The sequence below is a fragment of the Triturus cristatus genome, chromosome 4_1, assembly GCF_964204655.1.
Source record: "Triturus cristatus chromosome 4_1, aTriCri1.1, whole genome shotgun sequence".
Taxonomy (NCBI): Eukaryota; Metazoa; Chordata; class Amphibia; order Caudata; family Salamandridae; genus Triturus; species Triturus cristatus.
In genome coordinates this window covers 1,006,522,292-1,006,666,470 of record NC_140585.1, presented here as the reverse complement: position 1 = coordinate 1,006,666,470, position 144,179 = coordinate 1,006,522,292, and the positions used below count along the sequence as shown (strand labels likewise).

Genomic DNA, 144,179 nt, shown 5'->3' with positions numbered 1-144,179 from the left:
CTGGAGGAATTTCTGCTACCATACTATAACTGCAGTTGATAAAATTCCTTCTAGGAATCTGTTCAGATTCAGCAAGTCCTCTGGAAAATGAATGATTTCCTTTCACCATCCATCTTTTGTCTCCTCTCAAGATATCTGTGACTTAGAAAAAACAGAAGCAATCAAGCTAAACTAAGAATTAGTTACTTGGGCAAAAGGTATTCTAGAGGTGAACCATCTTAGACTGCCAGCAATTTCCACATGAGCAGATTCAACACGTCAGCTGTTTTTTGCAAGAAACCCCAATGTAAGTATTTTCTAAGTCCTATGAAAAAACACCATTTAACTGTTCAGGTACTGCCTCATCCTAAGGAGCAAGGCCATTATTAGGTTTCTTCTACAGACAGCTTTAGTTGTCTGTTGGCAAGACCTGTTGCTTCCAAAACATATCATATACTTAGAGTGGTCTTTGGGTCAGCCACTTGCTCATGTTTGGATATCTTTGTTGTCTGTCTCACTTCCCTGCTCCTGAATCAGTGGCGTTGCTTCTCATGCTTGTGTTTGGCCTAACCAGGAGCATTTTTATCATGCAGTGTTTATATTAGATGCTTTATACATCTTTCCACCGTTGGCAAAAAACTTCAATGCCAGGGAGGAACAGTCTCCTCTCTCTCTCTCCTCGGTCTCCTCCTCTGATTCTCTTCCCACTTTTCCCATCTCCACCAAGCTACCCCTTGCCCCCACACCTACTTGTTGATTCCTTCTTATAACTTTTTTTAACTTTCTTGTCACCCACTGAAAGCAAGCGACCGTCTTGAAATGTTTCTCTTAACATTCCAAGGTGGCCGCTTGCCAATAGCGCATGAGCATGCATTTGCAGTGGGCCTCTCTAAATGGGTTATGTTCTATTTTTAATTAAAATCCATTCAAAGACATCCAGCACAGATGTGTGTGCATACTCCAAAGGCAATTTGAACAGGTTATGTTTAAATAAAACAAAACACATGGCCCCCACAGATGCACACACATCCTTGGCCACCATCTTTGAATGCTCTTTCTTTTGTTTTACAAACCTGTTTCACGATGGTCCACGCAGAAGCGTGTACATTTGCTGCGGCTGTCAAACACAGAAAAAGTATTGAGAAAATCATTAAGTTTTCACGAGTGAGACCGATGGGCTTTGCTAATGCTTGTTATACCATCTTTTGCAATCTGGAGCCCTCTGTTGGCCTTTTGCAGGGTCATAATAAGGACGTGGTTTTCATACTGAATCCTCCATGGTTGAGGGTCAAGAGTCTGAATGAATGTCAACTTAGCATTTCCTTCTTTCAAGGCAGCTAAATTTAATAACAGTATATTGTGCAATAGTAACACTTTTATTTACAGCGTAGAGAATCAACAAAAGCGAGTGTGTATGAGTGCATTTAGCAACATTTGATGCTCTGAAGCAATGGTGCGGTGTTATTACACAGGTTGTCTAAATAAAGTAAATCATATATTTATTGCATCTCCCCAGCTATTCCAAACTGTAAAAATATACATAAACAGCATTCCACCGGCTGTAAAATTGGCCAAAAACGTTTCTTTCATAAAGTAGTTTCGCAATAATAACATGTCAAACACTCGAAGATTATAATGAAAACAGGCGTTTAGGTAAATGCTTCAAAGTCTCTTTGAGAGTTAAACTGCCATGCTGTTTTAAGAATCAGTCAGTGTGGGGCTCGTGTAGTCAGCCTCCTACCACAACAAGTGCAAGGTAGCAGTGGGAACTAAGAAACAGCTTCCGGTTCACAAGTCCACACAGGCGGACTCCCCCACAGAAGCATGCACATTAATTACTGAGGTCCAAGAGACAAGGTCGAATCCATTCTCTCCAAGATGGATGTCATCTGCCGCCGCTGAGAATGCAATGTTTTCTTTCACTTGTGCGTGTGGTGGGAGCTCATCCGTCTCTGTAGGCTCCGGAGAGAAATGGTGGAACATCAGAGAGAGGGGAGAACCCAAAGGGCATTTCATGGCCTGGAAGATGTATTCGCCGCACTTTCATGGACAGGCCCTCGAACGGTAACAAGTGATAGAAGGCAGCTCTTTATTTCAGCAAGATGTGCGTCCTGTCCCAGGCGACTCACGCTCTCTGGCCCATCTGCATTTAAACAATTGGAACTCGTTTGTGGCTGATCTAATCTTCCTCCTGTTGGTCTTATTTCTTCGAGAGGTGACCAAAAGGCAGTCACTGCACGCACTGCAGGCTGGAAAGTCTGCCAAGTACGTGGCGATAAAAGAGTACATTAATAACACCATGTTGTTTTAAGCACTCAGTTATTTAAATGGGAAGTTTAGATGAATATGATCATAAAATTCGTGCATCTCTGTTTTCTTTAATAATATTATTAGCTACATTTATAGCTGTGTTAGACCACGCCCTTTTTGCTGAGTTATCCCCAAAAATTTTGCCTTCCTCTGCCTATTTTTCGGACCTTTTTGTTGGCTTTAGGACTTTGGGCACTTCACCAGTGCTAATCAGTGCTAATATGCATGTGTTTTCTCATCTAAACATGGTATGATTAGGTTACACCTGTTTATCATATTTGATTTACCTGGAAGTCCCTTGTAAAGTGGTATACCATATACAGGGGGAAATTAATGCTACTACTGGGCCAGCAGCACCGCTTGTGCCACCCACAGACGTAGGTTTTCAAACCTGTCTCAGGCCTGCCACTGCAGGGCATGCATGCACAGTTTGCTGCCACTTTGACTTGGATTTTAAAACTACTTGCTAAGCCTTAAATTCTCCTTTTATAACAGATAGGTCATCCTTGAGGTAGTCCTGGGTAGCACTATTGGCAGGGTGCTGTGTAAGTAAAAGGTAGGACATGTGCCTTTATGTGTGGCATGTGCTGTGGCAACAAATGATGGACGAAATGCTGAATGAATCAAACATTCACCCCAATCAAGAGATCTGGGTTAAATACATCATTCTTTTGCTCACTACGCCACCTCAGTTTGGAACCAGCCATATGCAAACCAGTCTTGACCCTGCTCCTCATGGGAACAGTCCTTGCCCGAACTGCCAAGCCAGGCCATCCTGGACCGGAAACAAGTATCTTGGGAATGGTTTCAGATAACACCCCTCATCAGCCAGACTGGATTCAAGCTAGCCTGGCTAATGATAGGTCTTTCAGTTGCTCTTGTCTCCAGAAGCTGGGAGAGTGTTTCGCGCACTATGGTAATTTCTGCTGTGCTGTCGAGGAGATTCACCGGCCAACTCCTGTCCAGGAGAAGTGTTCTCACCATCTAGAGCATATTTAGCTGTTAAGGCTGCAACTTTCTTTTTCTGAAAAGGGGGCCTATAAGGAGGAGGTAGATTCTCATTCTTGATTTTCACGTCAAAAGAGCATTGTGTGTCCCATTTAGGTAGCACATACTCTCCTTCTCTACGATCAGAGCGTCCTCCTCTGTCATACTGCTGTTCAGATGAGTCCTGAATGGGATGAGGAGAACGAGTGTCAGGAACCTGAAAGCAATCAGGAGTTTTAATTTTAGAATGGTCATGGAAATCGTAACACCATTCAGAGTATTCCAGGGGCGGCGTACCGCCACAAGGTCTACCTTTTTGTTTGTGTTGTTTAGATTTATCCCATGTTTTCTTTGGAAAAGCACAGGCAGGGCGAGCATCTTTGTCAGAGGCTGGTTTTGTAACAGCTGAAACAGAAGGTCATGTCGCCAAATTATTACATCCTAAGGACATATACACCTGTAAAATCATAATAAGCAACTCGCGCTCAAGGTCTGCAATGGCCACCATGGCAAGTCTCTGGCATGTAGCCAAATAAACTGCTTCACCGGTAACATTAGAAATAATCAATTCAGAGAAAACCGGAAAATCTCCAACAGGTTTCATCCCCAAATCAAGGGCAGAACGCCTATTGAGTGAGTGCCATAACAGATAGTATACACTGTGGCAAAAATGGTCCTCCAGGTGTTGCAGTCAGCTAAAGGGGGAACCAGACCGTTGGGTAAACACCTTGTTAAAATTTAAAGTTTTTCCTGTGGACCTGTAAGGGGAAACACAGCATCAAGTTGATCAATTTTCTGGGCAATCCAAAATAGAATGTCCTCACGATTAGGTGGGCGTTTGCCCATAACCGAAATCACAATTACTGGACAAATAAAAGTCCTGCAGCTTGTTGTGCCTAAGCAGGTGCACCAGCCCTAGCTGGACCCATGATAAAGGCACAGGATGCAAATTGTACCAAACGTTTATATAAATGAACAACTTGTTCATATAACACACATGTCTGCCAAAGTTCGAGCAGTCAATTTCGGGTAATAGGTAAAGCCTGCAAGAGTAGGCCAGGTGGACCCGTCAATACTTAAGGGGCCTGTACGAACAATGCCGTGGACATGGGGAAGGACACCATTAAACCAAGTCTGGTGTTCCCAGACCGTAAGAGGAACCTCTAGAATTGCATAAGGACGATAAGCACTCGGTGGTGCAGCAGCAGTATAAGTATGAAAGATATTACCATTAGCGCTGACAGTTGGGAAAGTAACCCAGAAATAAAAAACTTCAAAGCGGTATCCTGCATCTACCTCAATCACAAGAACTACAGGAGCCCCTGCATTAGGGCCACCATGCCGAAGTAAGTATTGAGTAACTGCTGGGTGGCAATTCGCCACTATGGCAACAGCCATTATCAATAAAGAAATGATTCAAAAAGGCAGCACAAAAGAGGGTATAAACCTTTTAAATATCAACCTTGTAAAACCAACAGAACTAGGTGTGTCCTAAAAATTATGGAGGAGAAGTCCCAAACACCATGGATATATCTGCAGAAGGGTGTGAGTGTATTGTAGACAAGCACAACTCAGGGTTTCTGCAAATAAGTACCAGACCATACGTTGGTGGCGCCTTGTTGCAGGGATTCTGCTCAGGAACAGAACTATGCTTGGGACCATAGAACATTAGTAGTTAAGGACTAAGTCACCATACCGTGAGCCCAAGTCTGACTAGCTATAGTGTCCCTCTTGCCCTCTTTCTTATATCCAGAGAGACAAGTGAATTGACACCCCAGAATACAACCCTCTCAACCCTCTCAGGGATCACGGTAACAGGACACCTCCTTCCGCTCACTCACACGTACTTGTCCACAATAACATATGACAGAGATTCGAAGGAAGTTTGAAATATTTATTTAAACTATTGTGCTCTAGAATGCAGTATACGTGCCACAATCAGAAAACAACTGCCTACCAAAAATACCATCAGCATTGTCAATAAACCGTATACTATGAAAGACCTGATATATTATAAAACAGAATAGCCTTAGCCCCACCCCTTCTACAAAAGCAAACTGATTATACAGCAAAGATCTCTGGGTTTACCAACGGACCCCACACCTTAGCATACACAGATGGATGTTCTACATCTCAGACACAGCTGCAATCTTCTCTCAGAAAATATCTGTCTCTCTGTGTGTGTTACATTGCTGTGCAAACCTATATGACAAGGTTTATATGTTCATAAACAACAGCTGCTGTGTCTAGGTGTGAGTGCCTGACCAGAACAAAATAACAAGGGGCATTGTTGTATGACCTTGTGTGCTGTTCAGACTAAATCCCATGAAAGAACAGAACGAGAAAATAATTGCAGGTTATGTGTGAAAATTAAATGTGGCACATAAGAAAAATGTGTTAATAAAGTAACATGTGCAAAGCTAATGTAGCCTGTGTCATGCAGTTAGGCTAACATAGGAAAAACTAGGCCTGGGTGGTAAATTCTGCTCAGCTCGCAGAATTTGCAGAATTTTGGCAATTCTGCGTTCCGCGGAGAACGCGGAATTGCCAAAAATTCCGCGATCCGTGGCGTAGCGCAATTTTTTCCTCGTTCGCGCATTCAAAATGCGTGCTCATGCACACAGGAGCAACTTACCAGGATCCTTGCATTCGCCGAAGAGTTTTCCTATCCGTTTGCGTGCGCCACAAAATTTTGGTAGCCGGTTGCACGATCCCGCGAGAGGGTGCGATCGCGAACACGTCATCGGACATCCGTGTTCGCGAACAGGAAACACGCATCGCGAGCGGGCGGGACAAGTGAAACAAGATGGCCACGCCAATTGCCGACCGCATGGGCAAGTTCGTGAGATATTTCCCCCCGAGCACGCAAACAGCATCCCCGACCAGAAAAAACACATCGCGAACGGGTGAAACAAGCAATTCTGCGTGCTCGCGGAATTCTGCGTAGCTTGCAGAGATTTTTTACCGTTTCGCTGACCTTTGCGTAACGCTACTACACAAATTCCACCCACCCCTAGGAAAAACCACAATGGGCCCTGATAGAACACATGACAATGCAGGTACCAGTGGTTACCTTCCATTCTGTCAAGGCCTCACAGTTTAAATAACTAACCAGAGTTCCAAGTATCATCAAAAAACCAGGGTTGTATATAAAGGATGGGATGTCCGGAGCAATTTGAAAAAAAAACTTTGGGGATATGGGAAGAACATAGTGGACTTGGCTAAGTGAGGAGAGCAAATCAAGTGAAGTAGGTAATTATGTACCATAGGGCTCAAATGGTATTCTGTAACTAAGTTAACAAGTTAATCTGCGTGTCTTCAACGTTGTGTCAATGACGGTATGAATGAGTATGTGTGGAAATGTTAGATGTCACATTAAAAGAGATGCAAAACACTATCTGTTTTAACCAGACAAAAAATAAAATACTACGAAGTAAAAAATAAGGCTTCTTGGCAAAGACGGTGACAGCTTGCTGACAAATAAACCTACGCAACAGCTGCAATCAGAAGCTGCCAATTTAACAGTTTTTCTTACTCTCTCTTTTCCTGTCCAGGTGAGATAGGATGGGTGGGGAAGCAGCAAAAAAAAAACAAGCAGGACAGTCCATTGCACAGTGCATTTGACAAATGGGATATGCAGAGGGTAGCCTCAGGTAAAAGGTGCGCAGACACATGTTGCAACATAGGTCACTATCAGTGGAAGCTACAGTGTGAAATAGATGTTAAACTTTGTCCCTGCTTGGTCATGACCCTGGTGGGGTGGGTACTTGGGAGGAGAGGGAGTACATGAGCAGTCTGAGGAGACTTTGAGTGGTCATTAAGTAACCCTGGATTATGTCTGAAAAAGCTGCATGACTGTGCATGGATATTACCATGGGGTGCGTAGGGGTTGTATAGAAGGTGAGACTTAGTCTTATATTGGGAGTGGAGTTCTGCTGGAGAGTAAGTGTGCAGAGGCTGTATAAGATGTTAAATAATGGAGCATTGCTGTAACTAAGGCTGACTGCATGGGGAGCAAGTATGCAGGATCTGCATAAGACAGGATATTGCTGTACACACAAGCTCCCTCAGCATGATAGGGGTCGCTCAGGTCATTGCTTAAAGATATGAAGATGGTTAGAGGGTTGCATAAAGACAGCAAGGAATATGCGGGGGCTGCCTAAGATATGGGGAACAGATGTGTGGAGAAGCAGTCAACAATTGAACGAAAGCGTTCAGGGCCTGCATAAAGATGTAAGAGGTTTTGAGGGGACTGCATAAAGCTGTGAAGGTGTGCCTCCGGACTGCATACAGGTAAGAAGAGGAGGGAAATAGCATTAAAAAGCTGCAGAATTTCACTGAAATATACAAAGGTTACTGGGATGTTATAGTTAGGAAATAGAGTTTGAAAAACCTTGAAAATTCTCAAAAAAGTCACACCCTCACCATGCACTTCTAATTACCCCACATATTACATCACTCATAACATCTTCTATGACATCATTGATAAAATCGCTGCAACATTTGCTGTAATATTATTGATGAGAAAACTGTGCATGGCGAGGGCATGAGTTATGGTTAACTTAGGGAAGGAGTTATAGTTATTTGAGATTACTCTAACTATAAGTGCTAAATTTCTATGATTTTGTGTGTGTAAAACCTGAACCTAACCACAACGTCCCTGTAACCTTTGTTTTTTAGTGAAGATTATGCAGATATATAAGTATAACTCTCTGAATTATGATTGTGGCATTATTGCATCGTATTTTTAAACTTCAATGCTTTGCAAAGTAATAAGCTGCTAAAGTTTTTTTTAAACATGAAAACATGCATGCCCTGTATGGCAGCAGAAACATTTCTGCTGCTGCACATGACCAGTCTGAAAGTTTTGCATCTTAAAGTTCTGACAAGCAGCGTCCCTCCCCTTCCCCAAACCCGGAAGCACATGAGAGAAAGCAAAGTATGTAGCTCCTTGGGTGCTGAATTATTGTGTTAAAAATGTCAAAAGGGGACAGATGACAATACCTAAAATATCAGGTCTCTGAAATACTTAGTTGTTTTTTTGATTAGTACCCATTCATCTTTATGGCCCACCCATGTTTCTTTACGGCCCTCCCTAAGAAAAAATCCTAGAGCCGGGCCTGATGCACGCTGACAATATGCAAATTGTCTGTACTGTCTCATCTGATTACAAATAGTCACAGGAAAAATGGCAATACTTCATGGAAGCTGTGGCCAACTGGATGTACTCCAAGGGCCTCATTTATGAGTTTTTGCCATAGGGCAGTGGCGCAGGCCTTCCTGCGAGGCTGCCCTACGGCAAAAGGGAAGGGCAGGAATGCGCTGAATCCACCAGATATGATGCATTCTTGTCCTTTTCCCCTCCGCTGGCGCACAATGGGCTGCCGTGCACCAACGCAGACCGCTTTGCACCATGGTGCAAAAGTGCCTGTATTTCGAGGATGATTATTTTTGTGCAGGAAGGAATACCTTCCTGCACAAAAACAATCACAAGAGGCATTTTCCACTTTCTATGCGTGCTGCAGAATGCAGCACACATAGAAAAAGGAAAACAAGGAAAAATAAAGATATTTCTCCTCATTGTGCCTCCCTTACACCTTCCCTGGGTAGGCATAACGTTTTGGCGCTGCATCAGAGTTGCGATTTGTCAAAAAGCCATGCATGTTGCTGGGAACACCCCCAGCAACACCCATTGCATGCCCCTTTAATGCAGAAAACTGTGTTAAAGGGAACAATATTTACAGGGCAGCATTAGGCCAAAAAAGTGGCTTAGTGCTGCCTTGTAAATATTGACCAGGCTCCTGCACCACCGAAAGTCACAAAAAGTGATGCACAGGCGGCCCAAGGAGCTTATAAATAAGCCCCCAAATGTCTAAAGTTCAATGGAGTCTAGACAGGGGTGCTTTTCTGTGGTCAGAAGAAATCCATTTGGTATTCTGAATGGTGGCTCGTCAGAATAGGTTGGTGCCCTTCTCCTGTCAGTTCCACCTGTAATCTAGGCATTCTTGTGGATGACAAACTCCTCTTTGAGAAGTATACCAGTTATATTGCAGCCACATATTCTACTATCTCAGGCGCCCCAATCCAAATGATCATTTAGTTCAATAAATGATGACAGATGTGAATTCATAGCTCTCTCCACCAGTTTGGCTGGAAAAGGAAGCCTTGATATAGGTCGATAATCGTTCGTATCAAGAGGAGCTGAGTACCCACTGGTCACACTGGTACAATCATCATCTTAATCGTATCTAACCTACCCCACCAAGATAGATGTAAAGGAAGCCATGATGAAATGAATTTCGGGATTGTAAATTTTAGAGTATTAAAAGTAAAACAGATTGTGTTCGGAATAGTAGAAGAAAACCAAAGACCAAGGTACTTCATTTTAGAAGGGCACCAAGTAAAATTAGTGTCAGCAAACATGTATTGGCAACAAGAGGAATTTAATGGTAGAATTTCAGTTTTAGACAAATGTGGTTTATAACCAGATAAATTAGAATATAATTTGATTCCTGTAAAAAAGGATTTAAAGGGGAGAGAGGGTTAGACATATATTAAAATATCATCAGCATAGGCTGATAACTTGGTTTCAAGGGAATTATGTTTAAAACCTGATATCAGTGTGTTACAGCAAATACGTTTAAGAAAAGGTTCTAGACAGAGACTAAAAAGCAAAGGGGAGAGGGGCAAACTTGCCTAGTACCTCTATGTAAATGAAAGTAAGGGGAAAAATGTCTATTAATAAAGAATACTGGCATGAGCATCAGAGTATAATAATTTTATAAATGAAATAAAATAATGGCCAAAACTAAACCAACATAAAGTGGTAAACATAAATTGCCAATTAATGTGGTCAAAAGCCTTTTCGGCATCAAGAGATAATGCCGCAATTCGAGAATTATATTTCTTACCAAATGCAAGAATATTTGAAACCTGCCTAGCCTTATCAGTCTACCCTTAACAAAACCAGATTGTTCAGATTTGACAAGTAAAGGAACAATATTCCCAAGGCAGGATGCCAAAATGCTGGCAAAAAAGTTTGAAATCGGAATTAATTAATGAGATAGGACAATAGTTTTTACAAAGGGTATGTTCTTTGTCGAGTTTGGGAATAATAACAATTAATGCTTCTAGAAAAGAGCCTGTGGCCTCTGAGTTCAAAAGAAAAGAGTTAAAAAGTTCAAATAATTTAGGTGCAAAAATAGAAGAAAACAGTTCAATAGAAAAACCATCCAGACAAGGGGCTTTCTTAAGGGAATGAATTGCGTGGATAATCTCCTGAAGTTGTATATCAGCCTCTAATAATTCAGATTTGTCAGATATGGAGGGTGGCTTAGGCAGACTATTAAAAAATATGTATAACATGTTCTAAAGGATTAGGATCATCTGAATATAATGATTTGTAATACTCTTGGAACATGTTAGAAATATCAGCATCTAAGGATGAAAGTTTGTTATTACGCTGTTTTTGAATGGCTTCAATATTTTTATATTAAAATTTAATTTTTAAATAATTAGCCAACATTTTGCCCGCTTTGTTTTGACCTCCATGATATTTTGATTTGACTTTAACCCCTTCGCCGCGGCAGGAATTCCGCCGCGGCGCTGGGGGGGTTTGGGGGCAGGTGCGGTGGCGCTGTGCTCGTGACGGAACCACTCCGTCACGAGCCACGGTTGAGCTGTGCTCATGACGGAGTGGTTCCGTCACGTCTCCGCCCACTGCGCTAATCGCCCGCACAGGCGGGGAATTAGCGCCGTGTGGGCGGAGTGGCGGCCAACGGCCGCAGCATGACGGAACCACTCCGTCATGAGCACACGGCACCCGTGGCTCATGACGGAGTGGTTCCGTCATGAGCACGGAAAGGGTTAAGAAGGATATTGCAAGCATCAATAGTGGCTATCTTGTGAAGGGCAGACTAAACTGTGAATAATTTGTGTAACACAGAAGAGGATTTGGAGGTAAAATAGGTATGTTCTAATGTTTTAATTTGCTGTAACAATGTAATATATTTGTCATTAGTTACATTTTTCTTTTTAGCTGAATAAGCTATGGTGAAGCCCTGAAAGAGGATTTAAAAGTATCCCAATTGAAAGGCATAGATGTTTCGAGGGGTTAGTTAAATTTTAAGAATTCATTAATGAAAGCAGTTGCTTCTATAAGAAAACTATTGTCCGACTAAAAAAGAAAATTGCTGAATTTCCAACTACCATTCATAGAATTATTTAGAGATAACTCAAAAGAAAATAAAACAGGGGCATTGTAATAAATAAAAATGGAGCCAATTTCTGAGGATTGGATGAAGGGAATTAAGGGTTTAGCTACCAAAATATGATCTATTCTAGACATGGGGCCTGATCAGGATGTCAGTAGGACCACCACCGATAGGCCGTCGGTGGCGATCCCACCGACATCCAGCTGAGTGGTCCGACCGCCACATTATGATGCGGTTGGTTGGACCGCATTGGTCAAAGGGACTGATCAACACGTCCGACGGGCTCAGTTCGATCAGAGTCCCTACAATAGGGATGTTTGTTAACATGCCTTTTGCCATTGGGGCTTGTGCTGCGGCCCTTTTCCAGGCCGCAGCACAAGCCTCAATGGCAAAAGGCATGTTTTTGACTGCCTATAAGAAGGTCGGATGGCAATTTGGTGAAGCCACCAACTACCTGTCGGCCGTTCCCGTTCCCGCTCGTCCGACTGCCATCATAATCAGCCCCTAAGTATAATGAATAGTTGTGAAAAATTTAAATTGAAACATTTCAGGATTACATGTTTTCCAGACATCAAATAATGGACGAGTAATGATGGCAGATGGAAATGCTTTACTGGATTTATCAGGATTGAATTTACGTTTGGATTTCCTGTCAGTAATTGTATCTAGCCACTGATTTAAGTCTCCTGCTACAATAATGTTAGGATTATTGATGGATGCCAATTTTAGTGCTATTCTAAGAATCAGATGTAACAGGACTATAAATGTTAAATAGAGATATCTGTCTGTTATGAATTTCAATCGTAACCAATAATCAACGTCCATTAGTATCACACTGAGTTAATTAATTCTGTGCATGTAAATATTTATGGAAAAGGATGGCAACATCGCCTTTATGATTAATGGCAGGAGAATAAATAACCCGGCCTCCCCACTGCCATTTTAATTTAAGTGAGTCAACATCGCCATAATGAGTTTCCTGCAAAAAAGCAACATGTGAATTAACTTTGGACTAATGAGAGAGTGCCTTTTGTCTTTTCACAGGGTGTCCTAGACCACGAACGTTCCACAAGACAATGTTGAACATATTGGGGATTGGGAGGAGGGAGACGAGAACATGGATGACAAGCTGTAGAAGCGTAAAAGGAGATAAAAAGACACCATATATTAACAACTACATAACATGTAGGCAATACAAACATAATAACAGACAAATGGAAAAAAGCACTCATCAATAAACAAGGAAGAGAGTGATATAATGGAGAGAGCAAAAGAGAAAGGAATATAGAGATGAAGAAACAGATCAAGGAAGAAAATCAATATCTGAAACAAAGAGCATAGGAAGTGAGCATGGGACGTGACAGCACCAAGAACAAGAACAGCAGCAGGGAAATATAAAAATGAAATATAGAAAAGACAGCCATACAGTTTGCGAAAAACAAAATAGAAGAAGTCAAGGAAACATATGAGTATACAGAATTCCTAAGAGCGCTGAAGAATACTATCCATAGATTGAGACAAAATACTTTGATAAATAATTTCAGTTTAACAGGATCTTTAAAAGATCATGTGATGATTTGTGAGTAATTTTACATAGGCACAGATGTACAATGCCATACCGGATGTTCAATTGTCGCATATGAGGCCATAGACCATGAAATTCTTTCCTCCTAGCATTAGTAGCATTGGAGAGGTCTTGAGATATATAGATATTGTGACCAGACCAGATATGACAAAGTTATTCTTTCACTACACTCAAAACACACATCAGGTCAGTAAATTCTAAAAATAACATTTTAATGCCTCTAGGACGTGTAGAATGAGGTTGAAGTCGACCAATGCGATGTGGCCGTTGTAGGTTCAAAGGCGGATCTTGTGGAAGGTCTAAGAGTTTGGACAGGAATTTCTTCAAGTAGGTCAGTACATTCCAAACTCTCCAGTAGGCCGTATAAACGAAGATTATTGTGTCTGTTTCTGTTTTCAAGGTCCTCGGTATGCAATTTGAGTTTGTGGCTTTCCTGCATTGGCCCATATCAAAAAGCTTAGTTTCCATAGCAATCCATTGATCTTTAATTTGTTGAAGTTTTTCCTTAGTGGCACTCAAGAAGGTTTTCAGCCCCCTCACCTCATCAAGTATAGTGTCTAAAACAGGGTTATGAGATGACATAATGGGTGATGGGGGATCATTTTTTGCCCTTTTTGGTTTTGTGCCAGAAAAAGTCTGTTCAGAGGTTGCAAGAAGATCACTGACCATCTTAGCGTAAGGTAAAGGGCAACATGTGATCTTCTGGAGTGGTCGAAGCTTGCCAATACACTATGCTAAAGGAATGCAGGAGTATATAGGTGACTAGAGTAAAAAACAATTGTCTGCAAAGTGAAGACAGCCAATGAAGGTGTCAGATTCAGCATATATTTATAACACAAGGAGCAAAAAGTCACTTAACCACTTAATTCAATACTTGGAAGTGATAGGATTGCAGGAGGAAAAAAAAGAACAACATTTATAAGAAAGTGTTGCGAGGAGGTATGTAGACATTATGACTGGTAGAGTTGAAGAAGATGCAGAAAAGAAAAAAAACAGAAAATTGGAAGCGAAACGCAGCCACATAGCGTATTGATAAAAGAGCAGCTGCAGCGTTATTTCAGCACTTTTAAAATAACATAAGTGAATGCATTCATGAAAAATAAACCTGTGCACACCAGCAGTGAGCGAAACAATGCGAGTGGACTGCTAAGGAGATGACGGCCGCTCGTGTCTAAGGAAAACTCACTGCCACAGTCCAGGAGTGCTGAAACACACCAACAGAGCTATAAACACAGCTCAGCATGCCCCAAAGATGTTGCGAGGAATTCCGAAAAGGCATGACAGTGGCTGTATTTTGCAAACTATATGACTAAAATGATGAGCTGTGCATATGAACATATAACGATTCTGTCTAAAATGTGCTGTGTAAGGATGCCTATTTCAAGCTGGGGCTGTAAATAATGGGTTGCGATTATATTCTTCCATTTAGAGTGCCGTTGAGAGTCCAATGAAACCCTGGTTAAGATTATTGGACATCTGCTGGTTGTCTAATATGGACTGTGCTCTCATTGTGGGCATATGCAGCATTTCATGGGCTATGGTAATGTGTACATCTTCAAAACTGTCTATTCTCTTAACCCTAGCTAGTGCACCTGTAAGTGAAACGATCAGCAAGTTGGCTGAAAATGTGGATGCGGGAGTGTCTCCTATTGGAGAGAACATAGTATGCAAATCAGGGTGCAGCATCCCAGATTTATATATTCATCATTATTTGGCTTGGAAAATATGGCATAGATTAATCGTAGAACCTGATTAAAAATAATACAGTGTGCCTAGTAAAGTATAAAATTAGGTTGAACATAAATTATTTGGAAGGTTGTCACAATGGGGTTGGGGGGTTGTATAAAATCACCAAATAAATGAATAAATAAATAATCCAACAGGACAATGGTCTTTGAATATCCCAAAATCTTACATCCCTCACAGGACTACCATGCTCTAGCAGGAGCCACAATCAGAACAGGAACTGTTATGCCTCATAGTTGTTGCTGCATCTCTTTATTCCAGACTTAATCAGAGTCAGTCAGTCAGTCAAAGTTACTTTATTCGGTTCATAGCAAAAACCATAAAAGTACGATGTACATAAAACAATACAAACATTATAAAAACATTTGATATAAAATTACAGACATAATAATAGATAAAAATAGATCAAAAATTCAGAAGTTATGTACTCTATGACCACATGATTTTTTTCCTCAACCTCATTGAGATTGCTAAAAATGTAGCTATGTTAAATATCTCCCAGGGAGAACCCAACATCTGAAGGTACAAAAGTGCTGGTTTGACCTGCCTAAATCCTTTACTTTTTATGAGGGGGATAATACATTTTTTGCGGATTGAAGACAGGTGACTGCAAAAGAAGATAAAGTGCATAGTACTTTGATGGAAAATCTGTCACATGAACAGATCCCCAAGTCCCTCTCCTTCGTCCAACCAGGGGAATCAGTAAGTAGAAGATGGAATTTGTTCATTCTGAACCTAATTAACAAAAAGCGATGGTTCATATTATTAACAATACCCAGGTAAGGCTCTAAACTATTGGATGTAATAACCAACTGATGAGCCCTAACTGTGGGTTTGAGTAACTCATTTTCTTCCCTTACTAGCATTGCCCTCTGTTTGTGGGTAGCTTTGGCCCAATTTAAATCCCCCTTTACTATGTTACTTGGATTTTCAAATATATCTGGCCGGCCCAATTCCCTGGCTAAATTCTTAATATAGTTCAACCAGGGGATAGTTTTACCATACTCTAGAGATAAGCAATCTTTTAAGATCGCATGATTCAGCTCTAGTTCAGGGTTTAGCCAGATTGAAATCCATTTCAGAAGTGGGGCAATAGCTATGCGGTCCGCTAGATAATCTATCCCACATTCTTGGTGGACAATATAGCCCGAGGTTGAGCAGGGGAGGCACAGTAAGGATTTTAAAAATCTATCTTCTACAACCTGTAATTCAAAAGTATTTTTAATACCCCACAGATCAGCACCATACAATGCGATCGAGGTGCATTTAGCTACATAAATGTTCAACATAGCTTGCATGGGCTTTACCCCCAATTTACGTCCAAACTCCAGGACAGCAAGTGTAGCCCTCGCAAAAGCATTACGTTTAGTAGCTAGTTGTGGGGCCCAGGTAGACATATCGTCAAAAATGACCCCCAAGTAAGGGAATCTCGTAACCCGGGATAAAACATGTCCTTCACAAAACATGGTCTTTACTCTCTTTGGTTTGGTGCCCACGATCATCACATGGGATTTAGAGAAATTCACTCCAAGATCAAGTAGAATCATGAATTTTGAAAAAGAGTCTAAAAGATTTTGGAGCCCTACTGCCGTACGTGCTAAAAGGGCGGCATCATCAGCATATAATAATGCCGGAATGGCATATTTGCCCGCCCTAGGAATATCCTTGCATGACTCAGTTAATACAGAGCCCAAATCATTAATATAAAGTGTAAAAAGCAGGGGGGCTAAAATGCAACCTTGCCTAACGCCATTAGTGATTCCGATCTTATCCGTGCAATTACCAAGACAATCGTATCTAACAGTGGCGGTGAGATCTCTGTGCAGATCCGCAAGGAAATACACAATATTAGCATCTATGCCACATTTAAGGAGTAACCCCCATAGTTTCGAACGATTTACTCGATCGAACGCCGAGGACAAGTCCATAAAAGCTAGATGCAACGTCCCTTTTTTAGCTATGGTATATTTGCCTATTAAAAGTTGAAGGTTCAGGCTTTGATCTATGATCCCGCGACCCTTACGAAACCCATATTGTAGACACGAAAGGGTATCCGTGTCTTCAAGCCAGTCTGTAAGTCTGCCCAGGACCACGCGCCCCAAAACCTTCACAGCTGAATCAATAAGGGAGATAGGCCGATAGCAACTAGGGTCCCCCCTGTTACCTTTCTTAAAAATGGGTATGATCACTGATTCGGACCAAGTGTCCGGAATACCTGCGACACATACCCGGTTAAAAACATTGGTTAATACTATGGACCACGTCTCTGGATCAGACTTAAAGAGGTCAGCCGGGACGCCGTCGGGGCCAGGAGCCTTGTTACTTGTCATTTTATCGATGGCCTCAACCACCTCTGTTTTAGAGACTAATAAAGTATATGAGTTCACAATAGGGGATAAAATACTCAATTCCCCGCGGGTGCCCATATCATAGATTGATTTAAAATGAGAGTGCCATGATTGTTTCCCAATACCGCAATCTAATTGATCGTTACATGAATCACGAAAAAAGGGTTTATTTACCACTGACCAAAACTTTGCGCTATTTCTTAGAACATCCACACAGGAGAGTTCTTCCCACGCTTCCTCCCTGATCTGCTTTCTCCTGACCTCCAGAATTTCCTTATATTCTTTCCTCAACCCGGCAACAATAGTCCTGTTCACTGGCTTAGATTTTAAGGCGTTCAGCTTTCTATTTGCATTTGAGCAGTTTTTATCAAACCACCCTAGCTCAGCCTTTTCCTTATGTTTGCCTGGGCAACTCAGATCTGCAAGGATCTGAGTGCAGATTGCAGAACATGCACCCAAAACCTCATCATTCCCAGCTTCAAAATCCAGGCACATTTTTAACTCAGGACCTACCTTACTTTTTAAATTGTTGTAAAAGTCGCCTGGGATTACTTTACTCCATCTGATTCTACGATCCTGATCCATAGGACGGATATCAGATTTGTCCACATTTACTTGGGATTTAACAGGTTTTTTAAGGAGGTTCAAGATGCTAAGGATCACAGGGTTATGGTCACTAAAATGGGTCCAAGTCGCCATGTAACTATTGATACTAACCCCAAAAACTGAGCTAACAAAAATATAATCGATAACTGAATTTTTCCCATTTCCTTTAAAGGTGGGGATGTTTTCACCCATCGTAGATGGGAGTAACAAACCATGATCAGCCAAAATGGTTTCGAGAAGATCTCCCGCCACTGTGTGTTCAAAATGTGCAACCCTTGATTCAGTTGGTCCCAAAGGGTCCGAGTCATTTATTTTCTTTGATCCAGGAGGGTGCCAGTTTGTTAATCTTTCTTACCCCCCCTCCCCCGATGGCCATTCTCAACCAAAACATACAATGAACCTGCAATCAAGGCTCACCTCACATCATAGACTAGCGAAGCTAACTGGAGAGACCAGGACCAAAAACAACTTGCAGGATAAGTCACTCTAAAGGGACTACGGATGCTCGAGAAGAAAGAGGGACATCAAGGTTATCACTCAAAAGAATATCAGGTTCCTCTGGTCCTATGGACCTGCGCTCACTAAGACACGTAACCTAACTGCTTTACTTTATGCAAGACACCAATAAAGGGGAGGATTTCACATTAAAAATGTTACTTCATACAATTACATTTTATATAACAAACAAGTTATTGTAAAAACATCCACTTAACAATTTGTCTTCATTTGTTTCATAAAGAATCCTACATTAACCTCTAAGGTTCATCTTCAAGGTTTCAATCTGATATCCACCCGCCTTTTGTATTTGTCCTTGCAATCCCTTTTACACAATTCAATAGTCAGTTGTCAATACTTCTTTTTCACTTTCCTTAGAGAGTCTCAATAGTGGGTTTGGTCACATCTCTAAATTTGTTAATAGGCTAGAAAGAAGATCCAAATTGAAATTGGAATCCCAAAGAAATAATAAATGCTGAATTTGGGTGGCAGAAACGAAGTAATCAAAAAAGGAACCAGAGTATTTAAAAAGATTATCCTGTCTGTAATATAAACTGTCCGCTGAGAAGAGGCTTGAAGTTTTATTTTTCAAATAAAACGTGAGTGTGAATTTTAACAGCAACCTTAAGGATTACTACTAGAGGTCATTTATGAGACATTAAGATTGCATGCAAGACCTGAGGAAGAGGCAAAATGCCAAAACAGCACGTGTTGCATCCCATTTAAACACTTCCAGCTATTGTTCCATTGTTGGTTGCTTTTCAGCTCAACAAGAGTCAAGTTGAAACTATACCTCATCTCCCACACAGAGTGCATAGTGATAATGTTTAGTAGAAGACACACAATCGATGAGCGGAATGCAGAACAAATCAAAACATTCACCCCCAGTCAAGAGATCTGGGTTAAATCCATCATTCTTTTGCTCACCATGCCACCCCAGTTTAGACCTGGCCATATGCAAATCAGTCTTGACCCTGTGCCTCATGCAAACAGTCCAGCCCGAACTGCCAAGCCAGGTCCTCCCTGGACCAGAAACAAGCATCCCAGTACTGGTTTCAGGTTTCACCCCTCATCAGCCAGGATAGCTTAAATCCAGTGACGCAGTGAGCCCGGAACCCACATCTGGGCATACCCAGTGCACTTGGAGCGATGAAGCAAAAGACACAAAATTGATGGACTGGATGCAGAACAAAGAAAAACATTCACCCCCAGTCAAGATATCTGGGTTAAATCCATCATTCTTTTGCTCACCATGCCACCCCAGTTTAGACAAGCCATATGCAAATCAGTCTTGACCCTGTGCCTCATGGGAACCGTCCAGCCCAAACTGCCAACCAGGTCCTCCCTAGACCGTAAACAAGCATCCTAGGACCGGTTTTGGGGTTTCACCCCTCATCAGCCAGGATAGCTTAAATCCAGTGGCACAATGAGCCTGGGACCCACGTCTGGACATACCCAGCACACTTAGGGCGAGGAAGCAGAAGACACAAAATTGATGGACGGAATGTAGAACAAATCAAAACATTCACCCCCAGTCAAGAGATCTGGGTTAAATCCATCATTCTGTTGCTCACATCACCATCCCAGTTTAGACCTGGCCATCTGCAAATCAGCCTTGACCCTGTGCCTCATGGGAACTGTCCAGCCCAAACTGCCAAGCCAGGTCCTCCCTGGACTGGAAACAAGTATCCTAGGACCAGTTTCAGGGTTTCACCCCTTATGAGCCAGGATAGCTTAATTCCAGTGGCAAAATGAGCCCAGGACCCACGTCTGGACATACCCAGCGCACTTAGGACGAGGAAGCAAAAGACACACAAATGATGGACGGTATGCAGAACAAATCAAAACATTCAACCCCAGTCAAGAGATCTGGGTTAGATCCAGCGGTCTTTTGCTCACCATGCCACCCCAGTTTAGACCTGGCTATATGCAAATCAGTCTTGACCCTGTGCCTCATGCAAACAGTCCAGCCCGAACTGCCAAGCCAGGTCCTCCCTGGACCAGAAACAAGCATCCCAGAACTGGTTTCAGGGTTTCACCCCTCATCAGCCAGGATATCTTAACTCCAGTGGGGCAGTCAATCAATCAATCAATCAGAGTACTTGTAAAGCGCGCTACTTACCCGTGAGGGTCTCAAGGCGCTGAGGGGAGGCGGGGTGCTGCTACTGTTCGAAGAGCCAGGTCTTGAGGAGTCTTCTGAAGGTGAGTAGGTCTTGGGTCTGCCGTATGTGGGTAGGGAGGGTGTTCCAGGTCTTGGCGGCGAGGTAGGAGAAGGATCTGCCACCGGAGGTCGTTCGTCGGATGCGGGGGATGGCGGCGAGGGCGAGGCTGGCAGAGCGGAGCTGGCGGGTGGGGGTGCGGAAGCTGAGTCTGCTGTTCAGGTAGGCTGGTCCGGCGTTGTGGAGTGCTTTGTGTGCTTGGGTGAGGAGCTTGAAGGTGATCCTCTTGTCGACGGGGAGCCAGTGTAGGTCTCTCAAGTGGGGGGGTGATGTGGCTGCGGTGGGGGACGTTGACGATCAGTTGGGCGGAGGCGTTTTGGATGCGTTGTAGTCATCGTAGGTGTTTGGCTGGGATTCCTGCATAGAGTGCGTTACCGTAGTCCAGTCTACTGCTGACGAGGGCCTGTGTCACCGTTCTTCTTGTTTCGGTCGGGATCCACTTGTAGATCCTGCGGAGCATGCGGAGGGTGTTGTAGCAGGAGGAGGAGACGGCGTTGACCTGTTTAGACGTGGAGAGGGAGGAGTCGAGGATGAATCCTAGGTTGCGTGCATGGTTGGTGGGTGTTGGTGCTGTTCCCAGTGTGGTTGGCCACCAGGAGTCGTCCCAGGCTGAGGGGGTGGGTCCGAGGATGAGGACCTCCGTCTTGTCCGAGTTCAGCTTCAGACGTCTGCTCCTCATCCAGTCGGCGATGGCTTTCATTCCCTCATGGAGGTTGGTTTTGGCGGTGTGTGGGTCCTTGGTGAGGGAGAGGATGAGCTGGGTGTCGTCGGCGTAGGAGATGATGTTGAGGTCGTGATGGCGGGCCACTTGTGCGAGGGGGGCCATGTAGATATTGAACAGCGTCGGGCTGAGGGATGAGCCCTGGGGAACGCCGCAGGTGATGTCGGTGGCTTCGGATCGGAAGGGTGGGAGGCAGATGCTCTGGGTTCTGCCGGAGAGCAAGGACGTGGTCCAGTCCAGGGCCTTCTCTTGGATTCCGGCTTCTAGGAGGCGTGTCTTTAGAGTGCGATGGCAGACCGTGTCGAAGGCGGCTGGCAGGTTCAGGAGGATGAGGGCTGATGTTTCGCCGTTGTCTAGTTGGCGCCTGATGTCATCTGTTGCGGCGATGAGGGCTGTCTCGGTGCTGTGGTTACATCTGAATCCGGACTGGGATGGGTCCAGGATGTTGTTGTCTTCCAGGTGGCGGGCCAATTGCATGTTGATGATTTTCTCGATGACCTTTGCCGGGAACGGGAGCAGGGCGATGGGCCGGAAGTTCTTGAGGTCCTTGGGGTCCACTTTGGGCTTCTTGAGGAGGGCGTTGATTTCGGCGTGCTTCCAGCTTTCCGGGAATGTCGCTGTTTCTAAGGAGATGTTGATGACCTTCCATAGTTGGGGTGCGATGGCTGCATCTGCTTTGTTGAATACGTGGTGTGGGCACGGGTCTGACGGAGATCCTGAGTGGATGGAGTTCATGACCTTGCGTGTCTCGTCGTCGTCGACATTGGACCAGGAGGTCAGGCGGTTGGCGCTGGTGGTGTTCACAGGGGAGGTGGAGTCTGGCGTAGTTGGGGCGGTCGTGGTGTTGAAGCTGTCGTGGATGTCAGCGATCTTGCGGTGGAAGAAGATGGCTAGTGAGTCGCACAGTTCTTGTGAGGGCGGGATGTCGTTGGTGTTGGCCCTGGGGTTGGAGAGTTCCTTTACGATGCTGAAGAGATCTTTGCTGCCGTGTGCATTGTTATCCAAGCGGTCTTTGAAGGAGGATCTCCTGGCTAATCTGATGAGGTAGTGATGTCTGCGGGTGGCGTCCTTGTGGGCTGCGTGGTTGTCCGGTGTGCGTTCATGGAGCCATATCTTATCCAGTTTCCGGCATGCGCGTTTGGAGGTCTGGAGCTCATTGGTGAACCAGGTGGCTCTCTTGCTGGTGTGGCTGTTGAGGGGTTTCTTGAGCGGGCGAGGGTGTTGGCGCAGTCGTCGATCCACTGTCTGAGGTTGCGGGCTGCGGCGTCTGGGTTGGAGGGGTCGGTGGGTGGGTTCTGGGCGAGGGTGGTGATCAGCTGGTCTTCGGTGACTTTGCTCCAGCAGTGGCGAGGCAGCTGTTGGGTGCGGTGGTGCGTGGTTGGTTTCTTGAAGGTGAAATGGATGCAGCGGTGGTCGGTCCAGTGGAGTTCGGTGGTGTGGTTGAAGGCGACGTGGGGGCCTGTGGAGAAGACGGGGTCCAGCGTGTGTGTGGCCGGTGGCGTGGGTGGGTGCGGTGACGAGTTGTCTGAGGCAGAGGTTGGCGAGGTTGTCGATCAGGGTGGCGGAGTTGGCTTCGTTGTTGTTCTCGAGGAGGAAGTTCAGGTCCCCGAGGAGGATGTAGTCCGTGGAGGCGAGTGCGTGGGTGCTGGCGAGGTCGGCGATGGAGTCGCTGAACTGAACCCAGGGTCCGGGGGTTCCTCTGAGGGTGGTGTTGGGGTCGGTGTGGATCCGGAAGTGCAGGTGTTCGGCGGTGTTGAGGGTGTCGTCTGCGTGGGTGGCGACCCTGAGGGTGGACTTGTGGACGATGGCTACTCTTCCTCCGATTCCATTGGCGCGATCCTGCGGGTGATCTTGTAGCCGTCCGGGATGGCTATGGCAATGTCGGGCGCCGAGGAGTCGTTCCACCAGGTCTCGGTCAGGAAGGCCACGTCTGGGGCGGAGGTGTCGAGCAGATCCAGAGCTCGATGGCGTGTTTGCGTTCGGAGCGGGTGTTGAGTAGTATGCAGCGGAGGTGGTTGGGTCCAGTCCTTGGAGGTTTGGTGGTTCTGTCGCAGGTGAAGCTGCAGGTGCGGCAGGAGAAGGGTCCGTTTCAGGGCTACCTGGAAGCAGGTGTGGTTTCGGCCGGCATTGAGTGCGTGGAGGATTCTGGTGTCGTGGCGGTTGCGGGTCCAGTGGTTCTGGCGCTGGGCGCGGTCCAGGCGTGGACGGGCGCAGACAGGCTTGCCTTAGGCGAGCCTTCGGCGTGCCAGCTTCGTGGTCTGCATAAGAGCGTTGATGGGAGGGAGGAGCAGCTGGGTGGCGGGAGCAGGGCGGCGAATGGGCTGTCAGGGGGGCGGGGCCACAGGGAGGCAGCAGCGGGAAGAGTGCGGCGAAGGTGACTGGCTCAGCAGCGGCTGGGACCGGGGGCAGGCAGAGGCAGCAAGCGGGCAGGCCAAGTCAGCTGGCAGCAGGAGACCAGAGTGAGCAGGCGGCAGCGGCGTGGGGGTGACCTAACCTGTGGGCAGGGTCAGAGGTCGCTCCCTACGCTGCTACGCATTCTCCTTAAGAGTGCTGATGGGAGGGAGGAGCAGCTGGGTGGCGGGAACGGGGCGGCAAATGAGCTGTCAGGGGGGCGGGCCGCAGGGAGGGAGCGGTGGGAAGAGTGCGGCAAAGGTGACCGGCTCAGCAGCGCCTGGGACTGGGGGCAGGCAGAGGCAGCAAGCAGGCAGGCCAAGTCAGCTGGCAGCGGGAGACAGCAGCAGGAGACCAGGGTGAGCAGGCGGCAGCGGCATGGGGGCGACCTTACCTGTATGCAGGGTCAGAGGCCGAGTGAGCCCAGAACCCACATCTGGGCATACCCAGTGCACTTAGGGCGAGGAAGCAAAAGACACACAATTGATGGACGGAATGCAGAACAAATCAAAACATTCAACCCCAGTCAAGAGATCTGGGTTAAATCCCTCATTCTTTTGCTCACCATGCCACCCCAGTTTAGACCTGGCCATATGCAAATCAGTCTTGACCCTGTACCTCATGGGAACTGTCCAGCCCAAACTGCCAAGCCAGGTCCTCCCTGGACCGGAAACAAATATCCTAGGACCGGTTTCAGGGTTTCACCCCTCATCAGCCAGGATAGCCTTAATCCAGTGGCAAAATTAGCCCAGGACCCACGTCTGGACATACCAAGCGCACTTAGGGCGAGGAAGTAAAAGACACACAATTGATGGACGGAATGGTGAAAAAATCAAAACATTCACCCCCAGTCAAGAGATCTGGGTTAAATCCATCATTCTTTTGCTCACCATGCCACCCCAGTTTAGGCCTGGCCATATGCAAATCAGTCTTGACCCTGTGCCTCATGGGAACAGTTTATGCATTCATTCAAGTCATAGGGAGAAGTGTCTGTGAATATACGTTAGAAGTACTCATTCTATGTGTGTTTAGTTTTCAGGAATTACAAGCTCCACATCAAAAGTACGACAACTTGGTTACGCAGTTATTGCAAAGGTATTGCTAAGATTGATCTATTTACCATTTCAGTTAAGCATAGAAAAGTCTACGGTAAAAGTTACTTAAGGTATCACCTTGCCTTGTAGATATCCACTGCATTCTGCTGGAATCCTTGATCAACAGGAGAGACTAATAAGAGTGCTGAAGTCTGATGTCTCTGTATTCTCTCCTATCCCATTCACCTTTCCATAATTCTACCACTGGCTCTCATATTCTTGTGTATGTTGTTACTTGGAGAAGTAGTGAAAGATAGATGAGTGCATCACTCCCATTGGATTCCACACAGAAGGTTAGTGTATCCTGCCAGGTGACCCATGGGTCACAACTTGCCAAAGATGCCCATCCCCAGTTTCCATCCACCTTTGGTCCTTGGCTTTTTTGGCTGCCTCCTCCCCCCTTAGTCAAGGCATTGACACTCAGGTTGTCCTCTGCACTGGCTTTACAGGAATCTTGCTACTCAGGATTATGACTGCCACATGTGTGCTGTCTGTCTAGCATCCAACCAACACCAGCATAGCCAATCCTGTTCCCATGTGCTCACCCCTAGACCTGTGACAGTATACCTCATTTGAGTGGCAGGCTACAGGGTTTTTTGAGGATCCTCTGCCGAACTGGAGGATGCTAGGATTCAAGGATCTACTGTAGTAACCAAGGATGCAGGAAATCAGGGTCCCAATGCAGTATTTAAGAATCCCAGTGTCTATATAAGCCTCACTTAGGGAGCAGTCAGGTGATTAGATTTACTCCCTGTTGATGAGAGGTAGCCTCCACTTAGTCTCTACTCTTCATCTATGTTCCTGGCTCTCTAAGTAAGGCAATTTTCAAGCCAAACGCTGAGTTCATCTTCTCAGACGCCTTCTGCTTGTGAAGCAGCTTGGAACTTCTTCTGCAGCATCACTTCAAAGAAGTTTCTCGTACCCTTTAAACTGTTTAAAGATTTTTCTGGCATCCTTGGAACTCTTTAACTTCTTCACTGCTGTCTTCATGGGCATCAAGTTAGTTATTAGATAGGGAGAGTTGGATTTATTTGTTTGGGCTGTGAAACTACTATTGAATTTTTGAACTGCCCTTAAACTGACCAACTGCAACCCTCCCTCAGATCACATTTGTTCAGGATCAACTGTATCTTGGGCCTTTGCGGAGTTATTTACAAATCCTGCAAACCTTTGTTTCTGTTTGGCGCCTCAAGTTGTAGAGCTTTAACAACTGTGCATAAGACATCAGAACAGGTCTCATGATGATTTATTTGGCTCTAGCAAGATATCGCAATTGTGTAATTAGTATATTGAGCATTTACCATAATGTACCTGTTGCTAAGTGACTCTTGGGTATTTTTTCAGTTTCTGTAGAATGTTGCCATTCACTTGAAATACATGTGATGATTGAGATTACATTTGGGTAAATTTCTAATATATGCAAGTGCTTCTCTATAATGTTCCAAATTCAGAAAGATTGAGCACCAGAAGGAATAATACATTCATTTTGTTAAAATGATTTGTTTCCTTGGTTTCTAACACCTGTTTTCTTGTAATTGCTCCATTTCTCTTCAAAGGTGTCTTCAATATGGTTTCAGTATATCCTAATCATTAGAATTTCCTCAACATTCCTTCAGGCTCCTTCCACACATTTACTCAGTTGAGGTTATTTGATGAACTTACAGTAACTAGCTATGTGTTAACATATGCACAAGGCATTCTGTGTGGAAACTATCTGCTTCTAAAATTGTCTTCCTAACAGTGTGTTTAATAATATAAATCACTTTACAAGCACTTTTTTTCTGGCATTATTGCCATATCCAAGAAATGTACACTCAGTGTTCCTAGATTCGCAATCTTTTTGATGGAAAAAAGGAATGTCTGCAGATATTGTGCAAAGTCTAAAGCTTTTCGCATGCTCCTATCCAAACGCCTAAAACATCTTTAATAAATCTCTCAAAATGTATCACTGTTCATCTATTGAAGATTTGTCAAGACATGCTTTTGTCCAAAATAATGCATTTCTTTATTAGCAAATTCATATGCTGCATTGCTCCCCATTGCAGTTCCAATTGTTTGAAGATAGAAAGTATCATTACAGGTTAAAAAAATATATTTCGCAAGATTAAGTATAAAAAAAAACTATAACCAGTGAAACTGGTGTTTTGATTTCAGGAATCATCATTTCTTTAGCTGTTTGTATTTATTCAACACAGGATACAGAGCAATATAGATTGGTTATCTTCACATGTGAATAATATTTCATCAGGCATTATTTTGATTTATTATAAATTGATCTGCAAAGCTGTATTATCTTTGAACAATATTGGAATGAAACACATATTTTGTTTTCAAATAATGCCCACATACTTTGATTTGGTTCTCCAATACTGGGTCACTTGTCAATATAATTGGTAAGCCTGGGCAAAGCACTACGCTACGCTCGCGTTTTTTGCAAAGTGTGCGCTACTTCGCACTACGCGAATTGCACTTAGCAAAGTGCAAACATGCGTAGCGTAGCGTTGCGTAGTGCAGCGGTCATTTATTGCTTGCTCGCGGTCCTCAACATCAAGTTGGCGACCGCGAGCAAGCAAAATGACATCCTGGCGAGACTTTTTCCTTGTTCGCGATCAGCAACATCAAGTTGCCGATCGCGAGCGTGGAAAATAAACATACTGGCGAGATTCTCAACGCGAGGAGGTCAGGTTTCTCATTGCGTGCGGTCGCGTATGCTCTCGACCGCTCGCGATGAGAAACTACCAGTCCGCATTGAGAAAGCTGCCGCTCGAGTAAAAATCTATTCGAGCGGCAGAAAACTACAGCTCGCACTGTGCAAGGTGCCGTTTTCAATGATTGCACAGTGCCGGATGCTTATCCGCACTGTGCAATCATTGAAAACGGCATCTTGCACAGTGCGAACAGGGTACTACGCAGTTCGCGAAGTGCTACGCGTAGCTCGCGTAGTGTGAAGTGCACTTGGCGTAGCTTCGCGTAGTGCTACTTCGCGAACTACGCCCAGGGTTAATAATTGGTATCAAAGGTAGATCATTTTAAACAATTTAGAACTGGGGTTCAATGTGTCTCATTAAGCATGTATAATTTTGTGTCCCCATCAATTTCTTGAATTTACTTTGCCTTGAGCAACAATTCTCTTGTTTCATATTGAAGTTCAAATGTTGATCTGGTAATTCTATGTACTGATTCTCTTTTAGCTAGAATATTGTTTTGCCTATACCACTCACTGTCCATGAGAACAATTCTTCTGAATTGTTCAGTTTTCTTAAAAACGCTTGTGTCGGTCTCTTTAGATTTAGAATTTTAATCAAATATTTACTGATGTTATTACGTGGAGCTTTTGAACTTTTTATGTGATTTTTTGTGAGTCTTTCATTATAGAATAACCATAAATCTTTATGGTGTGATTTATGGTTGGACATTTTGCAGAAGTTTGCAGTTTAAGCTATTTTGATTCTTACTGTGTCATTGGAATTCAAGTTGCAAAAAATGTCTTCCCTCTCAATATTAGCATGATTTTTTTAGACCTTGGGCACCAGAAAGACTAACCATTCCGTTTTTACCATGTCTTTTTCTTTGCTACTAAATGTGGTTGATGTGTCTGTTAAAGGTGTTTTGGTTTCCTTTTGAGGTTCCCAGGCTCTCCAGCCAGACTATATCTCTGCCCAATAGTATACTTTTCTTTTTCATAATCCTAGTCATTTTATTCTAATTTCACTATTTTGCTTACATTAATTTTCTTTTGATATTCTTCAAATGTATCTTCTGTTTGTTTAAGCTTTTTTGCCATCTAATCTTGTTCCATTTGTGACTCCAATTCATCTGTAATCTTTGAAATAGCTATACTTAATATGTGCACTTCTTTTTAAAATTCATCTATTGTTAAGATAATTGAGTTGCATGAGCATTTGTTTAGTATCAAATACTACTTTTTGACGTATTATTTATATTGCTTACACACTGAGAGTTATAAAGCGAAAAGACCCTTAGGATGGTTTTCGAATGGTACTCAGTGAGTAGAAGGCATTGTATTTTTGCAGTATTTTCTTTCTAAACAGGTAATCTAAATGTTTAAAATGTGTCTGAACACTGTCTTTGCTTATGAGTTTCATATGTAGCCCATAATAGTATTTATGTGCTACTCTTTTGGTGTAAACAATTTACATTTTCACGAGCCCAGGTGACTAGTTTTAAGGAAATTTTCTTTTTGGTTATCCTATCATCACTGGCTATCAGTCTGGTCCTATTCCAGTTCATCATGTTTCCCTCACTAATGTTAATTTAAACCTTCCCTAAAAGTAACAGTGTAATTTAGACACTAGTGGTGTTACCTACTGGTGCATTACCACTTCTGCCAGCATGCCAAAACCCAAGAATATAATATCGTATTCTACGCTGATGACACACAGCTCCTCCTCTCCAAAGACAACACCAGCTTACACAACTGCTTTGACAGATATCACCAACTGGATGAAGGACAACTACCTGAAGTTAAACACCGACAAGATAGAGGTACTGATTTTCAGAAACAAAAGCTCCCCATGGGATGCATGCGGGGTTGCCCCTGGACTTGCTCCTACCTCCACTGACTAATTAATTGATTCTGCACAGATAACACTGTGTGCTGGGGCTCAGACATGGGTTTCCACCCAAATGGCACCTGTGTGCAAAATAATGGCGAATAATGTGTACAAACTGTAATGGCTTATGCTTGACCCACAAGTTTGTTTATGCGCCCACCACCATGCTGAAACGTCATTAGAGTCTATGAAAACAAAAAATAGAGTGCAGTTTTGCTTAACGGCTTATATGCAAGATTGCTAAAATATGCATACATGCAATTCGCATCAATTTTATCCCCAACTTGTGGGTGCAAAGGACTCCTAATAGCACAATTATAACTGTCAACAAATTTTCCAGGTCCTTATCCATCTCCTGGTAATATTTTCAGATCTGGAACAGGGGCGTAACAAACACCCCTGCAGTGTGGGGGGCCCCGTTCCTCTATACAGGAAGAGGGCCTCCTAAGCTTGTCTATGAAGTGTGTGTCTCTCCAAAGCAGCTGCAGTGTGCTGCCAGCTGTGAGCTGACACAGCACTGACCGCGGACAAAAAAGAAACAAAGCAACTTGTTTCATTTCAATCTGAGCATGCCAGGCACCTTACAGGAGATGGTGGGGGTGGCCTGAGAGAGAGGTCCTCCACAGAGCACTGCACATTTTAGAGGGAAGATACAGCACAGAATTTAATAGAGTAGAGGTAGGGTCCTCACCTTTTTCCCAGAGAACAATGCCAGCCCGCTTTTCACATTTTAAGAATCTGCAAAGGCCTACACATGATTGTTAAGTAAAACTTTATATGAAATAATCTGTATTCATTTTGACATTGCCATCATGTCTTTGACTAATTAAGTTATCAGTGAGGGGTCAATAGGACTGCTGTAGAACACATTCTACAGTGTCTTCTTCTAACATTAGCTGTCTAAAGTATGTGCTGATAAAGGGAAAGCATAAGACCAGGATAGTAAATGCTAGTCATTGTAGCTGATTTCACATTGTTGCCATTAGGGATCTGATGGAGAACCAGAGTTCTTATTTCCATCGGGCAAGAAATGTGCAATACATATTGTAAAAAAAGTAATTGACAAATATATACCCAAAGCACAGCATTGAAAAAAAGAAAGTGACCAGCTGTACAGAAATATTAACATGTACTTCATGTATTTTTTAAACTAAAGTAAAACATCTGTGTTACATAAAAAACATCAGTGAATTCAATATTTAAATAACCAAATTAAATTGCAGGATTTTAAAGCACAGATCTAATCCACTCTCTTGTCAATTGTTCAGTAGCGGCTGGTAGGAGTGCTGCCGGGCGGTGACGTGGGGCGGGAAAGGGGCAGGGTGGGGGGTAGTAAACACCGGAATACGGATGAATGCAGGTAAGTAGACAATTAAATCAATAAAACTAATTTTGTTGCATTTGGGGATGCAGCATGCGCAACGAAATTCGTTTTATTGATTTAATTGTCTACTTACCTGCATTCATCCGTATTGAGGTGTTTACTACTCCCCACCCTGCCCCTCCTCCGTCCCACATCACCGCCCAGCAGCACTCCCACCAGGAGCCGCTACTGCAGTTGTTTCTTGTTTTTTAGACCTGGCTCGTGTAATTTAGCTTTCCCCATTATAGACAAGACTACGAGTATCAGAACGCAATGCGTTAACTACTCATAGCTTAAATGGAAAAATGTGAAATCACTGTGCACACATATGGAGCATGAACGCCTTTTCCTTTTTTGTTTCCACAAAATACCTTTGTGTTTTCATACTGGTAGCTCCCATAGCAGGGATGTACAGCAGCATTGTTTATTTCACTTACCGTTTTTTTTTATTTCCTAGTGTATTACAAGGCATTCAGTGATACCAAGGAAGTGTCTAAGGGGTTACAAGGATGGAGACCAAGCACATGATTTTATTGCGCAGGTGATGATAGTGGTAGGTGGCCGAAGGGAATTATTGCTGAAACAAGAGTCATGATAATTTGAGATGTCCAAATGAAGTCAGTTTGTATTGGTAGGTTCATTTCACGACACAATTAGGGTAAATTACCAGCAAAAGGGTCCTTGAACGTGCATAAGAGAAAATTCGCTACATGTGCATACAAATTATCTGTTTGAGTCAAAGACAACGTTTCCCTAAGGGGTCAGTCAGAGTGTCACACTTGAGGCCTGAAAATGTCACATATTAGCTGCTGTAAACAGTGAAATTTCACGCTTAAACCGACTTAAACTTGGTAGTCCTGCTGACATAGTTAAATGTAGACTTTGTGTCCCCTGCATATGCAATAAACTATGGGAGGAGCTCCGAGTGTGATTTGTTTTAATCGAACATCTCTTACACTGAATGTGAAGCCCTCAACAAGCAATTTAAATTTTTTACCAGGCCCATTGGAATTATGCAGCATGGAAGGATCAAATTATGCAGCAGAGTTGACTAAATTATGCAGCAAGTGAAGACAAATTACATGACATAATGTGTCAGATTTTGTGATTGTATTACTTCATACTTACTTCATAATGTGGCTGAGCTCTTCAAGGCAACACAGCTGCAGAAGCTCTGCACCAGGCTACAGTGTGCGGCTGGCCACCATGATGCTTCCTGCTACTGCTTTGCTCCTAAACCGCAGCAGTTGTTCAGGCAGTGCTAGAGGGAGAGGGTGGGCAGAGGAAGGCACCGCAAGGAGCAGGAATGTGGGCGAGCTCTTCAGGGCAATGCTTGCTTAACAGGTTAACACTGCCTGTGCAAAAGATAGATTGACCTAATTTGTACCACTCTAAGATAATACCTAATACCGAATTGTAATGGTTTGTACAAATGTTTTGTGACTGCAATGCAGGCACAAAAACATTCACAATATACCAACAGTTAAAAGTAGGTGATACCTCATTCACAAATGGGGAGAGGCCGCAAGTTACCCTTTGCCCTTTGTGAATGGTTGTCAAAATATTTTTGGAAGCTGGTAGTGATCCAAGGCACCACTGCCTACTCTTAGAAATATAAACTTCCAAATGTAATTGTTGGGGGTAAATTCATCCTCTTTTCTTTTAAAAAAAATGATTGCTTTATTTAACAAGAATTTGCAATGCAATAGGTCTCGCAATAGTGAGAATCTGAGCTATTGGCATTGTAACTGACAATGCCTTTTATTTTTGGTTCTAAAAAAACGTGGAATAATAAAAAGCAATACCAATAGGTCAAAGTTTGGCAAATGCGAGACATATTGGAATACAGAGAGCGCGGTGTCCCTGAAGTAGGCTTCACACTCCGCATTAAAGTTTAAAATGAAAAAAAAAGCTGAAACAGAGCGTGGTTTCCCTGAAGCAGGCGCCGCGCTCTGCATTTAAGCAAAAAAAAAATTGCAATTGACCGTGGTGTCCCTGAAGTGGGCACCGTGCTCAGCATTAAAGTAAAAAAAGAAAAGCTGAAACAGAGCCCGGTGTTCCTGAAGTGGATGCCACGTTCGGCATTAAAGTATAAAAAAAATGTATCGTAAAAAGTAACACAAAGGTGGCCGGTCAACTTTTGCATAGGGCCTTCTACTGCACAGCAGCACATGTCACTTAGATTTTAGTAACTTTTGATCCATTTGAATTAGAAACAAATTTTGTTTTGTTAAAATCTGTAGCTTATGCAGCAGATGATGAGTTATGTAGCAAATGCACCGTTGAGTGACTAGATTTTTTTTGCACCTGCACATCCCTTACAAACCTACGCCCCTATTTAGGCATCAGCGAGGGGAACATTCACTGCCCTAAAGCTACATTTTGTTAATAAAAATAATATTATAATAAAAGGTATGAACACAGCTAGGTTTTCAGTGTGCATGTATGTAGAGCATGCTCATCCCACAAAGATAACTTTTTCTCTTTGATGCTAAAGGTGTTATTGAAACTCCTGCTGATGTCTTGTGGATGCAGGGGTCAAAGGTAAAGCACTTCTACAGGTTGGTTGGCGACTGCGGGGATTTGGCATAGTAGGGCCCCCCTCGCCATCCTTTGCACGGGGGCCCTCTAAGGTGTTGTTACGCCACTGGTCTGGAATGAGCGTGTGTGGTTTAGTCGCTTCTACTACTGGGAAGTAGCGCGCTCCGAAGGCTGGACGAGGGCCGCATCCTGTTCTCGCCGCAGCTCAGGCAAGAACTTCATTACAATCAATTTACTTTGGCGTTATAACCTCCTGACAGAGCAGTGTGCAAAGGAGGCTGCCTTCTCACTCATCCCAAAAAGCCTGGAATGTGACAGGGGAAAAGGGAGGGAAAGTAAATCAAAGGCCGCAGCAATTCTCCAGATGCTGAGTATTTTTCTTCCCTTATTTTTCCACCAGAAATCGTAGAACATTCACTGACATCTTAATTCCTAGGTGAAATCCTCTCAAAAAAAGTGCTGAGGGCAAGTGATGCCATGACAAACACAATCAGAGTCTGCGCTACAGTAAATCACAGCTGCAGGGGCAACACCAGAAATAATTCTAAAGTGTTTATCTTTAGTATCTCAATGAGGGTCAAGTACAAGTCAACAGATAATTCCAGTGTCTTTTCTTCAGTTATTTTTATAGGAACAGTTACAAGGGATCGGATAATACATACTTTGAAGCTGAGTGTTTGCACAGTGGAATTTGTCAGGCAGAAGAGAAGACTCCTCCTCTGTATTTAAAAGTGCAAGTCTACAGCCAACCACCAGGATTTTAATTAAATATATGCTGATGCTTAAAAGGGATAGAATTCGCTCCAGCTAACCATGGGGCATATCAGCAAGGGCTTTATCTCCGCTTTTTTGGCTTTAAAAGCCAAAAAAGCGGAGATAAATCGATCGCCCTATCAACAAGAGGGTGCTAACATGCAAAATCGCATGTTAGCACCCTTTTTCCCTACGCCGCACTTTGCATCTCTAATGAGATGCAAAGTGGGCAATCTTCCGAAAATAACTGGAGAAATGTCGCTAACCGACATTTCTCCAATTATCAATCGGCACGCTAACAAGCATAGCGATAAGAAAAGTAGCGCTAACCGCGGTTAGCGCTTCTTTCCTTACTCCTGCTTTTAGTTTGACTTAGCCATGATATCCAATGGAAGGTGGATATCATCGTTAAGTATGCCCTGCCCTATCAACAACGTAGCGCCAAACGTTGTGCGATTATCGCTGGAATCCCAGCGATAATTGCAAATTTGGCAGCTAACTCGGGTATTTTTATCGCTCTGGAGATAAGTGTCGCTGATAGCACGCTATCTCCGCGATAAAAGCAAGCGATAGCCGGCGATAATTATTCTAGCGCTAAGTGCGCTTAGCGATAATTATCGCCGGTTGTTGATGATATGCCCCCATGTTTCTTCCACAGTGAACGCACGATTCTTGCATGTGTGCCTGCAGTTTATATGTAACGTGCAGATGAAAGCAGTTCAAGACTTTGCTCTCTAGCTTTATTTGGTGACGGTGTACATTCAATGACATCACAGGAAATGGCATCACACATTTTTGGACCTAGGTGATGTCTCTGAAAAGAGCAACCACAGGAGCCAACTACAAAATGAAATATAAACCGCTGCCCTGCAATAACCTAGACAAATGTAGATGTCCCCTAAAAACCCCATGGAATGAACACAAATGCTGAAAACATTTAGGGGTGAGTGTAGATTGCCTGTTAGTTCACAGAATGCATACAATTAACCCTAAACCTTCCAGAACTGAATGATCGTCCCAAAACTGTTGTCCCTCTAACAATGAAACCTTGATTACGTGTGTCACCGTCGGAGTTGCAAAAATGCACCAGATAAGGTCCGAAACTTCAGGGTTCGGTATTTATTAGGTGCCATAAAATGAGAACTGCATATTGCAAGTTAAGCCTTTCGAAATGGGGAAGCATTTTCGGACACTTCCCCTGGTGTGCATCGCTAGGTGTGACCTGCTCACGCTCACTTTGGAGAAATTGTTAGGGTGAGGATTTTTATCAAACCCGTTCGTTAGTTACCGTTTGCAGTATATTCTACATAACTCACACCTTACATATAATTTGTGTTCACTTCTGATCAGTGCCCTAGAGTTTACTTCCTGGCATTTAAAATACAGCGTGCATACTCATCCTCAGGATCAAAACATAAACTGGCTGCATCTTGTTTTTCATAAGATAGGTCAGCTCATAAATGGCCCCAGTACAAGAGTAATGTGAACTAACATTTGCAGATTCTGTTAATTGTACTTGCAATGTTGCAAATTTGTACATACATTTACACCACCTGACACGTGCAAAAAAGACATTCGCATCGACTTATCGCTGAAAACAATAATAAAGTGCATTTTGCAGAAGTCAAGATTTAGATGGGAAATTGCCCCTGCCGCTGTGGCATTGCAAGTGTAGCAAGGCTGGAAGCAAGCAAGGCCTCCCTTGAACCCTGCTGGGTAGTAAAAACAGAAATGACAAGGTGCAACTACAGCTACTGCACTAATTACAGATATGCCCTTGGTCTAGATATCTGTATTGTGAAAAGTTCTAATAGTGAAAAGACAGGAACACAAGAAAGTTTATAGTTCTGAATCTAGTTAAATTGAAACGATAGGCAGATATCAACTGACATCCCCCTCAGCACGAGAATACTGAAATTGACAAGTTGACAAAATCGAGTAGCTTTTCATTTTCAGCACATAAAAGTATTTGATCCCTTCTACTTCCCATCACAAAAGAAGAAGGTCTCCTACATGGTCTTCCTCCACCCGCTCCTCTAAAAGAGACTATTCACCCACCTTATCAGGTAGCCCTCAATCGAGAGTGTCTCCGATAGACGATATAAATTCGTATCATGAGGTGCTTCAGAGAGGGGCTCAGAAGCTGAACATTGAGATGTTGACTCCTCAAGTTGCAACAACGGTGATTTTTGAGACACTACATCAGAGATCTGCGTATTTGATCCCTAAACATCAGCATGCCATTTTATGTCATTATACATTTGTTGCCAAATATTAGCTAAATACATGGTCGACACGAAACCAGAAAAAGAAAGAGGAGGTCCAGGAATTTCAAGGAGACCCTGAACAGTGCAACACTATGGCAAAATCTCCCTATTTGCTTGGGAAGCAGTACATTTCTTTGTCTGCTGGCACATTTAGCAACTGCATTTTTTCCATTTTCTTCCTTATGAAAATCCCAATTGTTGCAGAGCAAGATGTCATCTTTCTGTCACTACACATGCTTCTGAAAGAGGTGTTAGAAAATTAACAGGTGACCATTACTAGAGTGCATTAGGATAAACCGTAGAGCTCTAGACACCACAGCATTAGAGAGAATAGTGTCATACCATGCAACACAGAATACACCACAGGTCTTCATGGCCTGCAGTTCCAGGTCTCACAGGACCAGATAACCTGTGTGGTCTGTGATACCACCAATGAAACAGTTCTATATAGGACAGGAACATCATAGTCTTTATGTGTATCAGTTAATTAAAACCATTACAAAGGAATTAAAATGTTTAAAAGCAACAAATTAATTCATAAAAGTGTAAAGTACAATTTGTCCCCACATGTGACTTTCAAGTCAGCCACTTTGACAGATGAGTAATAATTATCATCTTTTAAAGATGGCTTTTTTTTGTTTTGTCAGCGAAGACCTCCCATTGGGTTAGAAGGCGGGGGCTGCAATGAGTTTCTGCATGCGCATTTTTCCAGCTTGTGCATCTGTTCATGGAGTGGCAGGCCCGATAAGCTGCCTTCATTATCGCCAGTTTTCTTTGTGTAGTAGTCTGATATAAGTTTCTCGACTTTGGGCCTACTATGCTGGAGGCCAGATCAAGGTAGTATGGCATCACTGAGTCTTTTTACAAAACGCCCACAACGAGCAAGAGATGGAACCAGCCACGGCCGGTATAGGGCATGCTACCGGGGCGGTGACGTAGGGTGGGGAAGGGGTTTTAACATACGGCCGATTTCAGGTAAGTAACGGAAAAAAAACCTAATTTTGTTGTGCGCGCTGCATCGCATTTGGCGATGCAGCGCGTGCAACGAAATTAGGTTTTTTTTCTTTTCGTTACTTACCTGAAATCGGCCGTATGCCGCATTTTACAATCCCCCACCCTGCCCCTCCCCCGCCCTACATCACCGCCCCGGTAGCATGCCCTATACGGGCCGTGGCTGGCTGGAACATCGGTTTGTAAAAAACATACTGCTGATGCCTCTGTGCAAGTGCGGGCCCCCAGTCTCAGAAATATCTGTTTAAGTAGGATTCTCCTTTCATTGATCATAGCAGGACAGAAGCACAAAAGGTGCAGCCATGATTCATGTTTGTAAATACATAACCTGCAAGCACTGCCATTGTCCTGGTTGGCCCATGTTCGATTGAACTCTGATATTGGTAAGCCCAGCAAGCGCATTTACATGATCTCTCTCAACGTGCTGCGATTGATGGCAGGTAGTAAATAAGGCTGGACTTGAGCGACCAAGTACGAAGAATTTAAGGGGCGCAAGGTCTCCGTCTCTTTTAGGGAGGCTAGGTCTTGCTGAAATTAGGCCAGAAGTACTTTTCTGGTTTTTTCTTTTTTTTAAATATTTTTATTGAGGACAGGAAAAAACAAAAATAAATGTAATCATCCAATTAATAACTCCAATAAAACATATGAAATCAAATAATTAGAGGAGAATACCATTCCTTTCAACCGAATATCAAAGAATTCTGATAAGATCAACAAAAGTTAGTTATAATTCATGAGTAAAAATTTTACATAATCAATTACAATAAAATACAATCTGTCTGGAATAAAACAACATATTCCCGATTACGGATTATCTAATAATACTCCCTAAATTTTATATTATGACTGACCCGATCATGATCATAATCAAGAAAAACAAAATGATAGCGAGTCCATATGATTCTTAGAACAACAAATATCTCTAGTCACTTTGTAAATATTCCAACATTTCCTAAAGTGCATTATGCATTATAAAATTAGGATAAATTAGGAGAATTGTTTTTCCAGATCTTCCTAAATTTCGCACTTGCTCCTACACGTTTGGCATAGGCCTCCTCGAATCTGCAGGTCTGAACCATCTTATTGAACCAATGCTCTATGGTCGATTGTTTAATGGTTCTCCAATTTTGAAGAACCAATGACCTGGCTACAGCAATTGAAATCAATACAAAATACTGCTGGTTTTTTGTTAAGCCTTTTACCTCGCCTGAGAAACCTAATAGCACCAGGGTGACGGATGGCTCAATTTTTACAGATAAAATCTGAGAAATCTCAGCAAAAACCCTTGGCCAAAATTGTTGTAAATCATTACATTCATAGAAAATATGTACCCATCCGCCCTCACCCAGTTTATTACATCTGAAACATCGATTGGGACATGTTAAAAACATGTTAGATAATCTCTGAGGTGTATAATACAACAACCATCTTGACAAAAAATTCATTCTCTTAAAATTTGCGCCTCTAAGTGCTTTATTTGCTAATTCGCTAAGCTGTTGCCATTCTTTAACATTAAACCTACAACCTGTCTCAGAATAAATTTTTGGTAACTTATTCGTAATAATCTCATCAGAATGTGCTTTTACATGAAGTAGGCGATACCAATTGCCAACCCCCACCATTCTGTTTGCCATTTGTTTAACAATTTGATGTATGGTTTCGTCCAGCATTGAATAATTAATTTTAAGAAAATTCACTAGCTGTAGAAAACTAAGAGAAAGAGCAGTGGTGATTGTAGTGATTCTCATTTGAACTATATCCCAAGAAATTAATGTTTCATGATTATAAAAATCCCCGAGCTGTCTAAAACCTGATTTTTGCCTGACCCGATAAAGCCCTTTAGAGAGTTTCAAACCACCTACTTCAGAATCCTGAAGAACGGTATATGCATGGAATGCCGGAATAGCTTGTGATTTAAAAAATAACTGTGTTCTTTCAGCTAGAATCAATATTACCTTATATCTAGACTTCTTAGGAAGTTTCGCCAGGCGTAAAAAGACAGGAAGTGGTATAGCACTCTCCTTCAGCATTTTGTTTATCAAAAAATTATCATACACAGACTTATCCTGACCCATTTGAGAGAGTAAGTTAACTAACAAAGCCTGGTAATAAGTTGAAAAATGTGGGAGTGCCAATCCGCCTGATGTAACATCTAATTGTAATGTAGCCATTTTAACCCGAGGATGTTTACCATTCCAGACAAATTTTCTAATTATTTGATCTAATTCCTTAAAATAATACATCGGAATTTTCAAAGGGAGATTAATAAAAAGAAACAAAAAAAATGGGAGCACAGACATTTTAATCATCGATAGCCTCCCTATTAAAGTTAAAGTTAATTGCAGCAGGGATCATTTATCTAATACATTTTTTTACTTTCGTGAGTGTACTAATATGGTTCAAGGTAAATAATTGCCCAAAGTCACTTGTAACGTGTATCCCCAAGTATCTTACTGGACATGATGGTTTTAACTGAATAGATAATGGAATATCCGAGGGAATCACATTGAAAGTTAAAATTTCCGTTTTCGCTTGATTGATCTTATATCCGCCGACCTGTGTGAACCTCTGAATCTCATCTAAAGCATTCTGTATATTAGTTATCGGGTATACACAGTAACGGCTATGGGCAGTCCCGCTGACGCGTAGCCACAGGTGTTGCCCCTGCTTAAAGTGTGAGTCAAAAACTCCTCCTTGATTAGTTTGAAATAAAGGTAATCAGAGTACTTGGATCAGTGCAAGTTTTTATTTTGCTTATTCAAGAGAGTTCTGTTTTTCTTGTATTTTTTATCTATTTTATTATTTCTTTCTTCACGTTTGCAACAAAGTAAACAGCCTTATTATTTCTTTCTTCACGTTTACAACAAAGTGAACAGCCGACACAAAGTGAACACCCAGAGGCTCAAAGTTGGGCCAGGGCTTTTTCAAGGCTTGTTATTCGGACGTTTCTACACAATATTTTGGTTTAACATTGCATTTTTCATATTTGCTTCATAACAAGACAGAGCAGTAATCGGTGTCTCTACCGAAGTGGCGTCTATACAGTGCGCGGTGTAGAATCTGCCGATTCAAAGAAATACCTGATGGAGTCTGTGATGGCGTGGTGAGCGTGGAGAGCGAAGCGGACCGAAAGAAGAGCTCCGCTTGGAAAATTTGTAGTTTTCTTCTACCTTTCAGCACGGCTGAAGTCTGGCTCGAGACGCGGTTCTGGGCGCAGACGTCTAATCGGACCATGCAGCCTCGGTCGGCCGGTTTTGAAGATGTATGGTGGCTGTTGATGTAATTGTTCTGCCGATTCCGGGTTTTACAGGGGCTTGCTTCTGCTGTTTTTTTTTTTCTTTTTCCTGACAACGCCTACGATTGCTGCCTGGTGCTGCTGCTCGAGGTCAAGGCTGTGGGATCCCGTTCTGTGTTTGGGAGCCTCACGTGGTTTGAGAAATGACTAGAATTATTTTCAAGAATGCAGTTTCTTAAACCAGCCGGATTACTGACTTTTATCCTGCCTTATGCGCTGGTGTGGATTAAATGCGGAGGCTCTCAGCCAATAGACTTCAAAAATTCCTACACCTTCACTGTGCAGTGGGAGTTTCTTTCACCTGGAGTTTTGCCAGTTTTTTGAGTTTTCCAAAAAAAAATCCAAGGTGGAGGAACGTTGTTTAACTATCACCACTGCTGGGAGCTGGGAGCTGGAAAAGAACGGACGCTTATCCAGTTACAGAGCTATAAAGCTACAGAGCACAAAGCACTCTGGCGGTAAGGATTTGGGGGCCATCCAGGGGGCTCGGGTTGAGCAGGCAGTAAGGGCAACTGAGTAACGAAGCATTGGTATAAATATTGTGGATACCGGGATCGAGGAAGAAAAGGAGGAGGAAGTAGAAGAGAAAGGGCTAAAAAAAAAAGAAAGGGAGAGGAAAAAAGAAAAACTGATTAAGAGAAGAGGAAGCAAATGGATTAAATGATAGTGCTGTGTTATCTTGAACCGACTAACTGAGTGTTAATTCCAACGGGGCGCGGAAAGGGAGAAGAGGGGGCAAAAAATGTGAATAAGATGGGGAGACATTTGAGACAGGCTAATGCAATATCTAAAGTGGATTCTACAACGGCGCTGAAAGCAAAAAAACGTATGATTTAAGTAAAAGGCGCAGTATCCCCAGCTAAGGCCCCCACTGCAGCAAATACGTCAGCTTTGAATTCAAGTTCTGAAAGTTCTATAGAAGACACCCTTGAGATGCAGTCTGACCTACAGTTCAGGATGGAGGATTCAAATCATGCAAGTCATGCAACTGAAGTAACTAAAGCAACCAAAGTAATTAAAGTAATTGAGGGACCAGCGGATGGAAATGGTCTGACTTGCGAGTCATCACCAGGGAGTGCGCCAAGGGCCGAGTAAAAAAACAACAAAGATTATCCATTGTTTATTAAAAAAAGTGCTCAGCCTATATCGGATCAGGACGTATTACATTTAAACACAGCACTACCAGTGTCACCAGGGGAAGATATTCCAACTAGCTCCCTGGAACCAGTATATGTTTCTCCATCTACTCAGGTTTTAGCTCCAGTTCTGGCTAGCCCAGTTTTTCCTCAGTCAGTCTTAGAAGGCCAGCAGCAAGGACACAGAAATATATTGGTCTCATCTGACTAGCCTCTGTTGCTCGAACATCTGCCTCCTGTTAACGCATCAAACCGAAAACTGCTGAATTGCCCTCAGCCCCAGGAAACCTCTCGGATAGTAGGAGAGAGGTTAGATCAAGACCAAGTGGTCGATACTGAGAGTAGGGGCTGGCAGGATGTGGAAGGTTTGACTACTGAAGTTACACAGCAACTCGAGATAAAGACCTTGCTTAATCTCATATTGGATGAGATTAGGGCAATGAAGAAATAGCAGGAGAGTGAGATAGCTGCTCTTCATCTTCGCCTGGAGAAAATTGAGGAATCAGTTGCAGGAGTTCCTGCAAGATTTCAGGAAGCAGAACTCAGGATAGTTCATTTAGAGGATCAGATGAGCTCCATGATTCAGAAAATCAATTCTGCAGCATCAGATAAGGCAGTACTTGAGAACAAGCTTGATGAACTTGAAAATCATTCTCGCCGATCTAACCTGCGGATTGTTGGAGTGCCTGAAGGGATTGAGGGTATTAATACTCTCTCATGGGTTGAAACTTTTATTAAACAGAAAGTACTCCCAGATTTTTCCGGAGATCTAACATTAATAAGGGCGCATTGGATTCCGGCACATTCTATTCCTAATGCTAAGTTCCCGCGTATAATTCTTATTAACTTTTCTGATTATAGAATTAAGGAAAAAGTTTTGTCAAAAGCAATTCAGCAGAGACAGTTTTCTATCAATGATGAGACTAAATGTTTAATTTTCCCTGACATGTCTGCTATTTCAGCTCGTAGACGTAAGGAGTTCGTAAAAATGCTGTATTTGTTTAAAGCCCAGGGAGCTCAGGCATCGATTGCACAGCAATCTAAGTTAAGGGTGTTGGTTAAGGGAAAATTCCATATGTTCTCACGAATAGATGAGGCACAGGATTTATTGAAAGAAATTTCTGTTCTAAAGTGAGTTTGTGCCGTCATGTTTTCCCATGATGAGCGGAGCACTGTTCACCTTTCTCTTTTTTTTTTTTTATAACATTTGGGGGGGAGGGCCAGATCATCTGGGGTGCAGGAACAGGGCACCTATCTTAGTGAAGGAGGGAGGGGATGTGGCTTGCGGGGTTCAAGGGGATGTCTACATTTCCTGGGTTGGGTTGCAGGGGTGGTATTGAGGATGAGGTAGAATTAGGCATATTAAAAAATTAACAGGAAAAATATGAACTGATTAGGATTAGAATCGTTTTTAATGGAAATTTGGGAGCTATGGAGGAAATCAAATAAAATGGGGCCAAAAATGCAGAATATAAAAATTGTCACGTGTAATGTTAATGGGTTACTTAATCCCCGGAAAAGTGGGGCTATCTTAAACTGGATAAGTACTCTCTCGCCTGATATCATATTCCTACAGGAGACACATTTTAGGACGAATACTCCTAAAATGTTACTTCCAAAGAAATATCAGTTAGCATATTTTTCTTCTGCTATTGCAGCTGTGCGTGGAGTAGGTATTATGTTATCCAATATCTATGACTGGCAGGTCAAGGAGGTGCGACGAGACGGGAAAGGCAGATGGCTATGGGTTCAAGTTAAGTTACAGGAAATAGTTCTTGATTTGCTAAATTATTACGGTCCTATCGAGGATGATACTGAAGCACTGGGATCAAATATATCAATTAGTGGCACAAATGGAAGGGATATTAATTCTAGGAGGGGATTTAAATTTTATTCAGAAGTTGTCTTTAGACACATCTAATAAAACAAAGCGACAACTCAAGCCCCAAACGGCAAAAATAATAAATAATCTAATAAAAGATTTCTCGTTAATAGATCCCTGGAGACAGGGCCATCCCAGTCTTTTTACAATATACTTGTTATTCGGCAAGATACAGATCAGTCTCCCAACTTGATTATTTTTTAGTAGATAAATCAGTTGCCAATGGTCCGGCAGAAATATTGGCCAACTCTTTTTCAGATCATTCTTTAGTTTCATTTACGTTGAGGTTAGATATAGCCGTAAAAAAAAGGCCAGATGGCAATTTGATAAATCTTTATTACACGATATTATTTGGATGACGGAAACCAAAGGGTTTATTAAGGAGTTTTTTCAGTTTAATTTAGATACCGCCCCATTGTTTATGGTCTGGGAGGCATTTAAATCCACTCTTAGAGGTCGAAATATATCTTATAAGGCAAGGACAGGTAACCAAAGGAAACAAAAAATTTTGCAATTACAGACTGCTGTTGAAGATGCTAGATTAAAAGCAACCTTAACGGATACCCCAGAACTTATTAGAAAAGAACGACTTCAAGAATTAGTTAGAGCTAAGGAAAATCTAAAGTATTTTTTTTTATTAGAGGAAATAGCAGGGAGTAAGGCTTATCAACAAAAAATATATGAGGAAAGTCAACAGATTGGTAGGTTTCTGGCTTGGTCCACGAAATCTCAGAAAGCTGCACAAATAATTAGTCAAATTAAATATACAACAACTGGTATATTAGTAGACGATAAGTCAATAATTGCTGAGGTTTTTCTAGCATATTTTAATCAAATTTATGGAGAAATACAGGCTATAAATCAGGAAGAATTTTTGAATTATTTTGAAGCATTAGAACTACCATTATTGTCACAACAACTTCAGGAAAGATTAAATGCTAAAATAGACATTGCTGAAATTCAATCTGTATTAACCCCTTGTGTGCGGGTTTATTTCCCCCGCTGTGCGGGAGAAATAAACGTGGGCAGGATTGCGACGGCTCCCGGCTGTCGTGCGCACACGCCCACCGCAATGCACGACGGCCGGGAGCCGTCGTGCGCACACAAGGGGTTAAAAAATATGCCTAATGTAAAGGCCAGTGGAGCGGACGGGTTTCCTGTGGAAATATATAAGGCATTTCAAGAAGAATTATTACCCTTTTTGGAGAAAACTTTTTAATAAGATTAAAGAAGGTATAGATATTCCACTAAATTTTAAGGAATCGGTATTAGTTGTTTTCCTTAAAAAAGATAAAGACCCTACTAATCTTAGTTCTTACCGTCCGATTAGTCTGTTAAATACAGATTATAAACTGCTCATGAAAACATGGGCGAGTAAGATAGCCCCCTGTGCAGAACAATTGGTGCATATTGACCAAAATGGTTTTATCTCAGGACGTGTGTTGGCATCTAATACATAATATTTAGTTCAAGCCATTGATTATTTTTCTATTAATAAATCTAACGCGGTAATAATGATGATGGATGCCGAAAAGGCTTTTGATTTGGTTGTTTGGATGGCCCTATTTTTTATTTTGGAAAAATGTGGTTTTGTGTTACAATTTGTACAAATGTTAAAAGATATATATAGCCATGCAGAGGCTAAAGTCATTATTAACGGGTTAGAAGCAGGAAGAATTAAGATTAAATGTGGCACACGCCAGGGATGTCCATTATCCCCTCTCCTGTTTTCACTGTTTATTGAGCCTCTTGCTATAAAAGTTCGTGAAAGCCTGATGATTTTGCCTCCAATTGAGGGGATGGCAAAAATTAAGCTTTATGCTGATGATATTATTCTATATTTAAAAGCCGGTGCAACTAATATAGAAGTACTTCTCTGTTGATGGTCTTTTTCCATATCGCACAGGAGACAAACCGCAATGTGAGTGCTGCCTGATTTATTGCAGTTGTCACTATAGCTCTCTTTTGTTGGATGTTCCATGGGGACCCTGGTTTTTCAAAAATAACTCTAAGACAGGCCTTAAGATAGTTCTGTGGTGCTTTTTTTGTTCGAATGTAGAATTTCAGCAAGTCTGCCTCAGTGCTTAAGGATTGTTGTACCAGTCCGAATTCCAATCTAAGTCCAGCTCACTGAGCATGTTCCAGGCATTCCGAGCATGCGCTGGGGAAGGCTTGGTGGCCGTATCGTAGTGCTGGAAGGAGGGAAGCTTGAGTGACTTTAATTATTTCCTCTGCGGACTGACTGTTTAGTCAGTTGTTAAGCCCGGCTAGACCATACATAATTGCTGTGGCTTTCTTTTTCAGTGCGCATTTATGTGCAGACGGTTTAGCGGATTCTGCGAACCACACTCCCAGTTAGTTGTATTTGGTAGCCGAGATGATGATCTTCTGGCCCATGGAGCATAAAAACATATTTTTATTCCTATGACGGCTAAATACTTGTATTTTGGTCTTATCTGGGTTGAAGGTAAGAGAATTCTTCAGATTATATGCGTGGAGGTTAGTTAAAGCACACTGGAGCCGCACTTTTGTGTGGCCCATAATAACAATGTCATCCGCATATTGGAGAAGATGGATGTATCTGTGGCCTAAACGTGGTAGAGCAAGACATCTTTTTGCTAGAGCCTTCCCCAGATCTGCTGTGTACAAGTTAAAAAGTATAGGACATTATGTCTGAGCCCTAAGCCCCACAGATCCTGTTGAGACCCTGTTACATTTCCAAAAGGACGTTAAATCTGATTTTTCTGGTGCATACTACACAACTAGCTTTCTGTCCACAGTTTATAACACCAGAGATTGACCATATTTCCAGTCTACATTCACAGCTATGGGCAGTAGAGCATCATGCCATTACCTGCTCATAGACACTTGGGGCTACATGTACGAAGCATTTTTGCTTACACAAATGCCCTGATTCTGCTAATCAGGACGTTTGCAACTGCAAAAATGCTTTTTGTGATGTACAAAGCCCAACGCGATTTGGTGCCTTGTTACCGAAACGCAAATTGGGTTTTGCAATTCGTTATTTGGAAGGGGAATAGTGAGGGCGTCCCTTAAATTAGAATGGTATGTACAAATGTTTTGGACTGAAATGCTGTCGCAAAACATTTGCAATTTACCGCCAGTTAAAGTAGATGATAACCCATTCGTAAATGGAAAGAGGTCCCTAAGGAACCCTTTTCCCTTTAAGAATGATTGTAAAAATATAAAAGGGACCACTGCCTCCTCTTAAAAATTGAAACTTCGAAGTTTCTTTTTTTTTGTAAACACATCCCATTGTTCGTAAAAGGAAAAAGGGGTGCGCTTAAAAAAAAGAATTGCTTTATTGAAAAACAGTCACAAACATGGTAGTCTGATGACTCCAGCAGGCCACCATCCCTGTGATGGTAACGAATTGTAGTGGGTTACAAATTGTGAACCTAACTCATTAATATTCATGCGGTAGGTCTATTTCCGACACACTACAAATAGCTAATGAAACTCAAAAGAGTTTCATACATTAGTAATAGTGATTTCCTAATTATGATTCACAAAAAATCGTAATTAGGAAGTTGTTATGCATAACTTTTGTACATCTTGCCCTTGGTGTAGGTAAAATATTGTTAAGGAATATTCCTTCTTTTTAGCCCCATATGGATTACATGTCAGGCTGGACTGTGTACTTTGTTCGGTAGTACTGCAACAAAACATAGCCCGTGCATATCTCTTTCCAGTAACTTCACATACACCACAGCTCAGTAACTCTAAATCTAGTTCACAAATCTCAGTGCTGTGAGCCACTTGCCTCTGTCCCGTGGTGTTGTTGGCAGGAGGCTTTATGCATGCTTGCAACAGTATCCTAAGGAATTTTTTCCCCCAGCCTTCAAATTTGAGTTCTAGCCTCAGACTGCCTGCGTCTGTTGAGTGACGGTGTGCCCGTCAGCCTACACACTCTCATCACAGTTGTCTAGGCTGGGCATCACTTGCACTTTTTTCCTCTGCATTGCTGAAGCTGTGGTGCTTGGTACAGTGATGAGGTGACACATGGGGCTCTTTGTGGTACTGCACTTCTGTATCTCCATGAGCACAGCCCAGAGCTAAATCCAGTAAGTAAACAAATGACCAAGCTGGAGATGGAAAGCAGCTGTACTCAAAATCCGTGTATTGTATTGGAAGTATTTAAATAGTGCATCATAACACTGATGAGGCCATGAAGGACTCTGATTTGCATTGCGTTCCAGGTCTCCCATTTGGAATGCATCATTGACAGAGCTGGTGGTCGTTTAGCCTTTATTGGAGGTGTTAGGGGAGGTGTATGAGAAATGCAGACATGCTCCGTTCATGGTGCAGGCATATTGTAGCTATGCATAAGTCTGAGGTGTTGTGGAGAACATGTTCTGCATGTAGGTACCTGTAATCTTTTTGTAGGAGCGAGCTGTATCATATAATCTAAAGGAGGAACCTATATGAATGCAAAATGTACAAACAACGAAAATAGATACTAGATTGAGTTTATCCAAGAGTGACAGAAACCTTGGAGCAACAGAGGCCCAACCCATGAGAGATACAATTAACAAACAACCAGAGTACATGGTCTGTTGAGTCTACCAGGAGTGACAGAGGCTCAGCACCACCGGAGGCACAGCTGAAAGCACTGATACAGGAGAAGCATTAAAGACAACATCCAGGAGTGACAAACCAGCTACACACAGGAAGGTGCAGCCTTGAACTCACGAAGTGTAAGTTAAGTGGAGTCCCCCCAGGGTTGAAAGAGGCGCAACGGACACCACAGACATCGGACACAATGAGCATCCAGAGCACCAACACCAGAAGTGTTTATTTAATGAAAGAGATGTCTTGAATGTGGTGTGTGTGTGGGTGAGTGGGTGGGTGTGTGTGTGTGTGCATGTGTGTGCGCATTTGTTGGTGTGTGTATGACTGCGTGTTTATTTGTGTCATGCCCTGTGTCACCCCCTTAGTTCCCAGCTCTACAAGAACACTTTTACCACTGAGTGAGTGAGGCCTCACTCATAGTCCACTCTTGGATAGCGAGTGACATGCCCAGTGACATGCCTACACTATTATGGAGAGTGAAGGTGAGAGCAGGACGTAGCTGGATTTCAGCAAGACTTCAAGTCTAGCAGCTGTATACATGCAATTACAATACAATAACTCCTGTGATCAAGAGACACTGGCGGCCATCTTGGGTGTGACCATGTATAGTGGCCATGCCCAACAGCCTACTGGTGCCAGTTTTTCTAGACTATAGAAGACGTACAACAGAGAGGCATGGCTGGACCTCCCTTACCCGAACTTTAGCTCCCTTCTGCAGCTCCAATTCGCAGCGACCCGGCTTCCCAGTCCAAAAAGGGTTTGAAGTCCTGTCACTCTCAGGAAGAGACTACCGAGAAAATCCTGAAAGAGCAGTAAAGAAAATAACAAAGAAACCACTCAAGAAGTAAGTGAATATTCGTTTTATTACTTATCCGAATACATCTAACTTAAAGTAAAGCAAATTTGATCTGAGTTTATTGGCGACTCTGAAAAGAAACAATTTCTAAGGAAAATGAACAAAGGAATAAATGTGCATCTTTATATTCACTTGTGAAAGAGTAATTCGTTGTTTAGGGGAAGCATTCACAAGAAACGACTTCAGAGTTATTTCGTATACAAACATCTTGACAGTTGTGAAGTCACCAACGGACCCGGGTGACAGTTAACAATATTAGCAAAGCATTTGTGAAAATAGTTATAAAGAAGCTCATTTCTTCTGAAAGGTAAGAATGAAGGTTTACATCAGTGGTCCTTATACTGTGGGTTACACAACCTGAGGAGGCGCAAAAACAAGCCAAGGAACAAGGCTCTGGTAAAAGAAGCACTTGGTCTATTCTTGGGGAATGCAAACTTCACAATAAAAAACAGTGCTGCGATATAGTGGCAGCAAAAAGAAATGACGAGGGCCATTCAGGTTATGTCCCGGCTTGGACTGGATGTGAAGGAGACCTCTAAGTAACCCTGCACCTCACCCCCTTCACATCTGATAAAGTATCACACTGTATATGTTATGGGGTGACAGGTCTGCCAATAACATGTTAGCAATACTGTATTTGAGGGTACTTTTAAAACTGAAAAATACAGATTTTGGAATGTTAAACATGCTTGTTGCTGCTAAATGGTCTCATATACTATATAAACCATTCCTGGAGTCATGATGTTTTAACCGAGAGTGAGCTGCATACTGGGAATTGTAGTTTTGCATTAAACATTGTAAGCATTGCTTCAAAAAGGACATGCAAAGTGTAGTTGGCTAAAACACCAGGACTGGCTGAAGGTTTCTCACAATGCATGGGGCCAAAAACCGACTAGGTATGCTAATGTAAATATTAAAAGGTAAGAATGGACATGAAGCTTTGCCAATTTTTGTTATGCCACAAGTCCTTCTTATGTTGTGGCTCCTTTGCTTATGATATAGTTTTTATTTCACAAATGGGACTTATTGCTAGTGTGTTCTTTTAAAATGCTACTCCTCCACACATTTTTACTAGAAATGTTTGTAGTGCTTGCTATGTTTAGACTCCATATATTGTGATGTCACAAAGAGCACTCCTGAATATCAGCCTCGTTTATATCAAAGGTTTGATGATTGCTACCACAGTATTATTATGGGCCTAGATTAATGGTGGCAATTCCTGTGGATGATGCCCACCCAAGGTTTAATACATACCTTGTATAAGGGTGGACATTCTTGTTATATTGTTGGCGTCCATGGCATGATTTTTTACCCCTGGAATAATGATGTCCCTGTCATATAGAGGTAACTACCCTACTGCTGTACAATGTAGGTCTTGACTTAATATTGGTAAATAAAAAGAAGTGAAACATACCTATGTTGTGAAGCTAAATTGGGAAATGTGGATAAATGCAATGAAAAATGATAGGTCATGTAAAATAGCCTTTTTCTGAACTGCTTGCATTGTCTGTGGTTTTTGAAACATTTTGGGGCCAATTACGATGTCATTTGGAAAGGCTCCGAATGAGATTCGGATTCTCCAAATCTGATCCGGAACCTATGTTTCTGATCAAATCGGACACATTTACGACCGACCGATTACGATTCATGGAAACTGTTCAGGTTGTCGAATTGGTTCCGATCGCATTCGGACTGCCTGAGTTGTTCGGAGCCGAATCGTACAGCTCTATAGACACGGTTTCCGAACGAGCGATTACGATGGCCGATTCTGACAGCTGTTCCGAATTGATCTGCCTGACACGAAACAGCTGTCAGAATCTGATTTTGGGGCCTCTCTAGCAGGCTCCTCTTCACCCGGGGCTAACCAAATGGGGCCCGTTGGGGTACCCATGGGACCCCTCATTCCAACCATGCACAGTGTGACAGGCACCATGAGGTGCCCGCCACAGGCTGCAATGTTTTCCCCAACCACCCCTTTTTCAATGGGAGCCTGTGTTCTCGTTCGGAACACAGGCTTTCATTGAAGTCAACGCAAGTCTGACCAAACGACCTTGAGAAGCATCGTAATCGGTCGGACAGACAGACAGACAGACAGACAGACAGACAGACAGACAGACAGACAGACAGACAGACAGACAGACAGACAGACAGACAGACAGACAGACAGATAGATAGATAGATAGATAGATAGATAGATAGATAGATAGATAGATAGATAGATAGATAGATAGATAGATAGATAGATAGATAGATAGATAGATAGATAGATAGATAGATAGATAGATAGATATTCTTAAAATCAAAGTTCGTAAATGTATTGGCCTAGAGAGGATGAACAGATGAGCTGTCTTCACTGGGATTCAACCTCGGGTCCTGCAGCTCACACCTGATCTCAGAAGAAGCACTGAACTTGCTCAGACACATTACCTGCAATAAAGTGCCCACTCTCATTTGCCATCTACAGGTTCAGACTGGGTCAGAAAATAGACTTGGGCACCAAGATGGAAATGGTCCCCATTAGTGAATTGGAAAGCTAAAAAAGTGACACATATTTGCAAATTGAGACAGTTTGGAACATGTTAAGACAAACTGTATATACTTTTTGCAAGGTTTGGAAGACTGCGTGAATTTGGGCTTGTTGCAAGTAATGTTTGTTTTAATATCCTAGAAATCACAGTAGAAACTGGCACAGCAGACCATAGAGCAGGCCCACAAACAGACAAAACACTGCCCACACAATTACCTTTCAGACCACTGCCTCAGGGACTGCCTGATTGCCCTGTAGGCCAGTGCAACACTGCCCATCCATGTTGTTTTTGTGAGAGCACTGTATTGATTTGATTTAAAAAAGTAATACAATTATTGTGTTCTGACCTGCTAAAGGGCATTATTATCATGTGAGAAAGCACAAGCTGTGACTTCCATAAATATTTAGTGTGTGTCAACACAACAAAGAGTGAACAAAAAAACTGAGAAATACAGCCAACATATAACTGTGATGAAGACGTCATACATATTGGCAACACATTTCCTCGTTCTAATCTGGAGAACAGCTCCAAAGCGAGGGTCGAGGTTTAGCAGAGAAGGTTGTGTGTGAGATGATCATTGTTTAGACTAACCACAAGCATTACTGCCAGAATAAAAACAACATTTCCCTCTCATTTCAGTAAGCCTCACAACACTGGCACAGGGCAGCACTGGAAAAAGTGTCCCTGAGTTTTAGCAACAGAGTAATCTGTTTGAAAGGCACACAAGATACGAAGTCAAACTAACATCATGTTGTCACAGCTAAGTAATTTCCATCAATGTTATTAAAGATCTGTCTGACTGCTCAAAATAACACAAGTAAAATGCACCTTAGTAAACTGCATAAAAGCACTTGCCAGTACCTGCTCTTTACCAAAATACACTTCTAGACCTGCTAAAACTCACTCAAGCCTGGTTCAGCCGAGTATATCAATCTATAATTGAAACACTTGTAAGAAGTTAATGTAGCATTACACCTAAAGGCAGATTTGCAAAGACAGTAATACTTGAACTTGTCTACAAATAATATTTCAACTGCAAAATACCCACAACATCAAGATTCTTCTCATTTGAATGCTTCGCCAATAACTTTCCCTCCAACCAAGACAGAGAAGTTTAACCATCATCTACCACCATCCATGTAGCAACACACCATTCATTGCATTCATGACTGACCAAGATCTTTACCCCATGACAACCAAGTCATCAGTGACTTCAATATACCTTGAAATAAACCCAATGACAAGATCAACGCTCAACAAATCTATTCTGGATCAAATCCCATACACACAATTAGGGCTCATTAATTGACCTCATAAATGTCAAACATGAGTTTATACGAACTATAAATCCTTTTAAAGTAGAATGGCCTAATTACTTATATCTCTGTTTTCTCTTTCTCTGCTCGCCTCCTTTCAAGACAATCAAAAAACCATGATAACTATTAGAGGCATTAAGAAAATCTAGTTTATGTTCTTCAAGGACATGGTTGTTGTGCTAACTGCTGCAGAGATTCTAAATTCTGATCCCATTCCACATACTCCAGAATACCACAGCAATCTTACACGCACACTGTTTTCCATTCCCCTCCATCCACTACATTGCAGAGCAAGAAAAACATCTCATTGGTACTTTCACCAAGTAAACATTCAGAGACAAAGGCTGAGAGCTTCTGGAAGAAGCTGGAGGAAGCACTCATATGATGACATTCTTATGCAATTTAGAGAAGGAGAAGCAAGTAAAAAAAACTTCTGTGCAAGGCAAAGCACAAACCGGTCGCAAACTGGCAGATTCGCAGAATCTGCCCCTTCCCGACCTGTATTTTTGCATTTGGGATGCAGATTGCAATTCCTTAAATGAAATGCATTAACCAGTAAAAATTTGCAATTTCGCAAATAGAAATCGCAAATTACCGTCAATCTCAAATTGATGGTAATTTGCGATTTCTTTGAAAAATGCACTAGAGTGCATTTTTCAAAGTCCCATGTTACACACACACATGTCCTTGGGACATGTGTATGCGCAACATGTGGATAATTTGAAATTTGAGGGGTGCAACAGGGTGTCCTTTTGGCACCCTTGAAATTGCATGCGCAATTTGTGAGTACCTATTGAGTACTCGCAAATTGCGCATGCAATTCCCATTCATTCCTATGGGCCTCTAGACCCATAGAAATGAATGGGAAGCACTTCCTTCATTGCAAGTCGCAATTTGCGAGTCGCAATTAAGAAATGCGCAGGAATCGCAGATTTTTTCGCGATTCCTACATGCATAGGCAATAGCGATTTTTTAATTGCGATTTCTTAAAAATCACAATTAAAGAATCGCTCTTGACTATTTTGATGCATGTGCACCTTATTTTTCATACACAGACTGAGTAGAGCTGCACTGCATCCTAAATAGTTTTGTAACATCCTAAAGCAGCAGCTTTTCACCCTCATCTACCAGTTTCATGAATCAGGTGTGAGTAGTTAACTAGCTATTTCTCTAACAAAACAAATATGAAAGACAGCAACATAGTACGGATACTATAGGTATTTTGTCATCCTTTCGTCCAGATACCATCTCACCCAAATGACACACCTTTATTCCTATGCTCCAGAGAACATTGAAAAAGCATAATCGCTGAGACAAGACAGGCACTATCTACTGAAAAATCCACCCCTCCCCCCATCCATGGCCAAAGAACACAGATGCAACCCTATGTTGCTGTCTAAATTGCATGAAGACCTCAGTGCAAGTCAAAATTGGTTGTGCACGAACTGTACTCAAGAAGTGTTGACCAACTAGAGAGCCTCATGTCAAATAATGCTCTTCCTTAACTTGCAAAATAGTTGAAAATGTATTGTCATCCAATTAAACACATATATCAACAAACACCAACTCCTAAGACCCGGTATACAGAAAGTAGCCTTCACAAGATTGTAGAGATCTCCCTATAAATCATTGACAAAGGAGACACTTTTTTCTACTGTTACACAACTAATACTCAGAGTCTGTGAAAATTGATCACAACATCTTTCTTACTTTTCCATATGAGTATATGGGTTTTGGGGGCACTGTTGTAAACTGTACCCGCTTCCTAGCTTGTGAACTCATTTTAGCATGTGAAATTTTGCAATGCAAAGTCAGAAGTCATTTTGTCATGGTTTGTTGTGCCACAAGGATGTGTACTGAACTCATCCTAGATAACGTACATGGTCTGCTTCAGAAAAACAGGGTCTTTCACCAATATGCAGATGAAACTCAAATATTTCTCTAAATGGGCTGTCCCAATAGCCTCCTAACGCAAAAACTTACATATTCGAAATACAGAATTGGCTGAAAAATACAAAGTTGAACTCCCAAAAACCTAGGAATTTTGTTATTTCTCCTGTTAGATCCGTCAGCCTTAGGGTGGTCTTCCCCCAACTTTTTGCCTTCCATCTCCATTTTTTTCTGATCTCGTTTATGGTGGCATTGGGACTCTGTGCACTTTACAACTGCTAACCAGATCTAATGTACATGTGCTCAATCCGTAAAACATGGTAATATTGACTTATCCCCAATTGGTATATTTAATTTATTTATAAATCTCTAGAAACTATTACTACATGTACCCAGGGCGCCTGTAAATTTAATGCTACTAGTGGGCCTGCCGCACCAATTGTGCAACCCACTTAAATAACCCTTTAAACCAGACTCGGGCCTGCCATTGCAGAGCCTGTGTGTGCAGTTTTAAACTGCCATTTCGACCTGGCAAAATAATCCTTTTGCCAGGCCCAAACCTTCCTTTTTAATAAATATAAGTCACCCTTAGGGCGGCCCTGGACCGCTCAAAGGGAGAGAGCGATGTATTTAAAATGTAGGACATGTACTGTTAAGTTTTACATGACCTGGTGTTGAATAACTCTTGAATTCATTTGTATCTACTGCAAGGCCTATCTCCCGTAGGATAACAGTGGAGTTGCCTTATTACATTTTATAAGTGTAATTTCCAAATGGGAAGAGATAACTGTTTCATGTCTGGTGTTTTAAATTTCAATTCAGAAAATGTCATTTTAAGAAAGCTGGCATTTTCTTTCCTTAGCCATTGGGTGCCTGACTCTGGTCACGTGACTGGGAGTAGCTGTCAGTTGGGCTTTGTGTATTCCTCCTTGACACCCACACACAATGGGAGCTTAGGTGTGACTAGAAGGGCCTTTACTGGCAAGATGTCCATGAGGAGCTGGGCCCATCCTCACTTATACCTGAATAGGCTGCGTCCTGTCTCCATACAAAAGGCTGCATACCCCCTGTGGTTAATCTGGAGACGGGCAGGGAAGTCAAGACGTCTGTGCATTTCAAACCCACTGTCTAGAAGCTTTTCCACCTTCCAGAACCAGGGCACCAGTGCATAAAATAAGAACCTTAGACACCAACTTTTCAGTACACTTCTGGCCCTGTGGATACTCTGCCAGGAAGAAGGACTGCTGTGCTGCTGAAGGACTGCCCCTCTGATGACCTGCACTCTGCTGGGCTACTTCTTTGCTGTGCTAACCTGCTATCTTCTTGCCTGGGTGAGAAGGACTGGACCTGCATCACTTGAACACAGAACCCGGAGTGGCTCCTAGGGCTGCTTGACTGGCCTCCTGATCTAAAGCTTCAGGGACATAACAGGGTTCCAATCTCTTGTCAAAAGGACCTCACACCACAGTCTTACTGCATCTCAAAACTGATGCATTGCTTCGGCTATGCGATGCATCTTCCACGCAGATCCATGCAACGCTCTGCCAACCAGGATTTAAGGAACTCTATTCAGCTTGCCTAACTGGATACCAATAGCCATCCCACGCTCCATTTCAGTCAGCTTAAATTTGGGACTTTGCCCCTGTCTGGCATGACCAGATACCCACAGTTGGTGCTTTACACCTTGTGGTGCTATTTTTCCTGAAATCTTTAATATGTTAATATTCTTTATCTTCGGTCCTACTGTTTGGATTTTTATAGTTTCGGTTTTGTTTTATTTATTTTAAAATGTTCTATTTTTCAAATTTGGCATGAGATCCGTTTTTGTGTGGTGTTTTCTTTTTTTTACTGTTTGAAGTGTTGTGCAAATCCTTTACATATTGACTCTAAGTTAAGCCTGACTGCTCTGTGCCAAGCTACCAGGGGGTAGAGCACAGGTTAATTTAGGATTTGTTTGTGTCTTACCCTGACAAGGACTGTGGTTGCTGCTTGACCATGGGTTCACACCTCAGTCAACCAGTAACCAAATTTCTAACATTTCCCAAACAACTCTCCAATGACCCAACTGACTAGACTAAACCGCTCAACAGCTGAGTAATGAACAATGAAAATGTGACTGGACTAAACAAAATGAGCACTACACTCAAAGCCATCTAATGTGCTAGATCCCAGCTTATTATCTCCAACCCAAAACTGAACCAGGACACTTCATCAGGACAAAATCAAGGAGCTCAAAGTACCATCTAATAATCATATGAGATATGAGGCATTTTCTTCCCTTGTCTGATATTAAGACCTTTTTTCAAGCCATGGTTATATTAAGTACTCCATAAGCCGCAGTCCTATCCACTGACCCCAAAAGACCTGATTTATGCCACTGAAAGCAGCCCTTCACTTCGCTGGCTTATATCCAGAACAAGAAACTTTTCTCAGTCTTGTCTTTATTAAAATGTCTGCTTCTAGAGGAGTGTAGCACCTGCAAGACTGTCTGTATACTATACAAGGCATTACATATGGACAGGCCAAAATGCCATTGGAACAAACTGACCTTAGCTGGGTAAAGCAAAGGCTTATCAGACGAAGACCTCTATGTGCCTCGACTTTTCCAAGAACACAAAACGTTTGACCATGAAGTACACCTTTTCAGACAATCTCTCAAAATTTGGAATTGCCCCCCTCCCCTCAACCCCATCTAACATTTACATTGCAACAGTGGCGGCCACTTGCTTGGTAAATCGGTGAGGTGGGGAGAATAAAAAGATAAATAAAAAATTACCTAAATCCTGACGTTCGCCACCTTGCAGCCGCTTCAGCTCCAGTTGCCAATGTAATGATTATCGCACATGCTCCCAGAGTGCCCTGCACAAATCCAGTTGCTACTCGCATGTTGGTATTACCCAGAATCAGAAGCGTAAGGATTGGGTGGAAAGGGCTGGTTTCACGCTCCAGCAGGGACTAGAAGCCTATGCTCCTGAGCCCCGTGGATATCTCCAAGCAATAGCTTCGAGATATACAGGTCCACGTCGGTTTGCACGGCCGGCCAAACCTACATGCGCACTGGTAGTGACCGTAGCCCAACATTCCTCTCCACCCCCCAAGAATAAGAGGCATCTCCAGAGTAAAATATAATGAAAATAAAGCAGTTTTATTAACCGCTTTATTATCATTTTATTTTACGTGCGTCTGCTGGTTACAGCAGTGGGGCGATGCTCCTCCACCAAAGTGGAGGAGCCGCCCCAGCAACCTTGCAACCTCCTTCTCATTGTTGAAGACTAACCTAATGTATCACCCTCTGAATGCCTGCTGGTTGACACATTACCATCGAATAGAGACAAGCCTGATCCGCTTTACTGATGAACCTATGTAACTACCATCATTATCTGCTTTGTAATTCTAAACATCATAGCGACTTGTTTGTTGCATAAATTTATCACATTGTTTATGTAAATGTTCTGCTCTGTCGGTACGCGAAGCATTCCTCGGCCCAAGTTCAAGGGTGATAACTGCGCCGTAAAATTCTTAAATAAATACATTTTATTAAAATAAAAAGAGGGGATTTCCTTTGCAGGGGTAGAATAATGTAAACACTGGAAAAACAGTGATTTGGGATCTGTAATAGCTTTGGTTTTTCAGAGAGAAATATATTTATTTCACAATTTTTTACATTCAATTGGCGGTAAGAGCTCAATTGATAAACCAAAATAAAATATATGTAAATAAGTGTCAGGACTTCGGACAAAAAGTTTAAAGTTGGAAATTGGAAATTGGGATATTTTGCAGTCGAAAAAAATTAATCTGCATGAATGACAGAGAGTCTGCCTTTAATGTAATTCTCAGAACACTGCTATGGGAACAGAGTTTCTTGTAGTGAGGCAGCAATCAAGCAGCAGCTTGATTACTCAGACCTTTTGCTGGCATTATTCCATAGATCTCAAGTCAAAGGCTATAGATAAAAAGCACATCTGCAGATGGAACTTCTGACTGAGTAGCCCACAATACGTGCAGTTGGACACTAAGGGCCATATTATCAAGAACGGGTGATAACATTATAGCCGCTTTCGCGGCAGGAAACTGCTGCTAAAGCGGCGAGAAGGGGCTTGATAATATGCCCTATAGAATTCCAATAGAAGCCCAGGTTTGATGTCCTTCACACCACAACCTGGGCTTCTATTGGAATTCTATAGGGCATATTATCAAGCCCCTTATCGCTGCTTTAGCGGCAGTTTCCTGCCGCTGAAGCGGCGATAATGTTATCGCCCATTCTTGATAATATGGCCCTAAGTGTTAGAGGCGGTTACCATGCAAAGCGTACGAAACGCACATTGTAACATTCACAAACATTTGGCATATCCCCTGCCTCCCCATAATCACACAAAAACAGTGGCGGCTCCTCTACTAAGGCGGAGGAGCGTCGCCCCCCACCGCCTTGAAGCGGTGAAAAAAGTAAAAAATAAAATGCTAATAACGTAATGTTATTATCATATTATTTTTAGCTCCTGCTGCGGCAGTTTTTAATGAGGGGGCGGACGGGGCTGCAGAGCAGGGTAGGAGTGGTAGAACCCTCCTCTAAAGTGCGCAATGACTGTTTGGTCAGCCCACTCGGGCCGCCCAAAACCGTCATGTGCACTTTCCCTGTTCTCCATGCAGGCTGCATTACAGCCTGAATGGAGAACATCCCCAGGGCCCACGGTCCTCAGTCCCTAGCTGGGCACTGAAGTACAGCACTCAGACCAATCACAATGCTGTGTTGCAGCGTTGTTATTGGTCATGGGAGCCTGGGTGCTTACAACTCACAACACTGCATTGCAGCATTGTGATTGGTCAGGGGAGCCTGGCTGTGTTTCCTGGAGTCCGGAGGAGCGCAGGAGCGAAGGCGCGGGAGCCGGCGTCAAGGTAAGAGTATTTTTTTAAAAAATGATTCAACATTGTGCAATGCGCCCCCCCCACCAACCGCCTGCCGCACCACGTGCGAACCGTGCCGGCCGCCACTGCACAAAAGCATACTCATATAATATTGGAGTAGTGTGCATCCAGGGAGTGAAAGGCTAAGGCCTTACCCAGAGGGCTAAATATTTTCCCTCTTAATGAAAAATAATGTAACTATTTTATATGTTAAGGCAGAATGCCTGCATACCGACGTTAGCAGATTGCCCGTCCCACGGACAGTACAACACACGGATCAAGTACAAAGTATTTACATAGATTTTCGTAGGTACTCCTTGGAATTTTTGTGAATTAAAAAAAAATAAAGCAACATCCTGCTGAAAGCGAAGCAGAAAATTAAAGGTGACTGGATTTGCAAGTAAAAAAAAAGACGAGTGAATCCCCCGCCACGTGTACAATATTTCTCATGACTGTAACACATCAGAACAAGATCACAGAGGGTGAGAAATAATATCATTTAATGTGAAAAGCTGCAAGATGAACAGAAAAATAAAAATAGTAAAAATAGGCAAAATTTTGTTACAAGTAATAATGTGGAATCGCAGGTAAATTGGTGCTGAGCAGCCGGAATTGTTTTGGCTTCAAGTTGGTTTGCAGAAGTATATTTATTTGCTTGACTATACACATCATGATTTCCTCTAAAACAGGATTAATACAGGAAGGCATTACTACATGTTTTCTTTATACAACATTATATTTACAAGCTGTGTGTCTGTTTTAAGCGCTTGAGCCGGCTCATCCATTCATCCAAAAAAGGAAGCAAGAGTCCAGGCTCTTGCCTATTGTCCATCCTTTAAATAGTAAAAAGAGGTTGGGTGCCTTCATTTCTCCGTAAACAGAAAAGCAATTCTTATTTTACATGGCCCAGGAGATGTTGGCGGCGTGCTCCTTGGCTTTCATCCGGAGCACAGCGATGCTGGAAGACCGCCTCTCGAACTCCGGCTTGGCTTCGAACGAGTGTCCATTCGCAGCCCCCGAGAGTAAAGAGTCAGTGAAGAAATTGTTGAGGGGCACATGGCCAAACTGGTTTTGGTGGTTGGAGAAGCCTGTGTATCCCGTGTCAGTCCGAGAGGGGTGGGGGTAGGGTGTCATACAGGAGGAAGTGTCCCGCGGCAGCATGCAGGAAGTGACCACGGGGCTTCCGGACGCATTTCCTGTCCACAGATTGTTCTGAATCTGGAATTAAGGAAAACAGAAATGTTATATTTACGTGTATTTTTGCTGTGTTTGCAAATAATTTAGTGAAGAGTGAAAAGGCTTGGTTTTGAAAACGAGACTAAATAGCATTCCTATAATGACAACGCAGGGTGCAATGACGTCAAACATTGTAGAGGTAAACTCTATCTCATGTTTTTTGTTAGTTATAATAACATATATACATAAGAGATTTGCTACTGCAAGGTAACATGCTCAGTTTGGAAATCACAGTGCAGCACCAAACAAAAAACAATCCAATGTCATGCTAACAAATAACACAAATTCACAAATGAGATAAAGTACATGAGGAAACTATGCTAGGCGTAATTTGTTTATTCATGATAGCTTACGGATCCCTTGGGTGCCACATACATTGGAACGCTATCTCAGCATTGTAAAGTCATGGGCCCTAGGCCCACCTACTTCAGGAATAATGGACACTGACATTCTTGGAATGGTACTTAGAACTGGCCACAAGCACATCCGCTTGGGCTTTTTTATTGGCAGGGTCACCTGACCAGTGACGCCTGGGTTGGATGGGTGTGGGATGGGAGTAAAAGCCAGCCCTTTGGGAGTGGCTGGTAAAAAAGCACTACAATGCGTCTAGCAGGACATTACAAGCATACATTATGCATGTAGGAAATAATGCACTTAAACGTATATGGCATTCAATTTCATTTTTGACACGACTATTTCCTAAAGCTGTAAGAATTCTGTTTGCAATACCTATTGTGCTTTTGTTTTTTTTTAAAGTAACCATTTTCCCACATTTGCCTCACCTTCACACGTAGATCCTAAAATAATAGGCATATTGGTAGACTATGCACCACTATTGCCTGACCCACTTGGGTCAATGTTTGGTGCACAGCTACCGGTTGGAAGTCTTTTGTGAACGGCATCATGGCGTTCTTCGTCTTTCCCAGCTCTGATAATCGTTTAGCTATTCCCAATATACTTAGGGGCAGATTTACAAGCCCCTTGCGACACTTTTACGCCGCTGTTGCGTCACTTCTGTGACGCAGAGGTGGCGTAAACCTTGCGCCACGTTGCACCTCATTTACAACGTCACGCATCTAGGGAGATGCGTCACGTTGTAATGCCCTGCGCCACATGAAACCTGCATCAGGGTTCATGTGGGGGTTCTGTCGCAGGGTGGGCGTTCCATCGCAGGAACGTCCCGTAAAAGTAACGCAGTGAAATCTACAAGATTTCACTGAGTAACTTTAAGAGGTCGCTGCAACAAAACCTTACGCCTGCTTGAAGCAGGCGTAAGGAGTGGCGCACCACGTTAGGTATGGGCGGCCCTTGTGCATTGCTGGAGTTGCGTCTTGCTTGCGAAGCAATTCCAGCAATGCGCCGCCCTTACGCCACAAGATGCGACACGCATCTGCCTATCCTTGCGCCACGGTGCGCCGAATTGTAAATGCGACGCATCCGTGGTGGCGCAAGGAGAGACTTGCGTGTCGCATCTGTTCTGGCGCATCCCTGCTGATTTGCAGAGATGCGCCAGACATTGTAAATATGCCCCCTAGATTGTAATTTTACAGGTGCATACTTTAATAATGGGTTGAATACAGCCTATGCCTATACGTCTTTCATGTATATGTCCTTTCCATACCATAAACATTTGTGAATCTTGCTTAATGTCTGCTCTACAACCTTTCCTCAGAGTAATTCACAATTACTGTTTTTACTTTCAGCACCTAAATAGATTCCCCACGCAATCTTACGTGAATTCTTTCACTACATTCCCCAAAAAACAGAAGTGTGAGCTAAGTGTTGACTGCGTCAGTGTCAATCAACATACCTATTCTATTGTTGGTGAGGGAAGCCTTACGGCTCGACATTAACCACGCACAGATCTGGTCAACAGGTGTGTAAACAAATGTGAAAGTAAAACAAAAATAAGGAAATGTAAAATGGCCATGAAAAAGACATGCCCATTGTATCAAGCAAAGGAGATGCAAAATCATTTCTCTCTATGTTGTGCCTAGTGAGAAATAAGAATTGGTTTTCCATGAACTTTTGACACCAGACAACCATGGATTAAATAGATTTTGCATACATTTGCTGATCACAAAGGAGAGATTGCTGAAAACAGATTCTTCCTTCCATGTACTCAAGCAGGGAGCTAAATGTGTGACAAACCACTGTGACGAATGCGTTTGCTTTGTCTAGTCATTTGGCTCTTGCAATGCCATTGAATGGTTACATTTAAATTCATAGTTATGATGCCGTACATATTACTATTTTAAATATGGATGGAATAAATGTGGCAACATTTGTGTTTTAGGTTGTGCTGTACTATATTATGTTATGTAGAAGGCACATTCTAATATTGTTCACTACTCTCTGCTGGGATTGCCCTACAGCTCCTTTATTAAGTTGCTCATGAAGGATATTCCAGGTTTGGGGAGGATGGAAAATGTATTCCATTGTGTGAACTGGGCAATAAAAAGCCTTTAAAGTGACCATTTTGTGTATTCAGGCTAGGACAGCTTATAAAGTGACAGAAAGAAAGCATAGCCTGTTCAGAAAGCATCCCTGCTTGGACAGATTCTGGGTAAGAAAATCAACATTTGGTACAGCTAAAAAACAAAGTGGAATATTAGCTTTCATTGACTGTCACCTGGATGCTATTGTCACCCGGGTATAAATGGAGGAGTCTCTACTTCAATATCCTCCAAACCTCCAGCTCTCGTTTTTTACAAACCAGAAACATTAATTTCGGTCGATAGATAGAAATTCCAAATCAGGAATAAAGTGGTCATGTAACAAGGAAACTCCTCTGGGGAGTTTCTTTAACTCTGGGGAGTTCTTACTCAGTGGCAATTTTGTGCATCCATGGTTCTGTGATGAATGTTGAATGGATTGCTGTGTGTGGGTTCACATTAGGGGTGGGCGTAACTCGCTTAGTTAGGTGTGGCGTAATAAAACGGAATTAAGTTAGAATTCTGCAAGGTGATTCCTGAATTATGCGAGAAGTGCATTTCTGTCTTTTGCACTATTTCACAGCTAAAAAATGCCCCCTCGAAGCCAAAATGGACACGAGGATGCGTTTTGCACTAAGAAATGGTGCTCAATGCAACAGAACACAAATAGCGAGCGAGTGCAGCCGCTCACGCTCGCTACATGTGCTCCCGGGGTAGGATTACCCCCAAATTACTAACTGCATTTAGTGCTGGACACAAGAATGTATTTCGCTCTAAGAAACAGTTAGGAATAGGCTCGCGCTTACTGAGGGGCATATTATCAAGACAGGCGATAAAATTATCGCCGCAATAGCGGCAGAAAACTGCCGCTAAAACAGCGATAATGGGCTTGATAAAATGCTCTATGGAATTCCAATTGAAGCCCATGTTAGATGTCCTTCACATCTAACATGGGCTTCAATTAGAATTCCATAGACCATATTATCAAGCCCGTTATCGCCGTTTTAGCGGCAGTTTTCTGCCACTAAAGCTGGGATAATTTTATCACCTGTCTTGATAATATGCCCCTAAATGTGTTGTCGCTGTAGGATTTCCCCCTTCCCCCCAAATTACTCATAGTTGCGCAAGCAGGAGAAATCATGCAATTACGGTAATTCTGCATCAAAGAGTAACTCAAAATTACCAAAATTACTCCGATTACTCTGGCATAATTGGAATTTTACCTAGGCCTAGCTGACATAGCCCACGTTTAGCCCAACAATGTGTTTGGATGAAATTTCTATTTGGTGGTCCTCTTTTGGGCAGTGGTTAAACAATCCTATATCAGAATGTGCACATGGGTCCAGCTGGGATCTGTATTTAACACTGTACACCATTCTCACAGTTGTGGTTTTGCTTCCATCATTCAAAGCAATTGGATTAAACTACCAGCTTTTGCAAAGCTTTTTAAAATGTAACTCAAGTATAAGATCATTGTGCCATTGGTGACAGTGAGTAATTTAGTGATAATATTAATTCAAATGAGAATTTGATCAGTTTTTCAGTTTTCGATATTGAGCCTACATGCCATCAACTTAATGTATTACTTAATGGCTTCTGTTCCTTCTAAATGTCAACTTGCTTCTTGCACTCTCACCCTTTTCTCTTCATGTACAGTCATTTGTTTTATATATAAAATAGAGCATTTTTGTTTAGTTATTGGTGTAAGTAAATAGGCAATAGTATTACGTTTGCGCAAAAAGAAATCAAACCATGTTGCAGTTTATTATAGTGGAAATATTACAATGCAAAAAAATCCCCAAATAATGTGCATTGAATTATTTAAATATATTAAAGTTGCCTTCTTGCTTGTCTAATAAAAGATAAGTAATAAAAAGATTAATTGCAATTAAATCTACATTTTAGAATTGTTATATGTCTTAATTTAACATATATTAAAGTACTATGGAATTAAGTGATATTCAGATGGACTAACTGACTAAGACTTATCCAGTGTCTGCCTTTTGAAACAACAGGCCTTGTCATAAAACACATGAAAATCTATGAGCCTATGATTTATGCCTATTATTTTCATACATTTACATTTTTGAGGGTGACAAAAATCCCAAGCATTACATGTGGAACTCCAGTAAAATCATACATTTCCAGGAGAAAACCCATTTGTACTACACTATGCATGCAGACAGTCACACAAGGATAATCTGCAGGCATACGAAAAGGGGAAATGTGGATTTGCATAATTGTCCTCTTTTTAATTCCATTTGGAAAAATCCGGTGTTCACACCAGTAGAAAATGTTATGTGGTCTGGGACATTTTTCAACCATAAGAAGGCATGCATTCCCTTTTATTTTACTACTTATGTTAGATGTGCACTATCAAAGTGGAAACAACACCAATGGAAAAATCTGTGAATACTCATAAATATGAAACATAATGGCTGTTCTCAGCATTCCCAGTACCCCTGATCCTTCGCTGCAAATTCAAATTTTCTGACCCCGTTCCTTAATTTGTGACCGCAGAAAATCCTGCTTCTGGCAGAGTCTAAGCTGTTGTAAATTAGAACCAGTAGGTTTTGTGGAAGAAAATCCCATAACACTTATTTTATTTTTCAAGGACATATTTACTGGGTTTGTGCCACAAAAGTGAAACAAACCACCGCAAAATGTTTATTTTAGAATTACTCTCCAGCATAAAACTTGCTTTTCATTACTTTTCATAAAGGAGGCACTAATGAGTGGTACATGGCTATTCCCCTGCAACCCACCATGGTTTTTGATGCAAAGTCATATCTATTAACAATAGTAGAAAGGGCTTTGTGCCTTAAATACCAACTCTTTGAGGCTGGCGTTAAAAAGGAGAAATATTTGTATTTCTCCAAACCTTTCCAACTTTGAATGTTTGCTACACTGTACAACACACTGCTAAACTGGTAAAAGTTTTAAAGTTTATCTAGGCATAGTATTTAGTTATTTTGTAGTGGTAGGGATCCCTTCCAGTACAAAACTACGGTGCAAAGGTGTGTATGGTCCTAGGCAGCATCAGGATCAGACTGACCTGTAGGGCAATTAGGCAGTGTGCAATGTGCTGGTTTGAAAACTTAGTGTGTGGGACAGTTTTCTGGGGGGTGTTTGAGGGCCTGTTTTATTGAATTGTGGGACGATTTTTACTGTTGAAGTCCGGATATTACCACAAACATTGCCTGCAGCAAGCACAAATACATTAGTTCCCATACACCTTACTAATCACCTCTATAGCGTGTCTTTTCAAGATCAAAACGGCCTCAATTTGCATATGGGGACCACTTTTTTAGCTATCTGATTTGCTAATGGGTGCCTTTTTTATTCTAGTGCCCATGCCAATTTTCTGTCACAGTCAAACCCTGGGCAGCCTGATTGTGTTTCATCGCAGTGAGAGAGCAAGACAGTGCCATACCCAGTGCTTGAAATGGAAAAATAGAAATGCATGTACTCTGTACCAGAGTACCTGCTTGTTTCTGAGAAGTGCAGGTACTCTTGAATTAAAAGTATTACATTTTTCTTGAGAAGTGCAGGTACTCTCCCTCTCAAAATAAAAATAAAAAAGTGCTGGTACTCAGTACCAGACAGTACCAGCCCATTTAAAGCACTGGCCATACCTTTAGATATGGTGCTGCCCTGTTCTCACTCAACAAAACGCAGCGACTTTGGTTGCTGAGCTGCGGTGAAGTTGCTGCGCTGGAATGCACGTGTTTTTAGAAAATCTACTCCTCAAGTGCATAAAAAGTCTCATGAATCTCCAAATCATATAGCATAATCCAGCAGCTAGGCAAACTATATATTAAATTGCACTCCATTTATTTTAGAACGCTTCAGTTAGCAAAGCTGACAGATGGACAAAGTGAAAGACAAACAGAGAAAGAATAGGATGCCACAAATTCCCAATTCTATGCATATATACACAATTTACATTTCAATGTAAAAAGTACGAGCTGAAAGTCATAATAAGAATCCATAAGGACAACAATAATTTCTGACATGTGAATGAAAGCATATGACGGCAAAGTGATATGTAACCGCTTTGAAGCATGAACACAAGATGTCCTCCGGAGGGAAAGAAAAAAAATAGAACACAATTGGCCAGGGACCGGGAAGCAGGAAAAGAAAACAGATGCATTGGCAAGAGCTGGATATTTCGTGAAATCTTTTTTCCACCGCAGTCTACGGTTCACTAAAAGCGACCTGAAGGTACTCTTTCATCAGACTGGCCAGTGTTTATTTGTTGTAAGGAGTCAGCAGACACAAACAATCTGGAATGGACACTCTGCACTGTACCGTAATCCCACGACAATTTTACATGCATGCAAAAACAAAATGGCCTCTCATGCTTGAAGTAATGTCAAGGAAGGGAAATATTTCAAAGAAAAGTGGGTTGATTGGTGAACAAACAAGGCACTACAATGCAGACTACTGCAGAAGATGTAAGGATAAGATGAACCCTTCAGGGCCAGACTGGGAACCCAAAGCAGCCATGGCAATTTTCTTGGACCAGCCCTCAGGGAAGCACTGCCTGGCCCCAGGGGGGGCTGGAAACGCTTGCCTTCTGCTATCATTACTGGGGGACGGTATTTCTGCACCACTGCAAAACCGGCCACCAGTAACAAATCTGGCCACCACAGCAGCAAAAACTAGCCCCGCCCTTCCAGCCTCCCAGGGAAACGCCTGGTGCCCGGTCCAGCCAGTCCGGCCCTGTAAACCTTCATAGAATATGATAAATGGGGGCAAAGATGTCAAGGTTGTCTCACGAGGCAGGCATTCCCTAATCAAGCAGTCGGATTACCTGTGGGTAGCTGTCTGTCCGTGGGAGGACAGATATGTCGTAGGTGGCAGCAAAATGACTTTTTGCTTGCTGTATCTGACCATAACGCTCCCTCTTTCTCCATTTCGCTCTTCTGTTTTGAAACCACACCTTTATATGGAGAGAAAACACTTATTAGTGAATGTATTTTTAAGGAAGTAGGCCAGGAGTACAATACATTCCCACACAGAATAAGCACTTTTCTACCATTCACATATGTCAACGAATGTGTGATGCATAAACCACTATAAGTCATTTCCTATAAATGGAGGTTTTGAAAAATAAAAAGACACCCTCATGCAATTGCATTCAGAATTTTCCTACCTCGCCTGTGGGAGTGCTATTTGACTTTGTCAATGTGTTTTTTTGTGGCGGGAGTGGTGCGGCTGGGATTGAGCAAGCAATAGCAGGTGAGTGGTAGGAGGGGGCAAGTGGGATGGTTGCAAGCAACAACGGGTGGAAGGGAGTGGGAGTGGCTGGTGATGGGTGTCTCAGGGCAAGCAACTGCAGGGGATGGAGAAACAGGGGATGAAAAAATAAGGGTGCAAGTAGCAATGAACAAGCAATGACGCAGGGTGCAGGGAAGCAGAATATTGGGCAAGAAATGAAGTGGGAGTGTGGAGGGGGAAACAACAATGATGTGGTTGGGGCACGGGGTAAGCAAAAACAGGCAAGCAGCGACACAGGTGTTGTTACGGGGAAAAAGCAACAACAATGACAACAGGGAAGGAAGAAAAAAGTACCTCAATCCGAGTGTGAGCAGCAGAAGGATATTAATAAAAAAATCAAAGCAATCAGTACTTGGCCCATGTTCGGGAGAAACAAACAAAGAGAAAGTGAAACTGGCATGGTCAGATCAATCAGGAGTCTGCCAATAAGAATGGCTACGACATAACATGTGTAGCAAGCGGCAGCGCATGCATTGTCTCAGGCAAGACCTAAAAATTATATGTCTTGATTGGACATATTTTAGTATTTTTATCCCTAAAACACTTAAGCCATGGCTTACTCACTCAATCACAACTCAGCGAGTATATTTCATTTGTCATCTGACATTTTTGTTGGCCAAAGGAACACTTAGCACTGAGCATGAGACTGACATTTGTATTTGATGGTATTAACTCTTTCTTTAGGCCTCCATCTTCTAGTCTGGCTTCTATACCTTGTCCAATTATGTTTTCTCCTCTCTAGGAGATGCGCATCACTAGAACCATGTAGGTAAAACAGATGTGCTGGTTAATTGTGAAGATCCCATGGTAGAGCGATTCTGACCTCTCATCCTTATGAAAATGGAATACTGTTAGAAAGAGCTACGTAAAAACTTATGTTTGTTATGATCCATACATTGTGTTTGACACACAACTCCGTACCCCAATAAAACAAATATTATCTAAAACGGTCACTGGCACCAGCCCAGTAATATAATCTCTTCGCCATTCGGCTGCAGTCATAGTAAGAATAAACCCTTGAACCTTACATGCAAGTCTTGCAATACAACAGCATCCATACTGTTTTTAACTGTGATCACAGCTTATTTTTTGTTCTGAAATAATGCATTCCAACATCTTTGCTCAGTAGGGCGAGTATGTGCCATTGAGATCAGCATGGATCCGGTTCATCGTAGATTGGGTAAATATCATTTACAACGATATTTTTACAACGCGTACTTTGACCCCGCATACCTTTTCTCCGCATAGTGCACTTACCCCGCATACCATTCCTCCGCATTATTTTACTCCGCATGTGCATTTAAAACGCATGCCTTTACAACGAAAATCATTGTAAAGGTATGTATGGTAAATGCACATGCAGAGTAAAAAAAAAAGATTTTGGGCGATCCACGTTGTTGTGAGGAAACAGGCTTTTCCGTTTCCTCACATCGACGTGCACCGCCCCTCACAGAAAGACGACGTGATGCAGGAAGCAGAAGGAGAGAAAAAGCACGAGGAGAGAGAGGTAAGGGGGAATGGGCCTGGGGTGGGCGTTAATTTTTTCAGGGTTTAGGGTAGTGTTTGTGTAGTGTAGGGTTGTGTTTGTGTAGTGTAGGGTAGTGTTTTAGGGTTTAGGGTAATGTTAGTGTAGTGTAGGGTAGTGTTTGCGTAGGTTGGGTAGTGTTTTAGGGTTTAGGGTAGTGTTAGTGTAGTGTAGGGTAGTGTATGTGTAGTGTAGGGTAGTGTTTTAGGGTTTAGGGTAGTGTTTTAGGGTTTAGGGTTGTGGTGTTGGTGAAGTGTAGGGTAGTGTTTTAGGGTTTAGGGTAGTGTTCGTGTAGTGTAGGGTAGTGTTTGTGTAGTGTAGGTTAGTGTTAGTGTACTCTCACTTACCTTTTACTAGCAGTATACCTTTACCACGCATGCCTTTGCGTTGTAATGGCAAGCGTGGTAAAAGTATAGTCATGGTAAAAGTTTGCGTTATTATAAATTGCGGGGTGATAGAATTTGCGTTGTAAACATTTTGTGGTGACGGTATGCGGAGTGATTGTTAGCCGAGTAACGTCATATATTCCGTAGATTGTAATCCAGATAGTACAGGATTAGCCTGTCAGGGTTCGTCAGCCATTGAAATGAGATCACTGTCCGGGCTGATTCCAGATGTTGTGTGCCACATACATGACCAGCATCACCCTGACTGAAAACCATTCAATGTATCCCTTCTATTTGGTTCATTTAGGGGCTAAGGGTAGCACTGCTACTCATCATTTGTTACAAACAAAATATTTGGGTTACTGTGGCACACCTGCAAGTATTACATAAATCTCAAAAGTGTGGAGATCTGGTTCCTAAGCAACATAGGGTACAATATTCCCTTAACTTTTTTCAATTGACAAGGATTTAAAAAAACATAAATTTGACACCATCCAGTTCAAGTATGGGACTGTAATTCTTTATTCTTTCTTTTGTTTGAGTCCATGAAGATTGTTCATTAATTTTTTCATAAAATATTCTCAGCACATTTTTTGCCAACACGTGTTTCGTCTTTCCAAAGACTTTATCAAGGCCATTAACAATAACGGGAAAATATCCAATGACACTACAAACTTATAGCCATTACGATCTATAAGGCTATATAAATAAACAGAAGGCTGGTTCCTGAATCACAGGTCTGAAACTTTCCTCACAGAGTGAAGAGAGCGCCAAAGTCAAATTTTCGAATATTTTATTAAAGATACGTGGGTGCAGAAATCATACGCTGCTACCTATTACTTGACGAACTGTTGAAATAATGAAACGCCAAAATGCGGCTTCCAACGTGCTATTAGATTTCTAGGTGCAAATAAGGTAAAGAGCCCCCCAGAGAGCGATAATAACCGCAAACGCCAATCCGCGTGTCAAAGTATCCACAAAGTCATCCTTTGTTGTGGTTCACCCATGCAGAGAGCTTTCCAATCACTGCGGCTTCAACAATCTAAATACTCATGTCATAAAAGTGAGCATGTAATCAGCTATGGCTATTTTAGTAATTGGTTGTTTGTTCTTTTTACAAGCCACTCTTTATTGACATGCTGCAGTATTGAGGTTTTTGTTTAATAAAGACTGTTTTTAAAAAAAAAGTACAATGTCACTTCATTGGGGGACTAAGGTCCTGTGACCTCCCTTTTGAAGTGACATCAGTGGGTTGAAGGGTATGGGTTGACTCTTCTGCGGCTATTTTGATTTTAATCAATTTACACCTCTGACCTCATGCCAGTATGCACTGTTTCTGAAGTCCTCTTGTAGTTACTACTATTTCCTTCTTATTACAATTGGTCTGCCCTGGCACACCACCTGGTTTCTCTTCCTGACTGTTGCTCTTAAACCAGTAAATCAGCGACATCCCTCACCTAAATCCTAAAGTGTGAATCAATGATTCAAGGAAGGTCAGTACGACCACATCTGTATTGCCTTACAAGCTACCGTGGGTCATAAGGACTTCCACTGAAGAGTTAGCTAACTAGTAACAGCTGGAGGAAGGGAGGGTCGCTTTGTTGGCTCTGTGGGTCAAGTGCCTTAGCTTCCCTTGTTCCCACACTCCCAGTCCCAGGGGCCAAAATTCCACAAGGGCAAAAGCAGGAGACAAGCTGATTATGCACCACGTTGCCATCATCCATTATGGAGTGGGACATAACAACATCTGACTTCAGGCCTTGCCCCAACATGTGCAGCATGGATGTTGCGGCAGGTGTTTTCTGTAGATACAAACGTGCTACTCAGTCCTGCCTAAGAAAAAAATTACATCAAGAAGAAAGTCAGGATCACATGTATTAGCAGAACAACAAATAATTGCCCTGTAATTCTACTGCTCTACAGTTTTTCAGAACAGCGAATATTCAAAGTCTGTGCAAAGAAGCAGGGCACAAACATTCCAACTAATAACTACACTGCCCAGGGACGGCATTCCATGGGTGGCGCATGGGTGTTCCGACGTAACTCCCATGGATTTTAACATGCCCCCAGATTTGCACAAACTTGTAAACCTGGAGATGCGTCAAAATCTTATACATTCCTTGTCTCTTCCTCTTTCGATGTGTGCCACATTCTGCAGCACACACAGGAAGAGGAATATGCCTTCCTGCACAAAACCAATCCTGCACTCAACGCAGTCACCCATGCACCATGATGCAAGGGTGCCTGCGTCGGCGCAGGGCAGCCCATTGTGCACCAGCACATGGGAAAGGACAGGATTGTGCCGTATTCCATTAAATATGGTGCATTCCTGCCCTTTCCCCGTCCAGCAGTGCAGCGCAGCAAGGCAACTAGCTGCGCTGCACTGCGTCACAAAGCTCATAAATTTCCCAAACATATATTTCATATACACGGAGGAGATAGAACTGCCACCAGGTGGCCGAGTCAGCAGCGTTGACAGAGTCAGAGTGGGAAGTATGAATGCGCAGTACGTCACAGACTGGCTGAGACCACAGTGCTCACCTCCAGCAACCTGACGGTGTCTTTCACTTGTGGTTACTGGGTTGGGCCCTTAAACAAGGCAGGTAGGCTCGCTCAGTACACATGAGCGATATAGGTGCCACTTCTTAGCCCATGCTGTACAGGGCAAATGTCTGTGCCAGGTAAACGTGCAGAACGAAGCTTTCTTGTTGGGTACTCCGAGGAAACTGGCACATTTTAACAGTGAGTACAATTACCCAGTGATATAGAGCCCTTTCAGGTGCAATATTTGCTGCCTCCGACAACTATTTGAAAGTTGCATGCATGCCTTGGCTAGAAATTAGCAGTGGATCATACAAGGACTGGTTTGATCATGAGAGTTGGGGTCACAAAGCAATTTTTCCCCCAATATTAGTAAACAAATTAATATTTTTTATTCAAACTTCATAGGCCTCACAAAAGGGACATAGTCCAGATTCTAGCAAATGGGGGTAAAGTGGTTAAGCCCAATAGGCCTGTTGCTCTTTTGTTTGCACTATGGCTACAAGTCATTCACTTAGTCAATAAGAAGGGAGTGAACTAGCACACATCCAGTGCCAACTGCTGTTGACAGAAAATGCCAGTGTTTTGCAGTTTTGCATTAAGCGATGATTTGCACAGTCTAAATTAGGGCCTACTTGTTATCTTTCCTCAGCTGCAGGGAGCAGTGGAAATAGGCAAATGCTTCAGCCATCTTAGTTCTTCAACATGATTGGATGTAGCAAGTCACGGTGAAGATGGAGGCCATGCTGACACAACTCAGGAAATCCAAAATAATCACTGCAAATTACGTCATGAAATCCCAAAATGATCATTGCAAATTCTTTTGGTACAGACCAAAAAGTCAAACGTTCAGGAACCCCAAGCCTCTCATACATCTAACTCTAAGTTGCTTACAGGTGTTTGTAAGCATGACGTTTCCTGCTGCCTATTAAAGCTGTCTTTGAGTTTTCTTGTAATGTAGACATAATAACATCTCAAACGATATACCTCTGTTTCCTCTTATCCTCTCTCTTTGTGAGATGTATTTTCAGCTGGCCCATGAGGAAGAAATTACACAAACAGGCCCAAATCCAAGAAGCAGAACATCATGCTGTGAAGTAAAGAGACTGAATCTTCTTCGAGCGATAAAAGAGGGAGATATATTTCGGTAGATGTGCAGGGAGGTTAAACTTTGTTGAAGGAGTTGTAAAAAGCAAGTCTCTTCTTTTTTGGATGGTAATAATATGTGAGGTAAGACCATACCCTGCTCATAAGAACGACGGGTACTCTATCATTAAGCTTCTGAATATGTGTTTGTGTGACAACATGCAACAGTTCTATCCAAGAGTACACAGCACGTTACATGTTGAGAATAGCAAATGCCACTCCAATGTGCACAGACTAATTTACATAAACATGCTACTTAGGATCATAGTACATATGTTTCATTTTTTTCAGAGTTTATAGAGTGCAAACTTGACCCGAAGGTATCGGGTATCAGAGCACTTTACATGAGCACCAGTTGCGTTACACAAGGAGACATTCGTGTTTGTTAGGCACGGGGAGATTATGTGATTTGCCCAGAATCACAGGATGTTGTGCGTCGTTGCTGAGACTCGAACCCGGTTCCCCAGAATTGAGGCTGACCGCCCTAGCCATTAGGCCACATCCTCTCGATTCACAATTACAACCAGATGGGGGAAGAAGGATGATTGGTCCAAAAGCACCGATGCTGCGCTTGTGTTTTCAACAGGTCCTCCATACATATCAAAAATGCAGGCATAAGTGCCCTTCTCTGTTAAGCACTGCCTCATCTGAGCCCTGTGGTCATGACGACAAAGTCTGGCTGATGTCACCAGTCTCCTGCTCCTACTGCTATGTCCGCCATAGGAGTTGCATTGAAATTTACAGACCTTATAGAGCCTGCTAAAACCTTAGTGTGATCTAGTGACTCACTAGACATGATTCTACCTTATGCCTCTTTCTTCAACCTCCTTAACCTTCCTGTGCCTTCACATCACACTTTTGCAGGTTCTTTTACATTCCTGCTTTCTGTCGTTGTCACTGGTTTTCTATCTATCGTTTTCTCCTTCACTCTTCTTTTTTGACTTTTGTAGCTCGGAGTGACACTTTGATGATGAAAAATAAGTCCTGGTGCCCACCACCTGCAACCTCCAGCACAAATTAAGCACTGATACATGTGGCGTATAAGTGCCATTAAGAAGGTCTATGAGAATGTGACATTAAGAAACATATTTGGAACATTGCTGGGTATGGAATGCCACGAGAATCTGCAGTCCAGGTAGGCATAAGAGAAATAACATTGTTTTTAAAGGTTATTTAATACTATATGGTTCTCCTGTTCCTGTAGGCACGTTGTCAAGTTGTTTCAGAGCTGCTTTCCCCTTCTTCACTTAGCTCCTGCTACTCTTGTTAGCCAAAAGGTTCAGTTTTATGAAAAAGAAACAAAGCCCTATAAGTCCACAGGTTCCCTGAGGGATTTTCAATAAAGGATTTCAAGATACGGTCTTTCAGAACCCAGTTTAGATGGTCACGGGGCAAGCTGGAGCTACTAAGTCCAACCATGGAGGTCAAGACGTTTACACTCCTGATGCCCGAGGGCCCGACCTATGGATCCTAAGCAGCTGGGCAGTACCCCTTCAGCACTTGACCCTCAGTGGTAGTGCGGGGCGAGCAGTCCAAAGCTTCTCGGGGGAGAGGGGTAGACACATTGGGGTCGGGGAATACAGGCTCACAACTCAAAAATGTTTTATGACAACAAAAAGTGATTTCCCACTCACATACTTGCTTTTATGAAAGAAGAGTTTATATACAAACACAAAGTAAAATACGGCATTAACAAACAATACACACAGTCCCCCGAGGTCAGAGCTCTAGTGTTTCACTAGGCAGTTCATGAGTCCCACTCCTCTTCCGCTAACATTACTGGTTATACCGCATTGTCTATAAGTGACATTTGGGTTAAGCTCCAATCGTAGTTCTATTCTCAGGAGTAGCACTCTAACTCCAATTAAAGTCTAAAGTATTCCAGTGCCAAAGCGCTATATTGCATGCAAGTTCTCCCTGAGCCTTCTGGCCCGTTAATCAGTGTTACCCATACCAGCAGAACCTGCATGATCAGAGTCTCCAAGAGCACCCACTTTGGGGGCACTGAAGCTGCAGTGGCTGTCTCATGTGATTATCACACAAGCAGCCCTGCAGGCATAGTGGTTGGGTGTCCTCAAGTTGCTCACACAGAGTTCTGCAGCTGGGGATCCTCAATGCTCCTCCAATGCCAGTTAAGTTTCCATGGATCCTACCCACAGGTGGGGGGGGATTTGATGCTCCTGGTATGGATCCTCAGACGCAGCTTGGGTCCGCTCTGGTCACTATGGCTGTCTTTTCCTCTTGATAACAGTGTCGACCAGCCCGCGCTCCTTGGCTTTTTCCCAGTGGTCCCACCTGGTATACTGGCCACCTTCCACACTCCACACACCGGCTATGGCCTGATCAGCACAGCAGCAATCTTCACGTCTGCCCCACCTGACATACAGGGTACCCAACTGAACTCTGCACACAGGCTACGGCCCAAAAAGCATGGCAGTGATATTCATGATGGCCCCACCTGGCACACAGGGTCACACAGTTCCCTCTGCAGACAGGATATGACCCGATTGGTGCAGACACTGTCTCCTCACATCTAGCTTCAGAGAGTCAATTGTCAGGATCTCTCACTGGACCTTGCTCCCTCCAGCGCTCTTCTCTTCCTCACAGAGCACACTTGTCTTGGCAAGCAGTCAGGCACTGGTGATACAGGAGTAGGTGATCCTGGATTCCCTGGGTGATGTCCCCTCACCCAGCTGGGAGAGTGGCAGGCTTTAGCCTCCAGTCCTGGTCACAGGCAGAAGTCTTGCAGGGCTTCCCCTCCTCGCACAGCCCAATTGACTGCTGGACAGTTGACAATTTTGGGGGCCTCACGCTACCCTTCTTATAGTCCATTTCTAGACACCAAATGTGATTTAGGGTCTGAGTCTTTGAAGTTCATGCTGGAGGTCTACTTCCTTTTGAAGTGTCCTTTCCTCTCCCCTGTTCTTCCTCCAGATGGCAGCCTGACACAGCAAGAGCGACTCCAAGACACAGGCCGTTAGACGGGAGGTTCATACCTGGATGTTAGCCACTGTAATGTATGTACTGAAAGGATACCCCAGGGCCTCAGCCCTACTCGTTATGATTCTCTTATCTGCCCCATCTCCTTCCTGAGATGTGCCGTGACCCTTTTCCAGTGACCTCTCTGACTCAAGGTGCACCCTTGGAATTATACTGCCGAGCCTGACTCACCCTTTCTCCACTGTGTCACACCGAGCTCACATTAATGCAGCAATCCACAAATCTGTCTGGGGGGATTTCTTTATCTCCTCTAGCTGTACCAGTCAGTCCAGAGTCTCCCAAAATGCAACCCAGAATCTTACATGTATTGTACCACTCACAAGCACACATACACCCAGCACATGTATTCAACACACATGCAATACATAGCAAAACATCTTCCATGTATTGTGCCATTCACTGGCACACAAACACCCAGCACAAGCATATAACATCTATGCATTGCACAGCACTAAATCTTCCATGTATTGCCTGTCCAATTCACAGGCACACAAACACCTAGCACATGCATATAACACATACGTACTACACAGCACTGCATACTGACCTGATGTAGGCCAAGGGTGAGTTAAGCACACAGCAGCAGAGCTTTACAGTGGTGAGCATGAAGGCCTCGCTCCAGTGGCACAGGCCAAGCAGTAGGCTTTTACCACTAAGAGGGTAGCACTTTGGGTGCCAATCCTGGTCCAAACAGACCACAATCCATGAAACAGGCCTATGTCATGGCATACACGCATGATCCGTGTTCGCTCATGACAAAAAAATTAGCTCCATAAATCCAGACTTCATTACAGTTGGGGGCACACGTATATCACCATGAGAGGGACTTTTCTGCCTCAAAACAATCAAAGGAATAATATCTAAAGCAGTCTTGTAGCATAAGATCCTCTGTGTATGACATATAATGCCCTCCTTACATTTGACTCTTTGCACAAACGGCGCCAGTGATAGTCAAAGGACAACTGTGGAAATACTCTTTCTACAACAAATGCCTTTTATCAATTGGTCTGTCGCATTCTGCATACTTTGCATTGCAATCTTCACATCAGGCACTGTGGTGGGCCAACTAAAGAGATTTCTTCAATGTCATCATAACATTTGTACTACGCCCACCGTGATTAATGTGACCTTAACAATGCCTTTGCTAGCCAAATTGTAAAATATCTCGGGATCTGAAGTTTAAATTTGTAAGGCTTAGAGAAATCTAAATCATGCAACTTGTATCATAAATTGGGGGTTTTACTGTGAAAGCCTATTATCGCATCAGTGCCAGAAATAGGTCATAATGCAGCAAAAAATGCTTTTGTTTTGAAGATGCAGCCGTAACCCCAGTGCCCTCCGAAGTACTGAGTAATAATGTGCCGGGTGCTTGTTGTTTCAGTTTCCTTTGCTCATTCGTGTGGTTGGTGGTCCTTTTTGCCCATTTCAAGCATTTGCCCCCCACCTCCCTCCACACAATCCACATTGGCCAATAACACAGTAAGTGCTTTGGTGGCTAAAGTCACTATTTACAAAGAACTCTGAATGCACTACAGGAGCAAAGGCCGACCAACTGTCCCCGCTTTCAACAACAACCTAATGGCATAATGCACCACCTCCCCATGTGTGTATGTTGTAGGGCTCTCTTGTTTCCTAACAGGTATGCCTCCTGCAAAAAAGCCCTTCAGTAACCACAAGTACCAGTTCTCCAAATGCCATCCGCTTCTGAACATGCTGCAGTGAGTATAACGTACACACGTGTCTTACCTCTCTAAACCTGCCTACATTCCTCACACCTTCACACGTTTGCCCTTGCTTGTCCCTAACCCACTTCATGTCCCTTCCCTGCCCCAGAATCTGCACAACATTATCACATGCATTCACCAAGAAAATTAATCGAACACCTACCATGCACACACCTCAAGGGCCAGCCTGGACCTACGAAACTGACGAAGGCCGCAAACTAGATGATTGGTGGGTTACACTGAACAGACAAGCACTTTGAGTGTATACTCCACACACAGCACTCACACCATCAAACATTACATGTCACCCCCAGGCACAACAATCTTTCTACCCACAGACCCTGAGCTGCATGACTCCTAAAGCTGTGTGGCAGTGCACAGTTGAGACATCCTACAGCCGTGTGCAAACACACAACTCAGACTCAGCCCACAGCACTGCAATAAGGCACAATTCAGACACCCCACAGACCCACCAGCCCATACTATTTTCTCAAGAAGGATACTGCTCTTACGTTTGCTTCTAAAAGAGGATACATGAACACAGATGTTTCACATCACTAGTATTATTGGCCTATAACCCGCCATGCCGATGCCAATACTATAAATATTATAGAACTTGCATAACGTAAAAATGTATTTCTAATCAAGGCACTTGGAAATACAAGCAAATGTTCCACAGACACATGCATAGTTATTTCCGGGGGAGTTCGACCACCAACCACAGTGTGTGCTGCGATCCAGGCACTTCTTTATGCGACTTCGTGTTTATCTGATTCCCAGCCGCACAGATAGCACCTCAGCTAATAGGCTGCTGTCCAGGCCTAATATATGGACCTGGAAGGAGCGCCGTTCACGGCCATAAAACACGAGGCCCTTGTAAACAAGGAGGCTTCCAGTTGATGTGCGTTTGACTGGCACTTTTATTCGACGCGCTGACTCTGCTTGAAAGCTCCCACCTTAGATGGTAAATCACACGGATGAAGATGGGCCCGTGGCCAGGTTCTTTCCGCCCTGAGAGGAAATGCGCGGGCAGCGCAGTAGGACCAGACCATCGGTGGATCTCTGAGCTACAGGGGAGGGAGGACAGGACCGGTGAAGAGCCAGACTGCAAATAAAAATCAGACTAGACAAAAAAATGTGAACCGCTGCACATGTCCACCATGCAGGAGACCACGACTAGAATGGGGCCTTGGGTGCTTTAACACTGGGTGATGGAAGCCCATCCAGCTCTGAGAACAGCCTCAGAGCAGCTTCCCCCTGGGAAAAACTCGAAGGGCCAGTCTGAACCTGGATTGGTGGGAGCTGGAAGCAGGTGCGCTGCGCCAGCCTCGGCCGCTGCAGGTAAGAGCGGTGGGGCAGGCTGGGGAGGGATTTCGAGAGACGACCACAAGGGTAAATTATATAAATAATTAATTTTCCCTCTTGGTTGTTTCTCGAAATCCCCTCCAGCCGGCCCTACCGCTCTTACCTGCAGTGGCCGCGGCTGCACTGAGCACAAAAAATGCTCTTAGAGGCTCCACAGCCAGCTTCTCCATTGTCCCCATGTTCTGTGATAATGAGGTTTGCTTAATTCAAGACAGTTTACCATCCACCACCTGGTTGATGCAACCGAGTACCTTATGACAAGAAAAAGGGAAAAACCGACAACACAAATCAGGGTCGACTTGGTCTCTACAGCGCCCTAGGAGAAAATATCAAATTGAATGTTAATATGTTGCCAAAGAGGAGGTTTATTGGGCACTGAGAAACAGTGCACAGATACCACAGAACCTAACAAGGAACATTTGGGCCTTAACATATATACTGTGGAGGAGATGAGTGAAGAAGGCAGATGCATGAGCAAAATATTCTGACACCCCAGGAGTGTAGTTTATTACAACAGCTACTGCAAAAGAGACAACTTTGATGACAAACATGATCAAGAGCTAGAATCAATGGTGTGTAGCCCCTGGGAGTGGAGGGAGTTGACTCAGGAAAATTGAACTGAGCAATTCCTTATAAAATTAGTGAAAGATGTTTGGAAAAAGTCTTCAGAGGTGGCAAAAGACCAAAAGGTTGCTCTTAAAAATATCAGTCTAGTTCGTGATTTGTGGTACCACAAAAATGGAAGTAAAGTGAGATGCGCCTTAGGGAGTGCAATATAGAGTTCTGTAATATGCAAAACACTTTTATAGACTTGGGTTTATTCCTTTGCATTCTGGTACTTTTATTTCTGAATTTATAACTGGATAAAGAATACTACAGATACCAGAAGGAAAGGAAAATACAATCATTGGATGGCCGGATTAGATACTAATTTATGTAGCAAAGAAACTTGAGAGCTCTGAAGATATTGGGCAGACAAACTGGGGCTGATAAACTATTAACAACTACTATTTTCTGTGTATCTATGTGGCTGCTCCACTTAGTCAACTAAGTCAAGCAATATGCAGAATATCTGATTTTGTATAAAGAATTTGGATTCAGACCAGGTAGGGGCATTGAATCAGCCCTCATATCCAGATGGGACAGCCTGAAAAGCACAGTGGACAAGAACAGATTGGCTGTCCTGCGGCTCTAGGACCTATCAGCACCTTTCAACAGGGTCCCCTGTCAGCTGCTTCTGCACAGGCTCCGCTGTCTCAATGCTCTAAAATGGATTACCTACTATCCTAAAGGCAGAAAGGGTCTGGTATTGCTACCACCTTTGATACCTACCCCTCACACCCAACACAGAGTTATTCCTCAGGGATCCATCATCTCCCTTCTCCTATTCAACATCTACATGACTCCTGATAACCTAATCTGTTCATTTAACTTTACATGTTGCAACTATGTGGATGACACAAAAATGATCCTTAAAATAGATGACCCAGAAGACCTCAACATGTGAAGCCTTCATGACTGCGTCTGCACCAAAGAAGTTTGGATCATGAGTAAACACCTAAAGCTCAATACCACAAACACAGAGATCACAAGACCTGTGAAAATAGCACAGACATCAGGCTATGGCTATACAACCGGAGGAACTTGATGCTCTGCCACGCATGTCAAGAGGGTGAGTAACATCAGGATCGATCATAGACTCAGATTTATCCCTGATACCATATATCAACGTGGTCACTATGAGCACTTTCTAAACAATGTAAGCACTGTGAAGCATCTTTCGATATATTGGATTCTAATAAAAACTACCATATTCTTGTACTTGTGCTCTGCAAACTCCATTATCCCAATAGCCCATACTTTGGCACTGCTATTTCATTATCTGCACACTACAATGGATCCAGAACACTAAAGCAAGACTTCTCCTCTGCCTTAACAGCAGAGAACACATGATGCTAATCCTGCAATCACTTTACTGGCAGCTAGACAATCAATTTTCAAAGCGCTATGCAGAGTTTCCCAAGGAAAAGAATCACAAGACCTACCAATAAAATGTAAGCACTACAGACACAACAAGATTCTACACTCTAGGCTAGCACTTAGGATAGTCATACCTCCATAACACAGAAATCGATATGCTGATCTGCTTTCTTGGTCCAGGGCGTCCAACCTGTAGAGCTCTTTGCCAGCTAAGAATCAATGCATTTAGGAACTTATAAAGTTCAGGAAAGAGGTGAAAACCTGGTTGTTCCTGAGATACCAAATTCAACATCTAACGATAGGCAAGACCCAGAACAACACGCATTTAAGTAGAAGTACAGCCCAGAGCTATGAGACAGTCCCAGTCAGCAGACTATGCCAAGAAGACAGAATTGGGGATCCCTCACATGATGAAGATATCTGTCCATATACCTCAGCCGAGCAACAATCCAGACAAAAGGGTAGAATATATTAAATAAGCCATGCCTTTCTCGAATTATGCCTCACCACCCAATATTAGAAGTATCAGCTAACACTCAATGCCTGAAAATCTTCTAACTGACTGGTGAGATGTAGGACACAATAGCCCCTGCTCACAGAGCAATACTATAGTAAGTATTGTCTAACCCACCTCCTACTTCAAACGACACTTGTGGCGCGTTTCATAGACGTGACGGTGTGGAGTGCACTCACCATCACACCCCCAAACTTGATATCAGCAATCGTCAACAACACAAAGGAGAAGATGATTAATCTTAATAATAAGATTAGGGATGCGATGATCAGCATGCCCTAGAATTGGAACGATCACATATAGGATTATCCAGGATTAAGGATCACAATATCATATAACATTGAAACGTCACACAAGGATTATGCTCTTCAAATATCCGGGACGGAATTAAAACCGGTATTAAGGATTGATCCAGTAAACCATATCACAGAAAAGACAGCCCTGAGGAAGAAGTGGGGTACACCCCATCATGACGAAACACTAGTTGGCTAAAAAGAAGATAGAAAATATAGAAAACAAGAAAAGAACAAAAGAAGCTGTTGTACTAAAATTGTGTTTATAATATGATTTACAACTGAGCGTGTGCATAAGGGATTGATGCAGACATATAAAATATGATAACACTGAATTCTGCGGGGAATTGTAAGACATTGATACAAGTAATAATTCAACAGTATTTGGACACGTTTGCTATGGCTGAAAATATCTGCTACACTGCTGGTCACCAGGGACTCTAATATAGTCCACCTTGGAGGTCCAAAACAGTCACATGCTCTTTATAATGTCATTGATATAAAGGCTGAACACACAATGCTTCTTGGCAAATTGCACATCTTTGATGCCCATAATGGCAATCATAAAAAAATAAAAGAAGACTGAAATGCAGTCCTTGCCAGCAAATGTCAGACTCACTTCACTCCTTCTTGACACCTGTTACCTCCCCAGATCAATGAAATCTCAGAGTGGAAAACCTCCTGCCACAGCCAGCATAGTACACTGGATTGAGAACATAAAAATACAAGCAAAATAGAAGGACTACAGAGCTAAACAGAGCTGCCATCATGCAACAAAAATATAAAATGGAGGTCTATCGCTTGCATTGCCTCATCCATTATACCACCAGACATGGTCGTCTCCTAACACGATGATCAAACCTCAGTGATCATCACGTATGACAAAAAAACACTTCCCACATTGCAGGCGCAGCCGGTACAGGTAAGAGCGGTGGGGCAGGGGCGGGGCTGGCAAGGCTGGGCAGGGCAGGTGGGAATTGACATACCACGCGATAGGGAAAATAAAATAAATAATAAAAACTCAGCGATGCGGTGAGAGCAAGGTAAGTGGTGTTATTTATTTATTTTCCCTACCCCGTCGTCTGTCGCCTGCCTGTGCCTGCCACATAGGCTCAAAACAAAGACAACACAATTCCAGCCACACGACATACACAGTGTTCCCTGCTATTCTTGCAGGTAAGTGCATCTGTGCCTCATATAGAAGAGCTATATAAATGCTACAATACAATAATAAAATGTAAGTATTTAATTAGAGTGCGTTTTAATGATGGGGAAATGCGTTAACAGACACATTTTGCCAGCATGCCAAAGGGAAACAGAATATTTCCTCTCTGGGAAGACACCAATAAATGTGTTTAAATTTCCAATCTGGAACTAGCCAGATAAATGTAGTCCAACACCAGCAGGGTTGGGGGAGTTGATTGTGACCTGACTGAACTGAATGGTGGCAGCTGGGCCTGCCTTTGATGTGTGGGGATCACGTTTGGTTCAACATAGATTACAAACCACCCTTGACAATAAGGGCCCTGCCCTGTCAGTTTGGCGCTCACGGGAGTACTTCCACGAGCCGACAGTTTTCGGGGGTTAATAGATGAGATGCTAACCTTTCGCCCCAGAAATGTTATCAAAACTGAGTGCCACGCACGGACCCAGTATTTGTAAGTCAGATTACATTTGACTCAAGGACCCTTCGCCGTTGCCCTTTTCAGAAAGGTCAACGGAGGTTGCTTCCACTATAGAAACATTACACACGCACTGCAGCCGGTGGTGTTTCTGGACTCAGTCACTTGTAAGTGATTCTGAAATAAATTGATGCAACCCAACACGATAAAGAAAAAAAGATCCTGTGATCGCTAAGAACAATTTTGCGTTCACTTGAAAAACATGAAACTTCCCTTCTCCCTCCCTGGCTTCTGCTTCCGATCAAAAGACTTTTTAAAAGCACGAAAAGGCATCTGTAGGTTTTGGGTTTATCGATTATGAGGGGATTTCATTTATTTAAAACATCGGAATTGGCTTCTACGGATTCCTTCGGCTAGGCCTTCAAATGCGCGTCTTTTACTGACTTTTTCAGAGGTTGCCGGTGATTGCGGTTGCTAACAGGACACCCCTCAACCTAATTCAGTGATGAAAAGATCTGCTGCTGGCTATTGTCGCGCGCCAAACGTGCCCCTGGATAATGCTAGGTCATTGCTTCTCATAGCTGAGTGGCTTATCCTTCTGTGCCGCCCGATGAAATAGGGTTTGCTTGCACTTTTGGAGAAAATAGTTTTTCTAAAAAGTAAAAGTTCGAAGTGAAAAGTTATGCATCTTCACAAACTTCAAACGTTTGCCAAAACTTTTGCAAAAGAAGTGTCCAGCAAAATCTTTTGTTTCGAAAAGAATCCTTCAATATTTAGGTTTTTGAGGTGGTTATTGCACTTGCTTGGCACGTTTCCAAAAGAATGACATCTCTTGTAAAAAAAAAAATAAAAAAAAATATTCACTTCATGGCGACTTTATTTTCTGCAGGTTCATTATTGTGCAAACTTGTCCAAAAGGCATTAGCGAAGTTTTCTTGACCACCATTGTAGAAGGCTAGATTTTGTTTCTTTTCAGGCACGGGGAGATTTAGGGCATAATTTATGGGAAAGTCGCGCAGTGCAGCGCAGCAAGTCACCTTGCTGCGCTGCGTGATAGGGAAAGGGCAGGAATGTGCTGTATTTAATGGTAATTTGGCACATTCCTGTCCTTTCCCTTGCGCTGGCAGCCCAGCGCCAATATAGGCACCCGTGCATAACCCCGGGCGGAGACCTCCGCTCCTCCTGCGTAGTGTGCGGAGATTTGCCTTTTCCACGTTCCGTGGAGAAGGCGGAGAAGGCAAATCTCCGCACACTCGCAGCAGAGCGGAGTGGGCCAGCCCCCGCCTCCACCCCCCTTATATTAACAATTAATTGAACATGATTTAAAATGAAATTAAAACCACTTACCTGGCATAGGCATCCCTGGGTTGCCCTCCTCCTCTTCCTCGCCATCCGGGTAATTCTTTGAGAAAACTGTGCATGCGCACGCGCCCAAGCATGTGCATTTCTGGCAAGAAATGCACATGTGCGGGTGCGTGCACATGCGCAATTTTCTCAAAGAATTACCCGGACGTCGAGGAAGAGGAGGAGGGCAGCCCGGGGACGCGGCATGCCAGGTAAGTGGTTTTAATTTCATTTTAAAACAAGTAGAAGTCATTGTTAATATAGGGGGTGTACAGTCGGGTGGCGTGGCATAGCGTAGCGGAGGTCCACGGAGTTCGTTCACAACTCCATGGACCTCCGTGTAGCCCCCCTACGCACACTACGCCCGGGGTTACCAATGCATCATGGTGCAAGATGCCTGCATGCCTGCGTTGCATGCATGATTGTTTTTGTGCAGAAAATGACACCTTCTGGCGCAAAATAATCCTGGGAGGCAAATTCCAATTTCAGTGTGTGTTGAATGCAGCACACATAGAAAGAGGAAGAAACAAGGAGAAATAGAGATATTTCTCCTTGTTAAGCCTCCCCTGGGCAGGTGTAATATTTTGGCACATCAAAATGTGTCAAAATCCAGGATGAGTCAAAATTTATTGGAGTTGCATGGGAACACCCATGGAATGCCTGTCCAGGGCAGTCTAATGCAATGCAGCGATTTGCGCTGTGTTGAATTACTACTGATTTTTAAAACCACTCAAAGCCACGCAAAGTGGCTTTATATGGCTTCAAAAATGTTTCTTAAGGTTTGTGTTGCTTTTGCACCACGTTACGGATCTCGCTGCTTTGTCTTACTCTGCTCCAGGGAGGCATTACATGGACGTTGCGGTGGGCTTTCCCATGCAACACCAATGGATTTTTACGCTGCCCCAGATTTACTTAATCATGTAAACCTGGGGCAGTGCCAAAACCTTACGCCTCCCCAGAGCGGGCATAACGAGAGAAATATTTTTATTTCTCCCCGTTGTTTCCTCTTTCAATGTGTGCTGCATCCTGCAGCGCACATGGAAAGAGGAAAATGCCTCTCAGATTGTTCTTGTGCAGGAAGGTGTCCTGTCCCGCGCAAAAAGAATCCTGGTTTCAATGCAAACACCTTTGCTCCATGGTGTAAGGGTGCCTGCATGGGTGCTAGGCAGCAAATTGTGCCCCAGTGTAGTGGGAAAGGACATCAATGCACCGGAATGACAATATTTCATAAATATGGTGGGTTCATGCCCTTTCACGTTGGTGTAGGGCAGCGCAGCAAGAAGACTTGCAGAACTGTCCTATGCTAATTCCCCATAAATTAGGGCTTCTATCTGGAGATGAAGTTACAAATAAAGGGAGGGTGCAGGGAGTTGTTTGGGGGTCCATCCCACCCAGAGGAATGTGCTTTTCAACATCCACTCAGCCAATTCCATGAGTATGTTCATGCCAGTGAAGCTTCAAAAGATGTTCATATGTACATTAGTTCCTAGGGGCAAAGGTAAAAAGACGTGAATAGATCATCAGAACTGGGGAACCAGGTTTGAGTCCTGACATCGACTCAAGATCCTGTGACTCTGGGTACATCAATTGATCTCCCCATGCCTAAGGAAATCAGACCTTGTGTAATGTAACTTGGGGTCATTGTAAAGTGCTGCAATGCCCCTCGGCCAAGTTAGCGCTATATAATAATGCACTGGTGAAATGTGCCAGCGCCTGTGTACACTTTATGTTACATTAATCATCGAGCACAGCAGGGCCAGGATTCTCGAAACACATCAATGCAATCGTGTCATGCACCCAGAAGGATACCCCCTTTGAGACACGTACGCCCAGAGCATGTTGTCTGCAAGAACACAGAAGGGTCAAACCAATAGTGGCACTGCTTATCTCCCTTGGAGGGAGGGGGGAGGGGGAGGGATAGGGAGGGAGAGAGGAAGTGTGTGTGCGTGGGTGTGGATGTCGTTTTAAAGGAGGGAAACACAGAAGTGCATGTACTGACTATTTAGAGTAGTTGTTCCTGAGCAGAGAAGTGCTTATACTGTCCCCTTAATGTATTGGAGCAGTGCAGCGAAGTGCATGTATTCTCCCTTTCAAATGAAAGAAGTGCAAGTACTCAGTCATTGACGATTTAAATCACAGAGTGTGTGTGTAGAGTAGATCCGGGCGTAGCTGGAGCTCAACGAAGTGCTGAATAGCGGGCAGAGGCCCTGGATAAGTTTCGAGGCGAGTTTTAGGGATGCAGGCTAGACCCCCCCCCCCCCCCGCCCCCTCCCGTGGCGATTGTATGAAGGGCACGGGACGGCCTTAACACAAAGCACATGGCCTCGCACGCATGCCATGATGTGTTATCACCATGACCGGAGCCTTCCCGGCTCTGGGCCCGGCTGCCTACCGAAGAACGATCACTTTATCTGGGGAGCCACTGGGGCGGAGCGGGGGGTCGAAGGGTCACCCCTTCAGACCATTTTATCCTTCATTGTTTTTAACGAGGAGGGACACCGTTGCCTTCTACGACCGCAGTTGGGAAAACGCTGCAACGCGACTCAGACTGATTTTATTCTATAACTCAAAAAAAAAAAAAAAATCCCTATAGGGTATGAGCTACACCGAAGCACGGCACTGACGCGCGGCCTGCTTTAATCGGAATTGCCTTGCAATCCACATACAATTTACGAATTTGAAGTTGCTTCATTCTTCAAGTGACTCCAAACATTTAAACCCGGGGGCCGAGTAGCCAGTTTCTACGAGGTAATGTCGTGTTTTTATTCTCTAGATAAAAGTACGAAATATATAAAATAGCAAGGAATTAGCCTCAAGGAAGTCTCGTCATACTTAGATAAGGCAAATAAAAAAAAATGTATTCATACCTTTTTAGTTTTTAACATATTTATAGATTATAAATAATTAAAACAGAACGAACATTGCAAGAGGAGCTTGAGTGAAACAAAGGCATTCATAAAAGTTTATACAAACTGTCATTATTATATGGTTAAAGGTCATAACAAACGGTGTTTCTTCATCCCACTTAAAACCCTGGTTGTACCTCTAGTTATGAAACTTTCATCCATTTTAGGGAGAAAACAAAGCTTCCAGGGAGGCACTAGCTGGCAACTACTGAGACACCTCTTAAGATGTGTCCCAGGATGAAAAACATTAAACAACATAAAAAAAAAACTTTCGCATTTTACTCACTACAATACATGTATGTATGTATGGCGTACTTCTATAGCGCAGACTGTCACCCGAAGGGTATCCTGGCGCTTCAGACAATTATACCAACACCACACAGAGTAGTTGAAGAGATTTAATCAGACCTAGGAAAGAGAAATGTTTTGAGTTCCCTCTTAAAAGAGAAAAAGTCTCCGGAGCTTCTTAGCGACAAGGGAAGAGTATTCCATTGTTTGGCGGCCACAAATCCAAAAGCTCGCCCACCCATCCGAGCTCTCATTACCTTAGGGGTTACCACAAAATGTGCTGAGAGCGACCGAAGGGAGCGAGTGGGTACATACCACTGGAACAATTCTTGCAACGGAACCGGTCCTTGTCCATGTAATCCTCTGAACACTAAGCAAAGTGCTTTGAAGATAACTCGTTGCGGGACAGGTAGCCAATGAAGATCGGCTAGTGCCCTAGAAGAAGAGTCGGAACGGTGCCGGGACAAGGCCAACTTGGCAGCCATATTCTGCACACGTTGCAATTTAGCCACCAAGTTGGCTGGGGCTCCCAGAAGCAGTGCGTTGCAGTAATCCAACCTACTCAGTATGGTGCAGCGCACTACTTCTGGCCGAACATGGGTCGGCAGCAACGGCAAGATCTTCCACAGCAAACGGAGCAGCATCATACAAGTGGCTACCGTTTTATTTACAAAAAGGTCCAGTTGGAGATTGGGCCCAAGCACTACACCCAGATTCCTGGCAGAGGCTGCTGCCAAAGGAGCATCCAAAAAAGAGGCAGGCCAAAAGTCAGGAGGCAGCGGCCGTGGGACCCGATCCAACGAGCAGTGTAATACCTCTGTTTTTGAGCCGTTGAACTGCAGAGAGTTCTGCCTCAACCATTCCGCAGTTGACGCCATACACTGATGGAAGGTCTCCAAAGGCACCGCATCTTTGCCCTCGATGGAAAAAATGAGCTGTGTATCATCGGCATAGTTAATAACCGAGATGCCGAATGATTTAATCAGACTCACTAGAGGGCAGAGGTAGAGGTTGAACAAAATAGGGCTGATGGCAGACCCTTGCGGAACACCCTGCTTAACTGCTTTGGTCTCCGACTGGAAAGGTGGCAAGGCCACTACCTGCTGCCTATCACCCAGATAGGAAACCAGCCAATCACGGGCCAAGCCCTTCACCCCTACATGCCTCTAATTGTTTCAGATTGCCGTGTTCACTAAAGGGCTTCAATATTTTCAGTTGTTCTTACTCTAGACTTGTGAATAAACACATCATGGCAAGCATCCGTTTTTTCGTCCTTCCTTTAATTTGACATTTCCAGAAATCATTGTTTAAGATTTCATGCTTTACCTTTTATGTAAAGTGTTTAATTGCTCTTGTGGCTGAATGGCATCAATAATGTTGCAGAATGAATGTAAGGCAACATATAGATATTTTTCAACGATCTCATGCAGTGCTTAATTTGTGGAAAAAATAAGTGCTAGAGCTCTTCTCAGGGCGCCACTGCAGCTTGCACCACCCATTACCCCTTCCATCTCCACCAACACAACTAAGGACCATCACACCCCACAAGTGTGACAATTCATTCTATACCAGGCCCCCTAAGGCTTGGGCAGCAGGTATTAGTCATTTTAGTGCATATTGTATTATATTTAAACTACTGTTGTTGTGTTCGTCTCTAATTTAAGCAAACAGCAGACTGTCATAAGTGACAGTGTTGGCAATTAAGTGCTGGTGCTGAGCACCTGAAACCACCGGCTCAAATTAAGCACTGATCTCATGGTGATTCACCCTTTGATCAACACCAACGTTTTTTCTCTCAGTCTACCTCATTTTACCATCTCTCACATTCTATCCAAGGCGTTCCTCTTTGTCCATGTTCCCACTCCTCAGATTCTCCTCCATCGGTTGCACAGTGTTCCATTGTACACCATTATTATGGTTTAAGATTTAACATGAGCATCTGTGATGAAGGGCATGGTGGTGATGAACCAAGACAGTAACTGAGGGCAGACTCGGGATTATATAAATTGTAAGAAAAGTATAAGAACGAAAATGTAATTAAGAGGCTTAAAGTCGACTAGCTTTTCTTTTATTTTGAGTAAGAATGAAGAATATCTTTTACATTTTAACATAAAAATTAGAAATATGGCTTTGCTCCTTTAATATACGTATACCATTCTTACTTTTTTAATTTGTGAAATAAATTCTTTATCGGAACTGTTAAAAGATTCCAACTGATGATAACATTGATTAGTGAACGTATCCACCACCATATCATCAACCATCATATCATCAATAAAGCCAATAAATAAAGCCTGTTTTAAAAAGTACAGAAATGAAAAACTTAGTTAACAGTGCTTCGACGAAAACAAATGTGACACCAGACACAGTTCCATGACAGTGTACTATGAATCATGGCTCTGCAAAATTTAGGCAGCGCTGGGGTATCTCTATTTGCTAGGCTTTAAACATGAGGGCCAGACCCATGACAACATCTTGCACTGACGACCCAAATATTATTTTGCTACACTCAGCTACCAGACTCTTCAGCTTCAAAAATATTTAACAGCATCACCTCAGTCCTCCTGGAACTTTATTGGATCCCTGGTGAAGTTACAATGAACTTCAAACCAGCCTGCATCACCTAGAACTCTCAGCATACCTAGAAATCTTTGTGACTGGTCTATGCACTATCCAGATCAGATGACGTGATAGGTCTCAGAAGCAAAGATTACTTGATGATGGACATTCCCAAGAACAGAACCAAACAAAGCTGAAACCAGTTATTTCTAGCTGAGGAAGCCAGTATTTGGAACAATTTTCTCTCAAGCCTCGACAACAAGTTATTAATGCGAACCTTTGGCAATACCTCCAATGTTTCTCTACCAAAAACACCTAAAATAATGATACTCTTGATGCCCAGTTGTCAATCATTCTACATTGCCACCATGTATTTAATTTTCTCACTGGTTATTGAAAGGATACTTCCCCTACTATGCTATCCATGCATAAGTAAAGTTCTCTGTTACCAGTGGACCGCAGCACAAATAAATACAAGAAAATAAGACATTAACCACTATTGAGATGTATGGAGAGGACACAAAGCTAGAGTATGGTATCGGACTTTGACACAGTCAAACTGAATAACAATGCTGTATATGTGTATATGTATATTCATGCATAATTGCAAGTATCCAGTGGTTAGAACATACTCCATGTTAAGACAAAGCCACTTTAGAATGTATGGATTTACCAGAGACTAAGCTAGAGATACAGGTCAAGGGTAATACTAAAGTATGCTATACACAACAAAGCCACAGTGATTTAAAAAAAATATTCTAATCTGTCACATTTCTGCAATGTATTCATGTAATACCAGCCTGCTCCTAGACAAACACAAAAATGTGACGGGATGTCCTCACATACCACCAGGTGTCATGCTTCATCATAGGACTCCCTACTCTCTTGATGAGGAGCGGGTGTACACCCTGATATTAGGCAGCCACTTGTTACTAAATTCGGTTCCATCAAAAATATCAAAATTTAAAACCAATGTGGCAATAACAGGTTTGGTCTGGAGGCCCGCTCACCTTTTAGGCCCCTTAGCCTCTGGTTCCCTACTGTGGATAAGTTCCCTGGTTATTCTGATTCAACACCAAAGTATAATAGAAATTGCAAACCAGACAGCTGTACACTACCAAAATGATGCTTTTTGATAGGTTGCTACACAGAAGATTCATATCTAGCACATGAGACAAGCCCTGTTACAGTATTAATGTATCACCAATATATCATTAAACCTGCGTTCCTTAACAGCTGCTTGTGAAAATCATAGTGTTCTAATAAAGAACTGTTCTCCTAGCTCACAGAATGTGCCTCCACTGGGATAGATGCTGCTGGAGAAGCTATCTTTAGAATGATAAACTCTTCAATGCACATTTAGCTCAGCATGCTCTATAGGAAAGGCTTTGAATTATACAGCTTATATTCCAGCAACATGGTGTTCTGGAGTGCCTCACTTTTGCAGTGAATTTAGAATGTTAGCATTCCAGGTGTTCATTAGAACACAGTGGTGCGGCTAATGTAGAACACTGGAGAATCAATTGATAGACTGCTGCTGCCACTGGAAATATGTTTCACTCAGGATGACAGACTTGTGCTCTCATATCACTGAAACCAATATTTGAGAATGTATAGAAGATATGTCTATTTTATGTTTCTTGAGTATCAATTAGAAATTTCTATGACAAAATAAAACCGATAATTAAAAAAAGAATTACTGCAGTCTACACCATAGGCAAGGATTTCAATTCTATTTATTCCAGCAATATGGAGTTCAGATGTGTGTCACGTTTATCATGAATATAGAATGTTAGCATCCAGGTTGTTGAGTAGCACTCTGCGGAGAAGCTGCATTAGAACACTGGGGAATCAAATAATAGCCTGCCACTAGGATGTACATGTTTCACTCGGCATGCCAGACTTTGTTTTCTCACAAGGATGACGTCAATGACAATATGTCCTTCTTGACCAGTAACTGTGATCCCATACTTTCCATGAGAACATCACAAGAGGAAACCATTTTTTCTCGAACATTGTTCATCAATTTCCAGCAGAGGATCAACACTTATAACAGGTTTAAGTCGTCTTAGAAATCACCACAATTCCAACAATTAGCATGCACCACCATTAAATGATTTATATATACTGTGACTAAAATGTATTATGACCCTTCCTACATACTACATGTTGTAACCCCCAAAGGCAGGAATTCACTACAATAAAGTTTAATGGATAAAACAGAGACATATCACCAAAAACATCAAAAAGTATGAAAACCTTTCATCTATGTAGTACAATGAAACACATCATCTAAAAATCAATGATGTGGATTTCACCCTACGTTTTAAGAGTCTGATTTACAATTTACAATATTATCAACGGCTTTCCTAGGTAAGTACTGTTGGGCAAGAAGGATTCTCTAACTTTGTCACAGGTCCGGTGACTTCACCCTGTTAAAATTTAACTGGGGGTGCCATTAACTTTGGATATTATTGCTTAATTAGGGTTGTTTATTTTCTTTAAATCCCTTCTTCAAAAATGAAAAATTCTAATTTTGGCAAGATATACACAGAATCTGATCTTCCTTCCATTACTTTTTTTTTATATAATGTTTTTATTTTTTCCACAAGAGGAGCATTATTCGATTACAAACAGTAAAAGAAAAAAACATGAAGATAATTCAGTACATATAATTCATTACAAATGATTCATCATATTGCTCTGGTTTCAAAATTCATTAAATAAAAAAACTTTTCAATAAATTCATTTCATACATCTTACCAAAATTTACACGAAGTATAACATTTTCCCAACGTAAAAGAGGATATACATTTTTAACAGATTATCTATCTGCGGTTTTGTAAAAATGACTAGAGGCTAGTGATTTTTCACTTGCAGCCACCCAACCATAGGGCCCCAGATCTGAGCTCCCCTCTTCCTAGTCTTCTGGCCCTTACGTTGATATAGGTTACTCTCCAGAAGGTATATTGAAAGTAGCCTTGCCAGCCACTGATGATACGTGGGAGGATCTGTGTTAAGTCAGGCTCCAGCAATACAAATTCGGGATACGGCCATGGCCACAAAAAGAAAATATTGAAAATGAGCACCTCCTACGCTGTTATGTACCCCGAAAAGCATAAGGTGGGGAGATAGAACTATCTTTGTTTGCAGGGAGTCCCATTAGAAGCGGATTATCCCTTGCTTGAGAGAGTCTAACGCCAGGGAATTTCGAAACATATGCCCAGGATCTGCCTCCTAGCTGCCATATCGTGGGTAGCTAGGCCCTGCAATCCTTCCCCAGTTCACTATTCTGGCCGGAGTGTAATAAAGACTGTATAATATTTCATATGCTGTGCTTGCTGCTGAGCTGATAGCAAGAGGGAGTGGCCTAATTCCATAGATTCCAAAGAGATGTTGTCTGCAGTATCCAGCCTTCTCTCCCAGTTATCTGATTGCTTTTTGAGGTCATCTGGCATGTGCCCGCTTAAACATTCATACATTTGGCTTATCTTGGCCACAAACTTGCTCCAGTAAGGGCTTCTTCTCAAACCCAGCTATTCCTCCAAAACGTTTTAACAGAAAATCCTTAAACTAACGATACATATTTTTAAACCCTCTTTTCCAAACCAGATTCCATTTGTAACTCTTCAAATAATTTTAACTAATTTAATTTTTTTTAAATCACCAAGCTTCTCAACTCCATACATTTCTCACCTGATGCAATATTAATTATAAAAAATGATTGGCATCAATGGGGATCTCCAAAGAGGAATATAATGGCTGTAATGCCCAATATCAATCTTCTTCTTAACCAGTGCCCAGATCTTATATGCACCTTGAACAGACTTAAATTAAATTTTTTATAATAACTTGGCTCCACCCATTTAAAAAAAGATGCATTGGCCTTCTCCCACATTAACAATTCATAACTGGGGGGCATCTCCTCTGTCGCCTGGGAGTACATTTGTTAAACTACAATTAGTGACAATGTATTGTAGTGCCGATGCCCAATAATAGTACCTAAAGATCGGTACTGCCCAACCACCTCTTGCCCTAGGTAACATCATGAATTTGATGGTCCTCCTAGCTCTAGCATATGACCAAATAAGTCTGCTGGAGATCTCTTCCATCCCTTTAAATCAGAATCACTCAAATTCTAGGGGTATAGCCCTAAAAAATGTAGAAATATAGGCAAAAACAGCAATTTTAATAACATCGCACCGCCCTATTATTGTTAGGTGCATATTATCCAATCGCCTAAAATCACTTTTAATCTTTTTTAGAGCTGGAGCCAGCTTAAATTCGACTATCTGTTCACCTTTAGCTGTGTTATTAACCCCCAGATAGACTGCATGTTCTACTCTGTGATTATCCACCAGCTGGATTCACTGACTAAAAACAAACTGGGTCTTACTCTTTTTCAAATAGTAACCGGATACCCTACCGAAACCTCAAACTCTAATTTTCTATCTCACTGATAGACCCCTTTGGATCAGGTGTCACCATAATGATATCATCAGGATATGCAAGTATCTTTGTATTAATACCATGATACATTATCGGGATTTTTAACTCATTGGCATCTAATCTTCTTATCAGCGGATCGATGTACAGAGCAAACAAGAGAGGTGAGCATGGGCATCTCAGACTTGTCCCTCTCATTATTTGGAAGGCCTATTACTCCCTCCCCATTATGTGCAGTCTTCCTGTTGGGCTCCTATAGATTGCTTGAAAAGCATTGACCAAACCCGGATCAAGTTTGTTCTGCCTAATTACAGCCCATATATAAAACCAGGCCACCAGATCAAAAGCCTTTTCAGCATCTAGCAGTATCAGAACCATGGGATCACATGTTGCGCTGGCCTTATTAACATCTCAACATATACTACAATACTATTCCTTGCAATGTTACTCACTGATTGAAACCAACAACCATGTTGACTTTTAATACATTTTTTCTCATCTCCTACTGTGTTACCTTCCCCCTCTATCCACCCTCCCCCACTCTACAAAACCCAGGTCTCCTACCTTCTGTCCCCTGAAGCCACCCTGGGCACTCCCACCCTCAATTCCGCCAATGCCACTCCATTCTCCTGCCATCTGAAGCAATTAGACCTCTGTTGGTCTGAGTGATGGGTTACGCCACCCCCTTCCCGGCTTCTACACTTACAGTACCCAAAATCCCTCACCCGAAAAAGAGAAACAGGTGCGAGAGTACTGACAACAGAAACATTATCAGATCAGCATCTATACATCACCTCCAAAGTCACCTAAATAAAAGTAGCCATATGATATCAATATAGCGAGATGACCAAAGATGGCAAGGAGTCTCACAGGCTTAAACCTAACGATCTCCACCTTGCAGCTCAGTTTATTAAGGTAAACCCTCTAAATGCTGTTTTAGCTTTCATTTCAGAAGTGAAGACACAAATCTTGTTTTTGAAATTGATCTTCAAATGTGCGGGATTCATCAGATACGCTTCAGCCCCTTTCTTATGACAAGGCTTTATAAGTTGCCCGGATCTCCAACGCCTTCCAACAGCCACGTGGCAGAAGTCTGGCCTGGTAATAAAAAAGGGAGATCTTCAAAATTCCATTTAGAGTCAGGGTGTGCATTCTCAAAAACATCTTGCCTTAACAGAAAATTTCCGAAAAAAACAATAATGGCCGTGGACTTTGTAGTACCATCTCCATGTAGCTGTTCTGTTTTTTTCAGCATGAGTCGAAACCTATTTTTTCCTTTGATTTTCCTGATCTCAGTTCCAAGATTCCAGTTCTGGAAAAAGCACCCGTGGATACTTTTATTACAAAGGATCTGACATTGTTGCCTTCAAGACCCAAAATCCATAGATTATTTTGGTGTTGCTGTTTCTCCAAATCCATTAGTTTCCACTGCATATCCATAATCTGGGATCCCTGAGCTGCAGGTTAACCTTTCAGACCTGGCAGATCTGTTTCCAGCGCAGCGAAGTGGCTTTCTACTGCCATGATCCTTTCTCCAATTTGTGAGCAAGCTTTGGAGATCTTCCTTACGTCTCCCTGCAGTTTCCTTGTTGCCATCCTTGCTTTGTGAATGTCCGAGCTGGTTTCCTCCCAATTGTGCATAATGGATTGATGAGCTAAAGTGATGTTGTTTCACCCAGATTTCCCTGCACTCTTGGTAGTTTTCGTGATTTGTGATGTGCTCTGCTGCAAGTTAGTAAGGTATTCATACATATGTTGGGTTGCAGAGTGATCTCATTTCAGTCCAGGGATAGCCAGATTATTATCCTCCACAATCCTTGTATTCCAGCCATTTGACCTCTTATGACCCCTTGCACCCTCAGGTGCTGCTGAGTCACTTGACTCTTCTGATGAGACATTTGATGTACTAACAGAATCCGCCCAAAATCTTCTTCAATTGAGTTTTCTGGGCCCTCAGTCAATGAAAAGAAGTGCTTCCTGGGCTCAATTAAATCATGGGACACTAGTGGCGGCTCCTACGCTATGGCAGAGGAGCGTCACCCCACTGCTTTTAAGCAGTGCGAAGTAGACACATAAAATGATAATAACTGAGTTATTATCATTTTATGCTTGTGCTGCTTTGCGTGCAGGCGGGCGGGTGGGTGGGGCTGCTCTGTTTTCGGATCAGGGCTGTGGAGGAGTGGTTTTCCCACTCCTAAGTGCACATGACTTTTTGGGTGGCCCGCACTTTCCCTGCTCTCCATGCAGGCTACATTAAAGCCTGCGTGGAGAACATACCCAAACCCCCATTCCCTGGCTGAGCATCGAACCAGGACGCTCAGCTAATCACAACACTGCATTGCAGCATTGTGATTGGTCAGGGGAGCCTGGGTGCTTACCAATCACAACGCTGCATTGCATTGTTGTGATTGGTCAGTGGGGCCTAACTGTGCTTCCTGTTCCTAGAGTTCGATGAGGAGAGCAGGAGCAGAGACGCGGGACCCGGTCGCAAGGCAAGTTTATTTTTTTATATTGAGCCCCGGCGTGACTGTCCCCGTGACCACCTGCCCCCGCCCGTCCCCGCCCTGCCAACCGCAAGCCACGCTGTCCACCACTCTCTGCCACTGTGTTTGCTTTGTGTCTATCCTCGCCATCCTCACCATCTGAGGTGGTTGCTCTAGTATTGCCATGTGTTCAGGTCCCTCCTGGAGCCAATAGCAGATTATCACAAAGAGTCTCCATTGCCATGTTTTCTACAAATGCTAAAGGTGCTACTAGAACCACTCGAAACTGGTTTATTTTCATTATTTTCTAACAGGCCTGTTGCTGTTTTAGAAGCCTGTATACAACTGCTAGAGACAGATGTTATAGTGTCTTCCTCAGCTATCAAGGCAGCGGGAATCAAAATATCAGACAGGAGTACTCCTCCTGTTGAAACCATCTCCTCCCTCTGCAAAGGGAGAGGAGAAGTAGACAAAATAGATCCCTCATACTTAGTCACTCCCATCCTAGGATCATCACACAGTTGATACACCATTGTTTGGCAGTGCAGGCCGGCATTAATGGAGAAAGCATTGGGACCTGCCCCTTCTCGCAGCGGTTCTTCGTGATCCTCTGGCTCAAAGAAATCATCTTTTACGTCACCACCGGTGACTTGAAAAGAAAACCAGATGATGTTCACAATTTGGCACCCACCATTCCTAACCATTAACGGTGAGGTCAAGACTGATATCAACAGAATTAAAGAGTTCCTGGAGGAGACTCTGACACCACCAAAGTACCCTTAACTTGCTGCTAAACATCGATAATCCAACACTGCAGGAATTTATATATTCTCCAAAGGCTCTGCTTACATCAAAAACACAAAGCAGCAGACATTGCCAATTGTAGCAAAAAATACCGCAATTACGAGATCCCAACAGAGATGATGGGGGTATAGCGATACTTAAAGAATGCGTATGTGCTGGACGAATTTACCAACACTTGTGCAGCTGACAAAGAAACAGAGACGGCGTACACAGACGTGGCCAAGAGACTCTCCAACCCCTAACCAGCATAGCAGCACTCACAATTATTAGTGGAAAACAAGAGATCAGTGGCCCATGCCTCCTTTCTGCTTTGAGTCACCTAAACAGAATTAGGACACTCTTTCTGAGTAGCCGTGTGCTATAGAAGTACTCATCATTCTTTCATTTGCTCAGGGACAGTCTCTCCTTCCCCCACCACTGCCGGGCCGATGGCCTCAACGTCACTGGCACTAAACTTTGCTCCGGCCTCTCTAGGGGCAGAGGTGATACACTGGATCTCCATTTTTTAAATAGAGAGCAGACAAACTGGATGCTCCACCGGCAGCTACAAAAGGAGGGCCCCCATCAGACAATAATCGCCTTGGTTAGATGTTTCCAGTAACGCTAACATTGCCTGCATCTATCACAGCTTCTTCAGGTATTGTAACACCTATTGGTAGTTCTGTGCAATTGTTTGCTTGAGTTTCCTGTGTTATTGATATATTTTTTAAAGCACCAGCTGCTTTGAGGAGATCTGTAATTGCTGGCCGGACACCTGCCATGCTGACCATTGAAGTGGCCATATCACCATCCTTCCCTTGCAGCCGGGGTTCAAAATGTGAAGGTGATGGCTTCCACACTGTCTCTCTGCTATGATCCTGTTTCAGCCTGGATGTACGAGCCGCTGCCGGCAGGCTCGCACGGGCCATGACCCCGGCGCGGTCCCACAAGGAGCTAAATATTTTAGAAGGCATACCAGGATTAGGGCAGGTTCACGTCCTTGACTGCTGCACCATGCAAGGCAGACTGCTCTGCACAAACAGCTCACCACACAGAGAATGTGCCACATCAATCTGTGGACAGACAGCGAGGCTAGGCTATCTAACCTCAGCAGGGTTCAAAACCAGTGCAGAGTCTCCCTGCCATAGCCCAAACTCATGCCCAGGTTCGGAAACTCTATCTCACTTTGTATTTCAATCAGCAGGGAGGGAAAGGAGATCTCACTCAACCGCTCATGCGGCTGCCATCTTGATTCAGTACATCGATTTTCCTCCCATTCCTTAATAAAAACAAATGTTCTGCCATAAATCGCAGTCAGTAGACAGACAAGATCAAAAAAATGACATATGTCTGAGTTGTCCACAATTCAGTTAAACTAGATGGGCTAAACAAGCATTTAAATCTTGTAAAAACATTTCATGCAGCAAAAGATCTTTGGCATGTGAAATTGAATAGTTTCAACTAGATATAAATATTTTTTTCCTCTGCAGTTTTAGGTGGACTTCCAACAGCATGACAATAATAGAAGTGCCAGTCTACAAAGCTTTAACTAGACGCCAGTCTAACTTATGACCATGTTGCCATGGGCTCTGGTTCAGGCAAGGGAAATGTGCCACCAAACTCCTGGCTAAGTAGTAAATTTAGCAATATTCAGGTTTCAGAAGCCTGGGCCCCGTGCCACTGCATCGATGCACCACTGATAGCTACCCCCCTGCTTAAGACTGGAAGTCTGACTTGCACCATGTGCACATTGCACATTATTCCAAAGTGAAAGGAACAAAGTGGATACCTACAAGTATGATTTAAATTTGCATTATCAACCTACCACATGCATTATTTTTGCACATTTAAAATTCAACTTAGACTATTTGGCACTTCACAAACTGCTCTACCACAAAACTAATATTGAATTATCATTCCGAAAAATATTGAATCTAGATTATTGACTGCCGCTATATCGTGAAGTTGAGTATATGCTAGTAAGTACAGACTTACTATTCATAACATCACATGTATGCGTGTATATAGATATATATTATTATATATATGTATATATATATATATATATACACATACATATATGTACACAATTTGTACATATACGTATATATATATGTGTGTGTGTATATATGTGTGTGTGTGTGTGTGTGTGTGTGCGTGTGTGTGTGTGCGTGTGTGTGTGTGTGTGTGTGTGTATATATATATAACCTGCTGGGTGTCACAAGTAGGTAGTTATAGTTAGGACCTAGTTTCCATAGGAAGCCTGTTTTTTGTTTTGCTAATCACTTTGGCACTGTTTGATGAATCTTCACGAAATTTTCAAAACTATTTCAACAGTCACTTGAGCTGCTGTCATAAAAAGTTTCAGCGTGATCTGTCGAGCAGGGGCAGAGAAAAAGGGGGGGTCCCCAAAAGTATTTTCCCCATGTTAATCCTCATAGGGTTTTTGAACACGACTACAGCCCGAACCGCTGGACCGAATTACACCAAATTTACATAAAGATATATCTTAGTTTGGTGTAAATCTGTTCAGTAGTTTTGGAGATATTAACCGAAATCCAAATTTGTATATCGTGGGACGCAGATCATCCGTGGATCCAACAGTCCCCATACTATAATCAGATTGGCTGCCAACACTTCAATCAGGAACCCCTAGATATGGGTGTGGGGCCACAGGGGGACCCCTATGGAGTTTAAACCCTTTTTTCAATTTTGCCAGAAAATCGCAGGTGGATCTACAAATTTTTGGCAAAATTGGAAGAAAAAAAACAAGCGCTGTCTCCCATGCTTGTTTTTAATAAAGAACCATGGTGGTCCTGGTCTGGGGGCATGCCAGTTTAATTAAATTAAATGAAGAGGGACACACATGGCCCCTATCCATGGGCCACCACCTTTCCGCGACTTATGATAAAATTATGGCGGTTGCCACATGAACCCCCCAAAGCCCAAGGGACCACCACCTCCTCGGGCTTCTATTAATTTAAAATGTGGGGCCTCGAGGATCCCCTAGGTCCTGGGAACCACCAACTCTCCGGGGCTATAATTAAAATTAAATAGTGAGTCAGCGTGGACCCTCTGCCCTGGGGGCCCTCACCTACCCAGGGCTACAATTAACATTAAAGGGAGAATCACTAGCCCTTTTTGACCTCACCTGTGCCCGGCAACCCCATTTCCTACCAGGATGTGTGCCAGCGGGTGCGCCTGCAGAATGCTGCACAAGGGGGGGGGGAAGCATCACCCCCAGTGCTAAAAACACCTCTGCTGTCCAACTGTGGGTAATAATTCACTACCTGGACTTGGGGTCACTAGCCCCTTTTGACCTAACCTGGACCTGGGGACCTCATTTCCTACCAGGATTTGCACCAGGAGATGCAACTGCAGAATGGAGCACAAGGGGGCAGGGCCATCATCCAAGCATTAAAAGTGCCTCTGCTATCCCACAATACACTACCTGGACTTAGGGACACTAGCCCCTTTTGACCACACCTGCAGTTGGGAAACCCATTTCCTACCAGGATACGTGCTAGGAGGCATTACTGCAGGACAGAGTTAAAGGGGGCGGAGCCATCACTAGAGCGTTAAAAGCACCATTATTTTCCTGCTGTGTGGGACAATACAATACCTTGTCTTGGGGTCACTAGCCCCTTATGACCTCACCTATGCTTGGGGACCTCATTTTCCACCAGGATATGTGCCCAGAGGCACCACTGCAGAACGTAGCACAAGGTGGCAGGGCCATCATCCCAGCTCTAAAAGCACCTCTGCTATCCCTCTGTGGGATAATACACTACCTGGACTGGGGGTCATCAGCCCCATTTGACCTCACCTGGGGATCCCATCGGCCACTGGGATACATGCCAGGAGGTGTGGCTGCAGAACGGGGGACAAGGTGGTGGGGGCCATCACCCCAGCGCTCAAAGCGTCTTTGCTATCCTAACATGTAGGACACTACACTACCTGGACTTTGGGTCACTAGCCATTTTTGACCTCACCTGTGCTTGCAGACCCCATTTTCCACCAGGATACGCGCCAGGAGGCACAACTGCAGAGCAGAGCCCAAGGGGGAGGGGTCATCACCCCTGCGCTAAAAGGGCATCTGCTATCCACTGTCAATCAGAAGAGGAGGCAACGAATTAAAGAGCCATTGATGGAAAATGGAAGTTTTAACAGCAGATATTCCAATTTCTCTCGTATTTGTTTTCACCAGAGTTTCTTCTAGGTGTTTTTCTGATCTTGGAGGCTCAGTGGAGGACAGAAAATGTGTACCCATGTAAGGAGGGGCAGGGATGACATACAGGGATGCCACATCTGTCAGTTCATTACAGGATCACCTCAATTTATTCGACCCCGTTTCTTCCCCCGGGAGGCTGTACCAGTAGAAGTGGGATAGGAAATGGTGCAGACTAAATGCATCCCATGCCCCATACCATGTTGAGATCTGGAGACCTTCCTCATGCTCTCTCATTAGTAAACTCTGACCTCACAATAGTGCAGGTCTGCAAGTGACCTGAGAGAAGCACTCATGTGGGGTCATGGGGGAGGTCAATGAGAGAGGAAATGGGTGGCCTCACAAGACGGCAGGTGACATGCATTCTTGATGCTGTGGTATATTGGGATGTATTAACCAAACAAAGGAGCACCTACTTCAAATGAAGAGAAAGTATCCTTGTTTAGTGGCTAATTACCTCTTTGTAGTCTTGTTGCCTTCTCTATAGGAGGATTCATATTATCACAGAATTATGGATAAAGATGCACAAGGAACAATTACATTGCTGAAGTGCACACAAGGTCACTTGAGACATTTGCTTGTGGTCCATTACGCAGATGTAATGTACAATACGCATTGGACATTTAACCAATGAGGTAGTTCTTAGTAATTAACCAGAAGAAGGAACTCCAGTTAGGTAGACATTTTGTTTGACAACTGTGTTCTCTTGTAGGATAAAGGGGTAGGTGAGGTTCCATTCTGGGGCAGTCACTCACACAGCTACTGACACCACCACAGAGATACTTACATACCCACTCACACAACCGTTCTGCTACTTTCACATCCATTCACAGATCCATACAGCCACTAATATCCACTGACCAATACATACACCACTAACACACCCACTCACACACTCGCAAAACAACATACACACCCACTTACAAACCCATACGACTACTTACACACCCACTCAGAGAGCAATACAGCCACACACACACTAATTGACCTATACAGCCTATCACATACCTACTCTCAAAGGTCACAGGTTACAGTTAGCAAATACAATTTAAAAAACCTTAGAAATTCACACAAACAAACAAAGGTTACAGAGCCGTTGTAGTTAAGAAGTAGAATGAACAAAAACCTTAGAAATTCACTGAAAAAAACAAAGGTTTCAGGGCCATTATAGTTAGGAAATAGAATTTTAAAAAACTTAGACAGTCACTGAAAAAGCAAAGGTTACAGGGACGTTATAGTTAGGAAATAGAATTAAAAAAACCTTGGAAATTCACACAAAAAAACAAAGTTTAGAGGAATGTTATAGTTAACCTCAGATTTCACTTGTACAAAACCAGTGAAATGCAGCCGTTATAGTTACCTGAGCTAACTATAACTTATGCCCCCGCAATGCACTGCTTATGACTTCACATATTAAATCACTGATGACATGGCCAGTGACATCACAGTTGACATCACTGATGTATGGTATTACATTTATAGAGCACACGTTTACCCTAAGGTGTCTTGGCGCTGACTGCTCCAAAACATGAAAGGTTTGCCCTTAATTGCTAAAAAGCCATGTTTTAAGCTCCATTATAAAGGAAAGCAGGGTAGGCAAGGCCCTAATGTGGGAGGGGGCTGTTCCGTAGTTTAAACTTTAAATGTCCCAGTGACAAAAATGATTCCACCACAGTTCAGCTTCCTGAATCTGGGAATCATGAGTGTTTTGGTTCCCAGGAAACGCAGTGGTCTACTGGGTGTATAGCACTTGAAGATATGCCTTAAAAATGCAGGACTACAGTTGCACAGCACTTTATGGACAGTGCAAAGGGCTTTGCGTTTAATGTGCCTTCTCACTGGAAGCCAGTGTAGTTTTGAGATTGTAAGGGAGGTTGATTGGAAATGGGTGTTCCTAATTTCATTCTGGCTGCAGCGTTTTGCACCATCTGGAGTCTGTTAATATATTTTTCTTGCAGATTCATGTAGAGACCAGAACAATAGTCTAACTTGGAAAGTACTAAGGCAGTGATTATGTTCTTTTTTGGCATAGGCTGGAATGTAAGGACATTTTGTTTAAATCATCCTAAGAGAGTTAAAGAATGAAAAAATACAGCCCTCACCTGAGAGCCATAGTTAAGTTTATCAACAATTTGAACACCCAAGTTCTTCGCTTTGGCCACTGGGGTGGGATAAAGGCCTATTTCAACAGGCCACCATAAAGGGAGAGAGGTTGCAAAGGTTACCACCTCAGTTTTTCCTGAATTGAACTTCTGACAATGACTATTCATCCATGCGATGATTGCCTGCATGCAGTTTTGAAAGCAGATAGGGGCCATTGGGTCATTGTTGAAAGCTGAGACTACTAATTGCGTGTCAACAGCGTAAGAGGTAAGTGAAAAGTCAAAGCTCCTAATTAAAGAGGCCAGTTCCGAAACATAAATGTTAAAAAGAGTTGGGCTCAGCGACGATCCCTGAGGGACCCCACAAGGAAGTGAACAAGGGAAAGATTCATATCTACCCAAGGCTACTGATTATTGTCTACTAGAAAGAAAGGAGGCCAGGAGAGATAAGGCCTTGTCTTAACTCCCAGTTCAGTCAAATGATTGATCAAGGTCTTATGATAGCATCTTAAATGACATAATGGATGACATCATAGAAAGAACCACTCACACTCCCACTGACACCCCTACACAACCTCTCAAACACCCACTCACACGCCAGCACAATCACTCACATACCCATTCACAGACCCATACAAGTACTCACACTCACACAACCACTCATTTATCCATAGAGCCACTCTCATATCCACTTACTCACTCATACAGCTACTCACACAACCACTCTCTCACCCATACAGCTACTCATACAACCAGTCCCTCACCGTACAACCAGTCATGTAGCCACACACTCACCCATACTGCTACTTAGATACCTATTTATTTTCCTATACAGCCACTCACACACCCACTTGCTTACCTATATAGCCTTTCAACACACCCATTCATTCACCCAGATAAGAAATCCCACATTCACTCACACACCCACACAACCACTTATATACCCATTCACACATCCATGCAAGCACTCACACATCTGCTCATTCACCCATACAGTCATTCACACAGCCATGCACTCTCTAAAACAGCCACTCACACACCAATTCACTTAACCAGACACCCACTCAAACAGCCACTCACGCATGTATACAGGTACTTACACACCTAGTCACTCACTCATTCAGCCAGACACCCACCCACTCCCCCATAGAATCACTCATATACCCAGTCACACACCCATAATGCCACTCACACAGCCACACACTCAGCCACACAGCCACTGGCACACCCAGTCACTCACCAATACAGCCACTCACACAGCCACTAAGTCACCCACACAGCTACTAACACACACACATATACACTCATACACACACTCAGGCACACAGTCACTTATGGATACACACAGTCACATAGCCACTCACATTATCGATGTTGAAAAATTGAACCGCTCATTAGTAGTACAGAAAGTGTACTAATTTAACTTTTGTGGTAGTTTAGTATATATGTTTAACACTCATAAACGTTTAGAAACCATTCACAATCACTGAATGATGTCATCAGTGATGTCACCGGCATGTCAGGAGCAATGTAATATTTTAGGTCATAAACAGTGCATTTCAGGAGCGCAAGTTATAGTTAGCTCAGGTAACTATAACTGCTGTATTTCTCTGGTTTTATACAATTGAAATCTGAGCATAACTACAATGTCCTTGTTACATTTTTTGTGAATATATATATATATATAGATATATATACATATATTATCTACAGGCGGTCGCCAGTAGATAGTTATAGTTAGGACCGTGTTTCCATAGGAAATCTCAAAATTCTATTTTGAATAACTTTGGCGCCGGTTGACGAATCCTCGCGAAATTTTCAAAACTAATGGGGCGCTCCGTTCATCTCCTACCCTGAAAGTCTCGGGGTGATTCGTCAAGCGGGAGCCGAGAAAAAAGGGGGTCCCAAAACGCGTTTTCCCCATGCATTTTTCCATAGGACCTTTAGACACAGCTACAGCCCGAACGGCTGAACAGAATTACTTGAAATTTGGCAGAGAGGTAGCCATAAGGTCAAGGAAGTGCCTTTTGCAGGTCTGGTGTAAATCTGTTCAGTATTTCCTGAGAAAATAGCATTTAAAAGCATATCAATATCTATACGCGCGCAGGGTGCGCGCACCGTGCGCGCACCGTGCGAGCACCCTAACGTGCGCGAGCGTAATTCTGATTGGTGGTTACATGTTAGTCAACGTTCGAATCGGTCGAAATCAGGAAGTGTCGGCCGCCATTTTGTTTGTTTTCAGTGCGAGAGTGAAAAAGGAAGGTGGCGAACGTGAAAAGGGGGCAGGGTAGAGAGTTCCTGACCCCCTAGCCTTTGTCAGGGGGTCCCTGAAGGACCCCGAAGGCAGAAACAATTATTTTTTTTTTAATCGCGGGGGTGCGCGCACCTTGCGCGCACGGTGAAAAAAAAAAAAAAAAAAATTAATACGTAGTTTATTGTAAAATAAATATATAAAAAAAATAATAATACATAAATAAATTTGCATTTAAAAAACCGTACAAATTCACTGAAAAAACCATAGGTTTCACACACGTTATAGTTAGGAATTAGCATTTAAAAAACCTTGCAAATTCACTTAAAAAACCATAGGTTTCACACATGTTATAGTTAGGTGGATATTTCACTCATAAAAAAACAATGAAATTCCCCCGTTATAGTTAATTCAGATAACTATAACTCGCGCGACCGCCACTCTATCACAAGGATGATGTCATGAGTGATGCCACTGATCATGTCATGAGTGATGTAATATGTGACGTCATGAGCAGTGGATTGCGGGCGCGCGAGTTATAGTTATCTGAACTAACTATAACGGGGGAATTTCATTGGTTTTTTACGAGTGAAATATCCACCTAACTATAACATGTGTGAAACCTATGGTTTTTTAAGTGAATTTGCAAGGTTTTTTAAATGCTAATTCCTAACTATAACGTGTGTGAAACCTATGGTTTTTTCAGTGAATATATATATGTATATGTATATATATATGTATAAAATATATATTTTTTCACTAAAAACCCAAATGTTAATATATATATTAACTACAGGTGGTCTCCAGTACGTAGTTATAGTTAGCACCTAGTTGACATAGGAAAAGCATTTTTTTTTGCTAATAACTTTGGCTTCATTTGACAAATGCTATCTGGAAAGTTTCAGGTTGATCAGTCAAGCAGGGGCTGAGGAAAAAGGGGGGCCCAAAACACATTTTCCCCATGCAATTTCCCATAGGGATTTTAGACATGATTACAGCCTGACCTGCTGAAGAGAATTTCACTAAATTTGGCAGAAATCTAGATCTTGATCAAGAAAGAGTGCTTTTTGTAATTTGATATAAATCTGTTCAGTAGTGTTGGAGTTATTAAAGTAAAAATATTTATGTATATCTAGATACATGGATCAGCAGCGGATCCTCCATGGATCCAGGTGCGCCAACACCAATGTTGTGATTGTCTGGCTGCAACCTGAGAGGAAAGTTGCAGCCACCATTTTGTGCATCAGTACATGGTTCCCAATGGGGCAAATAAAATGTAAAAATGCTAGAAGAGGTAACGGTAGAGGTACCCTGACACCATGGGACTGATTGAGGGGTCTTTGAGGAGTCCCTCAAGGGCAAGAATTTGTCCCAAAACTTTTTTTAGTGTGTGAGATTCATGGATCCACCTCAAGAATTCAGGCAGATTTAGGTGGATCCAGATCCCACTTAAAAAACACATATACCCACTCACAGACCCAGATACCTACTCACTCACACACCCACTTACAAACCCACACAACCACGCAAACACCTACTCACACACCCATCCAGCCACTCACACACCTGCTCATAGACACACAAATCCACTCACACACCCACACAGCCATTTACACACATACTCACACACCCACTCAAATAACCACTAACACACTCATACCCACTCACAGACCCACAAAATCACTCTCACACCCATTTACAGACCCACACAGCCACTCACACACTCAAACACCCACTTACATACCCACACATCCAATTACACACACACCCATACAGCCACTCAAACACCCACTTCCAGACCCACAAAACCACTCACACACCGACAGTCACTCACACATCTACTCTCACATCAACACCCACTTACACACCCACACAGCCACTCACAGGCCCACTCTCACATCCATATAAGCACTCATACCCCCACACAGTCACTCACACATCCATGCACAGACCATGATACGCTTATAGAAAATTGCAATAGCAAATGCTTTTATGCTGTTTTACTATTGATTGTGTGCAATACCAGCAGACTCCTTATTTCTTTGAGGCTTTTCAGCAGATCCGCATATCCGAAAAATGAATTTAAAAGAAATTGGTGCATTGCATACATAGAAAGACTACATAATTGACCTTACCTTAAATTTAAAAAAGTTAGTTTTAAAATATATAATAAGAACGAAGGTGTGAAAATAATGTATTTAAAAACTAGTAAAAATTTATTTTAGCTAATTTAACTTATGGGTCAAATCATAGTACAATTTATATTTTAAAAAACTGTGAAAATCGAAGGTTACAGGGGCACTATATCTAGGAAACAGCATTAAAAAATGTAGAACTTCACTGGAAAAAAACAAAGGTTATAGGAATATTATAATTTGAAAAGAGAATTTAAAAAACCTTAGAAATTCACCCCCAAAAAAGTAACGGGGTCTTCATAGTTAGGTTCAGATTTTACACACACTAAACCATAGAAATTCAGTAGTTATTGTTATCTCAAGTAACTATAACTCGTGCCCTAAGGTAACTAAACTCACGGCCTCACCATGCACTGCTAATTATCCCACATATTGCATCACTCGTTACATCTTTTATGACATCATTGATAACATCACTGCAACATTTGCAGTGAAAATTATTGATTAAAAATGTGTGCATGGCGATGGGGCGAAATATAGGTAGCTTTTCTAACTATATCTGGTGAATTTCTGGGTTGTTGTTTTAGTTCAAAACATTAATGTTGTCACTGACAAATTCACCTAACTATAACATTACTTTAGCCTTTGTTTTTTCAGTAAATATATATGTCCTATAATTTATTAGAGAAAATCCAATTAAAAATAATCCTTAGCATCAGGAAAACATGAGTAGAAGGAAGGTAGATATCCACTGCAGTGAAAGACCTTCAGTCCACTCTGGCATGAGAATCTCAACACTGTTCTTGACTTGCGATGTCAGGATTCTACTTCATCAGCACCGGAATAACCCATATACCCCAAACCTTGGGCCAAGAGGAAAAAATGTAATACATGCAATGTAGCAATTATTGATAGCATTGTGCCTAAAGTACGATGGTAATTCATTTAAATGCATATTTGATTAAGTTAAACATTGCCTAGCTTGCAAATGTATGTGTATGACATCAGTACAGAAGGGGCAGATAAGTCTATTTTAAAATTTCCAAGCATGTGTAATGACAGCAACGCATATGCCCACATTCACAAGGTTAGGAAGTTTAACATACAGTTTTGTAAATGGTTTATGCTTTTGCTTCATTTTTTATTTTGTTCAAATCCATGCTCTTCCAAGACACTGCATAGAATGATGCAAGTTGACATTACTTTTCAATTATTCAAACAAATCCTTTCCGGTGAAAGAATGGTTGTGTGAGAGGAGGTGTGGCTTGTATCGTATTGTAAGGTGCAAAAACTTGTTGGTGTGTCTTCCAGATTTACATTGCATGTTGCTGGACACTAATTTGTAAGCCCCCTGGACGCCAAGCTCGTGGCACATGTTTAACCGATAGTACATTGTGCACCCTTGGCATGGAGTTACAAACACATACATCTATATATGTATATCTCAGATGTTTCAAGTTTTATGATGCATGCATATTTTACGCACGCGTAACTTCTGACTATTCCCAGGAGTAATTGTGTTTATGACCAGCCAAACGCTTAATGAATCAAGACCTATGTGTTTTTCATACTTCCGGTGTTCCAAAAACATCTCTAAAACAACTATTTGAAAAGCTGAGCATCTGTTTGACAGATGCAACCCAGTAACCGCTGGGTGGGTACTGCTCAAATTCAGTTAAAGAAACTGCCCGTGGATACAACACCTCCAATGCAAAATGTCAGGCACATGTTTCATTTTCTTACCGAGTGATGGCCAACTTCAAATCATGGTTATTAGGAAAGTGTTGTTGCCCTTAGCAACAGTTGTGCTCACAGGCCCAGATGTGATAGAGACCCTAAATATGAATTTCTATAAAGGGAAAGAACTTATTTTAATGAAGAGGTCCTGGAAACATCACAGACCACGTGGGTGCAGTCTGAACAGCTCTAGTTCTATTAGAACACTGACAATAGCATTGTTCTCCGTGTAGTGAAGAAATCTGGAGCCACTCTGTCTTTTTCAAGGCATCAGACCCGAAAAACTCTCTCAAACTCATTCTGAATGAGTTTCAGATTCCCTCCCACATGGGGGTCCAGGGTGCCTGACTATTTCACCGACCCTGTCCAGGCGCCTGAAAATATTCAGTCTCCAAGATATGAACTTCTTTTAATAAAAACACATTAAAGACATTTTGCCCTACAAACGTTATACACTACACGGCCCACAAATGAAAGATTCAAGTTACTAAATGGAATCACTAACCAATTTAAAATGCAATAGGATGTTCCCTCCTTCACAATACTCTTTCCCATTTTTTGTGTCAGAAACAGAAATTTCTTGAAATCATTTAGCGAAAGTTAATCCAACCCAATACACAAATATGTGTCCCTATTTCTAGGCGTCTCCATATCTAACACAGTCTCTATGGTAAAGTTGGAAAGTCTATCAAAGCGCTTTTCTCATTTTAACTAAGAGGACATTTCTTGATTCTCGCCTGGTGCGTTTATTTAAACAACTGGGAACCACAGTAGGTCTTTTAATTTATGATGTCATCAATAAATTCTTGGAACAGGGCACTGAACCTGCAACTCTTATAGAAAAAGCAGAACCGATTTTCCTGAAAAGTCTCGGTTAGACCCATAGAACTAGCTATTTTCGGTCCTATCTTTCCCCTACAATGGATGGCAGAACTTCAGGAAAAATATTTCACCCGAATTGAGCTCATTTCTGGAGAAGAGGGTTATTCTGGGCTGGAATGTCAGTAATGCCAATGCTCTGATAGCACTAGTCCTCGAAACGCTGCATTTGGCACTGCCTGCCATGGTATTTTGATACCCATACTTAAACAGATAGGGACAACAAGCCTTCCTCTTTCATATTTATTTGTTTTGTTTTTGGACAGGACTCAAGGGCCCATCCCACAGATAGGGCACAGTGCCGTTGTATGTCCACAGAGCACCTTTAACTGGGTGTAGACCAGGTCAGTGCGCCCTATCACAATTAATGTGCTGCACCAGGGCAGCCTTGTGCCTGCCCCACAGGCAGTGCATTAGGGAAAGGAGCACCGGCTAGTTAAAGCCACTGGTCCACCTTTCACTGTGCAGGTGGCAACCCTGAACGCAGGTGCGCCTCCTTGTAGCTCAGAGTCCATGCCCCCTTACAGACATTCATAGTGGCCAAGGTCAGCCGCGGTCGGTAGTAGGAGTAACTGCAGGGCGGTGACGTGGGGAGGGGCAGGGTGGGGGGTAGTAAACTATGGATTACGGAGGTTTACAGGTAAGTTAACATATAAATTAATAAAACGAATTTCGTTGCGTGCACAGCATCGCATTTGTGGATGCAGTGCACGCAACAAAATTCGTGTTATTAATTTATATGTTAACTTACCTGTAAACCTCAGTAATTCATAGTTTACTACCCCCCACCCTGCCCCTCCCCCTCACAACGTCACCGCCCTGCAGTTACTCCTACTACCGACCGCGGCTGGCCAAGGTGCACAGGCAAATGCAGAAACGCCCCATGAGATTGTTGCCAGCAGTACATTTTAGCTAGTGCAATCTATAACACACAAGGGGCTGCACAAGCATCTGCGGCCCCTTCTGTAATACCACAGTCCCCTGAGTGCATGCAAAAAACAAATATATACGCCTGGTATTTCCGCAGGGCACTTTTGATAATATGATCCAAGATGTCTTCATGCTTACTTCCTCTCCCAGCATATCCAATGCCCCTTGCAAATTCCTTCAAGTCTCAGTGCTCAGCTCTACCTGTTCACTGGCTATGTGGTCCCTTTAGCCAATCGTATCTAATGCTTGGGGCCTACATTTTATACTTATGCCCATTACATGCAGCTGATATTCCAACTCGATGTACGCCGCTTTGAAATATGTTTTTATGTTTTTAAGACTGAAGGAGCGGAGGTGGAAAAGCTGGTTCAAACTAAATTTTGAAAAGAAAGAGATATTGATAGTTGATGGGAGTGTAGACAACATGAGTAGAATATTCTGACCGAACTGAATGGACTCCTAACCGACTTTGGTAAAGAAGTAAAGATCAACAATAACAAATAACAAGTGATGGTGGTTATCTCTGCCCATTTCGAATCGAACAATTTACCCTACCGTATCATATGAAGGAAGGGAGGACCAAACACATCTGGGGCACCTCTTCACTGTCCACTGTTCACTTAATAGTAATATATGGGATAAAGTACCCCCTGCCGTACATTATAAGGATACTGCAAGTCACCGGGGAGTGCCTTTATAAGGTTAGGGAACTCCAGGGTGATTACCAATAGCCTTATCATGTAAGACAGGGGGTAATTTATTCCTTAATACATGGTCACATCATTGGCTTTTGATTACCAATAGACTTATCATGAAAGGCAGTGGGTACTTTATTTCTTAGTACATGGTCACACCAACACCTTTCCCCAAAACTACCTAAATCTTTGATTTGTAGCTCATTCATATCAAAAAGCATGTTTGCACACATGAGGAATACATCTCTAGTGTATAATTAACTATGTGCAAACAGCTGTTAGCTATTTGTTGCAAAAAAATCTTAGAATCAGTTTACTACAAGTCTGTTTTTTTTTTAAAAGGCATAGTAGCTCTGAATGTTTCCAAACTGGAAAAAGATTTTAACTTGTTTATAATTACCTAAGGATTGCAAAAAAATAAACATGTTCCCATAAATATCTCCTTTCTGCTTCTCTCTATACAGCTAGAAAAACAGAGAAGAGTAAAAAAAGCAACCGTTTTGTTCTGCTTTAATTATGAATCACTGACAGACCTGCTTTTGCCCATTGGCTGCTGGCAGCAGGCATTGGGACATCAGAACTCAACTGTAAAAAGCTACTACAGTTGAGTTCTGGTGGAATTCCTTTATAGAGGTGCGTCACAAGTCGCCGGTTATAAATAAATTAAAGACAGGTTTATATACAGGATTGCAGAGCCCAATGTGTTAAAGTAGCATATATGTTTCCTCCATTATCTCACGTGTACCATATGCTGCATGTGTGCAATTGTGTTCAGTGGTATGTCGCCAGGGGAGTAACTTGAATTCCAACACAGGGCTTGATTGATAGACTAGCATAAGAAAACCCAAAAAGCCAGTGCGGGCAGACCCAGAGATTGTGATAGCATAGTCATCCTCCCTGCACTGCCAAACATCTTCCTAAAGCTTCACACCTATATTTCAAATCCTGCACTTAGTGAGAAATAAATAGCTGTGTGCTCCCAAAGAACATATGATTCCTATTGGCACAAAGTGAAATATAACGTTAGTATAACTGAAACACACATGCACAAAAATTACAAAATAATGAAGAATAAAAAGTAAAAGCATTAGCCAAGTAATGTATTGACCTACCCGCTTTGGCCGTGAAGTGCAGTTCTTTGTAAGTAGATGTGCACATGATCAGGCAAAATGCTGTCACTCACAGTTTAAGAGAGCCAATGGATGAAATAGGCTGAACCATTGTCCCATGCTGTATGCTCTTATGGGCAGGAGGAAATGTGAGTGACAGTTCAACACACCAGTAGGTGGAGTGGCCTGACCCAAAGCCTCATGGATGTTCACTATTTTCTTTTATTAGTAAATGTTCCATCAACGTAACTGTGCTGCTGTCCTTCTTTGGTTTTGAGGAGTTTTGGATTATAATTACATAGCTGGCAAACCTGGATAAGCACCAGTCACCTTTTTCAAGGACTGCAGGCCGATTTCGCCAAATGTTGTGATAGACAGACAAACAGACAGGCCAAACCGAAAAATCTGGATCAAGCTGTGACATGCAATATAAACCGGTTTTGCAGCACTTTAAAATATATTTATCAGAAGATAACTTCACGTTTAAGTTTGCGGGAGAATATGACAGAAATAGAAAATGGTCACTTTTAATAAAAAGATTATGTTTGATGGTGGTGTGTATGTTAATATTACACTATCTGTAAATGCACACGGCCATCTTTTAAAAAATCCACTTCAGTAGGGCCATATATATGAAAATCCTGTGAACACTTCTGCACTTCATGAGAAAGGATGACTATGTTCTGTCTGAAATGTATTAAATGCACAAATGGGTCTCTTGGATCATATACTTTGTGTATGTTATATTTGTTCAATATTAAGCCTGTTAACTGATTCTCACATGGCGTTATTTTACTAATCGCAATTCTACATAAGAAAAGGTGGACGCCTCTGTAAAAGTTTCATGCATAGTTATTTATTAAATATTCTTTCTAGATTACGAAATCGGCCTGCAAAGATATAGTAGAGCACTGTTAATGAGAAATATTATGACATTTCTATGTCTTACTCAGTAATCAGCATAATACCATTCCAAACGTAACAATCACAAAACAATACTTCAAAACTGTGACGTGCCCAATAGACATCTCCGTGAAAAAGACATTCAGTAGAATATCAATAGCTATCATACCTCATGCCAAAAAAGGAGTGCTCAATGAGAAGATAAAAGTGTAGTAGAACAACGTGTCCTTAATGACAGACATTAGCAACAAACATTATTTCTAAATAAAGCGCAACTTTCAATGGTGCCCAGGTTCTTCTCTGGTGCATGCATGGTTTCAGTAAAAGGAGTAGTTAATCCTAATGTATTTATTTGTGTATGTGTGAAGGTATTTATATATTTATATTTCTGTATACTACAGACTAAACCTGAAGGGTAACAGAGCACTCTACAGCAGCCGTGGCCCGTGCAGGTAAGAGCGGTGGGGAGACTGGGGCCGAGTGGGAAGGGGGATTTCGACATATGGCCATGAGGGAAAATTAATTATTTATTTAATTTTCCCTCGTGGCCATATGTTGAAATCCCCTCACCCCCCAGCTGGCCCCACGGCTCTAAGAGAGAGGTGTGTGCGTGTGTGTTTGTGTGTGTGTGTGTTTGTGTGTGTTTGTGCATGCATAGGCATGCATGTGTGCGTATGTGTGTGTATGTGTGTGAGTGTATCAGAAAACCTTTACATTATAAAACAGATTTACAAAATATCTAATTGTAGGAGTAATAATAGCAAATTAAAGAGCAGGTGGTTTTGCATATGTATATTCGCAGTAATTGTGTGAATTATACAGTGCACATGGAGTCAGTCAGTAATGACTATATTCCCGGTATAGGTAATGTAACAAAGTAATATTACATCAACAAACATGTCAGGTCTATTTTGAAGGACTCGGCGGATGGGTTTTCTTTGATGGTCAGGAGAATAGAGACCCAAACATTGGGTAACCTTCCTGAGAAGCTTTGCCTCTTTTTTAAACTTTTTTTTGAAGTACGGATTTTTAGGTAGTGTGTCAGAGCTCTGAAGGAAGTGCTGACCACCTGAGATGAACAGTTTCTGGGCTAGATATCTTGATGTTAAAGAGAAGAGTGTTTTATGGATAATTCATGCCAGCTTGAGTACACACCTGCCCTAAATAGGATGCCATTTGTATGTGACCAGGGTTGGAGTAATGTGATCATCATGTCAAGTGCCAATTCGTAGCGTAGCAGTAAAATTGATAACTTTCTTGATATGGACAATGTGTAACTTGAAAAATTCTGTGAGCAAAGTGTTGTCATTGTCTAACCTCGATAAAATAAAGGATTCCACCAATTGTCTGAAACTATTAACAAGGATTAATGTTTTTATCTCTCAATTGAGTCTAAGTTGGTTCTGCACCACTTTGTAGTTGAATGTATGTGAGCTTGGGAGTTCCAATTCTTGTCCAAAAAAAATGCAAGAGATTTAGAGCATTCTGTAACATATGGGCTGCGGTCCAACACATTACGTGTGTTTAGCCAGGACTTGAACAGTTGTTGAACATATGAGGGGAGATATCATCAGGAAATCTGTTTTAAAAAGAGTTAGCCTGAGATGAGGATGAGTCATCCAAAACTGAATGTCTTTGAGAATCTGGCAAGAAAAACTATGTCATCTGGGAAGTGGAATTTTATACATAGCTGTTTATTATTAGCGTATAAATGGTAATAAATGTTGGGTTTTTGAAAATAGAGTGATGGAATTCAATGTAAAGACAGATTAAAGAATACTTTTGTAGTCAAGTATAGAAGACTATATTTTTTTCATATAGCATACATACATACATAGATTATAGAAACACTTGCAAGAGACTACATAACCAATTTCCTAATGTAAAGCAGTCTATGCATTTGCCTTTTAGACCAATCTACATTATATGGTACACCATGTCAGTTTTGAAAATTCCCATGGGTTTCTCTAAAATGTCATTAGTACTGATAAAGGCATTTTAAAGTTTTCTGTGACTGATGTCACTTGTGGTGTTTGTATGAATAAATTTGCTATGTCATGTAATCAATTCTTTGGTTATGTAATGACTAATATTGTGATGACTAGATACACAGATTGATACAAATGTATAATATTTACATTGTGTTAAGCAGATCTACTTTGATATTGCATGCTTTATCAAAGGTGTATCATCCATCCATTTGAACATTTCCCATATATATGGAAGGAGGGTAAAACCAATATGGCAAATCACACTCCTCTAAACATGGCTAGGGTCATAATAAAGTGTGTAAATGACACAGGCACTTCACTTTGTAGATTTATGAGTTTACATTCAGTAAAAACTCATTTTTTACAGTTATTAAAATTAACCATAAATTATCAGAGAATCTTGTGTGTTTACTTAGGTCAAATTGTAAATATATCGAGTTTCCACCACTGCAAGCCGACCTTGAATCAAAGAAAGAAAAAGCACTCAATGAAACACCAAAATGATAGGTGAATGATAATATAACTATAACACACAGAGCTCTTAATTTATATTGTATTTATAAAGTATCAGCCATTTGTATTTGGAATTCATCATGTACTACACACATTTCTTTCCCACAACCGATACATTATTTCTGCTGATTATAGTATGTGTACATGCAACTTTTTGATCTTTCAGGTGGCAGGTGATCCTTGAAAATGGATGCAGCGCGCGCAACAACATTCGTTTTATTTATTGTTTTCGTAACTTACCTGAAATCGGCCGTATGTCGCATTTTACAACTCCCCACCCTGCCCCTCCCCCGCCCCGCTAACACGCCCTTTACGGGCCGTGGCTGCCTCGAGTATTGATGTTTCTAGGTAAATTTAATACTTTAATTTGTAACTGAATTTGATTAATGTTTGACATAAAATTGATAATTAAAAAGGCCGTGTGTAATTTGAAGTAAGTTAATGGAAAAATAAAATATGGATTTTGAGCAGCATTTTAAAATTGATAATTTGAGCTTCAGAGTACTAAGCTACCCAGCAATAAAGGGAACCTCCTATTAAAAAATAAGGACGATTATATTTTTAGCTATACTTCATACTGATATGTTTTATAGTAGATGCACGGACATCAACAGAAGAATGCAGGCAAAACAAGTATTTCTCACAGGGCCTCTTGCATGTTTTTAACATTAAATGTAGCATTTTTTTTGCGTTTTGGAAGGTGAGAATGATATTTGCACTGCATGTAGCAAAGACTTAATTCACACTGAAATTCAGGGTCCAACAAGTCTCATGGTGTGCCTATTGTTGGATGTACTCACTCTATATTAACCAAAACCACCGAGGGGGCAGAGATGGTCTCCTAATATTTCAATGCACATGTGCATAAAATATATAAGGTGTGCATGAAATCTCTGCTACCCAGATCATCGTTTCATTGACAAATAGCTATTGTCAAGAGGACATCGCAGCATAAATTCCCGCATTATGACACCCATCTCTTAAAGAGAAAGATGCTGAAAGGATTGCATGCTACAGAGCTTAACTTGAGCTGGTGGTTGCTGGTGGAGTCCACGGCAATCATTTTTGGGGAACGGCACTTATTTTTCTGCATCAGACATTTACGGAGAGGAAGAGAGGGAAAAGCAAACAAAACGGAAAGAAGAAGGAAGAAGAAGACTGAAAAATCATCACAAACTTAGAAAGTAGGAACTTGCAAGAGTGAGATAAAGAGGCAGGGAGTGTCTGGTGGTGAATTAAAGAGTCACAAGTTGGAATAAAGACTTCTGAGCAGAGCTTTGTGCTCTGGCACTCAGTCTTTTACAAATAAAGCACTGGTATGCTATGTGCAGTGCTTAATGTGCAATTTTGTAAGATACAAGGACAACTCAAGAAGTGCTTCAACATAAACCACTTCCTCCACGGCAAATATTAGCACCAGTGCCATAAAAAGGGTTGTCCCAACAACAGCTTTTGAATATATATTCAAACAATACTGCCCCACTCCCATGCTTTGTAGGTTTGGAGGTGTGCCATAACTGAGTAAAGCGATTACATAGCAACTCTTTGTGAAGAATTTACCACTGCAAACAGAAATTGGTGTATGGGACGTGGCCGTTTCAACAACGAAAAATAAGTCAATCTTACCATGACGGTATATCACAATGTCTTTTATTGTTTTATGCGAAAATGATGGCTTTAGAGTAATATGGCATTAATGGAGGTAAAAAGGTATGTGTTTGCCACTTATAGCTCTTTTAATGTAGTAGTGTTTTTTCCAAACCGTTAATTTATAAGAATACCCGTCAATTATTTTCCTTAAAGTCGCAGACATTATAGTTTGAGGTTTGCATTTCAACTAAAGGAAAGCACATGTTTTTCCGTATTACACATTAAATTAAAAATACATAGCGGGTCGTGTAACGTCATCTCATGCTTCAGGTGCCAATTTAACCCACTCAGCCTCTGGTCCTATGGTTTATTATCACCTTGTGGTATTATAGGATCAGATCACAGAGTTGTCTCTGATGCTTCATCAGCATGTACTACAGGGGCAGCACAGAGTGTTTCTGCTACGTGAAAAGATGCAGTATCTGTCAAGCTATAGTTGTGTAAAGGTATACATTTAGTTAAGTGAACTGTTAATGTTATATTTTTCTAACAGTATTTTTCGCTACCGCTTTGTAATGCCACATATTGGTGTGACACTATTAAGACGTTTATACCACAAAGGTGTGTCCCCCAAAACAAACAGATTTAACATGCTTTATATGGCTACGAGGGGGCATAATCTAATAAAGTAAATAGGAATAGGAATTCCTAGTAGATGAAGGAAGCAGAACTACAAGAGCGTGTATATATATATATATATATTTATATATATATATATATATATAGACAGACCGACAGACAGACAGACAGACAGACAGACAGACAGACAGACAGATAGATAGATAGATAGATAGATAGATAGATAGATAGATAGATAGATAGATAGATAGATAGATAGATAGATAGATAGATATTACTGGTTGCAGAGCAGTGTGGTCTTGGAAATGTATTTAAAGGCGAACTCTGTTGAATTTTGCTATGGGCATACCGTTAGTTTAAGGAATTTAAAAGTCAAAGAACAATACAACCTTAAACTAACATGCTCATCTTTACTAATATTACACTTGACACCAGAAAACACCTCTTAGGCAAGCAAGTTATGATCCCAGATGCTACATCAGAAATCCTCACATAAAAAAAGCTAATGAATGTACTCTGAACCGATTGATTCGGCATTCACTCCAGAGTTCTCCAGTGTGTGTGTGTGTGTGTGAGGGTGTGTGTGTACGAATGTGAAGATCTCTAGCACAGTGAATGATACACACACACCGAGTGACGATTTATGATGTGTTATTCCATCTTTCTAAAGTACAATTGATGTAACTGATGGCACTAGCGAAGTGTTTCATTTTACCATGTGTAATGTCAAAGGGAACTAAACTGTAGCCGCTAGGTAACTTTATTCGCACATCTCTTGACTGCCTCGGCAATATTGTGCAAATGTAAATGGATTCCTGGGATCACATTTTAGAGAAAAATTAACTGTCACAAACCATGTGGATAAAACCGCCTGCATGTAGTTTCACACCCTGGAATCACACGCAAAAATATTCCTATGAACGACAGGAATTGAGTCGCTTTCCAGGGTGGAAAACAAAAGGCAACACTCCCAAATTTAATAGCGGTGAAATATATGGGGAGAAAACAAGTTAAATGTACAAATGTATATTTTACCACTGATATGAAAATTTGCATGAGTATATCTTGCCATTGAGACTTCTCCTGAAAATTTATGACTGTTGTGGTTTTCCCAGGAGTGGATCTTGAACTCCTTCTGAATCCAATTAATGTCGAAAATTACCTCCAAATCGGCTCCATGTAATTCAATGGCAGCAGACTTGCAACTCTTTGAAGACTGCCTCTCTGAACTAGACTCTATGAGTGTAAATCTGTCATTGCATCCCGATACCGCTCAAACATTACCTTATAGGAACATGCTTTGAAAATTTCTAGAGCGCCTGTTAATTAATTCATTTTCAGATAACAGCCAGGTCAATGTTCAAGCCAAAATTGCTAAAATATGTTTAACATCATTATCATGTGGAAATATCTGATTTAAAACCAGGCACACAGATTCACCACTGAACCTACCTCCACTTGCTCTCATGAATATCTCTTCACATAACTTCACGTTTATATTTTAAAAGTTTTAATTAATGTAACTTAAGGACTTTGGGCTGAGACCAATGAAAGCACAAATACAGAAAGTCAAGAGTTATTTTACAACAGTCTACACTGATGCTATCAAATGCGAACCGAGAGGAATTCTTCTATGTTCTGCACTGTGAATATTTCACATTGTACAAAAGGGTAATGTGGTGTGTATGGCTGACCACTAAATATACTCCACGTGCATAACTGATGATATGATAAGTATACTCAAATCAGTATAATGTGTGTGACAGAATCTACGCGCAGCCCACTGGTGGAGATCCAAGAGCAGTGGGTTGCTATTGTTTCATGCAGACAAACATAACCCAGCAAGTCGGCTGGACTCCTGCTTGCGTCAGACGGATTTGCTTATGGTGGGATTTCGCTCATAAAGGACTGTAGTGTGGGAGAAAAGTGGTGGAATGTGGCACACTAAAATGTTTCATCAGGTAGCTAGCCTGCAAAGATGTGAGTATTCTCACCACAAATGTTGATTTTTTTTTTCCTGTAGAATACTCTAGACTCTCTCAATGATGGTTCTCCCAACCATTGGAATGTGACATCTTCTACAAAGCCACAGCCGGTTCTATTAAATTTTCATTAAGCAACAATCGATCAAGATGCTCAAGTTATTTAAGGATTCATTTTCGGTGACATGCTGATATGACAAGTTTAGGGTTGATGGTGGCATTCCGGACACGCCTGGGTTGGCAGCCAGAAAATATAAGTGAACTGTCTCAAAGTCAAACATTTATGGGTTTTCACAGAGTAATTTGCAGGCAGTTCTCCACCTAGGAATCACTTATAATTTGCCTCTGCTAAAGGCAGAAGTAAGTGGCTTTCCATAATTGGGGTGTAGAGAAAAGACACTATAAAAGGCACTATATTTAATGAGTATAGAGGGGCTGGTTTATTCCGCGAACAGAAATATTTTGCCTGTGGTGAAATAAAGTTAAACAAATAAAGCCAGGGCTCTTTGTATTTGACTTCCAGAAGGCAACATTCACTCCGGGGCCATAGCTACCAGTGGTGAAGAAGGGGCAAAGGCACTAGCACCCAGGAATGTAAGGGGTCTTAGGCCTCCAAAGTATTAATGTTTTTTACTACTCAGCAAGAGGATATGGAACCCATCCAGTTTCTATGCTCGCATGAGAGCCCATTTCATCTTTTCTCCAGTAGAGATTCATATACAAAGTCCAAGTTAACTTAAGGATTATTCTTTCAATGTAAGATATTTTACAGTGGACAAACTCTTTGAAACCATCCTGTACTTTGCCTGTGCGTTATCTATTTACACAGTTATGCTTGCATTTCATTTGTGCTGTATTTAATAGGGCAGTTTTACTGTGTGCATATCAAAGTTTCAAAACTAGTAGGTGAGTGGTGTATCCTCACAATGTAACAATATCAATATTTCCTTTGTTAGCAAACAGAAAAACTGTGACACAATAAAAGGAATGTGTTATGTAGCATGCACTTCATAATGGGTGATTTCTTTCCAGTAAGGACGATTGTGATTCTGATATGGAAATCCCTAAATCCAAACGTCCACCACATTGCATGCGGTTTCACAATACAATTGCTTTTGCAATCAAGGAATTCACTGTTTGGCAATAAGATATGATTTTTTTAATGAACCAATTTAGTTCTACCGCAAAGTAATCATTTTTCTATGAATAGATTCACTTTTCACAAATTGTGTAACTAATCTATTTGTATCTGAGACTAATACGTTTCTACAATTTTCCTGAAATATATTTTTGGTGGAAAAATGGAAGTTGATTTGCGTTTTGGGGCATTTACAAGTTTTTGGGGGAAAACTTGATTTGCTGGTTAGGAAATAAAAACCATGCAGACAATTATGAACAATGAAATTCTATTATGCTTTCTAAGCATATCTTCAATATTAAGAAAGCTGAGTTCTGCTTCCAAATATTCCTTGGATGGATGTACATCTGCTGGCGAGTACTGTAAAAGATTGTTGATGTTGGATTGTGAAATTTTCTTTGAACTTTAATACATTTTGGTGAATTTTTATGTCTATGTAAAGACAATGGACAAAGGAAGGAATGAAGAATGTGATTGACGTTGATCAGAAATATAAGATCATAGTTAGAGGGTGAGACAAGAGAGCGTATGGGCCACATTACAAAACATATTTGTGTCTGTGTTTTTAATGTCCCAGCTGTAAAAGCTGAAAATGTAATTCTATTTTGTCAGCAGTAAATTGCACGGTGCTCTATGTCAGAACATTACTGCCCTTAAACATTGCATTTTACATTGTAGCCAGTGATAGTTCAATAAATAACATTCTGCACAACAAAACCAAATATCGCTGGCTCTTAAATCTGACAAATTCTCATACCACAGATAAAAACAGGGTATGCCATATCTCAGTCTGGGTTTAGAGAAACAAGAAAGCAGTTACAATAAATTGTAATCATTGGTGTGAAACACAGGAAGAAAGGGAGAACTAAGAGACGAAGATAGGGAGTAAAAGAGAGGTACGTTTGCTCTTGTTTACATGGTTGCATATAAAGCCCTTCTCTCTCACCTGGACTCTGGCCTCCGTGAGTTCCGTCCTCAGCGCCAGCTGCTCCCGGACGTACACATCGGGGTAGTGGGTCTTCTGAAAGACCTTTTCCAGCTCTTCCAGCTGCAGGCTGGTGAAGGTGGTGCGGTGCCGTCTCTTCTTGCTGCTGGAGACGTTGCTGTCGCACTTGTCTCCCAGCTCCTCCAGGTCGCCCTTCTCCTGTAAGCCTTTCACGGGAGAGCCCCTCATGGTGCAACAGTTCTCCAATGGCCGGCCCAGCTCGGTGTGCAGGGGCGGGCCTTCCGCTTTGGCAATACCATAGTTCACTGTAAGGAGAGGGGGGGGAAGACACGTTTTGACTGTGAACTCCACACTTTTTTCACTGTATGGCCTAATTCAAAAGTGATTACCACTGAGTATAGCTGACAAAATCTATGTTAACTCCTACACAAACTTCAGAATGGGTGAAGGTACTGAAATGTATATTTCGAAAAGAATATTTGAGTGAGTGACATCATAATATTTTTGGAATGGGTAAAGCATCCTGTACTGCAAAGCGCAGATGTGAAAGGCATTTGCCTTCACACTAAGAACATTTAAACAAACCCTGGGTCTGCTTTGTTCTTTTCCAATATAAACACACCCCTGACAAGCAGAACCTTAACAAAAATACAGTCTGACTGAATGAAATCCGTGTAGATATTTAAAAGCAACAAAAGGTTATGCAGGAACTGGAAGGAAACCAAAGGCTGAAGTAAAAAAAAGGCACTTCAATGTATCCAGTTTTGAGCAAGTATAGATGCGTTCTCCCTTATGCTTGGCCCTTCATGCTAAGAGTTTGGACAGGATGGATGGATGGATGGATGGATGGATGGATGGATGGATGGATGGATGGATGGATGGATGGATGGATGGATGGATGGATGGATGGATGGATGGATGGATGGATGGATGGATGGATGGATGGATGGATGGATGGATGGATGGATCGATCTTGACAAAGTAATGACTGGCTTGGGCTGTGATTGCGGTGGCTTGGGCTGTGATTGCGGTTGTCAGTCAGTGGCTGCACCCATTTATGTGGATCATATTTTGGCAATTTCTTTGTCAACAAATATCAATTGAATGTGTGACAGTTCCGGTGATGCCGCTGCGCCCCAACCCAATAGGAGAGTCTAGTGCCTCATGGGTGTAACCCACTACAAACATGTACCCTTTCTCACTAAACTCCTAACTTTCTGCCCAATTTGGTGTAATTCGGTTCAGCTGTTTTCCTGTATCAAAGATCAAACTTTCCTATCAGAATTAACATGGAAAATAAATGTTTTGCCCAACCCCTTTTTTTCTTGCGGTGCCTTGGCCAAAACGCGTCTTGTTCGCTAAAGTTCTGGAATAAGAACTCGGTGGTTGAGTAACTGACATCCTGTGTTGTGTCAGTGCCTGTCCTTATTTATGGACGGGTTTTGGCTGGAATATATATATATCAGCCGCGGCCCGTGGAGGGAGTTCAGTGGGGCGGTAAGGCGGGGCGGGGGAGGGGCAGGGTGGGGGGTTCTAAAAACCGGAATATGGATAATTACAGGTAAGTAAACAATTAAATAAATAAAACGAATTTCGTAGCGAGTGCTGCATCGCATTTTGCGATGCAGCGCGCGCTACGAAATATAGGAAGAAATATAGCAATATAGGAAGAAATATAAAGGAAACAGGAGGGCTGCAAAGAAGTTCAGGAGCACAGAGAAACGAGAAGAGAATATATAGTACATAATGAGAGGGGAGTGTGGATAGAACGTGACAGAGCGAGGACGGCAGAGACAGCGAGAGACAGAATTAAAGGTGTACAGTCAGCGTTTCATCTGCATTCATTCCATTAGGGATTTTGGAATTATACAGAATGATGTAGCGGGATTCCAATCTCCTAAGTGCATGTTGTCTATTGCCGCCCCTCGGGTTTTTGGGGATGCTATCTACCACACAGAAGTGGAGATCTTCTGCATTGCCTTTGTGGAATGCATTAATGTGTCTAGCAATGGGATACGTAGGGTCATTGTGTGTAATCGCTCTAAGGTGTTGCAAAATACGCACATGCACCGGGTGGATGGTGCTACCCACATACTTTTTTTCACATGTGCAAGTTAAAACGTATACAGCAAAGTCCATTTTGCATGTGAAATGCCCTCTGATGACATAGGTGGATTGTCATATATATATATGTGTGTGTGTGTGCAAAATACAGATTTTATCATCATGAGAGCCCCCTAACCACCTTTGAGAGCTTTACCACTGTCAGTGTCACTGCAATAATATGTCCAAATTATCTAAATTATGTGGCAACATTGTCTAAATTATGCAAACAAAAAGCTAAATTAAGCGGCACATTTGCTGGCATTGTTATTTTCATCCTTGTGAAACAAAAACAATTTTTTTGTGAAATCAGCAAATTTTGGGGCAAATATCATAAATCTATAATTATGTGGTAGAGTTAGCCACCATAAAATCACATAAAACCCATGAAACTCTCCATTGTTTTATCAGCTATTTATTAAAGAACTATAAAACCTAAATGGTCTAATTCCAATCAGTGCCAACTGTTAGCTATGTGTTAAAGATAACAGCTCTTTCAAGGTAACTACTCCAAAATAAACACATACTTTAATAATTTAAAAAATGGGAAGCACAAGTAATATAGTCCTATAATGCCAACTTGGGGTTCTGGTGATATTTAAAAACCACTCGGCCTTTGACCTCGTGATTTATGATATTAGCAACCTCTTGATTTTCACTGGTTTCTAATTATATTTGACATAAATAGGTATTGATTTTAAAAAATCGCTTTCTTGAGAAAAGAAAGGTATTTTACAGTCCATTTCACAAAGCATTTTTGTGCACCTTAGTTTGGATCGCGTTGATCAAAATGATCACTTGACGGACTCCCCAAGCTGACTCACAGAATCAGAAGTGGATGAATGTATGTCTGTCAAGAAGACTTACAAATACAGAAAATTCAGTAGTGTGGCGGGATTGCTGCTCGAGCGTGTTTGAGATTAGTTATGTGATTCTGGGTCTACCTTGGTTGGATAACCTGAAAATGTGAGAGAAGGTCATGTGTTTGATCCTAATCACAGATTACCCAGATGGTGTTCCAAGATAGATAGATAGATAGATAGATAGATAGATAGATAGATAGATAGATAGATAGATAGATAGATAGATAGATAGATAGATAGATAGATAGATAGATAGATAGATAGATAGATAGATAGATAGATAGATAGATGGATTTCACAAGGTGTGCCTGTGTGGATCAGACCTGACAACTCACATAGTACCACTTTGTGAGAAACGATATCGGACCCCTTTACGTGGTCCCCCGGTGAACACCCGATGTCACAGAGTGGCACAAAAGATGAGTTGCAAACCACTTCACAGAATGGGTGCCCATCTTGTGCTTCATGCTCTGCACAGCCGATGTCCATTATGGGATGTGAAACAGCCCCAAGGCATCAGTGGCAGAGTTAGAAGCTTTTTTTTCCTCGTGAAGGGTTGGGAGCGAGGTAAAAATGCCTCAAGCAGTACTCGACACAAAGCCACGCCCTTACCAAGGCCCCATTCTCTTCATTAAAACATTTTTTTTAAAGTTGGCGAGTCTGGTGTATGTGCACACAAGTCGTAATTTAGAGGTAGGTAGGGGTAGAAATTGCTACCTCTATTTTTCTTGTTAAAGACCCTGCAGCCTCTTTTGCCCCCATTACATTAACCCAACGTCACTAGCGACTCTTTACAAGCTAGTCTTTACCATTCGCTAATTTTAGAGGATGATGGTTTGAGCTTGTGATCACTCAGTATTTAATAAGATTCTGCTGCCTCAGGTCACAATGGGCCATCATCAAGCTCAAATTTCGCCAATGAGCTTAAGTGTTACACTACAACTACTATAGCTTGTATCTCTTTGAGAGACAGCCTAACACCTTCTTGAAGTTACAGGGGAGGCTGATTACCAGAAAAAATATATGCATCATTAATGCTTAGACTTATGCTTAAGCAAAACACAGATGTATGCATTTTTCCTGATTAACAAAAGCCAGAAGTGTACTTCAGGCAAATTTTCCATGGGTGGAACTGTCCTCGAGTAGCACACCTGTGTACGTGATTCCTATGCATATCCAGGTCCTCCACATAGTTTCCTACATATACCAAATACTTCCTTTTAAAAAAAAGAAATCTGTGTTATTCTGCTTTATGTGTGTTAAAGAACATCATAACTTTTCTGTTGAAACGTCCCTGGGAAAATTCGCCGACCAGAGACATACAGGTGAAAACTGCTGTGTCCTCGAAGGCCACAGTACATGCTTACTGCAGGCATGCCGACAGTGCATCGGTAAATACAATGTGGTGCAAACACGCACATACCTTTCTCAGATCTCTTATTTTTACAGAACCAAACTCATTACATATTTTAAACTTTTCTGCTCAGATTCCTTCACCCTTGCCACAGTAGTACATCTTTTAAACATTGCTGCTTAGATCCCTTCACCCTTGCCTTTATCCAGACCCATCGTTTGTGAATTCAATAAAAAGTCATAGGGTACAAATAGATGGTAAAGAAAGTTACGCTGGTCATTGTGCTCAAACACTGCTTAAGAATATTGCCTTAGATATTTCCACTCGTTAAGTGGTGGTAGTTGGTGTTCTAGTCAATGCCATTCCCGGCTTTGACATGTTTTGTGTGGGAACCTGTCTGGGTACACACTTAGCGTCCTTACTATGTATAAATTGCAATCAGTTGTATGGTTTGTGCCTGCAGAAAAGAGATTTTGCCACTTCCTGCGCAAAAGCTTTACCCTGCTTGAACATGTGTGGGATAACCTTCAAACTCTGGTACATGAGGTAAGGAGCCCACATGGGATGAGGTCCCACCATCTCACTATGTCTGTAGGGCAGAATTATCCCATATGTCTGCTTACTTTGGGCCCTATCTGTGGTTTGACTTTCAAAACATCCCTCTAATATTCTCTTGTTCAAGATCTGTATTAAGCACAGCATTCCTAGCGGCTGGAACTTGCCTCTGCCCGCTTTCCACCAATCCCCGTCCTCACACACAGTAAGTTCGAGGGGCTCCTTCCCAAGCGCCTTACAAGGTGAAGCCTAAATCAGCCCCTTTCTTCAAGACTCGCACTGCTGGCACGCTGATACCCGTAAAGGCATAGCGAGCATTCTCAGCACAGCTTCCAAAAGAGCACAAACGTGCCTCAAGGGGGTCACTTTCCTGCCAGTGGGTTTCGCAAATACATATTTAAAGGGGTCTTAACGTGCAGTTTCCTGTAAGGCTTACTTTCTTTTCTCTTTTTTTGCTTAGCAAAGTTTATTGTTTTAGTCCTCAGACATAAGGACATTATATCCTGAACTTTGCTGTTCAATAATGAGGGACTCGTTGAATGTCTCTTCCTCCTGCACACAGCGCTCTGACGTGCGCCTGGAGGCGCTCTACAGGACACATATTCACTATAAATGTTTTAGGAGTCAAGAGAGTGCACCTTTGTCGTGTTGCAGATGCGGTCATGAGAACACCAGCAACTCGTTGCCCAAAGACCCCACTCAAAAATTCACTCTATTATACTTATCATTGCCTGTGCCTTGCTCCAGTTCCACACTGTCTACACGGGTACATATGTCACTCTACTTTATTTTGTGATCTATATTTTTACTGCCAGGCTGTTTTCCTTTGTTGTCGCATTTTTACTGTCCCGGCGATGCTTTTTTTTTTTTAACCATGTGCATTTTTTTAGGCACCGAGGTCTTAACATAAACACTCCACTTATTCTTTCAGCTGTTCCATGCTTGCCTGCATGGTGAGTCAGATGCCCCTGGGCAGACGAGATGGCCTTTGCCCAGCTAGTGTCTGCTCTGGCTGTACTGTCTGCGTTGCTGTCACTATTCCTTCTCTATGCGCAGTGGCGCCAATGCGTGGCACAAATACACCTCCATGGCGGCAGCACTGATGGAACACACATACCAACTGCAACACTGAATCTCTGCTCCTGGACGCCAACAAACCTTTCTACTTCGCGTCCGCAAACACTAATTCAACGAAGATGGAGTTCAGCGTGTTGGCCTTGTGGTCAAAACAGATGCCAAATGTTCACAATTGTGTAGAGAATAACCTTGAGTCTGAATATGGGCATTGTTTTTATTTCACAATTTCATTTTGCGATGCAGCGTGCGCTACGAAATTCGTTTTATTTATTTAATTGTTTACTTACTTGCAATTATCCATATTCCGGTTTTTAGACCCCCCCCACCCTGCCCCTCCCCCGCCCCGTCTTACCGCCCCACGGAAATCCCTCCACGGGCCGCGGCTGGCCTAAGGGCAGAAGATGGGTCAGCATTGGTGTCAACCAATCAGATTTACGTCTTTGAAGACACTGAGGGGCTTATTTATGAGAGCCCTGCGTCACTTTTGCACCACGTAAAGTGGCTCATGCGTGACGCAGGGCTCTCATAAAGAGTTTTGAATCCACGCAATGCCACCCTGCGTGGCTTTGAGTGGCCTCATAAATCATGAGTAAGACAACATGGCACAAATTGCTGCATCGCCTTACTTTGCACCCGGGAGGCGTTCATTGGACATTGCGGTGGGTATTACCACATAATACCCATGGAACTTTACACTGCCCTAGATATACAAAGTGATGTAAACCTGGGGAAGCACCAAATCCGTACGCCTCCTGAGGTGAGGCGCAACGCAGAGAAAAATGTTAATTTCGCCTCAATTTCTCCTCTTTCCGTGTGTTACATTCTGCAGCACACATAGAAAAAGGAAAACGACTCTTTGGATTGTTTTTCTGTTGGAAGGGACCCCTTCCTGCACAAAATCAATCCTGCATGCAACGGAGGCACCCTTGCACAATGGTTCCAGGGTGACTAGGTTGGCTCTAGGCTTCCAAAACGGCGCCAGCACAGGCAGAAAGGGAAGGAATGCACCATATTGCTTAGATACGGTGCATTCCTGCCCTTTCACTTTGGCCTAGGGCAGCACAGCGAGGTGATGCTGCACTGCCCTTTGCCCAAATGCCGTAAATTAGGCCCTGTGTATCTGGGTGCAGGCAAAAGAGCTGTATTCAAACAATGCAGTGCACTAATATCTCCAATCATTAGTGCAGCACTGTAAACATGTAACTACTTCCATCGTGCAGGAAGTACAAATATTTAGAGATGGCTTTTATTTTAAGAAAAAACATGAGATGATGCATCACTTCAAACAATAAATGATTTTATTATTTTATTTAAGTCTTTCAGTACATTCTACTGGCAGGACAGATATATATATATATATATATATATATATATATACACATATATCTGTCTATATATTTTTTATATGTGTGTATGTATGTATATCTACATATATATCTATATATATATTTATCTATATGTATATATATATATATTTATCTCGAAGAAAACGCCTTTTCCCTCCGCATGAAAGCGAAATCAGCACTCTGTAGGTTTTATAAATATATATATATATATATATATATATATATATAGATAGATAGATAGATAGATAGATAGATAGATAGATAGATAGATAGATAGATAGATAGATAGATAGATAGATAGATATATATAGGCAGACTGACATATTGATGCATAGTCTGAAAACCAGAGACATACAAATAGTCACATAGACAACAGACACACGGATTACATGATCAGGTGATGCTATTTCAGATCCTGCAATGGTTGTAAAATCCATATTTCACTAGAATGATGACCACGTTGGATGTAAAACCAAAAACAAGTATGTATAAAAACGTAAATATTTGCAATACTTATTTTTAAAAAAGGTGTAACGCATGTGTTTGGCTACTGATAACATTTAATAAGGTCGTGCGCACGAATTCTGAGACTTTCAACATACTAAAAACCTAATTAGTGTTCAAAATGTAAAAATGAAAGCGAAAAAACAGCTGCCACACACATTGCGACCCGTGATGCCATCTCGAAGTTCTGGCGGCTCTCATCAATTGACATCTAGTTTGGCTGTTATTTTAGTTCATAATTTAAGAGAATTTTATTCAAACCTGTGAACTATTTTCTGTAGTGGTTGGCTATGACAGAATTCAAACAAATAACGGAGTTCAGTCAATTGGAGTCCATATTTGTTTATAAAATAATTGAATAAAGTACACATGTTTTATGTCACATGCTAACCAAAATAATATATGTCTCATGGTTTAACATTATTTGAAAATCGCAATATAAAGTAAAGGTCTAATGTTTGTGAATTCTGGAAGCAAAATCATAGATGAACCTTCCCAATAATTTCCCGACTTTAAACCCACCGCTGCAGTACAGTAATAACAACATTAAATAGAGGTAGATGCAGCTGTGCTTAGCTAGATCAATAAGTCCTTAATGTATCCATGCCCAGAGACAGACGGGTTCTACTTGATCGAGTTGGTGATAATTGGTGCCTTGGAAGTGGACGTAACTGATCCAGAGAAAATACAAATGTATTCCAGTTACATGTCCCTGATATCTAATAAAACTGTGGGTTCTGACATGCTGTCCTGCATATATGGACTAGAATTATGGGTCTGTGAATGTCTCTGCATAAATGAATAAGAGGGTAATAGTTAGAAAAAGGAGCATACATAAAATGTATATATTGTGGTAGGTGCGATTCTTTATACCGCTTTAACGGTATACCAATGCAACAGTCAAGAATATTTAAAATATACATGTTGCTATTTTTTTCATCATAACATTTGAAGAACTGCTTAATGTCTTCTGGAAGAAATAACACCGACATTAAATGGCGCATCAATCACAAATTGATAAATTAAAAGTGTTCACGTTTAAGATAAAACGGTTGTTTGTCTAATTAGTGATTTTAAAGGAGCGCACAATTCCGTGTTTAGGTTAATATTTAACACACAAGTAATGTGCGTGCACATGTTTGTTTACGGATTTTACACAGCCTTTGTTTAAGTTGATGGACAACGGAGGTGCTCACACCTTGCTAGCAGTTTATGGATTTATTTAACTGATTAAGCACCTTGGATTTGTGTGTTTGGAGACATGTAGCTCCTCTCACATCCATCTGAGAGAGAAGTCTGGGCAGCGTCTACTATGCCAGACAGCAAAGAAGCAAAGTGTCGTCAAAGGTCGGCTCCCTGTCCTGTCAAGTCCGGCTCCGTCGCCTGTGTCCATCCGCGCCATCCTCTGCTGAACCTCCGCGGCGTTCTGCTCCTGAAAATAGTTCCTGCAGTGCAAATCGGGGCCTGAAACCTCGCTTAAATCCTGACCTGCAATGAAATGCGGTGCTTGGAATCTACACTTTGCCTGACGCCACCACGGGCTGAAAAGCCACCGGTGCACAGATAGTCGGGAAAAAGTACCTTGTTTGGAAAATAGCGCCTCTGCGCTACAGTAGCCTCTGAATCAGAGCCTAGTGAACGGACACTCTGGGAACTTGGGGCAATTTATTGTGAAAGACACCAAGCTGACAAGCATATATAAAAACCAAAAACATAGTTCAAAAGGTTCTGTGGCTGAGAACAATAAAGCAGTGGTAGCCACTCTTGCGAGTTAAGCTGAGGCCACAATAGAGTGCTTGTGTGAAGGACACGGCGGCTTAACACAAAGCACGCCTTTTAGCGGCCGCCTCCAGGCTGCAAACAACATATACCCATTAGAGGTCAGTAAATTGAGCACCATTAAGTGGGTACAAGTAACATCTGTTATTTGCCGTGATTAGGGACGTCAAAACTGTTGTGTGAAGCGTTAACAAATATGTATTCATATTATTGTTATTATCCCGTTTCCATTGAGTGTAGTTTTTCTCCAGAGGCATGCTAGACCGCTTATATCTTAATAATATTAGCGCTATTTAACTGGAACCATGATAGGTAATTAAAAAGAAGAAAATACACAAATAAATACGCATGTAAAATATTAAAATACTGTCACCAAGTAGAGACAAATTAAAAGCTATTTCCAAATGTATTATTTCAGCTGTCAAAGGTTTTAAATTACCATATTTCGCAACTTTAACGTTTAGACTAGGGCTTCGTTTTAAGAAAATGTTCCGCCTAAAACACCGGATCAGGGTCGCCGGTCATTTATTTAGAATTGTTAACATCCGAATATTCCTGGTGGGATGATTAAGGAGGCCTCGCGCCTGCTGCTTCACCTCACGCTCTGACACTTCTGAATGACGTGCATTTATTTTGCCGCTGACAGAAATGACATTTGTTTGAGTGTTACACGCTCCCTGCCTCTGACTCCACGATCTGAAATAACACTTTCGGAGGTGAATGAGATGGCGGTGTTTATCAAATCTGAGCGGACTTGTAACCAAAACATCACCTCTCGACGAACGCACCGGCCGCTGATGCGAACGGAATTTCAGATGAACCGAGTGTTATAAATTAATGCGCAAAGAAGTGCCTAGTCAGCAAGCGGTGGAAAGCCGTCAAATTCACGCAAAGTCATTTTAGTACGTTCGCTTGCAAATGAGAGAGAAACTTGGGTGAGCCGAATTTTAAGGTCTAATACGGGATTTAACAGCAGTAACCAGAAAACCAATTTACAGGACGGCATAAAATGAAAATATAGCGAGGAGAGGAAAGTACACAAAACCGGAAGAGGTAAATATTGCTGTTAGGGGCCGGGAGAGAAGTTGTCATATCAGCAGCAAAACCTACAGGAATGGGCAGCGACACATGAAAATCAATGCTTCTGTGATGCACGAGGGGGTGTCCCGCCATCCTTGCACTGCCGCCGCCCCTAGGAATGGGCAGATAGTGGTATGAGCCTATATGGAGGAAGGGGAAGTAGTCTTACCTGTTGAGGGTTGTGTTTGCCGCCCCTCCACTGCCCCTGGCAGAGGTATGACCATGCAGGCAGCACACAGACCTTAGGGCGGCTGCCCCACCGCCCCTCTAGCACCCACAGCCCGGTGCTTCACTCACCTTCCTGGCACGGGGACGCCCGGTCCAGGCGCACGTGCTGCTCGGCTCTGGACAGCCCGCTGTAGGGCGGCCCGCACTTGCCCCCGGGGCCCTTGCCGCTGTAATAGGCCTCGCCGTCCAGCGTTTCCATGACGTGTTCCAGGCCGCCCGAGCCCAGGAAGAACTCGCTGCCTTTGGCCTGGTTCTTCAGGGCAAACTTCTCGCTGAGAAAATCCATAATCACTTAATGAGGCGGCCGCCGAGGGGGGTTCCGAGTTGCCGGGGAGGAGGAGACGGGGGAGGCCGGGGCTGCTGCTGTGAGGAGTCTTTTAAACGTCTCTTGTCTTAAACGGAGGGACAAGAAGGGGGCTTTATATCGTGAGGCTCCGCAGGATGGAGCTGGGACCGCCCACCCTTCTGAATATGAAGCGAGGCGGCTTAACTCCACCCAGGCTCCCCCCGAGGCCTACTAGAGCCAGAGCAGGCCCACTGCGGAGGCAGCAGCACTGCCCAGTCCAGAACAGGGCCAGCAGCACTGCCCAGCCCACTGCAGAGCCAACAGACTACCCATCGCCAGTGGAACCAGCATGGCACACCAGCCACTACAAAGCCAACAGAATAACCGGCTGTGGAGCCAGCAGCAATGTCCAGCCTATTGCAACGCAACATAGACAGCCCCAAACACTACAGAGCCAGCAGAATGTCGACCACTCTGGGGAGCAACCAACACTACGGCCCAGCTCACAGAATACCCACAAGAGCGTGGGGCCGCCCTGCAGCGTTTCTGCCCAGCACACAACAAAGCCAGGAAAATACACAACTCACTGTGGAGCCAGCAGCGTTACTGCCCAGCACACACCAGAGCCAGGAAAACACCCACCTCACTGTGGAGCTAGCAGCGTTACTGCCCAGTACACAGCAAAACCAGGAAAACACCCACCTCACTGTGGAGCTAGCAGTGTTACTGCCCACCACACAGCAAAGCCAGGAAAACACCCACCTCACTGTGGAGCCAGCAGCGTTACTGCCCAGCACACAGCAAAGTCGGGAAAACACCCACCTCACTGTGGAGCCAGCAGCGTTACTGACCAGCACACAGCAAAGCCAGAAAAACACCCACCTCACTGTGGAGCCAGCAGCTTCTCTGCCCAACACACAGCAAAGCCAGGAAAACACCCACCTCACTTTGGAGCCAGCAGCTTCTCTGCCCAGCACACAGCAAATCCAGGAAAACACCCAGCTAACTGTGGAGCCAGCAGCTTCTCTGCCCAGCACACAGCAAAGCCAGGAAAACACCCACCTCACTGTGGAGCCACCAGCTTCTCTGCCCAGCACACACCAAATCCAGGAAAACTCCCACCTAACTTTGGAGCCAGCAGCTTCTCTGCCCAGCACACTGCAAAGCCAGGAAAACACCCACCTCACTTTGGAGCCAGCAGCTTCTCTGCCCAGCACACAGCAACGTCAGGAAACCACCCACCTCACGGTGGAGCCTGCAGCGTTACTGCCCAGCACACAGCAAAGCCAGGAAAACACCCACCTCACTTTGGAGCCAGCAGCTTCTCTGCCCAGCACACAGCAAATCCAGGAAAACACCCACCTAACTTTGGAGCCAGCAGCTTCTCTGCCCAGCACACAGCAAAGCCAGGAAAACACCCACCTCACTTTGGAGCCAGCAGCTTCTCTGCCCAGCACACAGCAACGCCAGGAAACCACCCACCTCACTGTGGAGCCAACAGCGTTACTGTCTAACACACAGCAACGCCAGGAAACCACCCACCTCACTGTGGAGCCTGCACCGTTACTGCCCAGCACACATCGACGCCAGGAAAGCACCCACCTCACTGTGGGGCCTGCAGCGTTGCTGCCCAGCACACTAAGAACCAGGCAGATACCCACATCCACACTGAAGAACAGTATTTCTGCACAGTGCATAGCCAGTAGGACAGCCACCAAACTCTGGAGCCAGCAGCATTACCGCCCACAACACTGCAGAACCAGCCGGATACCCACTTACTCACAGAGAAGTCAGCAGCGTTTCTGCCCAGAAAAGTGCATAGCCAACAGGACAGCCACCACACTCCGGAGCCATCTGCATTACTGCCCAACTCTCTGCATGACCAGCTAGACACCAGTCTCAATGTAGGGCCATCGGAATTACTGCCCAGCGCACTGCAGAGACAGTAGGAAACCCGCCACGCTATGAAGTTATCAGCACTGCAAGGCCCGCTGCATGTCAAGTAGCACTGCCCACCGCACGCAAGCCCAGGGCAGCAGGAGTGGCAGCTGATTGTGGTGGCCTCTCGGCACCTTCACACCCTGCTCAGAGGACGCTATTGTGCCCCAAGGACAGCAATGAATCACTCTCTTAGCCGGATACAGCTCGCGCACAGGGCCCTGTGATGTGGGGCATGGCGGGAACCGACATTACATTTCGTGGGACCATTCAGCACGATTTAAGCTTATAAACATGTCTTTGCACATTATTACCAGAGCCTCGTGTTGCCAGCACCGCAGACCAGACTGTAGGCAGGCGGAGCTGCACAATTAAAATGATACACAATAAGATGAAGCAGTAGCGATAGATGCTGGCCAGACGTGCCCCGTAAGGTTGCTTCCCCATGTGAAGAGCGGGCCATATAAAACTAACACGCATCTGTTCTGAAACCACCATTATTTTCCTTATCGATTGCAGCCTTTTGTCAGGACTCTGTCCCTATAAATGTTCATTTGTTGCAAGGAGCCACACAGATTAAACCTTCAGAAATCGCGTTGGCACTTCCGGGATGCGTGCGCATTAGACCAGATGACCCAAGGGCTGATTTAGGACAAAAAAGTAGTTTTTTTTTTTTCTTCTATCTCGTATTCCTACTATCGGCCCTAGATTTCTAATTGTTATTTCTGAGGTCTGTGTCTAAAGGCGGGGACACTGAAGGGGTCAGGGGACTCCTGCCCGGGGTCTGTAGTGGAGTCCAGTGTTGGCTGTACATTTATGGTATCCCTGTCCCAGTCAAGAACTTGCTTTGTAAAGCTCCTCGTATGCCTCAAGACTTCTTGGCGCTAGAGAGAAACCTTCAAAGCAGCACGTGACAACGTTACACACGAGAAGTATGCAGCTAATAAAGAGGAAAAGACTGTGGGGTTGCATCAGACAATAAACAGTAAATGCCACGGGTCTGCTGAAAGGGGGCGCCACTGATACAAGGGCTGATGGTGGGGGCGTGGGACTGGCCATAGGGCGTTTTGTAATCTTGGTCCCTCCAGTGCCCGGACGTGATTAGACCTAAGAGCCGGGCAAGGCTAGCATCCAAGGTTACACAGAACACGTTTTCCACTTTTAACACTTTTAAAATATAGAAGCGCCAATCGCAAGAGACCTTTTTAAACAGCATGCCTCTATTTCGAGATAAGCCCGTGGAGGGACGATGCAATCTGTTTCCCTTATGTTTGTAATTTCGCATATGCTGTCCTTCCGACCCATATTTATATTTGTAAATAACATTTTACTAACACGTATTAACGATTCGGCGGCTTTCTTTTCTGTGTGTTGTGGGTGTTGGCGAAGCTGGATGTTTATTTCAAGTAAGGACTTAGGTATTTTTGAAAAAGTTATTTTCCATTTCCGAGTTCATTTTGTCGGACAGAGAGGGTGCCCGACAAACTCTGACACACAGGGGTCTGTCTCGGACTGACACAGAGAAAAGAAAACTATGAAAGTAAACGTTCAAAAATCACGAAAAGCGAATCATTTCTCATTTTTTAATGACTCGACAAGAATGAAAATCTAAAGACGTCAATCAACGATGAAAAATAGAAGAGGGCGAAGGGTAACGAATGAAAGAACTGTATAAAAGAGCATAAAGAAGTGGAGAAAGGAAAGAACGAGAGAAAGGAAGAAGGAACAAAAGCAAAATGTATAACAGAAGAAGAAACGAAAGAGCAAAGTTCAAATGAGACAGCTAAGGAAACTATTAAAATAAAGAAACGGCAAGAAAGTGTGGAATAAAAAAACAATCGAAAGAAAGAAAAAGGGCGAAATTAAGCCAAGAAGAAAGAAATGAGGTAAGAAAGTAAACGAAAGGAAAAACAGCAAAGTCAGGAGGAAAAGAAGAACGGGTTCATGGTTTAATGTACAAACATGTGAAAGAAATATACGTGGTTAGAGAGCGCACGCTTTCTTCAGCATGGATTGTGTAAAACACTCGACTAGATGTCAGACCAGGTCCACATTACTGTCACTACGGCCCCCGCGGTACTTCACCGGCTTTCAGTAAACCCAGGTCACAAGGCTTGTGCAACGCGCCGCGGAGACCAGACCTGCGCCATATCAGAGCGCAGGGCGGCTGTGGAGAGTGTATTACCCCCAGGTCCCTCCGTCCTCGTCCCATTCCTTACAAAGTGGAGATTACTATCTCCGCGACAGAAAAAAAGAACAGGAGCATGCTGGGATACCTAACCCACTCCCTCCCGCTGGGAGTACATAAGCGGTACCAGCCCAGCATGCAGCCTGTTCTTTTTTTCTGTCTTCCGACAGATTAGGACGTGCTGATCTTACCTGTGATTTCTTCGTTGGATGTCTCGTGGGGCTGCTGGGCTGTCCTCGACATCCTCTTCCGCGTCTCCTGGCCTGCTGGGCTTGCTGGGAGTCGCGTTGATTGGCGCCCGGACCTTTGCGGCTGGGGCGCCGGATGTCCGGATTCCTTCCGGGTTACCGCGCGCGTCCTCCTACGGCTTGGCCTGGCTGGAAGACGCGCTGCTGTGGATGAGATGGGAGCCCAGGGGCTGCGCCGGGCGGTGCTCCTGGTCTCCCTTGGTGTGCTGCTCGCCTCCTTTCCTACCAGTGCCCCTGCTGTTCCTGAGGTTGGTGCAGGGATGATGCTTGATGGGGGTCAATGTCTGATCGGTGGCTGCAGCTCTCTTCCTCGCCCGGCGCTGGTGTCTTGGAGGGCGCCTGGGCTGGGTCTTGGGGGCAGGGCGCTTTTGGTGTGCTCTTCCTGCCCCTGTGGTGAGTACCGCATAGCGGTTCCGATTTCTTCCATGCTTGTTCCTCTGTCTCTGTGCTTTGCCTGCTGGGTCTGGCTGTGCACGGTGGGCTGCTTCGGCGGTCTTGGCTGGGGGTCTTGCTTGGCTGCTTCGGGGGTATTCTCGCCGTGCTTGCTGCCTGGCGATTTTTTACTCTGGGGCCTGGCGTCCTCTGGTCTCACCGTTTGCTGGTTGATTCCTGTTGGGGTTTGTCCGTGCTGGCTTCTGGCGCTCCCTGTTCCTGCTTGCTGGGTTGGGGGCGTTGCGTGGCTTTCTGCGCTGTGTCCCTGCCTTGCTTCCCGATGCTGCGGGGGGGGGGTGGTGCTTCCTCCTCCGGTTCTGGGTTCCCTGTCATCAGGAGCTATAGCTCAATGGTGAGTCTTGTGCCTACGGTTGTAAAGGGTCTCACAGGACAAGGGTTCGAGTCCCGCACACTCTGTCTGAGTGACATAAGGTGGCAAAGTTTCTCTCTCATCTTTAAAGCTCCTTGTTTCCGCTTGCTCGACGCTTGTTGCTGAATGGCGTCTGGGCGGAGGGGTTGGGGGACGGTCTCTGTTTTATGGGGTTGGCCTGTCCCCCTGGTGGGTGCCGTTTTTCTTTCTTCCATGTGCTGCGCTCTTCTGCTGTGCTGGCCTGCGGCCTTGGCTCCCTGTTTTCCACTGCTGGGGGTGTGCCGGGGCGGGCGGGTGCTGTGGCTGTCCCCCGTTCCCCTGTGCTCGCTTCTGCTCCCCTGGGCTATTTTTATTTTCTGGTGAGGTTCGTCCTGGTTCGTTCCTCTGTCCTGTGGGCTTCCTGCCTTCCTGCCCTACGTGCTTCTGTTTCCCCCTGGTTGGTGCTTGGTTGTCTGTTCGCACGGCTTCTTCAGCCTGCTGCCTGTCCGCCCTGTTGGTTCCTGCTGTTCTTTTATGGCCAGCCCTGGTGCGTGCCTGTCTGGGTGCCTGCCTGCGGCTCAGGCTGCTGGGCGCTTCTTGCGTCCTTCCAGGGGTGTTGGTGTGGCCCGTGCTCGGGGTGCCTTGTTTTTTTCTGCCCCCCTGTGCCTGTCCGGTGCTCTGAGCTTCAACGTGTGGGGTTTCCTGGCCTGTGGCCTTCCCTCCCTGCTGGCGCCTGCTCCTGTCTTGGTGTTGCGGCTGGGCACGCCGGTGCCCTTGTGTCCGCTCTCTCCTGCCCTCCGGCGTATATTCCTGCCTGGGTTGGTGGGCTCCTTCCCCGGCTGGTTCCCTGTGGGTGTACTTCGTGCTGGTTGTGGTCGGGGGGGGTGGGCCTGTGGCCCCCGGTGTTCCCCCGTCTGAGGATCCTCCACTTTGCGCTTGGCCTCTGCTTGTGTTTGGCTGGGTTGCTCCTTGCATCCTGCATCTGGGTCCTTGTTGCTTCCGGACTCCCTGTTTCTTGGGTTCTCGGGGGGGGGGGAAGGGGCTGTTGTGCCTTCCCTCTGTTCCGGTGGATCTTGGCCTTGGTTGGCTGTTGACTCCGGGGCATTCCTGGTGGGCTTTCTGGCTGGTGTTGCTGCTTGCCTCTTCCCTTTTGCCTGGTGCTGTGTTGTGGTGCGCTGGGTTGACTGATGGGGTTTGGTTTCCTGTTGTGGTTTCCTTTCCCCTCGTGTCTCTTCTTTGTGGCTTGCGGTCGTTTGCCTCTCGCTGCCGCTCCTTTGCCTCCTGTGGTGGCTGGGGGTTGTGGGTCTTCCTTGGCTTCTGCCTGGGTGGTTCCTTGTTTCTTGGGTGCACTGCTTCTGGGCCTCTCCCTGTTTATGGGTTCGGGTTGCCCTGTGCCCTTCTTTCATGCTTTGGGTGCCGCTCCCGATGTCCTCCTCGCCGTGCCTTATCTTGGGCTTGGCCAGTGGTTTTGTTGGTGGGACTGCCGGTTGTGGTCTAGCCTCCCGTAGTGTGTGGGCCATGTTGCTACGTCCCCGCTCCTCTTTTCGGCCTTGTGCTGGTGGTTGGCTTTGCCTGGGTCCTGGGGCTCTGGTTTTCCCCTTGTGGGCCTTTTCCTTGGGCTTGGGGGTTTCTCGCTCCCGTACGGCCTGCTTTCGGCCTGTGGTGTCTCTGGCCGTTGCTCTTGCTGGCTCTGCGTGCTTTGTTCTTCCCTTTTTGGGTGTGTGCCCGCTCCCCCTGGGGGTTGTGCGCCTTTGGTTTCTCCGGGCTCCTCTCCTTTGGTTTGGGGGTGCCGGGGGTGTTCCGGGGTGCTGATGTGTTTCCTCCCTCCGGTCCTTGTTTTTGGGCCTGCCTTTGCGGGTTCCCTGCCTGGGTCCCTGCCTGTGTTCTTCCCTGGCCGCTCGTTCTCTGGTGCTTTGGGCCTCTTTTGGCCTATTGCTGGCCGGTGGTTCTGGCCCTGTTGGTCTGGGTGCCGGGTTGGTCCTGTGTTCTTTCCTGAGCTGCTCCTTTGCGCCTGGCTGGTGTGCTGTGACCTCTGTGTTGGTTGCCAGTTGTGGCTTGCCGGTCTCCCTCTCTGTTCCCCGGCTGCTTCTCCTCTCTTGGTGGCTTAGCTTGCTTTGGTGCCGGTCCCTGGTCCCTTCTTGTTTGGGGTTTTTGGGTTTGGGTCGGTTGACCCTTTGCCTCTCCTTTCGGGTTCTGCTGCTCCAATTTGGGGCCTCCGGGCTGGCTGGCTTGTCCGTTGTCCGGTTGGCTTCTTGGGTCTTCTGGGCTGCCTGCGTTGTTGGGCTGTTGGCCTCCTTGTTGGTCGTTCCTGTTTCGCCCTTTTTGGGGTACGCCTTAGGAGGTTCCTTGGTGTCCTCCTGACCTATGGGTCGGCTCTTGGTTGGTGGGGGTTTCTCCTTTCCGGTTCTGGGGTTTATTTCCCCGATTCTGTGTTCAGCCCTTGGTTGTTCTCTCCTGGCTGTTCGCTGACCGTGTGTGGAGTCTGCTTTGGGTGGCGCTTGTTGCTCTCCCTGGCCTTGCTTAGGTGGGTTCCTGGGTTCGTGTCCCTGTGTCTCCTGCCTTTGGTTGCCTCGGTCCTGGCCTTTTGACTGGTTCCTGTGACCGGGTTTTTTTTCCCCCGA

The 144,179-nt window shown here is 43.0% G+C and overlaps 1 protein-coding gene and 1 pseudogene across 1 annotated transcript; one reads left to right on the top strand and one right to left on the bottom strand.

Moving 5' to 3' along the window:
• Positions 1-60,111: 60,111 nt before the first annotated feature.
• On the bottom strand, positions 60,112-136,532 carry ALX1 (ALX homeobox 1). The gene is made up of 4 exons (XM_085650687.1): positions 136,187-136,532; positions 125,229-125,533; positions 68,089-68,217; positions 60,112-60,819 (listed from the first exon to the last, which is right to left on the bottom strand). Exons 1-4 carry the CDS (start codon positions 136,401-136,403, stop codon positions 60,499-60,501), a joined length of 972 nt encoding a protein of 323 aa, XP_085506813.1. The 5' UTR covers positions 136,404-136,532; the 3' UTR covers positions 60,112-60,498.
• LOC146855971 (chloride intracellular channel protein 5-like) lies at positions 97,038-99,723 on the top strand (annotated as a pseudogene).
• Positions 136,533-144,179: the final 7,647 nt, after the last annotated feature.

What these genes read in the sequence shown, in the direction of transcription:
- ALX1 (XM_085650687.1), bottom strand. Translation starts at nt 136,403, where the DNA reads ATGGATTTTCTCAGCGAGAAGTTTGCCCTGAAGAACCAGGCCAAAGGC. An exon ending in TCACGGAGGCCAGAGTCCAG is followed by an intron (nt 68,218 to 125,228) that starts GTGAGAGAGAAG and finishes CTCCATATAAAG; the next exon opens with GTGTGGTTTCAAAACAGAAG. An exon ending in GGACAGACAGCTACCCACAG is followed by an intron (nt 60,820 to 68,088) that starts GTAATCCGACTG and finishes CCTTAATTCCAG; the next exon opens with ATTCAGAACAATCTGTGGAC.